This window comes from Sciurus carolinensis, chromosome X (assembly GCF_902686445.1).
Source record: "Sciurus carolinensis chromosome X, mSciCar1.2, whole genome shotgun sequence".
In the NCBI taxonomy this organism is placed as follows: Eukaryota; Metazoa; Chordata; class Mammalia; order Rodentia; family Sciuridae; genus Sciurus; species Sciurus carolinensis.
Genome location: NC_062232.1, coordinates 130,755,282 through 130,899,460, shown reverse-complemented (window position 1 = coordinate 130,899,460; position 144,179 = coordinate 130,755,282). Strand labels below are relative to the sequence as shown.

The following is a 144,179-nucleotide window of genomic DNA, read 5'->3' as shown; positions in this document are numbered from 1 at the left end:
TTTAGGCCACATTTATCTTTGCCCTGGGATTGCAACTCAAGTTGTTGCTGAAATGGCTCTTCAGTACACTAAAGGGCACTAACTTGGAGATGTCAATGAAGTCCATGGTATGTAGTAGCTATTATTGGCCTTCCAGAAGCCTTTGATTATAATCAGAGTTACCTTGAGATCCTCTGAGATTTGCAGTGTTCTTAACTGATTGCCTCCCAGGCAATCAGTATCTTCTGAGTTTGAGCCTCCAAATAGGTGGACAGGGGAACTTGGGCTCTAGCTCACTGGCAGCACACTTGGATAGCATGTACAAGGCTCTGGGCTCCAGCCCCAGCACTATGCCAATAAAACAAGACAAGTGATAGGGAGCTGGACAGTGCTAACAGCAATCAATGTCTGCTTTAAACCTGACATTGGCCTGACCTGCAGTGCTTCATCCATTGCTCTTTATTCTTTACAGACGGAAGCCCTCCAGCAGCTGCAGAAGGACTCTGAGGCTATCCGCAGCCAGTACGCTCACTACTTTGACCTCTCACTGGTCAATAATGACGTTGATGAAACCCTTAAGAAATTGCAAGAAGCCTTTGACCAGGCATGCAGTTCTCCACAGTGGGTGCCTGTTTCCTGGGTCTACTAAGCTTGCAGAACAGGGGGGGACCCACTGTATGCCTCTCCTGTGTCTGGGACTCCTATTCCCCTTGCTTTAAGACAAACAGGGCTGCTTCAACTAGTTCTGTGTTTGCTTCCAGCTCTCTGCAACTGTCCTAAATAGGTCAATAGGATCCAGTGCTCTTGCTCAGGTTCCTGAAGGGCTAGGGTTTTATCTTCCTGATAGATGGGGTCCTTCTGATCTGGATTTCCAAAGGATCTCTGGAAACTGGGAATAAGAAGTATCATCAAAATGCAACTGCTAAGCAAAGATGATGCACAAAATAGCAATGGACCCTGTCCTCTGAAGTCTTGAGCTCCTTCACCTTCAACTACACTGGGCTACTTTTCTTTTTACTTTGGAAAAGACATCTTCTGCAACTTTCTAAAATGCCAAAAATGAAAGGGCTGTAAAAAACAATGTCTGCTCTAGGGGACCCCTCAAAAGCAATAAAAATATTGCTGTTAACATGCCAATGATCTCTCTGGGTTCCATCTGCATCACAAACACCACAAACCTCTAGAAAGGGAAGTACCTCCAGCTTCAACTCCTAGGCAATTTTAATCAACACAAGATGCCTCTCAGGTCCAGATGCAGCTCTGATTATAAACAGAAGCTCCCTGCCAGAAAACAATGCCTACACCGCAGGTCTCCAGGATCTAGTACCCACATAAAGCACCTTAAAACACTTCATTAAGTGGGACTCCATTTAAAGTTTGGTGCTAAGTCTCCTATAGGGAGAAAACCCCAGTACAGAGCCCTACCTGTGCAGCTTGGGGAAGTAGAGGCCTGGGTGCGCTGGTGCCAGGATATATTCTTCATTTCTGGCTACAGCTCAGAGGCTCTCCATATTGCATACCAAAACTCTCCCAACAAACCGTTGCTTGTATTTTCTTGGTTTTGGGCACCAAGTTGGAAGCCATCCCATACTTTGCCAGAGTCTTATGTCCCCAGGACGTTCAGTTTCCTTCTCACTCACCAGCACCAGAACTGACAGCACTAGCAGGTTCCAGCCAGCTAGTTGGGAGTCTAGATGTGTCTGCAGATACAGCACCCCCAGGACACCGTTCCACCCCAGGGTTACTAGGCAACATATCTACCTTTCTGCAGTTTTGAACAAACATTGGATTTATGACCCCTCCTCAAGAGTATTTTATCCCATGTGGTGGACCTCAAGGTGAATGTTCTAAACACAGAATCAGAAATGTAAAACTAACAGAACAAAGGAAAAGCAAATTTCATACAGGACATTAAAGTCCCAGATTTTTAATCAAAATATATTTTTTTGTTCTGCCAGTTTGAGATCACTAACAATTAGAAAATCCAAAAGGAATACTTTAAAAACATCATGAGTCAACTTTAATAAGTAAAAATTACAACACTCTTCTCCCAGCAATGAGCAAGTCTTCCTCAAATGCAAATGAGGGTTAAAACATGGGGGTACAGGAAGTTTCTGCCACAAACACAAGTAGCCAGATGGATCTGGGTAAATGGTGCTGTAGACACAAACACTGGAGAAGTACACAAAGGACTGACAGCTAGGCCCGAAACAAGATGGACACTACCGAGCCTGTGAGGCCCATACCCAACACCAGAATAGACCACTGTCCTCAAAGGAGTTAGACAAGATTTCCCCCAGTGAACAATTTTCAGTTCCTCTTCTTTCATTTATCAAGGGTTCTACACTGTTTCATTGAGCAGACTTAATTTTTACAAACTTTAAGCAGAGAAGGTAAAAAAACAAAACAAAACAGAACAGAGTAGGAGAGAACTATGATGTTAAAAACGGCCACTAGTAAACAGCTCCAGACAGTTACTGGGCAGTTCCGGGTTTGAAGATGAGGCTTCCCAACTCAAGCAAGCACAGAAGTCGGTGGCATACAATCTGCCTTTTATCACCCATATCCTTAAAACAGGACAAGATGGGATAACCAGAACAGGTAATATCACTGAGGTTTCAAGTAGCAGCTAAAATGTGCCAGAACTCTCCACCCTGTCCAGGACTTTTGTTCTACTTCCTCAACAACAAAAGGAACTGTTTTCTTAATAAGGCTTTCCTTTCTCCTGCCAGGTGGACACAAGGCTTAAAGTAGCCTTCACTACTCAGACATCACTTCCACCAGTTTTGCTTTCTTCTTCTTCTTCTTCTTCTTCGTAGTGTCACTGTCCTAGAGAAAAGAGAAAGCAAGCTTACAGCATCCGTTATTAAAACAATTAATGACTCCTCACAAAGGAAATCTGATAAATTCCACACAGGTATGTAAGCTTTTCCAGGACCTGCAAGGACATTCTGGGAGAAATTTTGCATGTGACGTGAAGTCTGTGACATCCTAGTAGTCTACTTTTATACACTGAACATTCACACGATTAAGGTATACATCATTCCCACCCACAGTCAACAGAATTTGAACTGAGCCCATTAACGTGCTAGGTCCCATGAGGGTGGACCGGGCACTGCGGAACACAGGGAAGCACTAAAGGTACTGTAAAGAGATCAAGGTAGCATCCCACCCTTAGGCTATAGCTTTTTTAAGAGTAATGAAGCCAGCATCCCCTAATTCTTTCCCTAGACAAGGACTAAGCTAGCCCAAGGAATCCAACCATGTTTATACGTACCACATCTCCAGGCTCGCCCCCACTCTCTAATGCAGCTTTGGCCTTCTTTTCCTTTTTATTCTTCTTCTTCTCCTTCTTGATCAACTGGGGAGCTGCTGGAGGGGTCTCATCATTTTCACTCTCACTCTCTCGCTTCCGCTGAGATGAAAATGTTTGGTTGAAAGTTAGATCTTGAGCAGTTATAAGACGAGAAAAGTTCAGTACAGCAAAAAGTCTTAAGAACCCAACTAGGAGCTAGGGGTATAACTCAGTGGTAGAGCACTTGCCTAGCACATGTGAGGCTTGCCTAGCACTGGGTTCGATGTTCAGCACCACATAAAAATAAATAAAATAATAAAATAAAGGCATTATGTCCCTCTACAATTAAAAGAACTCAACTAGATACAACAGTAAATTGAAACTGTGGGACACAACAGGAATACCACAGTAGCAGCATGGGGCTTAGGGACTAGAAGGCCCTGAGAAGCTGTTTCTCTCACAGTTGGACTACAGGACCTAAGAGTGCTCCCCAAGTTCGCACAGAAAGTAGGCAAAGTCAGAATTCACATCTGAAAATTGAGAAGTTCTGCCCAGTTTATAAGTCACTCAGTATCACCCAAGTTGCCACCCCATACTTTACTTTGACCCTTTAAACACTGGATTGGTGCTGGCTAGTCTGATTCTCCTCCCAGCAGACACACAGGAACATAATCAGAGGGAGCCCGCAGAGCTCAAACTAGAACCCCAAGGCAACTATGAGATATTATCTGTGTGTGCAGTGCAGCTAGGATGAGGGTGAGAAGCTGTACTGAGCCTGACACCAGTGCTTAGAATTATCTCCTGAAGCACAGTGCAAACAGATCACGGTATGCCACTCACCTTTGGGACTTTTACTGCTTCAGAAACTACCTGCGGGGCTTTTACCACTTCAGGAACTACAGGTGTGGTTTTTAATACTTCAGCAACCACCTCTCTCTTGCCAGAATCACTGAAAGAGAAGCAGCAGTAATAAGTCAAACTGCGTGAGCAGCTTTGCACAGCAGTTCTGTTATATTCTGGGTTATTCAGCAATACTGGGCAAGTCACCACCAACATACTAACTCTGCACAGAACTCTCCTGTTACTGTTAGAGACTTACTCCCTCCAGAGTCAAAAGGCCAGATTAGGAAGATAACTGTCTGCTGTATAGGCCTAAGCTCTTACCTGGCCCAGGTAGCCAGGGTCTCACAGAAACTAGCAAGAATTGAACTGTGACACTGGGTCCTATGGTTGGGCACTTGGCATATTTGCTCAAAATAAAACCTTAACCCTCCACCAGGGCTCTGCAACCTCTTGCCCTCACCTGTCATCAATGTCCAAATGGCAAGTTTCCTGTCTCTACCCAGTCCCTGAAACATCTTACCCTCACCTGTAGTCAACGTACTCCTGCTTCCAGGTAGCAGGAGTGCTATCTGTGGGCTTGCCATGCTTGTCCAGAAGGCCTTGCTTGATCATTAGCTTCTTCTGACTGGCCTGGGAGAAGGTTGGGGTTTCAACATTAGAATGGTATATCAATGCCAAAAGTAGACATTGTGACTGCACACTGTACCCTTAAACATATCCTGTCTACACAGAATGGCATAACATTTCTCTTGTGTATTCTCAGCAGAGCCTCCCCCTCCTCTGCAGAACTATCCTGAACTGTTCTCTCCCCACCCCTCCTCACCTTATTAATACCTAACTTGCCCTTCACACTGGTCTAAGAGAAAATTCCTTGTCCAAATGCACTGACCCAGATAAACTCCTCATTGTGGATTCCCCAGGTGCTGTGGACCTCTCTGCACTTCTAACAGTCATTAATCTGGCTAAAATTCAGCATCCTACTACGTATTAATCCAAGTAATGCCCAACTGTTTTGCCATGAGACTGCAAATCTCTGAGGTCTAAGATGCAGCCTATCTCTATTCACTGCCAACAATCCAACACGATGTAAGGCTACGGCAGTAAGGACATACCAAGAACTGCAAGAGTGGGTACTCACAGTAACAAAGCAAAATAACCCTGCAAGGCCTACAACCCAGTCCTACTTACCTTTGGGCCTAAACCCCACTTCCGAGGGTAGGTATCTCTCTCCATGATCACTCTCTTGATCTTGGCTACTATACCATGGTCACAGGTAGAGATCACTGCTGTGGTCATTAATGCAATAGCTGTAGGTATTGGAAGGAAAGGAATGATTTGAAGGGGAAGGGCCTGATAACAGATGAATCCCAAATCTACTATTTCATGCCTTTAAAAACCCCACTTACAGCTCTGAGACCTACTACCTTAACTGGGGTTTCCTTTTGCTCAGAATGTGGAGAAAAATCCTCCATTATAGGAAGGAAGCTTCTGAAATGATGCTAAACTTCTCAATTTAAAAACACCTAACCAAAGCAAGTGGATACACAACAGCAGGCTTGTGGCTTAGGACATGTATAGGCTTGGTATACATGTCCCCCGAGGGCCACAGAACACTCAAAGTTTCAAGGATTCATTTTCTTCTCTCTGTGGGACTGGAGACTTCTATGGCTGCCACACCTGCTCACAGAGATGAGCAACTTGACATGCTTTGCTTTACTTCAGGTATAAATTAAGACTCTTGAATGAATAGTCTGATTTATTAAGGGCACAGAATATTTAAAGTTGTAAGGGACGATCCAATAGTAGCTAAACTTTAAAACAATTTACTACTTAAGCTACCTGCGAGCAGACAAGAAGCAAACTAAAGGCTCTTTTGATTACTATAGACAACCAACCACAACCACTCATCACCAGTGATTTCCTGTATTCTCTCAGAGAGCCAAGAATCTACTCATGTGAAAGGGGAAACCCTACTTATCTCCTCCTCACCTGCACTGACTGACCTATCCCGCAGACCTCAGGAGACACCATGAATGGATCAACTTGAGGAGTTGGGACATGGAGACTGGCTCTCAGCAAGCATAGCTATGATGGTGCAGAACAGAGCCCATATCTCCACAACTGATGATGGTGACATCCCCCCTTACCCATGCAGATTGCTTCCCCCTTGGTAGTGATGACCACAATCTCCTGGTTGACTTCAATGCCATCTTCATATCGGAGAACACCTGGAAGCATGATCTTGGCCCCATAGCAGATGGCATTCACCTGAAAGGATGGTATCACACGTGAGGCCCCCAACCACTGTCTTCCTACCCACTACACTACAACAGGAGAGGTGGCCTGAGAGTGAGAAAGGTGGCTAAAGGCACTGATAGTTCAAGAGGACATCAAGGGTCACAGAATAGTAGCAGCCTACTGCATGCTAGGCACTGCTCTAAGAACTTTACACATCTCATTACTCCCACAAATCTCTAGCTGTCAAAGAACACTTTCCTCTTTCTTCACTAAGTTACATAATCAGATTTTTAGGTTTCACTTTTTCCCTGGGACATACAGGTGCTGTCATTATAAACAAACCTGCCATAGCTTTCCTGAACTGTCCTTTACTAACCTTTACCAGGTTTTGGCATAGAACTTATAAGCCAGTGGTTACCTCCCTAGGAGTTTGATTGCACCCAATACATCCATATATCTCACGACATCTTGTCTTCACTTGACTAGATCTATTGACCATATTCCACCCTCTCCTTAAATTCACCCAGAAGTCTGATCCCAGAACATCACATTTATACTGTTCACTCTTCATGTGATTTTTTTCAATTCTTAATAGTGTTTTATTACACCTCTTTAATCCTTTAACCTTTTATTACACACTACAACATATAAAAATGCACCCAATATCAACAGTTTTAATAACTGAATGCAAATAATTATCAACCTCAAATCATTATGTGGAAATATCCCTCAGGTTTGCAAAATTTTTATGGCTACACAGTATTTAACAAAACTTGATTATGCACCAAGTCACAAAACAATCTAAATTTATTAAAAGCTACATTCTCTAATTGTAATACAATTAGAAACAAAAAGACTATTTAAAAAATTCTAGACTACTTGGAAAGTAACTCACACTTAAATCACCTTAGTGTTAAAAAAACAAAGGGTTGAACTAAACTGCATTTTACCTGCATCAAGAAAACTACTCTTTCTTGTTGTATGGTACTAGATTGAGATTGGACCCCAGAGCACTTAAACACAGAGCCACTTCCCCAGTACCCACTCCCCCATTTTTGGCATGTGCCACTGCGTGCAGCTGAGGACTTTTCTTAATTATAGTATGTTATAGTAATTATATAGTAAATCTGCTAAGAAATGGGCTTAATAAGGTCAGTGGGATTTAGATTTTATTGCCTCAAACTATAATTTAAACAGAGCAAAGGTTTTTTATTAAAATTCCCAGAAGATAAAAATGGTTGTTATAGCTCTGAAACTGTATAGTCTCAAAGTTTCCCCATCAAAACAACTTTTTCTAACAATAATTTAAATAAGTCAAGGTTTCCTAAGCACATGCAGAAGTAACAAGTTATAGGACGCCAAATTTTTTTTGTATCAAGTCTATTACCTGAACCAAGTTACTTAGAACTGTTAAAAAGTCAATGTTTAATTTGCTCTATTTTGAAATGGAAGTAGAGTTAGCATTAAACCTTCATAACAATATATCTGGTTTTGACTTAATAAGAACTTAGTCATAAATGGGCTGGGGCTGTAGCTCAGTGACAGAGCACTTGCCTAGCATGCATGAGGCACTGGGTTCTATCCTCAGCACCACATAAAAATAAATAAAAGGCGTTCTATCCATCTACAACTACAAAAAAAGGATACAAAAAAGAATTTAGTTATAAATGTTTCCATTATTAACAATGGAGACTCTAGTACCTAATCTATGCCAATGGTGCGGGGGGACCAGACCCCAAGGAAAATGATAAATTCAAGTTCACAGTGCTAATGTTTCAGTTTTAAAAAATAGAATGAAGATTTCAGGACATGGACCATGTTTCATCTTTGGAGTACATCCTATCCAAACATGGGCTCTTAATCCAGAACTTACTGCACTATCTTTCATAACCAGTCGTTTATGAGATGTCAACAGCTTTTCCAAAGGGTAAACAACTCGCCGCAGGTAACTCTCATCCTTGTGGTTATCGTATAGCCACTGAGCATCAAGCACATCATGCATCGTCACCATATGGTCCTGAAAAGCAGTCACGGATGAAAGTAATTCAGCGTCTTCATATCTCAAATACCCCACCAAGAACCCAAACTTCTTAAAATTGAATGTAACTTGTCTGCTAATCCAAGGTCATTAGGAGTCTTTGGTCTTTTTAGAATTGCCCCTCTTCTGGATATTTTAAGTGTTGCTATATTAGATCAACACAGGCATTTTTGTAGGCCAGGAAGTAGATTAACAGATTAATACTTTCTATCTAAGCATCTTCCCCAGCCAATTTTAATGTTCCAAAGTTTAATTAACTGAACAGGGAAGCTGCCCTGAACTGAACTCAACACTTTGGAAATTGTCTTTCCCAGGATATGAAGCATGCAAAGTTCCATCAAGGGCTGGAAGATATTAAGAATCAGTTCTAAAACCACTAGCCCCATAATGGCATACCTTTTCACTCATGACTCCAGAACGAACCCTCCGAAGTTCCTGCATCTGACCACCAACTCCCAACAACAAGCCAAGGTGTACACACAGTGTCCGAATGTAGGTGCCGGCCTCACAACTCACCCAAAATATTCCTAAGACACATATACAAAAAAGTAGCACTCATTTTCCAGAGCAAACAGTTACGTGGTTATGAACCTGAGTTATTCTCCACCTGAGCCATCAGGACTAGAGTGACAGATGCAGGACAAGAATATACAACATGGGAAGGGCACCTACTTTTAACAACAGAATGGAATCCTCAAAAACGCATTCCTACTCACTTATGGTCTGTGGCAACTCAGTTCCTCACAGGCCTAATGACTCACCTAATCTTCTTTCGGGATCATATTCAATCATTTTACTTTCATAGATAGTCCTCACTCGCAGCTGCCTCTTTACTGCCGCAATAAGTGGGGGTCGCTGGAATAGGGCACCCGTCAGAGTTTCTAGGGCCTAAGAATAAGCACAAACCAAAGCACTTTTATCACAGATTCTTACATAAGATTAAAGGGCATATTTGGGGAATATATGACATAATCAAAACACAGATTTATTTTCAATTATTAAAGATCTAAAATGCCCCCTTTTAAACATCTTTTTCAAAATTTTTTAGTTGTAGATGGAGACAATACCTTCATTTTTTATGTGGTGCTGAGAATTGAACCCAGTGCCTCACACATACGAGGTAAGCACTCTACCACTGAGTCACAACCACAGACCTAAAATGGCTTAGTTCTAATCAGAATCTCCTCCTCAGAAAAGAGAAAATGTCCCCACCACCTGTAGTCCCCCACTGAAAAGGGCACAAGAGAGGCTAAGCTATGAAAGCTGACCTGTCTCTAGATGGTTAGGGGCTCAGAAACCCAAGCAGTCAAAGGTGTGCCCTTCCTACAGTTGAAGACTTACCCTAGAAAGCTGAGTCCCCCCTTCAATAGCATTGTGCAGCCGGACAATTCCCACATACTCTTTGCCTGAAAAATGACAAAAGAGTAGTCAGGTGTGGCCACTGAGTTTACTATACTTCTTATATGCTCAATCACTGCCATTTTGCATAGCAGAAAAAGCAGATTAATTTTACATCATGTTTCTGTAAAACTTTTATTAGAAGATTTCATGGTGCTGATGGGGAAAAGAAATGAAGTTACTTTCTCTCATGTGGAGGTCAGTGTGCCAACAAGGACAGCTGGAATACCCAGTACAGAACTCACCTGGAAAACACCTTGCAAGGTAAGAATTTTCTCAGGTGAAAATGAGGGACATGGCACTTAGGCAGCAGGAGAGGAGCCTGGAAAGACAAGCCCAGAGCTGCCCCAGTGCTAGAAATGAATTAGCTGACTCAAAGTGCACATGCCCCGTACCTGGAACTCCAAAAGGAGACCCACCTGCATCTGATAGAGGATGAAAGGCACATAAAAACCAAAACAATATCCTTGCTTCAGGAATTCTTCTAATTAAGAAATTTCCAAGAGCCAAAATGTACAAGGGAAGCAAATGCAGAGTGTCTTCCAATCTCTTAAGTAGCCAGCCCTTTGCTCCCTCTTTCACATACCTGCACTCTGCTGTGATTTCACCAAGCGAGTTGCACGTTCTATGCACACGATTAAACAGCCAGTCACCTTCGGATCCAGGGTGCCACTGTGTCCTGTCTTCTCCACCCGAAGTATTCGTCGGATCCAGGCTACCACCTCATGGGAAGAGGGGTTAGAGGGCTTGTCAAGATTAATGAAACCTGTCCTAGAACGGGAAAAAAAATAATGTACTACCTGCTCCTGGGCTCTCCAACCAACCAACCAAACAATAATTTTTTGAAGAATTAAAAAGAAAAAAATCTATCACAGATAAGGGTCATATATTCAGGGCGAAGCAATTCTAGGATGCCCCTACTTCTTTGAATATGAATCATGTGAAAGCATTATTTTCAAAAGAACCTAAGTTTGAAAAATCCTCGATCCCAACATACTTACCTGATATAGTCCCCAATCTCCCTCTTCAGAGGATTTGAACCACAAGGAAGAGGTGTATAGTGTGTTGTCCTTACATTTAGTTTATCGAAATTCTAGACAGAAACAATACAAAATAAATTCACCACTGACACATCTAAAACAAGAATTAGCACCACCGTCAACCATGATATAGCAACCCTTTGAGTTCATAAATCTAGACTTTTGCTCCTACATTTCCATTATTTGCTGTGACAGACTGTTAAACCTCCTTAAACACTGGGAAAATTCTCAATATTAATAAGAACAAGACAAATTTGAGCACTTATTTGTAGATTCAAGTCATTGCTCTAGAAAGAGACTCACTGGGGTACTACAGAATATATGCTGGGCTTTGCTGTGCAGAATCTGAATAAAACATGCAATAGCTTTGATTTTTCTTAGCAACAAAAGAGCCAAACTGAAGATGACTGTCACTGTTTCTGAACATGGTCAGCTTGTTCATCTTTCATCACCAGTTTAGTTTTATCATGGTACTTAAAACCATAGCAATGTTTTAAATGTCTCCCTCCCACTCCCGGACTTTGTGACCTTGCCTACCCTGTTCACTAGCACATTTCCAGGCCAACAACAGAAGAGAGATATTGCCTAAATGACAATGATGATCTGTTCAAGCAGAAACTCAACTTGATTAAATGATATAAATACCATTCTTTCATCATCCTATACACAATGATTTATTAAAACTCTGTCAAGGGGTATCTCAGTCACTATTTCTCTAAGACTCATAGCTGCTACCCATTTTAATTGTTCATGAAAATTATGAAAAGTGATTTCATACTACGTATTAGTAAGTATCCAATTTAAACTCCAAAGAAATAGCCAATGCTATATGCCAGAAACTGTGCCTTAATAGGTTTCATAGAACACCTCTTTAACCCTCAGCACATCTTCCTAAGTGAAGATACAAGCAAACTGCCTCAGAGACTGGTCCAAGACCACACACAATGTGATGTAAATGGGTCTGGCCTAAAAGCCCAGCATTAAAGCAGTACAAGTTTGGCCCAGAACATGGTGCAGGTGTACAAGATGGAATAAGTTAAGAAACTGACCTGTTTACCAATTTTGATAGTCTAACATTATGGTGACATTTATACTGTACAACAATATTTGGTGCACTGGAAGTTTTAAAATAACATAGTCCTTTATCTCTGATAGCTGGAATATTACTGTTTTAGACTATACCATGAGGTAATTTTTAAAGTGAAACATACTAGCAGTAAATAATTCTTTTTTGGTACCAGAGACTGAACTCAGGGGCACTCAACCACTGAGCCATATCCCCAGCCCTATTTTGTATTTTACTTAGAGACAGGATCTCACTGATTTGCTTAGTGCCTTGATTTTGCTGAGGCTGGCTTTGATCCTCCTTCCTCAGCCTCCCAAACTGCTGGGATTACAGGTGTGCACCATTGTGCCAGGCTAGCAGTAAATATTCTTAATGAACTGTTTAACAAAGTCAGGCAAAACCTGATGCACATAGTACATACCTTCAGCAACAAGGGCCACTGGGATGTGTCCAACTGAGCCACTTTGGATTCTGGTTTGATAAGAAATTCTTCAGCATGTTGTATTTCCTTCAATAGGACAGATGAATGACCTATTAGATCTTTCCACCTAATTTTGAATAATTTCATTACTACCAGAGAGGTGTATGCCTTTTAAATAGCAAATAAGGCACTGTGTGTCTTTTCACCATCACCTCCACAGGGAAGAAATGAACTAGAAGTTCATTAGGTGAGGTGAACTGCCATTAAGACAGGTGCAAACACATTAAAAATAAAAGGAAATGGTAGGTCTGCTGGTGGGACAAGAAAGAAATTCAGGGAGAATAGTTGGTGTTGCCAGCACCACTCAGTAAACTATGTGTAATTACAAACTTAGGTTGTCTGCATTTGTTATTTCAGTGTTTTGGCTCTACACAACGACCACCCAATGCCAGCCCATTCCTTGAGAATATTTAATACTTCTTTCCTTTAGTTTATTAAGTAATCTTTCTTTTTTAGTCAAAGCAAGGTAAAACACATTCCTACTCACAGCTACATCTTCTTCTTGTAAAGATTTCCGGTCCTTTTTCTTCTTATGTTTCTTTGGTAAAATAACTACTAAAACACGAGATTTGGGGTTTTTCCAGGAAAACAAATTAAACAGAATTGAAAGTCAAGACAGGTAGAAAAAAGATTTTAAGTCTAGCATTAGCGCAGAAAACTTAAATGTTTAAGGCCAAACACATGGGTCGACTGCCTGGTAATGACTGCAAGCTGTTGCACGTGCTGGCTTCCCTTCCAGCTCACCACGTGGCTGTGGCAGGGCTCAAACACCCAACAGAAGTGCTCACCCACAGGCCAGAAAGTTCCGCAGGCGGCCACTCAACTGTTCATGTGGGGTGGTGTTCTCTAGTACTTTTTGAACTCAGTTATCCCCGTTCCGGGACCACCTGGCCTTTCCCCCACCTCTTCTTAGTACCCTTGCTCCCCTCATCCCATGACACTAATGGCGACCCGGATCCTAGGTGAACTCTCATAGGTGGGAGGCCCGAACCCAGTGGAGTAAAGTTGCCGCGAGAGCTTCTGCTCTGGACACTCCTCCGTAGAGTCAGGGCCAAGAGACAAGGTCGGCCTAAGGCCCAGCAGATACGCGGCAGACCCACCGGCGGGAACAGGCAGCAAGCGCGGGCCCTGATGCTACCTCCCAACCCGGGGCTCCTCAAGACCTCAAAGGGCCACCCAGGTCTCACCACCCAGGCGCCCGCAGGCCTTACCTTCTTCATCCGCCATGTTGCACCACACCGCGTGCGTGCCGGGCAGGCCACCCCAGAGGCAACTACCGCAGACTCCCGCCGCTAGGGTCCGTCAGGCCGCGCCGCCAGGACCCGCCCACCCGCGCGCCGCCCTGTGCGTGCCGCGCCGCAGGGCGGGAAGGGGAGGGACCGTACTGCGGGTGGGGCCTGGGACGCGCGCGAGCCATCTGCTCAATTTCATTGGCTGCCTCAGCCCATTACAGGACACAACTGCGCATGCGCCTCGGGACTTACTCAGCCTCTGGTGGTTCGGGCTGGAAGTGCAAGCGGCGTCCGCCTTCGCGGCTGGGAGCGTGTGGGCGTGGTCCCAGCAGTCACTTGCTAGTGGTCTCACCTTAGACTTCCCACACTAAGACGCCCCGCTTACCGCTCTGTAAATAGAAACTCTTGGTCTTCTCACGCCTACCCGTTCAATTTGGTGTGAGAACAGTTACGTTGAAAAAATAAAATGTTGAGGTACACAAAGGATGAAAGCCCTTTGCTGCGTGGAATTTACATCCAGTTAGGGCAACGCTGACCAATACGAATAGAGTGCGAGCCACGTGTGAACTTGCACATTTTCCAGCAGGCACATGAGAGAAAAGTAAAAGAAAAAGATGAAAATTTTTAAAGTAATTAATTCTATTTTGCCCTGCATAGCTATTATCATTTCAACATGTAAGCAATACACAATGTTATGGATATTTTACACTTTTTAGTACTGAATCTTCCCAGTGTGTGTTTTACACCACACTGTACACCTCATTTCGAACTCCACAGCTCCACGTCAAGTGCTTGGTGGCCAAAGGTTGAAGAAGCACCTTCTTCTACTCTTCTCTCTTTGGTAGACCCAACTGAGAAGGAGTTATTGATTCTTAGTTATCTAATTCTTATTGCAATGGTAATTGGGATTTTCTGCCAATATGTTTTCTCAGTAGTTGCTGCAGACAAAATGAGTATTGCTTTTTTACTGTTCCTTTTTCACAATAAAAAGATTGGATTATTTTTCGGTTTTATTTTACTATGACTTAAATAGATTCATGGTTTTTCCTCTATCTGGAATTTATTTTGGGTCAAGGTAATAACCAAAAATTTGAATTGACTTTTTATAGATAACCACATTTTTTCCATATTGACTCATCTGTAAGTAGTTAACTACTTCTCCCTTACTTCACAAATACTACAGTGATACATATTCAGCTGAATGGATGTAATACATTCATGTATCCCCAACAGACTTTATCTATCTCACATTCCTATATGAACTCTGTTAGCAAAGCCAGTAGGCTTGACTTTCAAAAGACATGCAGAATCTGGTGGCTTTTCTCCACCCTCACTGCTGTCACCATCATTATGACCCTTCTAGATTTTTCCAGTGGCCTCCTGCAGATGCATTACTTTCACCAATTGAAGTCTTTTCTCATTATAGCAGCTTGAAAGAGCCATTAAACTAAGTTAGGTCCTGTCCCTTCTCTGCTCAAAATATTTTAAGACTCCCCATTGTAGTGGGTTGAAGAGTAGTCCCCCAAAAGCTATGTTCACAACCTAACCTCCTAACCTGTGAATGCAACATTAGTTGCAAAAGGGTCAGTACATAAATAATGAAGTTAAGGATCTTGAATTCTTCTTGGATTACCTGAGTGGGCCCTAAAACCAATGGCAAGCTCGTTATAAGAGAAGGGAAAAGACAGAAGAGGAAAATTTCAAGTGAAGATGAAGGCAGAGATTGGCATACTTTCAGATTTCTAGCCTCTATCACTGTGAAAGAGTAAATTTCTGTGAGTTTTAATCCACTGGTTGGGAGATAATTTGTTATAATAGTCCTGTGAAACGAATACACCATCTCACTAAAGAACAAAAGCCAAAGTTCTTACAATGGCTATGAGAATTTGCCCCCAGTTCTTTTTCTGAGTTCACATCCTTGCAATTCTGTCCTTTATTCCTTTTATGTTGCCATGATGCCTCATGGCTGTTCCTGAGTGTTACAGGAGCATTCCTCCATCTCAGGGCTTTTGCACCTGATTTTCCCTCATTGTCTGCTTCACTACTAGAATGTTAGTTTTATCAAAGCAGGAAATTTTTATCTATTTGTTCACTGCTATATACCCAACTCCTATAGGTTACAAACTGGAACCAAATTGGATTTTCCCCAAGGATATTCATAGCAGAGCTAGTCACAATAGCTAAAGGGTGGAAACAACTCAAATGCTCATTAGCAGTTGAACATGTGAACAAAAATGGTCTATTCATACAATGGAATATTATTTACCCATAAGGAATGAATTAAATACAATACTAAAAGATGTTATAACATAGATGAACCTTGAAAGCACTATGCTGAGTGAAAGAATCCAAAGAGAAAGGCACATATATTATTATATGATCCCACTTACACACACTGGTCAGTAGAGGCGAATCTAGACAGAGACAGATTAGCGGTTGCCTAGGGCTAGGAGATTTAGGGCAACATTGGGAATGCCTGCTAATGAGTCATTAGCAGAAACAGGGTTTCCTTTTAAAGTGGCAAAATGTTCTAAAATTACATTGTGGTAAAGGTTACACAAAGGTTTAAGAATTGTGGAATAAGATGGCCACTCATCACTGCTCTGAATAGTTGAAATGACAAGCAATCAAATTCCGTAATTTTTTTGTTCAACCTATGGAAAACATTTCTATAACCATGCTCAAGGAATCACTTTTATAGTACAAGACAAAGATTTTAAAAATTTTTATAGTTTGATCTAATACCATTCCAAATTACAAAACTTAGTGAATTTGCAGCCTTGTCAGTTCTCTAAGTAAAAGTTGGTGCAATGATTAAAAAGTATAGAAAACTGAGATTTGAAATGGGAATAAACAGGAGAACAGGGAGTACTGGGAGTAGGAAGAATCCCTAACTGCTACCAACACTGTATTATTTGAGCAAACAACCTCCATATTCTTTGTCTGTACATTACTCCCTCTCCTGAGGGAAAAAGCCAGGGAGAAAAAGCTCATTCCTCTAAGGCACAACTCTCCCACTCCAGTGAATGTAGACCTCGAACTACAGTTAACCTGTATATTGCCTCAAGGGAACAATTTACAAAATTAAATGCAGCAGAAGAAAGCTCGCACATTGAAACAACAGTAGAAGTTTGCAAATATGTATCAGGCAATATTTATATGATTGAAATTTGAAGGTTCTTGACAATGCGTTTGAGAACATAATTTGAAATAAGAATTAAATATTAGTGTATATATTGTTTCATGTGAAGATCATGTCTAGATCGAGAATCCTATCCTAGAGTTTTAACTGCAATGGACAATGGAGTTTGGGTGAGAATGGGCAATGATTTAAGTAGCTTCTTTGTTAATAGATACTGTCAACTATTAGAGTCCCATCCCAGTTTAATTTTCACCACATTGTCTTCACCACTTCTGACTAGATTACCAAAAGAAAGTTATCTGAGAATTCACTACTGTACATGGAGGACATTGCTTCTGATACCAAATTCTGTACTGGTTGGAAATATGGTTATACATCATCACTTAAAATGGGACAAGTTCTGATGACTTCACTGTCAGGCAAATATCACAGAGTGCATGTGCACAAACCTGGAAAACATAGTTCAATCACTGTGCGTGGTCTCTTGATGCAGTCATAACGTGCATGAGGCTTCTGCCAGCATAACACAGCATACTGGTTTACAGTAAACTTTTCTTTAGAAGTAGAAGAGTGCACACTAAAATAATGATAAAAAATGTAGTACAGTAAATGCCTAAGCCAATAATAGTTTATTATCAAGTATTATGTGCTATACATAATTTTATGTCAATACTTTTATACCATGGGTAGTGTAGTGGGTTTATTTATGCTAGCATCACCACAAACACATGAGTAATGCATTGCACTATGAGATCACTAGGCAATAGGAATTTTTTGGCTCCATTATATAATCTTTTGGTATCACTGTTATGTATGTGTTATGTGGTACATGACTGTATTTTGTTTTCAAGTAAAAGAAACTGACTCTTGCTTTTTTAATGAAAAATGAAATTTATTGGAAGGGTGAAATGGGCTCGTGGACTCAATAAAAGACAGGTTTAAAGGACAAATATGAGGGCTGGGGTTGTGGCTCAGTGGTAGAGCACTTGCCTAGCATGTGTGAGGGACTGGGTTCCATCCTCAGCACTGCATATAAATAAGCAAAATAAAGGTATTGTGTACATCTACAACTATGAAAAAAGAATTTTTAAAAATATGATTTAAAAAAGAGTGAATATGATAAATAGTGTTAGCCTCCCAATCTCTTTATTCTGCATCTGAGGTTTCAACCAAACACAGATCAAAAATACTCAGAAAAAAATAGTATCTGTACTGAACATGTAAAGACTTTGTTTTTATTATTATTATTATTATTATTATTATTATTATGGGTACAGGGAATTGGACTCAGGGATGATTAACCACTGAACCACATCCCTAGCCCTTTTATTTTTTTATTTTGAGGCAGGGTCTTGCTCATTTACTCAGGGCCTCGATAAGTTGCTGAGGCTGATTTTGAACTCGTGATTCTTCTGCCTCAGACTCCCAAGCCACTGGGATTACAGATGTGTACCACCATGCCCACCTCTTATCATTATTTCCTAAGCAAGTTAGTATAGCAACTATTTACATATTGCATTAGGTATTAAAAGTCATGTAGAAATCATTTAAAGTGTATTGAAAGATGCACAGTGACTGTATTCGAATATTTTGCAATTCGGTATAAGTGACTTGAGTATTCACAGATTTTGGTACCTGAAGAGGTCCCAGAATCAATCTCCTATGGATACAGAGGGACACTTCTATAAATGAATGAGAATGAGAACAAGTGTGTGCACAGAGTGAGTGAACTCTAAGGTTAGGCCTCAGAATTACATATATCTCATCTCTTGCTTCCACAGTAGGGCGCCACGCAAAGTTATACAGTTATATTAGACTTTAGTAAAGGGTTGTAGAGATAAAAACAAAAATCACATTTCAAGAAAGGAATTTAAAACAATAGTTCTGAATATGACTTTTCCTGTACTTCAAGAGAAAAGTCCCTAACAACACAAACTCTTCACATTGTGTCTCTTTATAGATGCTCTTTAGTTACTAACCTGCTTTTCTGCCCTCAGGTCCTAAAGGGTAATGATTGATTGGTATTAAAATGTTTCACTAGTTGTATGTGGTAAATGCTATTAGTTGGTTACCCAATAGCTATCCTTTTCCTTTTATTCATTGATAATAAAGTCCCAGTTTTGTTCAATGCAATTGTTGCTTCATGTTACTAAGTTTTGAAATAGTTTAATGGTCAGAAGTAGAAACTTAAACTGTGGACAATGACTGGATTGCTATAAGCTTCATCAGGTGGTTATTCCAATTGCTACTACAGGTCCAGATGTGGTCTATTTGCTAAAACAATCGTGCACCTTTCCTGACATTTTCTATTTTCATTGACCTGACGAATGTTGGAATGGCCTCTTGAAGATTCTGCTATGTTGCTAGTTGGGACACAAAACTTTGTGAGGATAGTGTGCTATCCTACAGGATCTGGAACATACTATGAACCAGAGACCATTAAATGGTGCATTTTTTTCTCATGGTCAGAATATAAGAGGTCTGGGAAATACTGTGCTGGCAGGTTCTTCACATTAGGTAAGGGCTAAATGGGGGTGGCTTCTTTCGATTCATGATGTGTAAGGCCTTGGAAGAGGTGACTTGATGGCTAGGGGCGATGTGAGGTTATTGCTGAAGACTCTAATTTTCTGGAAGTTTCCTCACTAACATGCCTTTTGCCTGTGTGTATAGCTGGAAGGCTAAGTGGGTTTCACTGGCACAGAAGCACTTACTGTAGTAGGCCTTTTTATGTAGCTTGGACCTTCATAAGGAGGCCCTAGGGTAGTCTGCTCTGTACTTAGTGGCTCAGGATTCCCAAACCAATTGTTACAGTGACCAAGGCATAAAGCTACATCACCTTTTATGACTCAGCCTTGGAAATATCATAGTATAATTTTTGTTGTATTCTGTGGTTTGAGTAGTCAAATAGGAGAGAACATTGACCCAAACTTTCAATAGCAGAAATGGCAGAGACTTCTGGATCCTTACTTTAAAATTGCCACACTCACCAAGACCTACTGTACAGGCCAATGTGGTGAATTAAATGAGGGTATGTTAGGAATTTTGTTCCCTGAATCTTTCATCTTTGATGACAGAACTAATACCTGAAATTGTCCCTTAAGAATGTGGTATTTAAAGGACGAATGATATCGCTAATAAGTGGATGATGACACATAATGGGGGGTGGGAGGGGTTAGTGTTAGAGTTAGAGTTAGGGTTAGGGAGGGGGCAAGAATGGAGGAAGGAAGGACTGTATAGAGGGAAAAGAGGGGTGGGAGGGGTGGGGGGGAAGGGAAAAATAACAGAATGAATCAAACAACATTACCCTATGTAAATGTATGATTACACAAATGGTATGCCTTGACTCCATGTACAAATAGAGAAACAACATGTATCCCATTTGTTTACAGTAAAAAAAGAAGAATGTGGTATTTTTTTTTGATTTATACTTTTGGTGGGAATAAGAAGTTTCCACTGGGGCTTGTCTGCTGTGATGGCTACATTCCATTGGTCAGAAAAATAAATTTGGGGATTCTGCTGAATTTTTCACTTTAGCCATTGTGAAAGGCAGGTAGTGATATTTCATTGAACATATTTCAATATCCTTATTTGTCATCTGTATATGTTCTCTAGTAAAATGTCTCTTCATATCTTTGGTCTATTTTATACTAGAATTATTAGAGTTTTGTTTATTTTTTACTATTCAGTTTTGGGAGTTCTTTATAGATTTTTAGTATGAGTTCTTTGTTATATATATGATTTAAAAATATTTTTGTCAATCTGTAGCTCGTTTCACTATACTCTTTAAGAAAAACAGCTTTATTGAGATGTTCACATACTGTACAATTCACTCTGAAGTATACAGTTCAATGGTCTGTAGTATATTCATAGATATGTACAACCATCATCACAGTCCATTGTAGAATACTTCTTTTTATGTACTTGGAATGGAACCAGGGGTGCTTTACCTCTGAGCTATACCCCAGTCATTTTTATTTATTTTGACACAGAGTCTTGCTGTGTTGCCCTGGTTGGCCTCAAATTTGGGATCCTCCTGCCTCAGCCTCTCAAATCACAGGGAATACAGATCTCCACTGCTGTGCCCAGCACTATACTTTTAACATTGTATCTTTTATAGTACGATTTAGTATTTTAATGAAATCTAGTTTATCATTTTTCTTTTATAAATCATACTTGCTTTGCCATGTCTAAGAATTCATCACCAGGTCCTAGGTCCCAAAGATTTTCTCTCTCTTCTAAAAGTTTTACACTTAACATTTAAATCTAGGATTAATTTTGAGTTCATTTTTATACAAGCTGTGAGGTCTGGGTTAAGGTTTTTGTTCATTTAGTTTTTGCATCTTTGTCAAAAACCAATTGGACCTCAGTAAGGCTGATGGGGAAAGGTAATTTGGGTGGCAAAAATCTTTTCAATTATTTCCTAACATAACTGTGAATATTCATTTTATCACCAAATATCAAATTGTATATTTCTTTTTCTCTATAAAATATGGTAAGACATAACCAAATAATAAAATAAAATTATCATATCAAGAAAAAAATTGGAAAATTTCTGTGGGTTTATTTATGTGTTCTCAATTCTATTCCATATATATGTATATCTCTCTACCAATACCACAGAGTCTTGATTATTGTAGCTTTATAAAAATCTTTGAAATTGCATGAAGAGATTTGTGTTGGTTCTGTGTCCTAAAACATTGCAAAATTCACGTACTAGTTATGGGGTTGTTTTTATATATTCCTTAAGACTTTCAGTGAAGACAATTATGTCATGTGCAAATAAAGACTATTTCCTTCTTCCAAATCTGTATGCCTTTTGTTTCTTTCTTTAAATCTTATTTCACTGGCTAGAACTTCTGTCACAGGAGAAGAGGTGTCCCTGGAGAAGGGTGTGAGGAATTCCCAGGGAGAAGGGGGAACACAATTCAAGACCACCAGAGTCCTTGTCTTATGTGATGTAAAAGAATTTCAAAATACACTGATCAGAGGCATAAACAGTTTAATTAGGAAAGCAGATACACTTTCAAGGAAGACCAAGAGAGAGAGAGAGGGAGAAAGAGAGAGAGAGAGGGAGATGCCTTTGGTGGAGAAACAAGGAATACATACTCAAGGGAGAATGTGGGCCATCTTAAGAGGGAGGAACATGTTTTGGGGGTTCCTGGCTATTTTTAAAGGAAATGTGGTGAGGGTGGGTATGGAAAGGTAGAATGATATCAGTCTGGTGATCTCAAAATGATTTATGATGGTCTAGTCAATCTCAGGATCCTTAGCTTGACGTCGTCTTAATTATCTAATCAGTAGATAGTGCTGGAAAGTCCCCTAAATTACAGGTTCCTCAAGATATTATCTCTCTCTTTAATCTGTTTATTGGTAGGTTAATTAATAGTTCACAGGTAGATTTACAGATTTTCTATGAATTTGGGAATGACAGGCCTGGGAGAAAAACTGGCTTAGGGAGTGACAGGTATGAAAAAGTATGTGGAACTTCTGAATTAAAATTTTGTTCTTTACTTTATGTCTCCTTTCTATCTATTTTAAAAAAATATTTTAGCTGTAGATGGACACAATACCTTTATTGTATTTATTTATTTTTATGTAGTACTGAGGATCCAACACAGTGCCTCACACATGCTAGGCATGTGCTCTACCACTGAGACACAACTCCAGCCCTTCTTTCAACCTATTTTCAATTTCTACTATTCTACCTCATTTACTATACTATGCTGAATAAGAGTGGTAAGAGTGAGCCAGGCATGGTGGTGTCTGCCTGTAATCCCAGCTGCTTGGGAGACTTAGTCAGGAGGATCATGAATTCAAAGCCAGCCTCAGCAACTTAGCAAGGCCCTAAGCAACTTAGCTAGATCCTGTTTCTAAATAAAATATAAAAAAGGACTGGGGATGTGGCTTCGTGGTTAAGCACCCAAGTACCAAAAAAAAGAAAAATGTGAATATCCTCTCCAGGTTCACAATCTTAGTGGAACTGTGTGCAATTTCTCACCATTAAATATGATGTTAGCTATGGTTCTCCTGTAGATATTCTTTAATGGTTTGTTGAGAATTTCTTGTCATGAATGGGTGTTGGATTCTGTCAAATGCTTCTTCTGCATTATATGATATAATAAAAGAAATTTTTTTTCTTTAACTATTAATATAGTGAATTGCATTGATTGGATTTCAAATATTGAATGAACTTCATATCTCTGGGATAAGCCCCACTTGGTCATGGTATACAATTCTTTTTATGTATTTTTGAGTTCTATTTGCTAGTATTTTGCTAAGAATTTTTGTGTCTGAAGTCACGAGGCATTGTCACAACCAGTGAGACCAAACTCTTGGATCTGGCAAGGGGTGAAGGGGGATTGGAAAGTAAAGATTCATAGACACCAATCTTGAAGATTAAGCTGGAATCAAGTGGAGCTCTGCTCTCTGATGGAGATGCAGCTCTAAAGAGTTACGCCAGCAATCTTTATTTCTATATGTCTCATCAGGTTAAAGACTATGCAACCATTATTCTTTGTATTCAAGAAAGTTACAGAAACTAGGACATCCTATGTAGCTTTTCCACAGTTGCAATCCACAGTTGCAAAGTTCAATGTTAGGAGCTCTGTGTATCTCTCAAGAAAGTCCATTGTTTAAAGTTACTGTAAGGCAGGCAGGAAATGGAGATGCTGGTGAAACATTGTGGTTGTCTAGCATAAGAATTCCTTCCTTCCCAGGAGCTATGGGCCTGAGATCAAGGTTAGAACTGATAAGACTCTTGCACAGCCTCCTCACGCAGGGCATTGCCACAGCAGCTAGGCATCCTGTGCCCTTGTGCAGAAACATTCCCAGGCACCAGGCAGGCCACAGCCATGAGGGCATCAGAGACCCCTGATCTCAGTGACTGCTCTCCCATTCTCTGCCACCGCTCTCCACATCTCTCCCTTTCTTATATTTTAAATGTAAGTGAGACTTGGAGTCACTGGATTTCTCCTTGGAAGACTTGGCATCCTATTGTTACAACACAAAAGAGAATTAGTAGCAAAGATATAATTCCAGAACGTACCATACTATATGTTTTAGCATATTCCAGGGATTAAAGCCTGGATCATTATTTGTTTAGCAAGCCATGCGGGATTCATAGACTCAGTCTGACTCTCTTGAATGTCCTGGATATGATGATGTAACTCCATAAGATCCAGGCTATGTTATTTCTCTGCCAGATGCCCATCAGATGATTTTTCACTTTCTCCCAACCCCATTGAGAAGCATTGCACTTTGCTGCTGTGACACAAACACATCTGTAGTTAGCACCACAGTGGAGTTTTTGTCTAAATCTGAGAGTGGCAAATTCATGATCAATATTAACTACTGTAGCTTATAAAGCATTTAATTTTTCCTCTAACTTATCATCAATATTTGCCTGATTCTGCAAAGCTTTAGAAGTATTCTGAGCCAAATCATTAATAAATCGATCATATTATATACTTAGCTATAGCAGCAGTCATGACAGAAACTAAAGCAGGTATAAATGCAACTACTCCAATTATAACAAGAACAAGAGCCTGATGGTGTCTATCTAACTGGGAATAAATCCTCTGTAGAACTTGAACTCCAGTATTAGAATACCAGGGCTCTGAAATACTAGCTGGAGTCATAATAAAAGAAGGTTGTCTTAATACAAATGTTCCTTGTCCTCTATTATACATAGTAATACAATTTGTCAAATTACAGTTATAAGAAGTTACATGATACTTTTCCCTTATCCTATTTACTTTCATGTTTCTAGTAATTAAAACATAAGGGGATTTTACACAGGCTTGGAAGTCACAACAAGGAGCCACTTTTACAATCCTTATTCACAAGGTTAGGTAAGGGAGTGCCAGTAATGTTAATGAAATCTAAGCGGCTATCCAATGCCAAAGATCTCTTTGTATGCCACCACCACTGAAGGTCAGAATATTACTTATAAATTCTCCAGATGTCATAGATTTTTTATATAATTTTGATAAAGTGCTTCTCATCAACTTTGTGAGACCAGCCAAAATATATTTATTACTGCCATAGATATTATGATGTACTGGCCAATTGTTGGCACACTCCATCCATTTAGGAAAGGCACCCAATTCTCTAGTAGTATGATTAGGACAGTAAGGTATTGGTGGATGTTTCATGGGAAACACGGTTATGTCTTTGGGCAGTCCCATTTTTACAACTGTCTGAATATATTTAGTTATATTCCAAGGGTCAGTGAGTTGGGCTACCTTGGTTCCCCCATATGCTCTCTTATCTTCTGGGATCACTTTTAAACAGTCAGTATTACCATTGTGGGACCAACATATAGGTAGACTCCGACTGTATCCAGTATAATTAAATCCATCTGAATGGACAGGTGTAATATGTTTGTCTGGAAATCATTAATAAATATTGGAATAGATTCTCCAGTCCACATAACTGGGTGTACTAAAACTGAATCTGGAAAGGAAGTCCAGTAAGTTTCCCCGTGAACTGGCTTAATAAAGCCACCATGGCCACAAGCATTGTAGCAGAAGATTTAATATTTCCTTGTTGACTTACCATCTATTTAGCCTGATAGGTCAGATTCTTCAACTGTCCCCATGTTGGCAGACCAGCCTTCTGGGGTCATCAAGTTCTCTTCCTCTTCTTCCCATCATCTTGTCCATGTTGGGCACCAGGAACAACACCTCTGGTGTGAGCTTCAGTCCTTTGAACTGTGGTTGGGGGAGGAGCTGCACTTTCTGGCAAGATACAAGCATGACCCCTACCCCACATGATCACTAGATCTGGCCCATTCCACTGTCCTGTTTGTGAGTCTTTCCACCACACCAGACCTGTCGAGTCCACTGATGTGTGAGCCACATGTTGCTCAGCTGCAGCGTGACCTTCAGCATCACAGTTCAAAAAATTTAATATGAAAAGACCATGACTTAAACATTTTGTGGGGTTCTATTTCCCCCTTTCGTTTTTGTAATTGTAACTGGAGAGCTTGCTCTAAATGGGCTGGCCTTGAGGATTATGAGGAATGCCTGTTCAGTGTTTGATATGATATTGATCACAAAATTGCTGAAAAGATTAACTAGTGTTAAGTTGGAGTTTTATTAGTTGAAATTTGGAATGGATGGCTCGGCACTGCAAAAGCAGTTAAACAGTGGGAAATAACTTGATGTGAATTGTCTGCTGGCAGGGTAGATTAGTAAAAGTCACCAGGAAGGCATACAGGGATTGTCAAAGCTGATGCTGTTGTTAAACTGAAAAAGGCACCATAATGAAAGAAGGCTGCTTTTGTCTTAAACAAAATTATGAAATGGGTTGAAGATTTTGGAGGAGACTAAACCGGGTGGAGCCATGTAATGACTTTTGAAGACTGCCATACAGCCCCTGTAGGGTATGAGAAGTAGCAAACATCAACACATGTATTAGGCTCCTGTAAATTAATTTTAGTAAGTTGTGCAGTCACAATAGCAGTTTCAACTTTCATTAAGGTGGCCCTTGCTCCTGTAGTAAACTGTTGAGGAGAGGCCAGAGAGGGATCTCCATATGATACATCAAATAAAGGGCTCAAATCTACAGGAGATCATTGTAAGCTAGGCCTTAACCAGTTAAAATCTCCCAATAACTTATGAAAATCACTGAAAATATGTAAAACATCACTTTTAATTTGTAAGCTTTGTAGATGAATCAAGTGTCCTATAATTAGGCTGCCCAAATATAAAAAGGAAAGGCCTTTTGTACTTTTGTAAGGCAAGAACAGATAACAGTTATAAAGTTTACAAGGAAAATACAAAGTAAAATTTTTTTTTTTTTTTACAAAGTAAAATTTAACAAGACTAAAAACATTTAGATTGTGCCATACCCATGAGTCAATAAACATGATTTTGTTGTAATCCCAAACCTTTATTTAGCTATATATACTATGCTTCCTATTTATTTTAAGATTATAGTAATATTTTATAATAAAAATCTATCTTTTGAACTGAACTTTAAATTTGAGTGATTATCTTAACATGGAATAAGGTGAGTCTTAACTCAGATGAGGTAGCTCTTGATAAAAATTAGATATTTTATTTTTTAAATTAATCTTTAATCTTTCTTAAATATTATTAATAAAGTTATCATATATCATTTTTTAGTTCATATGAATCAGTTAACATAATTTAACATTACATCTGAAACATGAATTAAACAAGAGAACTTTTAATCCTCTTTTGTGCAAAAATGGCAAAACGTGTTTACATCCCATATTATCAACCTTCAAATAAACTAGGCTCTCCTTATTGTCTTTTAGAAATATATTTAAGTTTAACTCTCAGTGTAGAGTGTAACACAATTTTTTAAACTTTTGACAGATTATTTTATCTAATCACAAAATATTAAATCATATAAATAACTTATTAACTAAATTTGTTATTTTTAATAGACCATTGGTACAGAGAATATCAGTTTTGTAAAATGTTCTCCTAAACCTTATATTTAAAAGACTTTACATGAATACTTTTAGAATACAAAGAAATCAGTTAACAGCACCACAATTACACTGATATTTTTATATTAACCACGTTTAACTTTTGAAGAAAATTTAGAATCTGGAATGTAATTAAATACTCCAATATAATAGTTATTGCTTAACCAGAGTTGGACATTTTAAAACTTCACAGACTAAGAAATTATCTTGATAAGTAAGAGCAAATTATTTTTAAGAAATCCTTATTACTTTAACATATAGAAGATTAAACTTTGGTTCACATTAGAACATTAATATTTTACTTGTGTATGGAGAAGGGATCACCTTCACAAACTTTCTACAACTTGTACAAATCTTTTTGTCACTTACACAAACCTTCCCATCATGTACTCAGACCTTCTTGTCATGTACTCAGACCTTCGATTTCTTTCCCTTCATAAACTGTATATTTGTTTCCCTTCATAAATCTTATTTATATCTCTTTCCTTTCATAAACCTTATATCTCTTTCCTAGTCATTGATTCCTTTTTAAATTTACATTTTGAAACAAACCTTATGAAATTTTTGATTTCTTTCCAATCATTCCTCTTAAAAGATGAAATACTTTATGCTATTTATAGTACCTTAATTTAAACACAGCTGAAACTTATTGGACACTTTTTTGCATATAGAATTATACCTGTTAGAACTTTAACTCAGTAATTTTGCTTTAGTGAGGACCCAGAAACAAAGGAATCCTAAACTTCTTTTTAAATTTATCCATTTAAGAAAACACATTTATGAAGATTAATTCCATTTATGTTAAATTTAATTTACTAATTTTGACTATAGGAATTAAAATATTAGACAAATATAATTAACAGTATTAACTCTCATTCCTGTTGAAGGAAAATCCTAGAAGCAATGGATATTAATTACATTATAGACATTTTATAGAAATCAACACTTCATTGTCTGACCACCTAGAAAAAATTTGTGTTAGAATTTTAAAGTTATCTTTATTTTTATCCGATTACTTAATTTGAATTAAATTATTTGGATCCATCTCTTTATTTAAATTTTAATTGTTGAGTTTTTATTTGTCTAAATGCCAATTTTGATACCATGCATATAATATATAAACCCAACAACACAACACAGGTGTGTACACATATACAAAATAGACAAAAAACAAAGATTTTGTAACTTTTTGTAAGTGGAGCTCCACAGGTAGGAGTCAATGTTATTGATGTATATAAAGCCTCTATTAGATTAACCCATTAGAAATTAAAATAGAGCCCATATCAGACTTTAATATTATGACTTAAATATAGGACAGGCCTTTGAGAATTTTTTTGGCTTATATGGCATGCCTCTGGGAGTGTCCCCTCTTCTAATGGCTGAAGAAAGTTCCTCTGTGTCTGGATCTGTATGGGCCACCAACTGTCGTGATCAGTGTGACCAAACTCTTGGGTTCAACGAGGGGTGAAGGGGGATTAGAAAATAAAGGTTCCAAGACACAGATTTTGAAGATGAAGCTGGGATAAGGTGGAGATGCATCTCTGATGGAGATGCCGATCTAAAGAGTTACGCCAGCAATCTTTATTTCTATATGCCTCATTATCAGGTTACAGACTATGCGACCATTATTCTTTGTATTCAGGAAAGTTACAGAAGCTAGGACATCTACTATGTAACTTTTCCACAGTTGCAATCCACAGTTGCAAAGAGCAAAGTTAGGAGCTCTGTGTATCTCTCAATAAAGTCCATTGTTAAAAGTTACTGTAAGTTGGGCAGGAACCTGGGAAATGGAGCTGGTGAAACATTGTGGTTGTCTAGCATAATAATTCCTTCCTTCTGGGGAGCTGTGTGCCTGAGATCAAGGCCAGAGCTGACAGGACTCTTGCACAGCCTCCTCATGCAGGGCATTGCCACAGCAGCTGAGCATCCTGTGCCCTTGATGAGGAACATTCCCAGGCACCGGGCAGGCCACAGCCATGAGGGCATCAGAGACCCCCCCATCTCAGTCACTGCTCTCTCCTCCTCTGTCACTGCTCTCAACAAGGCATACTAGTGTGTAGTTTTCATTTCATTTTTTTTAAACTGTCTTTTTTCTGGTTTGTTTATCAGGGTAATACTGATTTCACAAAATGAGTTGAGAAGTATTTGACTTGAGTTTGTGACAACAGTTTCATGTGATTTAAAATATAACAATAGTGACTATGATGTCAGTATTTCCTTGTGAGATGTGGAAATAATCATTCACAGTAATAAAGCCAAATTTCATACTTCAGATGGAAACTAGGTGGCTTTCACTCTCAGAGAGACATTTTATTGATGTCTGAATAGAAAAAAAGAGAGTTCCCCTTTCTGCATTTTTACCATGACATTCCAGGAACATGCTTCATAGATTTATTAGAACAAGAGGTGGGTAGGAAGTAGGAGATAAAGAAAAGCACAGGCCTCTAACCTTATTATTAGACTCCACGCACAGAAGTATAGCTCTTTCCTTATGTGTGCCCATGATCCAGAATTTTCAAATTTTTTTCTGAAAGAAAAATTTCCATATCCTTTTTCTTTTCAAATTTCTTCTTTTCATAGCAAATAATTTAGATGCACACTCTGTGCCCATCATGACATAGTTTAAATAGAAACTCTTCTGTAAGAGTGAATATTTATTTCCACAAATTCTTATAGTTATAAGATTTACAGTACTGAAGAAACTGCCAAACACAACCTTTCTTTTTTCTTTCTTTTTTTTCAGTTCTGGGATCAAACCAGGGAATTCTGCATATTAAGCAAATGCTGTACCATTGGGCTACATCCTCAGCTTCACCAAACCTATTTTAAGTAAACCTATTTAAGTAAATGGGGAGGCCACAAAGGGAATCCAGATACCAAAATCACTTATTACTTCTAATTAAGGCTGGAGTGCCTTTTTTTTGTAACAAGGGTGTGAGCAAGGCTGTGAATCAGTAATGAACAGTGATGCTCCCAAGGACTTACTTTTAAGAGCTCAACCTGCCCAAAGCTGAGACCAACAAACAGCTCCCATTATGGCAACATTCTCCGCAGGTACCAGTCAGGCACCTGGTGGCAGACTGATGAAGTCCATCTAGAAGGAGCAGCAATTTGTTCTCAAATAGGCATTTATTTTGTTCATGGACTTTTTATTTTCAAAGCCACATTTCTGCTTATTCTCACCCATGGACTTACTGAACCCTTATTTACATGTGCAATATCTCATAAAACAGCACTTATGACCAAGGAAATCATTCTAAGGAAAAACAGCACTTTTGACCAAGGAAATCATGCCTGTGTGCTCATGTTCATGAGCAAAATTGGTCTTGCAATGTATCTCATTACCCTGAAGCACCAAAAGTGCAACACTGGTTTTATCACATTGCAAGTTGCTTTGGGACTGCCACCTGATCATACGGAATCCCCTTCTTTCTTTCTTTTGGCAGTATTAGGGATTGAACCCAGGGTGTTTGATGGTAGGCAAGTCTTTACCAATGGTCGACAATCCCCAGCCCCCAGCTCCCATTTGGCATTCTTTATGCCACTGAACCAACTGGCAAACCAAAGATCCTACTGAATTGGCTCAGATGATTGATGTTGATTATCAAGTGGAAATAGGGTTACCGTTAAACAGTGGCATCAGGTAGACTGTGTTTTGAATTCAAGGGATCCTCTGGGGCATTTCCTAATACTGTGTCTAAGCAGCACCACTGAAAATCCAGACTAATTAGGAATACCGGTTTGCATCACTAACTAAGCAAAGACTTCTGACCTCTTGAGGTTGCTGGAGAGTAAAGGGAGAGTATTGGATAAAGGAAGTTATAAATACCAATTATGGTCTCATCACCAGTCACAGAAATGAGAATTGTAGTAGTCCCTCCCCACAGAACTTTTCCCATCTTCCTCTTCTCTATATTTTACGTATCAAATAATAGAGGTTAGCTTTATAATTTTTCTTTAGGTTATAAGATACTGATGTAGGTGGTACCTGTACTAGGAGGGGAACAACTATCTTCTTGAGATAGCTACAATGACCGATAGAAACTTTTTGTTCTGTGTATAAGTTTGTGTGGATATTGAGTAGCTAGGGAGGTGTTGTTCTGTGTGCCTCAACTTCCATTTCACACTCATTGTATTGGAGAGGTGGAAAAGTTTTTTTAAAAGGTGTTTAATACTCTCTCTAATCAAGATTCTGGATGTTGATTAGGTTTGGCTGATTAGATAAGCTGTGTGAAATTTAGAATGCAGAGAGGATGCAGATGGTTGTAGTGGTGGTGAGAATATAAGTGGGCTTTGAGATGTGGGTGTTGGCAGCAGCTGGAGCCAACTTTGTGCCAGAAACTGTTTCCCAGCCTCTGCTTTGCAGCTCCTGTGGTGTGCCTTAAAGTCTGAACTCTGATGCATCCCCTGATCTCATTGCTCCTGCACTGCCAATGGTTTTCTAAGAACCTACCTCTGTAAAATAAATCCCTTCTTGCTTGAGACACATAAATTCTGTTCCCTCTATTAACCTTGACTGATTATAGAAGCACAAATGAACCCTGCCATACAAAACAGTCATCTCTCCCTGGAAGTTCTGATTATATGTAGGATAGCAGGCTGAGAATTCTCTTTGTAAATCATTTGTTTCTTCCAAGTGTCACTTTCAAATGAGAAGCATTGTACCGAGTGAAAAGAGCATTGCAGATCAGGGAGCTGGCAAGATGCCAGCAAATAACACAGAGGTGGTGACCACAACATGGATAGTGGTCCTAACTTTGATATGGTGCTTTTCAGTTTATAAAGTATGTTCTCAAAGAGTGGAGGGTGGTGCTTGGCAGGGGACTCTTGAGACAAACAGATCTGACTACCTATAGATGATTTCCCAGTTGTGTGACTCTGAACAAATGATATTATCACCCTATTTCTTATTTTACTTATTTGAAAAATTGAGATACCAACATGGCCCATTGGATAGGATATTTGTGCAGCTCCAATGAGGTGATGCCTTTAAATGGCATTATGTTAGCTTGGCACTGATGAAGGTCACAATAAATATTAGGTGTTTGCTTTTGTTTTTATTATTATTTAGAGGGCTCAGCATACTTCCTGGCACAATTAACCTTGGATTCATCTTTTAAAATCTTAGAGTCAAAGAGGTTGCTAATAGTAACCCTTTTGAATTTGGATCATTTGGGTGCATTAAGATATTTAAACAATTTTGCCAGCTAAGCTTATCAGGGAACACAGTAATCTTTGGGAGCGGCATAAAAAACACAGTACTCTGCAAATAATCAAGTGGACAGGGAAGTCAAAGAGGAGTCTTTCTTTTCGGCCTCCCTGAACTATATGAATGGCAGATGTGGGTCATAGGTTTTAGCTCTGGTGCCCCAAGAGGCTCAGGGACCTGCCCTTGTTGACGTGGCTGATCAGGAATGGGATGAAGGCAATAGGTTCCACACGCTGTGCTCCTGTTGGGTCGCAGAGCTCCTTCCCTGGGCGCTCATCCGTGGCCCTTGCTACTCTGGGCTTGGGCTCTGCCATTAGCACAGCCCTTTGGGTCCCTGAGTGAGAGCGCCAGGGCGCCCTGCCCGGGGTCGCCAGAGTCACAGCACTTGCTCGAAGGGGCTTTCCAGACTTCGCCGCTTGCTTTTTCCCGCCGTCTAAGTCTTCGCGCAACTGCGCCTGTCCCCTCCCCGGGGGCCGTGGCGGCCGGGGGTGGGGGGTCGCAGCGGCCGCTAGGAGCGGCGCTGGGCGGGCGGGCTCTGGACCCGCCCCGCCAGCATCCCTGGCCCGACTTCCTCCTGCTGCAGGCGGCCGGCCCAGCTGGAGGAAGCGGCGGCGGCAGCGGCCACGATGAGCACGGGCGACGCCGTGTGCACCGGCTGGCTGGTCAAGTCGCCCCCCGAGAGGAAGCTGCAGCGCTACGTGAGTAGGGGCGCTATGCACTCCTGGCCTTCGTGTCCTGCTACCCCTGCCCGTGCGGTGGCCGCGCCATGGCCGCGGGGAGCCCCAGGGCGCGCCAAACGCAGCCGCTCCCAGAGCCCTGGCTGCAGGCGAGGCCGATCGACGGAAAGCGAAATCGCACGTCGAGCCAGCGTCGCTGCTGTGCCCTGCAGCGGGCCAGATCCCGGTGGCTCTTCCTTGCGGGTTTCAGCAGCTCCGGACAGCCGCTGACCCTGGCAGAGGGAGGAGGGTTGGGGCTGAAACCCCAGGCACAAGTCCGGGTGCTGGAAAGACCGGGGAGACATTTCGATGAGTGCCCCTGTCTCTGGAGGGAAGTGGATTTGATTCCTGTTGCCCAGCGAGGGGAACAGGGCAAGGCACAGGGAAGTGGACAGCAAGAGGAAACCTGCCTGGATCCGGCAGGCAGGGAGGCTCTTGCACTGCCCGTGGACTGTAATGAGTGATCTCTCTTTTAGTTATCACTGGACACGCCTGTCTGGAGACTTCTACACAGTATAAACTCACTTCTCTTCGTGTCGCTTCTCAGCCTTTTCTTTATGCTGACACCGCACTTTTCTTGTCCAGCAGGAATGATTGACTTTTACTATTGTGAAATAAGGGACACTTGGAAAAGCAGATCTTCCTACACATCCTATTACCGTCTTTAATTATGCTACCAACAGCTCAAATGTTCTCAGAATAAGGTCTTGAAAACATTCTGCTTGAAGACCTGATTGCTACTGAGCTATTCTTCAGCCACTAGGAAGAACCATTTCAGTCCCCTGGGAGTAGCATATAAATAGATATTGGGGCTTTAAAAAGGTTTTGGTTGGGAGTAGCCTGATGGATTCATCTTATTCTTAATTCCTAATTTCTCTGCAACTCTACAGCACTGGGGTGGGAACAAATCCACTCAAGCCTGTGCTCATCTGAGGCAGCCCACCCAGATGTCTGTTCAGCCTAATGCTCTGTGTATAGCTCTCAAGCTGCAATATTTTTCATTCCCACATTTAAGGGCACACATTGTATGGAAATTGAAGAGATAAGATTACAAAGAAGACTTCAGTAATATATGAATATTTCGAGAATTTGTGACAGGGTCTTTTTCGGAAGTACAATTGTCTTTCTGCATTCACCCTAGGAAAGACTCCTCACTCTTAGGTGTCTTTGAAAAGATTTTTGTTGTTTGGATCCATGAGCAACATTTTAGGAGAATGTTGTTCTACTTAGCATATAGATAAAGGAGATGGATAAGCAGTAACATTTCTCTGATTAGCTACCAGTCCCTGCATCATTCTTTTTCAGTCCAAGAGTCCATAAGTGTAAGGTTTGTATATCACGGCTTTGCCTCACCCAGCTGCTTCCCTAAATGTGAAGTTGCTCGAAGTCTCATAAACACTCAAAGGAAACAAGAGAAGAAAACCTACTCCCCTTGCTCTGCTTTTTTCGATGTAGGGCACCGATCTCTGAAACACCTCAAAAAGAAAAGTCCGTTTCCTCTTATCATTAAGGTCTGCAGGAATCCTTTTAGCCACTAGATGTCGATCGTGTGTCACTTCCATCGGGCCTGGGCAGAGCTGTTATTCACTAAGGCTTTAAGGCTTTAATTTAGCTCCTGTCGTAAGTAATTTCTCCTTCCTCTCATTAACTGGGCGCCAACTCTAAACTAGGTCCTGTGTTTTTTGCTGGGAATACAGAGAAATAAGACTTGATCCTAGTCCTCAAGAAGTCCACAAACTAACATGTTTAACACAATATGAACCAAAGTTAGTGGCACAACCAAGACAATAATTCAGTTCTTTGCATTGGCAGGTCAGCGAGCAGCACTGCATCAGTGCCACAAAGGGAAGCTCAGTCTGTGTTTAGGCAAAATGTTTAGTCCAATCTAAGCTTTTACTTCATCCACTTGATTCCATGAGCCAACGCAAGCAGAAAGTTATTCTTTATTGCTGATCTTTTAAAAGACAGTTGACTTTTTTCTTTTGAATTTTTTGTTTCACAAGTAATAGAGAAATTTATTCTTACAGTAAAAATTCAAACAATATAGGAATAAGTAAAAAGAGAAAGGCCTTTCTTCCCCCCCATTCTATCTTCCCTTTGCACCCCTTCTTATTCCACTCCCCTCCCCAGGGATAACAGCTGTTAGCTGTGTAGTATCATGCTAGAAAATTTTCCAGAAAATATGTAACTTTTTTTTTTGCACAAAAGGCATCATTTTGTACTAATTGTCCTGCAGTTTGCTTTCTTCACAACAATTCTGGATATTTTTCCAGGTTAGTACAGGGGTTTATTTTGTTTGTTTTTTTTTTAAACCATTGCCTTGTACTCTTCATAATAAATGTATCATCGTGATTTAACAATTTCTCAATTGACAAACATTTGGCTTCTATTTTCTCATTTTAAAAGACTTCTATGATAACAATCATGATAAAGTTGTAATAGTCCGCACTTTTTGACTAGTAATACATGCCAAGCATTATGGTAAAGGCTTTAATTGTGTTGACTCAGTCTTCTAAACAACACTGAGATAGGTACTGTTTGTCGCTGGATACAAATTCTTTGTTAGGTATGTAATTCACAAATATTTTCTACCACTCTGTAGTTAGTCTTTTCATGTTCCTTACAGTGTCTTTGGTAAAACTGGAATTTAAACATTTTTATGGAATAAAAACACCATTTTTTCTTTCATGGATCATGTTCTCAGTGTCAAATCTAAGAACTCTTCATATCCCTAAGATTCTGAAGATTTTCTCCTGTTTTTCCTAAAAGTGTGATAATTTTACATTTTATATAATCTGTGAGAGCTGTGAGGTATATGTCATGGTTCACTTTCCTGCATACAGATTCCATTTGCTCTAATGCCACTTATTGAGTTGACTGTTTTTATTCCATTGATTTATTTTTGCAAATTTGTAAAAAAAAACAATTTATCACATTTATATAGATCTGCTTCTTGGTTCTCTGGTCTGTTCCATTGAACTGTCTGTTCATTTTTATACTCAACATCATGCAATTTGGTGACCATAGATTTATAACAGTTCTTGAAATAAGATAGTTTTGCCCACCAACTTTGTTTTTTTTTTTTTTTTTTTTTTGTCAGAGTTATACTGACCATTTTAGGTCCTTTGTTTAGGTCAATTTTAGAATTAGGTTGATATTTGATTTTGTTACTGTTGTATCCTCTAGCCTTGCTAAAAATTACTGATTTGTTCTAGTAGCCTTGTTTGTTCTTGAAATCTGCAATATGGTAAATGTTGTATATAAATTATAAAAGCAGACATCCTTCACTCTTTCTTGATCTTAGGGGTCCCAGCATTCAGTTTTTCACCTTTTTAGTATGTTATCTGTAGGGTTTTTGTAGCTGCCCTTTACAAAGTTGAGGAAGTGTCCCTATATTGCTAATTTTCTGATATTTTTTAAAATCACGAATTGCATTTTGTTCAATGATTTTCTTGCATCTATAAAAATAATAATAAGCTTTTTTTCTTTCTAGCATGTTACTATGCTAAATTATTACTGATTCATTTTTTAACATTGGACCTGCCTTGAACTCCTAGGATAAGATTTACTTGGTTGTAGTGTCTTATTCTTTTCATGTATTCCTGGATTTGCTTTCCTAATATTTTGCTGAAGATATTTGTGTCTCTGTTAATGGGAGATATGGGCTTCAGTTTTCCTTTTTTAGTACTGTCTTTGTTAGGTTCTGATATTAGCATAATGCTGGCTTTATAAAATGAAATGGGAAGTGTTTCCTTCTCTTGTTTTTTTTTTTTTTTTCTGAAAGATACTGTACTAAATTGGTATTCTTTCTTCCTTAAATTATTGTTAGAATTCACCATTGAAACCATTTGGGACTGGAATTTTCTTTGTGACAAGGCTATCTATGAACTATGAATCCCATTTCTTTAACAGATGCAGGGCTAATCAGATTATGTCTTCTTGACTGAGTTTCAGTAGTCTGTGACTTTCAAGTATTTTTTTTTCTATTTCATCTGTATTCTTGAATGTATTGGCATTAAGTTGGTCATTTTCCCTTATTAACATTTGCAATGATGTCTCCTTTTTCATTTGTGATGCTGTAATTTATGTCCTCTTTATTTTTTCCCTAATCAGTTTTGTCTCTTTTCTAAGAACCAGTCTTAAGTTTCATTGATCTCTGCTTGTTTTTCTGTTTTTGATTTCATTGATTTATCCACTTACCTTTATTATCTCCTTCCTTCTAATTGCTTTGGGTTTAATTTTCCTTATCTAGTTTATTAAAGTGGAAACTTAAATTACTGATATGAGATCTTTCTCATTCTCTAACATAAGCATTTAATGCTACAAACTTCCCTCTAAGCATGGCTTTAAGTGCCTCCTACAAAATTGGAATTGTGTTTTAATTTTCACTTGTTTCAAAATACGATTTAATTTCTTTCTGAGATTTCCTTTTTGACTCAAGGATTGTCTAGAATTTTTTGTTTAATTTTCAAATGTTGGGGGATTTTCTAAACATCATTATTAATTTCTAGCTAAATTTCATTTTAATCTAAGAACAAACTATATCATTTCTATTGTTTAACTTTTATTAGGTTATATGATGACCCACAATATAATCTCACTTGTTGAATATTACATGTGCACTTGAAGAAAATGGGTCTTCTCTCATTGGGTGGAATGTTCTAGAAATGTTAATTAGGCCAACTTGGTTGACAGTGTTGTCAGTTCTTCCACATCCTTACTGACTTTCTGCTTACTTTTACTATCAGTTAGTATGAGAGGAGTATGAAAATTTCCATCTATAGTTGTGAATTTGTCCATCCCAGTTCCTTTTTTATGTCATATATTTTGATGCTCATTTGTTACATATATTTAGAATTATTATGTTTTCTTGGGTAATAGAAATAATTTTGTTTATTTATGGCTCCATCTCTGATGTTATTCCTTGTTTTAAAGTCTAGTTTTTCATATATATATATATATTTTCTTTAGCTATATTCTTGCAAGTTATATCTTCCTTCATTCTTTTACTTCTAACCTATCTGTGCCTTGATATTTAATTTGTTTTTCATATATAGCATAATAGTTGGGTCTTGCTTTTTTTATTCATTCTTACCTTCTTTGTTTTAATTGGTATACTTATTTCATTCACATAAAGTATGATTTTGAAATGTTTGAATTAAATCTTACTTAGCAGTTTTCATTCTGTTCCATTTGTTCTTTCTTTTGTCTGTTCTTGCCTTCTCCTGAATTAGATAAGCATTTTTATTATTTCATTGGTCTCCATTACTAATTTATTTTTTATAAATAACTTTTTATAAATCTTTAGTAGTTGCCCTAGAGCATACAAAGACATCTTTAATTAATTGGAGGCTTCCTTTACATAATGTACCACTTCTTGAGCAGTGTGAGGCCCTTAGAGCAGTATAGGCAAATTCCATTCCTACTGTTTTTGTGATACTGTCATACATTGTAAGTACTAGAAACATGATACATTGCTTCTAATTTTGCTTTAACCAGTCAGTTATTTTTTCAAGCAATTAAAATGAGAAAAAATTTATTTTACTTCTTTCATTTCCAGCACACTTCACTTCCTTAGGTAGGCTCAAGGTTCCGCCTGTTCTATTGTTTCTCAGTGAGATTTTGTTTCTTGCAGCACCTCTAGCAGTATTTTACTTTGGTTTTATTCCATGCACTTATGGAATTTGTGGAGGAAAAGCCTACAAGAGTGCAAACCTGTTTTACCTATGCTTCATATCCTCACTAGACCACACTCAGCCTCTACCAATTCATTGAGTATGCTAGGTGAATTCTTCTCACTGGTGTTTGGTGGTCTCTGATCCAGATAAGCATGGGGTTGCTTCTAAACACTCCCTGAAAGCTTCTGTATCTCCCCAGATTTAACATGTATAGGTTGTCCTGCAACCTCAGCATTTAAGATTTTATTTGTTTGTTTAATCGATCCCTTTATTATTATGAAGTGACTTTTTGATATTCTTTGCTCTGAAATCTGCATCGTTTGATACTAATATAGCCACTCTAGCTTTCTTTTTAATGATATGATCTCATCACTTTACTTTTAAATTTTTCAGTGTTTACACATAAAGTGGTTTTCTTCTTTTTAAAATGTTAGTAATTTTAAAATATGGAATGCTTCACAAACTTGCATATCATTCTTGCACAGGGGACATGCTAATTTTCTCTGTATCATTCCAATTTTAGTATATGTGCTGCCGAAGTGAGCACTAAAGTGGTTTTCTTATAGGTATCTATAGTCAGTCTTGCTTTTTAAATCCAATCTGACAACCCTTTGGTTTTGTTTAGACTATTGCATTTAATGTGACTATTAATATCACTGATTTTCAATCTCTTATCTTGCTACTTGTCTCATTTATTCTTGTTTCCTTTTTTCTCTTTTGTGTTCTGTTTTGGATCAATTATTTTTATGATTCCATTTTATCATCTCTGTCAGGTTTACCTTTTTGTGTTTAATATTAAATTATAGTGTTGGCATTAGAGTTTTAGTATACACTTTAACTGATCGTAGTCTACCTTAAAGTAATATTATATCACTTCATATATTTTATAAAACCTTACAAGAGTATACTCCCATTTGCCCTCTCCCAGACTTTGTGCCTCTGCCATTACACATTTTACTTCTACAAATGTTATAAACCCCACAACAAATTGCTAAATTATTTTGCTTTAAACAGCCATTATCTTTTTTTTGTATTGGGGATTGAACCCAGGGTCACTGAGTCATATCCCCTGGCCTGTTTATTTTTTATTTTGAGACAGGGTCTCACTAAGTTGTTTAGGGCCTTGCTAAGTTGCTAAGGCAGGCCTTGAATTTGTAATCCTCCTGCCCCAGGCTTCCTTGTCACTGGGATTACAGTCATGTGCCAACACACCCAACAAAACAGCCAGTTATCTTTTAAACAGATTTTTTAAAAATAATTTTTTAGATGTTGATGGACCTTTATTTTATTCATTTATTTATATGTGGTGCTAAGAATCAAACCCAGTGTCTTACACATGCTAGGCAAGCACTCTACCACTAAGCCACAACCCCAGCTCCTAAACAGATTTTTTAAAGAAGGAAAATATATTTTTCCACATGTTTACAAGATCTGAGATTCTTTCTCTTCATCCATGTGTCCCACCTGAAATCATTTTCCTTCTGCTCTGTAGGTCTGCTGGTGATGAAGCCTCTAAGCCTTTGTACATCTGAAAAAGATCTTTATTCTACTTCAGTTTTTAAATTATATTTTTGCTGGGCAAAGAATTCTTGCTTGTTTTTTTCCTTTGAGTATTCTAAGCATGTTATTCACTGTCTCCTCATGTGCATTATTCCTGTGCACTTAATGTGTCTCTTTTTCTCCAACACTGTTAGTACAAGTTTGGGGTTTATTGAGCTTCTTGGACGCATGGGTCTGTAGTTCCTTCTTGGTAATAGTTGTGTTTTAAACATTTATTCTCTCTCCCATCTCTCTTCTTTAACTTAGAGATTCCAATTACACCTATAATAGGCTGCTTGATATTGTACATTTATCTTTTTTCTACAGTGTCTACAATCTGCTGTTATTTTTATCCAGTGTATCTTTCATCTGAGACCTTTTAATTTGCATATTGTGCATTTTGATCTTTCACATGTCTCCTTAATATTTTCATGGTTTTCTCTACCTTCTTGAACATGTAATTACAATCTGTCAATGTCTTGTCTACAAATGAAATGTGCAGTAACTTCTTTATAGAGATTAGCATGCTCCATATCATTAGAAATTTATCTTAGGGACCAGGTTCCTGATAATTGTAGAGTTCGATACACATTTTCTGGCATGCAATATTGTTTCAGTCAGCTTTTCATAGCTTTGATCATATTAATGTACAAGAACAACTTAGAAGAGGGAAAGTTTATTTTAGCTCACAGTTCAGATTCAATCCATGGCTGACTGAGTTCATTACTGTGGGCCCAAGTTGAGGCAGAACATCATGGCAGAAAGATGTGGCGGAGGAAAGCTGCTCAGCTCATGGCTGGCCTGGAAGCAGAGGAAAGGGGAAGGGGCCACATGGAAGATGCACCCTTCCAGGGCATACCCTCAGTGACCACCTTATCCAGCCATGCCCTACCTGCCTACAGTTACCATCCAGTCCATTCAAACTCCTAAGGACTGATTAGGTTACAACTCTCACAATTTAATCATTTCACTTCTGAATATTCCTGCAGAAATGTTATCTAAACCATAACAAATATCTTACTAATCTAAGATCTTCTCTACTTTGTTCTCAGCAGGTCTAATCAGCATGATTTCATTAGTGTAGTGTAGCCACTGTGATGGTCTGTGAGATGTCTAAGTGATCACTGTCCTCACAGGCTAGATTAAGGTAGAGAGCAGCAGAGTTCACAGCCCTGAGTCATGATCGTAAAGATGTACCATTTCTCTGCCATTTGAAAGTGGACTGCTTTGCTGACCCTGTAGGTTAATAAAAAAATATAAAAGCATTTGCAAGACCAATAACTGCATACCAGGTGCCAAGATGGTATTTGTTTGATCTAGTGAAGAGACTGTATCTAGAAAAGCAACTATAATTGGCATCAACTCTAGACTATGCATATGATAATATATTCTCTAAGATCCACCCACTTTCTTGTGGGCCAAATGGACATGTGCAATTGGGTTGTGGTAGAAATCACCCCCTCTACATCTTTCAAGCCTTTGATAATCTCTGTAATTCTCTGAGGGACACAGTATTGCTTTCGAATAGTGGGTGTGGGGAGTACTGGTGACTTTGTTTTACTATCATAACCATCCCTCCACAGGTAAGAAGTCTGACGTGGGGATTTGATCAATCACCAGGGATATTTGTTCCAATTATATATTCAAGGATTGGGGAAATGACCATAGATCCCCTGAGACCACTCTGACTTGGAATTAAGTCAAAACTTTGTTTTTTGTCTTCCCTATATTTGTTTGGCCTGTTTGCAGTCATTTCCTCAGTCCCATCTCCAGTCCCAGAGCAACTGCTCTCTGTAGATACACTTTTTCTAGAAATGTCATATAATTGGAATTGCAGAGTATGTGCTCCTTTGTACCAGTCTTCTTTCTTTAGCATTGACCCCACAGCAGCCAGTGCACTTTATACAATTCGTTTAAGGTGTAAACTGAAGCAAGGATTGGAGATTTTTCTTTTTTTCTAACATCGACATTTAGTGCTATGAATTTTCCCTCTGGCACTGCTTTAGTGGCATTCAACAAATTCTGATAGATTGTACTTTCATTTTTATTCACTTCAAGATATTTTCTAATTTTCTTTGTGATTTCTTCTGTGAGCTATGAGTTATTTAGAAGTGTATTACTTAATTCCGTATGTTGGGAGTTTTCAGATATCTTTCTGCTTTCTAATTGTAACTCACTTTCTTTAAGGTCAGGCAACACATTTTGTATGATTTGTTGAGACTTGTTCTATCACCCAGTATATGGTGGTGACATTTCTTCAGCTCATACTTGTCATGTGTCCTTTATTTGATGTTCTGATTGGTAGTCATGTTTTCAGTTTCTAAGGACTCTTTCCTTTTAACATCACTATGCCCATATTTTCAGGATATCTCACCATCCTGTGAGGTTTTTTCTAACATACTTAGTATACTCTGGCTTCCTCCATTCTATTCATATAGATATTTAGGGGAACAGGTTTCTAAAAAGAGGAAACAGCAAGTGCAAATGTCCTGAAGCAAAAGGAGTATATTTGCCAGATGTGAGGAGGATCTTTTAGAATTTAATTTGGTATTCTTTAAACACTTGATGATTCTTGGGTGTTTGCTCATGATTGTATTTGATGGTACAAATCAGTGGCTTCCAATGGAGGAGGCATTTTCCCCCCAGTTATGATGACTGTATTTAGCACAATAAATAAATAAATAATAAAACTACAAGACATTCACTTAAATTTACATTTCAGGTAATAAAAAGTTTTGGAGTGTTAAGCAAGTTTAATATAAATATGTCAACACTTTGGAATAGGGGAACATTTAGAAATCTCTAGACACATTTTTTATGTTAAAACTAGTGGTGAGGATGCTATTGTCACTTCACAAGTGGACATCAGTTGTGCCACTAAATAGTCTATACCACAAAGAATTCAGGTCAAAATGTCAATAGTGCCAAGCACGAGAAATTTTGTTCTATATTGAACAGTGAATTTCTTCACATTAAATTACAGTCCTGGTGACAGATATCCTGTTTCTGGTTCTGGTGAAAAGGAAAGTCGAGGACCTGGTTTAGACATACTGGTGGCTTATTTCTTGGGTTGTGTGTCCCACAGTAACCAGAAGTCTCTCTATTCAGGATCACCCCTAGGGTAGCTCTCCTCCATGTTTCCTAGCTACCCTGGGAGAGCCGGAGGCCACAGCTCTCTGATCAACTCAAGAAACAAAATTCTGGGGCTGGGGTTGTGGCTCAGCAATAGAGCACTTGCCTAGCATGTGTGAGGCATTGGGTTCGATCCTCAGCACCACATGTAAACAAATAAAAGCAAGGCATTGCATCCATTAAAACTAAAAAAAATGTTTAAAAAGAAACAAAATTCTATGTTTTATCTAGGTTTTTGTTTCAAGAGGGAGGGAATTCATTTGCAACTTTTTACATTAGCCTCATGCTACTATGAAAAATACTGTGGCGAATATCTTTGTACATTGGTCTTTATGGTCATGTGCAATGATACTTGTAAAAAAAACTCTTAGAATTGCTGAATCAAAGTACACGTGAATGTAAAATGCCAATAGATATCAAATTGTCTTTTGGTATGCTGGTTTTCACTGTCATCAACAGTGTGAAAATACTTGTGCCTTGGCCACCCCTCAAATATAGTGCATTATTAAATATTTGACCTTTGCAAAGTTGATAGATGACAAATAATATATTGTTTTAATTAAATTTCTGTATGAGTGAGGTTGAACATCTTTTCATATATAAAATCCATTTGTATTTATGTTTCTATAAAATCACCTTAAAGGCAACCTAAATTTTAAATCCTTTGTTAGGTCTGTTTAGGGGGACATTTTGTAGATCTTCCTTGTCAATTCATATACCTCTGTGTCAGTTTTAAAATTGTTGTGGAATAGGTGATACATTAACTCACATATTTCAAAAATTTTTTAAAAATTCTAAATATGCACTGAGAAATCTCACCTACACCTCTGTCCTCATCCACTCCATTTACCTTCACCCTTCAAGTAACCATTTTTGTTAGTTTTCTCCTTTATCTTTCCCATGTGTCTTTATATAAATACAAGGACATTTGTAGCTTTTTTCTCCCTTTTCTTGCATAAAAGAGCTTGCTCTATTCAATGCCTTAATCTGACTCATTAAAAAAATTTGCCCTAGAATTCTTTCCTGGTCAGTGACCAGAGATCATCACTTTTGACTGCTGTATGCTATTGTGTTGTGTGGCTATACCACAGTTTATCCAAGCAGTTCCCTAGTTTGAACACCTGAATTTTCTATTTTTTTTTTTTCATTTTAAAGAAACTTTGGGGCTGGGGATATAGCTCAGTTAATAGAGTGCTTGCCTTATAAGCACAAGGCCCTGGGTTCAATTCCCAGCACTGAAAGAGAAAAAAAATTATTTGTTCTTTTTAGTTATACATAATGCTAGAGTGTATTTTGACATATTTATACAAACATGGAGCATATCTTATTCTAATTAGGATCCCAGTCTTGTGGATGTACACAATGTTGAGATTCACTGTGGTGTATTCATATATATGTACATAGGAAAGTTATGTAAGATTCATTTCACTGTCTTTCCTATTCCTATACTCCCTCCCTTCCCTTCATTCCCCTGTCTAATCCAATGAACTTCTGTCCCTCCCCTCTTATTGTCCATTACCTTCCTCATATCAACAAAAAATTCAACCTTTGGCTTTTAGAGACTGGTTTACTTCACTTAGCATGATAGTCTCTGGATTCATCTTTTCTTTTGATATTACAATCAATGTCACAATGAATAACATTTTATGTTTGATTTTCTGTGTTGCCAAACTTTGAGAATTTTTGCCGAAACAAATAGGCAAGAAGTGGTATTTGTGTGGAGGTTTAATGTAGTTCTTTTATTCAGAAAAAGGTTGGGCATTTCTTTATGTTTCTTTTCTGTGATCTGCCTTGTCTTCCTCCATTGTTGGACTTTTTATTCTCAATTTTTGAGAGAAAGGGAAGAGTTTTTCCTAGTTTGTCATTTGTACTTTGACTTTGCTTAAGTTTTTTTGTGTGTGTGTCTGTATGTATGCGGGCCAAACATATTATATCTAGTAAAAGTTGCCATTATTTTCTTTTATAGTTTGTTCATTTTAAGTCATGGAGGAAGAACATTTTCCACTCCATGGTTATAAAAGAATCTGCTTGTGCCTCCTTGCAGTGCTTTTGTGGTTTTACTTTATTGCATTTTCTTTAAATTTATGATCAATTTAGACTTTTTCATCTTGCAGACATGAAAGATGGATCCAATTTTATTTTCTTAATTGCTATATAGTTGTCCTAAAATTACTCATTATAAAGTTCACCTAGACATGTTTTCTTCACACTGGCTTTTATATATTTCTTATTAAGTTTATGCCCAGAATATTTCAGTTTTGTTATTTGTATTTGTGGCATTTCCTCCACTATATCTACTAATTGGTTGTTGTTTGAATATATAAAGCTATTGCTTATGTCTTTGTCTGCCTTCCTTAGCAAACAGATCCTGATCCAAAACTTACGTGCAATGCATTGTTGGGATCATAATTCCAGTGCAGTGAGAGTGATGGAAAAAGGGATGAAGGGAAACAAAATGCAAAATAATATGTTACTAAATTGACCACAGCCTCACAAGAAAAGAGCTAGTTGGGTTATGTAGGATGTATTTGAATAGGTTCTGTGGACTATTGTACCTCAAAATTGTCCTTTGCTACAAGGAAAGAAGAGAAATTTATTTACCAGTTCCTTCATGGCTCTTGTCTCTTATTGTCCCTCTGTGTAGCCACTGGGAAAACCAGATCCCATATCTGCTTATCTGAATCTAGAAGTGATGAAAGGAGCAAAGCTTTTGAGGATTATTGTGGTTTGTATCTGAAATGTTCCCCCAAAGCTCATGTGTTGAAAGCATAATCCCCAATGCAGTAAGTTTTAGAGAGGTAGGGCTTTTAGGCAATGATTGGATCACAAGATCTTTGACCTCATTTAGTGGATTAACCCATTGAGTGGATTAATCCATTGATAGCTGAATGGACTACTGCAAGGTGGGATCTAGAAGGGAGAAGTAAATCACTGGAGGTGTGCCCTGGAAAGGTTTAACGTATCCACAGCTCCTTCTTCTCACATGCTCTGTTTCCTGGCCACCATGAGCTAAACATCTGTCCTCCACCATACTGTTCCACCATGATGCTCTACCTCACCTCAGGCCCAGAGCAATGGAGTCACCAACCATGGGCTGAACCTCTAAAGCTATGAGCCAAAATAAAATTGTCCTCTTCTAAGTTGTTTGTGTCATGTATTTTCATTACAGTGGTGAAAAAACTGACTAACACAAGATTCAGTTGGGATAGTTCTGGGCATAGGGGCTTCTGTGCTTCTACAATGGCAGATAGCATAAAGGTATCTAGAGGTATTCTAGAGGTATTCTAGAGACCGGCCTTTACTTCAGGGAGGCTAAAGTTGCCAGGATAGAAGGGGCTATCAGCAGAGACCATTGCTTCCTATTAAGTGAGCAGCCAAGACCTGGAGGGCAAGTGGAACCCAATTCACTAATTTTGTGCTAAAGGCGCACAAAATTATGTCCAATATAATTTCCATATATTAACATCGTATCCTCTTACCTTGGAATTCTCTCACTGTTTGCAATAGTTTTTCAGTTGATTCTTTTGGGTTTTCCACATATACAATCATTTCATCTGAATAGAACTAGTTTCACCACATTTGTTTCAATTCTGATGTCTTTTATTTTTTCTCTTGTCTAAATATGTTGGATAATACCCCTATGTGAAACAGTATTATTGATAATGGGCTGTCTTATTTTGATCTTGACTTTTATAAGCATGCCATCAGAGTTTTCTTATTAAGAAAGTTACTGTTTTGGGACCAGAAGAAAAAAATATACATATGTCATATTAGTGAAATATTTCACTGATTCCTGTATTACTGTGTTTTTAATCAGAAGTCATTGTTGAATTTTATCAAAAGTTTTTTCAGCATAAGTCATTGTTGAATTTTATCAAAAGTTTTTTCAGCATCTCTAAAGATGATCACCTGATTTTTTCATTGAATTTAGTAAAGCAATGACTTCTGTAAATAGATTATCAAATATTGAATTATATTTATACTTTGGAGTAAATTACAGTTGATCAGGGTATTTTTAGTTGTGTTGTTGAATTATTCATGCTAACATTTTATATTTTATTTTCGCATCAATATTTGTAAGTAAGATTAGTGTTTGGCTTTATTTTTTGCACAAACTTTAGCAGATTTTTCACATAAATGTTACATTTGGTTGATATAAAACTTTGCTTTTTGGGTATTTAGATCTTTGTCAACTTTCTCCATTTCTTCTATGGAAATTGATCTGTTTAGTCTATCTCTCTCTGAGTCAATTTTGGTGAATTACACTTTCCTGGAAAAATATCCCTATTATCCTGGCTGTTGCAGTTCTTCTACATATAATTTTACAAAATGATTCCAATGATATTTTGTTTTTTTACTCTGTCCTTCTGCACCCCATTAATTAGGTTTGCCAGTAGTTTTTCTAGTTTTTGTTTTGTTAATAAATAGCTTTGTGTTTATTAACTTTTCTATTTAATTGTTTTTGAACTCTAATAGCTCCTCTTATATTTATTGATTCTTTCCTATACTTTGGTGTATTTTAGAGAAGAGGGAAACTCAAATTGATTACATGCTCTATGTAGATGTTGTATCAGTCAAGGTTTTAAATGGCAAATAAGCTGACCGTAAGTGGTTTAAGCAGAAAAGGTGCTTATCAAAATGATATTGGGTAGCTCACAGAATTGTTCAGAGGACTGGAGAACCAGCTTTGAGGTTAAACAGCCAGGAAAAAACACCCCAAACCACAAGTCAGAACTAGTGCTGGTGAGAAATCCGCTGCCACGACTGCCTACTTCTTCCTTCCCTCTTGTGTCAAAGGGAGTAGTTTGTCTGAGTGATGGCACTTGTCTGTGAATTAAATTAAAAAATATACTACCTCCAACTCATCCTAGATAAACTAGTATGGAAATAAAAGAAAAAAATGATTACTAAAGTGTCAGAGCGGTGCAGAACAACTGGATCAGTGTTCTCCATTTGCTTAGCCAATACCTCAGCTGGTCAAGGTGACATTTTGACCAGCCGTTTGTTATCTGGTCAATTCCAGGGACAGGAAAGTGGTTCCTAAATAAGTGTTCAATAGCCCTGGTTGTGAGAAATTGGTCCTTGTGTCATCTCTTTAGAATAAAGATAACACATCTAATTCTTTTTCAGCTTTAGAGCCCTACAACTATTCACTCCAAATGTTAGTAGTGTGTTCAACCATTCCATAGGACAGGACAGGATTCTGAGTTTCCTTTCTCTCTTGTCTGTCTCATCTGAATTGAATGAGTATCAGAACTGAATAACACCAGCTCCCTGATCTAGGCAGTTCAGGGCTAAGCCAAGAAGGACGATCACTCCTCATCTGGATGCTATGCTTCTGAGAAGGCAGCTGGAGATTCCATTAGCTTTGTTCTGGCAGCCACACCACACCGTTGACTCACACTGAGCTTCCTGTCGAGTGAACTTAGTTTTCCTCTGTGCTTTTGCTAAGCTATCTATTCTCCAGTCTGTTTTTGTGCACTGGTGATTTGGATAAGTCCAGGAGTAGTACCTTATATTATTACTGTTAAATTCTTCTTTTTGGCAATTGGTTCTTCTTATCAGTCTGCAAGATCTTTTGAGTTATGGTATAAAAGACTTAGTGTGGGGAGCACATCTTTAAGACTAGTACATTCAGGCGAGGGCCTGCTTTTGTCAGGGAACTTCCAGTCACCCCTCCTTCTCAGAGCTCTGACCAGTAGGGAAATGACAAGAAGCACAAGACAAGGCAGATGGAGGCAAAACAGCTGTTTCACCACTGGGGAAAAAAAAGCTGAATTGGAGAAAACTACTTGGGCCTAAAGCCAAAGTGGGGCTTCCTATTCTCTCTGATGAAACTGATTCCTAATACTAGTATTCCTAATATTAGTATTCCTAATATGACTAAATGGCTGGTGAGAGCAGTGACAAGTGTGGCAGTGAGAGACAGGTGAGATGTTAGTTGAACCTCAAAGAGTGAAAGAAAAGGGGAAGGAGGCATTTTATTCATTTGCAATTATAGTGACCAGAAAGTCAGTGACCTAGATGACCAGACTGAGGACTGATAGAGAAAGAAATACAGCCAAGTCATAAGCAGGAACTATACAATCGCCAAAGACACAGCTGCCTCTTCAGACCCTGTAGCATGTGTTTTAGATGAGGTCTGCTTATAGATGTTTGTGAGAGCGAGGATAGAACCTTAATGGGTACACAGTTCTCATGCAGAACTGGAACACGAATGGAGAAATATGACAGTGACCTAGTTCTTTGGGGAAAAGCTCTCAGTTGTCAATAAAGGTGACCAATTTATATTTTATTGTACTGTGAAACGATATCAGACATGCTCCTCCCCCCCACCTTTCCAACAGCTCTCACCTGAAGCTCCTATTTGAGGGATTGCTTTTGGCCTTCTAGAGATCTTGTGCTTGTACTTGAGAGAGCTAATAATGTCTGAGAATTTGCATTATCCAGCTCTTTAATTAGGTTTTTCACCTTTTTAGTATGTTATTTGTAGGGTTTTTGTAGGTGCATCTATAAAAATAATAATAAGAGGAGGTTTCTAAACACAGAAATTACATTATTTGATATGAATTGTAACAGCAGTAGCAAAATGACAGCAAGGCTGTTTGCTTATCCCCTCACATACCACTCTGGTAGCTGCACTGAATGTAGGGACTAGGGCAGAAGCAGGGAGACCAAGTCAGGGGGGGCTACTCTGTTGATCTAGGTGTGAGGCAGTGAGGTGGGTATATTCTGAAGATAGAACCAGTAGGATTGTTTGATGGATTGGTTATTCTGTGTAAATTTTAGCAATGCTAGAGGATACAACAGTAACAAAATCAAATGTCAACCTAATTCTAAAATGGTCAGTATAACTCTGACAAAGAAAACCAAAGTTGGTGGGCAAAACTATCTGATTTCAAGAACTGTTATAAATCTATGGTCACCAAATTGCATGATTTTTTTTGGTGATTTGTTTGGCATTTCATAATTATATTCATATAATAATTAAACATAAAAGATGTAAATATTTTTATGCTCTTGGAATAGGGAAGGCCTCCAAACTTGTATGTGGGGGTCTCTCCCCACGTCAGATAGTCTGGTGTGGCCTGAAACATGCAGGGAAAGCCTGGCTGTGGTGGCTCCAGATCTGCTGCCTCCATAGTTAAGGGCGGGTGTTGAAGTGGAAACAGGGATCAAAGTTGGTTTCCTTCCCTTGTGGAGCACCCCGTCTTGTTTACTTGTCTGTCGCCCTCCCTGAGCTGTTAGCCCATGAGCACGGGGGTTGTGGTGGGCTTGCTCAGCACCATCATTCCCAGGGGCTTGGGTTCCTTCCCTTGTGGGGCACTGTCTTCCTGCCAAGGAGGGCCTCAGAAGAACTTCGCATTGACCTGCAAAGCGTTGGGGAGAAAAGCCTTCCTATCCTCCCTCTCTGGCCCTGGACTTCCTTCTGTTACAACATCCATCATGCTGTATTGTGATTATTTGTTTGACTTGCTCATATCTGTAGCCCCAGTACTTAGCAAAGCCTTTTTACTTAAGACTTTCTATTCACGTAATTCAGCCCTTCTTGTATTTTCTGTGGATAAGAATTTGAACTTGCTTCATGCCAAGATAAAGCTCTTGCTATTTCTTACTAAATGGCAGCAGTAGCAAAATGACAGCAAGGCTGTTTGCTTATCCCCTCACATACCTCCTTTTCTGTACTTATTTCAGTTCATCGCCACTCGGTCATGACTTCCTATTTCACAACAAGTGAGTCTGTTATGTTGTGGCTTTCTGCACTGACAAGAAATCTGTGGTTTGGGGTCTTTGACCATAAGCATGATATAATTACATATTAAACTGGGTTCAAACAGTAGTTTAATCCCACCCAAATTTTCATACCAAATGAGAATTCTAACACACCTTGCCCAAAGAAAAGTGACACTCTTCAGTCTTCACCCCTAAAATGTTATCCTGATCAATATTATAAAGTAAAAATGAGATGAACATTATTGCCAAATATACTTCCAAGGCAGATACAAATAAACTTCCAAGGCAGATATTTGACTCAAAGTTTTTATGTCTGAGTTCTTTTGAACTTTAAAGAACAGATTACTCCCATGCTCTTTTTTTAAGAGGAGAATTTAAGCACTTTATTTATTTATGATACTGGGGATTGAACCCAGGGGTGCTTTACCACTGAGCTACATTTCTAGCCCTTTTATTTTTTATTTTGAGACAGGGTCTTGCTAAGTTGCTGAGGCTGGCCTTGAACTTGTAATTTTCCTACCTCAGCCTCTTGAGTCTCTGGGATGTTGGGCGTGCACAATAGCAGCTGGCCCATCCTCCTGAAACTACCTAGAATAAGACACAAACTTATTCCATTAATTGTATGTTAGTATGACATTGCATAAGGAGATTAAAGTACACAGAAGAAAACTGTAGACCAATCTCACTTGATATAATATTTAAAAATGAGTTCCAGATGTATTATATTTAAATGTAAAGAAAATGAAATGGTATGATATTTATCAGAGAATATTGTTGAACACAAATCTGATCATGGAGAAGAGAAAAACTTTCTAAAAATGACAGTAGAAGAAAAACTATAAAGGAAAAGACTGAGATATTTGCTATATAGAGATAAAATACTTTCAGGCTGGGATTATTGCTCAGTAGCAGAGCACTTGCCTAGACGTGTGAGGCACTGGGTTCAATCCTCAGCACCATATAAAAATAAATAAATAAAATAAAAGTATTGTGTCCATGTACAATTAAGACTATATCTCACCTCAATTAGAATGTCTATTATCAAGAATACAAGCAGCAATAGGTGTTGGCAAGGATGTGGGGGAAAAGGCACACTCATACATTGCTGGTGGGGTGGCAAATTGGTGCAGCCACTCTGGAGAACAGTGTAGAGATTCCTTAGAAACTTGGAATGGAACCACCACTTGACCCAGCTATCCCACTCCTTGGTCTATACCCAAAGGACTTAAAATCAGCATACTACAGAGATACAGCCACATCAATGTTCGTTGCTGCTCAATTCACAATAGCCAGATTGTGGAACCAAACTAGATGCCCTTCAGTTGATGAATGGATAAAGAAACTGTGGTATATATATGCAATGGGATATTACTCAGCCATAAAGAATAATAAAATTATGGCATTTTTCAGGCAAATGGATGAAATTGGAGAATATTATGCTAAGTGAGATAAGCCAATCTCAAAAAACCAAAGGACGAATGATCTCGCTGATAAGTGGATGATGAAACATAATGGGGGGTGGGAAGGAGGCAAGAATGGAGGAAGGAGGGACTGTATAGAGGAAAAAGAGGGGTAGGAGGGGTGGGAAGGAAAGATAACACAATGAGACAAATGTTATTACCCCATGTACATGTATGACTACACAAACAGTGTGATTCTATTTTGTGTACAACCAGAGGAACAAAAGTTGTACCTCATTTTGTGTACAATGAATCAAAATTTAAAAAATGGAAAAAAGAATATAAATAAAACTTTTGTTCATTCATTTATTCATTCAACACATATTTAGTGAGCATCTCCTATGTGCTGAGAGCTATTTTAGTTATAATATAAACTTATACATGATAAAGGATGAAATTTTCTATTATATGTGGCAAGCAAAGAGTTCATATCCTTCTATGAATAATATTTTTCAGTTATTAGAAAAGATCAACATCACAATTGAAAAATTGTCAAAGTATACTAACAGTAATTGACAGAAGAACTGTAAAGGGCTGGGCACCATGATGCAGACCTGCAATGCCAGTGGTTGAGGAGGATTGCAGTCTCCAGTAACTTAGCAAGACCTTGTCTCAAAATAAATAATAAAAGGGCTCGTGATGTAGCTCAGTGGTGGTACAAGGAGAGGAAAGGGGGACCAGGGCATGTGTTGCGCTGGTGCAAACCTGAGGTTAGTGCTTACACAGTAAATGAAAAGTAAGACTGGTTAGTGTTGCTGTGTCCAAGATTGTTGATATGTTTTGGACCAGTGCTCATGGATTCATTCAACAAATATTCTCTGAACCCTGACTTGCACATGTGTTCTTGGAAGGAAAAGAAGGGCATTTGGGTCATCAGTGAAGAGGCCAAGGAATTTGCCTGGAACTGTAAATAATAAAATTCTACTTTCTAGCAGATGTGCTTTGAGCTAAAAAATAATGAAACCAAGTTGAAATTGAGAATGTTCTTTCTCCGAAATTGAGAACTCTCTCCAGGTAGCAGAGGATAAGTCAGCTGACAGATGCCCTCTGGGGTCTTAGCTTTGCCTATACTGATTCAGGAGCTTAAGTAAACATTGGTGCCCTGTGGTCTTCTGGGTGGAGTGGTTTCTGTTGATTCATGGCTATGTGTTGGCCAGAAGCTCAGAGGTGGTTTTGGCAACTTCCTCCAGCCAGAGGAGGACGTAGAGCTGATTAACCTCCCTGTAAAAATCCATCTGGGGCCTTAGCTGACTATTGAACTTGCCACAACATGGGTGCTGATGCCCCTTTCAGGACTGCCCACATCATCCCTTGTCATCTATTTGCACCCTCCCACCCTCCCATACTCAGGCTCACATGGAACACTTAGGTGTTTCAAGCCTGAATTTTAATGCAAAATACCCCCTATCCCTCAGTTCCAGCTGATTCAATACATTCCTTTATTCCTACGGGTCTCAGTTCTTCCTGAATACCTCACCCATGGCCTCAGTCTTGTGACATGCTAAGCCCTTTGACCCAGTGAATGGATTCATGGCACACAGTGTATGGTTAGGACCAAGGCTGAAATTGATGATCTCAGTTCATATATTAGCTTTTACCTTCAGGAAAGTTGTTTAACTACTCTGCATCCCAGTTTTTGCATACACACACACACACACACACACACACACAGACACACACACACACACACATACACACACACACACACACACACACAGTAGCATAAAAGAATGTGTACTTCATGTGGGGTCCGTGTCAGGAGCAACTGATGTGATTTATTCCATCTAAAACACTTAGAACAATTCTGGAACATACTCTTAGCTTTTATTATTCCTATTGCATATTTTGAGGATCTGTCTTGCTTGGGTCTTTTCGTTACTCTGGTTGTGACATCATCTCTTGGGTGGAAGGATCATATTTTTCATTGTGGTAAAATGTGCATAATATAATATTGACCATTTTAACCACTTGCCATTGTACAATTCGGTGCCATTAAATACCTTTATGATATTGTGTAACCATCACTGCTATTTATGCCAAACACTTTGGTGTGAGGGTACTTATAGAAAGGTTATTCTCATGCTTTCATGCCTTTTCACAAGTACCTCTGTTTAGAGGCTCTTCCTCTCTACCATTTTGGTGAGTTCAACTCCATCATCGCTTCCTCTGCATTGTAGCTTCCTTGAATCTTCATCCAGATTTGATTACCCCTTTTATGTTTCCATTGAACTTTAGACTCAGTCTATCACAGAATTTACCAGATTTTAAAATAACTGTTTATTCCTGAGTTGATTTTAGCTCATTGTTTCAACCCACTACTTTGTATCCTGATCCTGTACCTAATGTATTAGTGACCCTCCCAGGTTTGTAACACCTGCAAATTTGATTAGCTGCTCTTAATGACCTCTAAGGTTCTGCCCCTCAAGGAATAATGAGAAACTACCAGGATATGCAGTGGCACTTTTTTTGACAATACACAAGGAAGGTCAAGTTCATGTCATGTAGTGTGGCTGTGCTTGAACACAGCTCTCTTGCTACACTTATCTCTGCTGAATATTTCTCCTCAGGATTCCTCCTCCCAATGTCCCCACCCCACAGAGATACAGGAATTTTCTGCCTCTGTTGACAAGCCATGGAAATAGATCATGTGGGCCAGGCCATCTCCAGGACAATCACAGGAAGTTATTCCATGTCTGGGACAAGTCCCAACTTTATCTGGCAGGGAGCAGAAGGTTACAGGCCATCAGGCTGAAGGGTCACCAGCAATTCCAGGGCCAGTGGCACTGAGCCAGGACAGAGAAGAGCAATGTAACCTGTCCTGGAAATTCCCAACCCACTGCCCTTGGATTCCATGCCCTTTGTGATCTCCCTTGCCAAGGAAGTGGAAGGCAGAGGGGAAGGGCCCTCTTGAGTAGCTCAGCAGAAAATAGAATGTTAACCAGAATTTGGTTTCTTCAATGATTTTTACCTTTTGCAACTCATAAATTCAGCCCAAGCTTCCTGAATGTGTGCAAGGTGTAACTGCTGGAAAGAGAATGGACTCTCAGCTTAGAGTAGCAAGTTTTGAGAAGTAACCAGAAATCTCCAAGATGTTACCAAATGTTTTCTTTCATTTCATGTCCTGGGATACATCCAAGATTCTTGGAGGCCTTACAAATATCAGTTAACAATTGAGTTGTTCACTTTCCTGAACACTAACTAGCTTTTACTAGTCATTAGCGACACAAGAACAAGAGAAACACAGTAGGGGAAACTTGTTCACAGTCAGAGGAACAGGGATGAGGAAGGATGTAAAAGGAAATGAAAAGTTAGTAAATTAGACAAGAGTAAGTCTTATTCCTCTTTCCCTTTTTCCTCTCTGTCTTCTGGCCTCCAAAGAATAATGTTTGTATGTGAAAAGACAGAAATATTCCACTTGAAGGAAACAGCTTGATAGTTCCATGTGATAGAACAGTCTTTGTTGAAAGTACTCTAACATGTGACTTTGAGAGTGACTTACTCTGTCACTCTTGTTTTCCTCCAAATACTTCCTAGTAAACTACAGAATAGGGCAGGAGCAAGCAGCTTAAAAAACTGCCCAGTAAAGTTTTAAGCTATCTTGAAATGTCACCAATCAACTTTAGTGGATATGTACCCTCTTGAACAATGAATGGGGATCCACGAGATTTGGGTTTCAGATTTACTGTCACTCAGCGAGCCACTTCATTTGTCTGAGTGCCAATTTCTTTTTCTGGAAAATTAGGATAGTAGCTGCATTGATCACTTCAAAAGATTATGAATGTAAGTTGATACACTTATAAGAGAGAAAATGCTATCAGTGAAAGTTCATTTGCCCTTAAGGGACTCTGAGTCCTTGATAACATGTTACATTATATTATCTACCAATCGCTAACCAGAAACTTGTGATTCCACCTGTAACACTTCTTCTCCCTCATGGCCCATATGCAGTTGGTGACTCAGTCCTATTAATTCTGTCCCTAACTTGGCTTGTGTCATCTGGCCACTACCACATCTATAACTTCATCCTCTGTCACTCTTAACCCTCCTCATAGGTATGAATTCATCCATGTGGAATACTTCATGACAGTATTTTGCCTATCACTTGGAACCAGTGGCACACATACCAGGGCTTGACCCACAGTGGGCATTTAATAAACATCTTTTTACTGTAGCATCAAGTCTATTTACACTTTAAGTGATTATAGATGCATTTGGCTTGAAAGCAAGCATCTTATTTTATGCCTTTTATTTGTCCCACCTATTCTAGGTTTTTTTCTGTACTTTTAAAATCTCTTTTGGATTTAATATCTTTTAAAATTATTATTTTAAAATAATTTGATTTAGATGATTCCTGTAAAGAGAGTTCCTTCAGTGTCAGCATCAAGAGCTATAATAGGTGTGGGGCTCTGTGGCACACGTCTGTAATCCCAGCTACTTGGGAGGCTGAGGCAGGAGGATCTCAAGTTCAAAACCAACCTCAGCAACTTAGCAAGATCTGTCTCTAAATAAAATACAAAAAAGGGCTGTGGCTCAGTGGTTAAATGCCCCTGGGTTCAATCCCTAATACCAAAGGGAGAAAAAAAGAGCCACAGTAGGTGTCACCTGTTGTATGTGTCCTCATGTATCCATGTGTATATGTGTGTAGTTCTGTTCAAGAGTGCTAAAGATACCTGAGATACTTTAGGGACTAAGACAGGTGTCATTCCTATTGTCACAGAACATACAGTTTACATGAGAACAGGCTCAAGTTCCAGGGAGAGTAGGAGATCAGTTAATGTGCATTGGCTGTGGCTTGGTTTCTAGGGTTATAGTCTGCCTCTGATTTCAGATGTTCCCAAACTAGTCCACTCCAACTTTGTATCTCTCTTCATATGTAAAAGTGAGAAAATCCTGTATTAGGCCAGTTCACACAACCTGGAAGTCACTGAAAAAGCAGTGCTGAAGGAGACCAGCACCTATAAGCAATCTGAACAATCAGACTCTGAGCAAAATCCTGGATCCCTAGACACATTTAGGCAGGACAGAACAGACAATATCCATGGGTCAGGAGTGGAAAAGGCCCGCATAGTTCCTTTTGGCAAGATAAGAAAAACTGCCATTGCTGAAATGACAGCAATTTTGAAGGATCAAAACCTATAGCTCTAAATGCAGATAGCTGTCAGTCTGCTCCCTCAGCCCAAGTTGGCCATGGAGGCAGGTTGCTGACCCATCCTGTGCACATGCAAAGGAAATGATTTCATAGCTTAGGGATTTCAGCACTGCAGAGGGGGAAAGAGGCCAATTCTGTTGAAACAAAGGGACAGTAATCACTCTTGCCAGAAAAGCAGTTTAAATCGGAGGTGTCTCTTTACAGCCTCAGAGACTTTCAGGATGTTTCTCAGTTCATTTCAGTGTCTTTTGACAATGGATACAATCCAGATGGACCACTTCAATTTTATTAGAGTGAATTCTGGAGCCAAAAAAGTGAAACTTGCTACAACCCAGCCAGCTTTATTTTACTGTGCAAGAATAAATTGAGTGTAAGAATAAAGTGCTCAATTTCAGCCTTTATAGCCCATTCTACTAATCGATAAATGCTCATTTTAGGTAAAATCTGGGAAGTCATCACCCCATCATTTTCACACTCCAGTTTAATTCGGAGCAACATGCTACAATGTCTGTATAAAGCATTTGCTGGTTTTGAGTTAAAAGCCTTGGTACTAAGTCCCCCCTGCATTCTGGGCCCCCTTTCCTTACTGAACTACACATGATCTTCCTAATTAGTTTTATCCAGTCTCCTTTCCCTTAACTACCATTTATTTGGTGATGATTTACCAAATTATGTTTCCAATCTGGATTTTTCCAGTGAATTTCTGACCCATATAAACAACCATCTAACTGACATCTCTACTTATAAATCTAAGAGTTCTCTCAAACTTAACACAGCCAAAACAAAGCTTTTGATTTCAAGTCTGTCAGATTCAGTCCTCTGCCAGCTTTCCAATGTCTCAGAAACCTTAGAGTGATTCTTACTTCCACTCTCCCCATGCAAACCATTAACAAGTTCTGTTACTTCTACTCTGAAGCATTTTCTGGTCATCCACTTTTCTCTATGCACCTCTCACCTCAGTAATTGTAGCTTCTCACCTTCCCATATCCACTCTCAACTCCCCGCATAAATTTGCTATCAATAGAGAAGGTAAGGACTTTTTAAAATCGTAAGTCAGATTATGTTGCTCCCTTGGTGAGCACTCTCCAAAGGTATATGGTTAATTCCCTACATGTTACTTCCTTATACCTAGTGTTTTTCTTTCTGCTTCAGGTTCACTGACCACTTCTTCAGTGTCTAAGATGGTGTTATGCTCATCTAGTGAATTTTTATTTCAGATATTTTATTGTTTCCTCTGTAACTTCCATGTTTTCTTGACTGTATCTTCCATTCTCTCATTATGTATATATTTCCTTTAAGCCTTAAACAATAATAGCTGTTTTAAAGTTTTTTTCTGCTTATTCTATTATCTATGTCATTTTTAGGTCTCTTTCTAATGAATGTTTTGCACTGGTAGTAATATTTTTGGAAGCTGTATATTGTTAAACATTATATTGTTGAGTGGAGTTTATTGTCTTCCCTTAAAAAGTGCTGAACTATGTTTTGGAAGTTAGTTCAGTAACTTGTAGATCAGTTTGGTCATTCTAAGGTTACTTTTTTATTTTTTAGTTGTAGATGGACATAATACTTTTATTTTATTCATATCATGTGGCGCTGAGAATTGAACCCAGTGCCTCACATGTGCGAGGCAAGCACTCTACCACTGAGCCACAGCCACAGCCCTCTAAGGCTACTTTTTAAGCCTATACCCTAGGACTAGTTTGGCCCTATTCCTACTTCTAAGGTATAGCCTTTCTAGAGTCTCTACTGAACATTCCAGGACTCTCCATTTTGGTTGATCAGAACTCAGCTGACTCCTAGCTCTGTCAGTAGATGTTTTTGGACTTGTCTCATGGATTTCACTCTACCCACATACATGTTAATATTCTAACAATGCCAAAGTCTCCTGGGGGAACCCCTATCCAGATATCTGTAGTTCTTTATCTATATAGTTCCCTGCTATCTAGTCCTGTTTCTTGCAAATTCTAACCACCTCAACCACCCAGAATTCTAATCTCTATTTTCTCAACTCTGCCAGATCGCTGTGGTCTGTAAATGGCCTATAGGCTAAAAGCCAAAGTGGTCATAGGGTTCACCTCTTTTGTTTCCCTTCACATAGAGATTACAGACCTGAGCTGACTCTCTTCCAATATCTGAAAGCGATTTTTTTCATATATTTATTTGGACTAGTTTCAAGTTTATTTTATGGGTAGGAGGCAAGATCAGTGCCAGGTGCACCAATATGGCTGGAAGTGGAAGTTCTCCTAGGTAATTCAGATATACATTAAAACTTGGGGAATTATGAGTTTGTTAGGGCTGCTGTGACTGAGTACCAGGTATCAAGTGGCTTCTACAACAGAATTGTATTGTCTCACAGTGTCTTCCCTCTGTGCATCTCTGTGTCCCACTTTCCCCTTTTTATAAGAACATTAGCATATTTTTATTAAGACTCATGCTATTAACCTTACTTTAACTTGGTAAAGACCCTATTTTCCAAAAAGGTCATATTGTGGGATATTGAGTGGTAGGACTTCAACATATGAATTTGGGTGAGGGGACATAATTCAACTCATAACAGCAAAATTGAGATTCAAGTCTCAGTCCTTCTTCCCTAGATAGTATGTCCACGGTATCTCCTCGCCATACACAAGATCCACTTCAACCTTATGGGAATTTGCAGCTTTGTTCATTCTGATGTGTGTCTTTCCATTGAGACACAAATTAGTTGGTATTTGTAAACTGTGAATTCATAAAGTTGGGTTGTTTCAAGAGGAGAACAGTGCATAGTGTTTACCCTCAGAGGTAGGATTCAATTATTTCTCTAACAATTCCATAAAAACTAACAGACCCATGACCTAGACACACCTTCCTAAAGGAGTTCAGTTTAACCTCTGTCCAATTCTAGAAATGAGCTGCAATACTTTTCCACAAGGTTACAGGATGTGACAGGTTTTTGTTGTTGGAGATGATACTAGTGGGGTGGTAATGAGTCAGCTTGGTGGCTGTGACAGGAAAGGCTGATGGGAAACGGATCTTTTGCTGGTCAGTGCTGGAAAAGTCCTCAGAGCCCATCATTGACAATGGTGGGATGTGGGCTCCAGAAAGGCAGACACAGCCAAGGGTAAGTGGTGCTATGGTTGAATTGATAGTATTCTGCCATCCATTTCTCACTGGTTTACCACAATAACACCATTTAAGTTGTTTTTATGTACACTTATTACAGATGATAGAACTGAGGTTTTCAGAAGTCAAGTTGCTTGTGCAAGTAGACAGAAAACCAAAAGCAGATTCAAAACTCAAATGTAGGTCTCCAGACTTTCAATTCAGCACCACCCCTCCTTTTGTTCCTCTGAGTTTTAGTTGTGGATACTTCTTTGCAGAATGATTCTGCTTTCTAGATTCACTTGACTTAGGCTCACCTTCACTTTTCCTCTAAACTGTAGACCTTGCCCTTTTCCAACTTGACTTGCCAGATCGCTCATAACCTGCCGAACAGAGGGGCCCGAGGGGAGAAGGTGCAGTGCAGCATTCTTGCATTTGTAAAATATAAACATCTCCCCAGGAAGAAGAGTGGGCAGGCCTCACACTCTCACATTCTCACACACTCTACTCTGGGTCAGGAGTTACAGAGAGCAGAAATGCACATAAACAATTAAATGAATAAATAAAATGTGGTATGTACTTGCAGTGGAATACTATTCAGCCTGCTATTATGCATAATGCTAGAGTGAACATGTAGTGCAGGTATCTTTAGAAAAGTGCTAGGGGCTGGGGAGATAGCTCAGTTGGTAGAGTGCTTGCCTTGTAAGCACAAGGCCCTGAGTTCGATCCCCAGCACCCAAAAAAAAAAAAAAAAAAAGAAAAGTGCTAGATTCACTTGACCTAGGCTCACCTTCACGTCTTAGATCTAGACTTGTCTCTTATTTACAACTTGATACCCCTCCTCATGCCCAGTACTTTATGCTGGACCATAAGCTCAGACCACTTCCTTCCCTCCCCAATCTAAGAGCTTACCAAATCCCTAAAAATCAGCATCCCTTTTCCTTGACATGCACGGTACCTGGCACATAGTTGTCACTCAGTAAATACTTACCAAATCTGACTCTATGGATATTACCTGTCCTCAGGAATTGTTTAAAAATCTTTTTTTACTCATACAAGAAAGCACAAATATTGCAAATTATAAATATTGCCAATAATAATTGATTCGGCCAAACAATTATTATTATTGGGTGAACCTTGTTGTAACCACGAACCAAAAGCTACTGTCCTGACCTGTGCAGAAATCTCTTCTTTGCATTTTTGTTTTTATTGCTCTAATGAGCATCTCCTAGACACACTTAATAATTTGACATCCTTGAAGTCTTATTTAATCTATAGATTGTCCCTCTGTTGTTATTTTATTGTGTATATTGAGGTTTACAGCATGATTATGATAGTGAGGCATATTACCATATCTATCATCTCATATCATTACTTTCTTTGTGACAAGAACACCTAAAGTCTACTTATTTAGCAACAATCCTTAATACAATAAAATTTTAAATTAGAGTCCCCACGTTATACATTAACTCTTTAGACTTATTCATTCTATCCGCTACTTTGTATCCTCTAACCTACATGTCCCCATTTCCTCCTAAACATATTCATTGTTTCATTATCTCCATGTATTTAGCATTTAAAAAAAGAATTCCACATATAAGTGATCTCATACAATACTTTTCTTTTTGTGTCTGGCTTATTTCACCTGGTATAACGGTCTCCAAGTCCGTCCAGGTTGTAGTAAATGCTATTATCTTCCCTTTTAAGGCTGAATAGTATTCCACTAAATGTACATACCACATTTTATTTATTCATTCACTTGTTTATGTACATTTCAGTTGTTTCCATATCTTCGCTAATATGTATAATGCTAGAGTGAACATGTAGTGCACTTATCTTTAGAAAAGTGCTGATTTCTTCTCCTTTGACCATTCGTATGTCTTCTTTGTAGACATTTCTGTTCAGGTCTTTTATTCATTTGTTAATTGTGTTATTTGTTTTTGTGATAATGAGTTCTAAGAATCTTTATAAGTTTTAGATACTAAACCTTTATCAGACATGTGGTTTGCAAATATTTTTCACAGCTCACAGGTGGCCATGTAATTTGTTTATTAATTCCTTTCCTCTGCAGAATTTTTTCTTATCATTTATCCATTGAAGAACCTGGGGCTTTGGCCTACTTAGCAAAGACAGAACCCCAGAGACACATTATTTCTCTTTTGGCATAATCATTGCTCTTACGTAGAAATGTAAAAACCTAAAGGAGGCCATGATGGTGATTTAGCATGATTTAGCATCAAGGTTGCATGACATCCTATTTGAGTTCCTGGGTGATTATTCTTTTTCCTTTCTGCCCACATACCTGGCCATCCTGCTCTGCTGAACTACTCAGACAAAGCTTTTCCATATTGATGCCTTTGCACAAGCTCCTTCCTCTGCCCTGCTTCAGTCTCAACTTAGCTACCACTTTTTCCTGGAAGCCTCCCCAGACCACTGATCTGACAGAGATGTCTCTCTTGTTTGTTCCCATAGTATCTTGATTTTCCCTATCATAGCGCTTATCTCACTGACTGCTTCCCCTGCTCAAGACTATGAGCAGCAGGGCCTGCAGCTTGCTCAGCTTGCTTTCCCCAGTATCTGCACAGTGTCCTGCATGGTAGTAGGCTATTGACAGTTTATTGTTTGACTGAATGACACACAAACTTATCTATCATTCTCCCTCTTGCACTGAAAGCAGTTAACATGAAATTTGTTTCTGTACTGAGTTCAACATCCTCTTTTAGAACCATTTTTTGGTAAGTGCAACAGAGTTCCTCTTCACATTTCCCCACCAAGTGGCCTTTGGAAAGTTTGGGGTACCTCAGCCCCCCCATGGAAGCTTTCCTCAGTAGACACACATGACTTACTCCAACTCCTCTTTGCCCTAGTTAATGTTGAAAGCCCAAGTTTGCCACCTTTTGTGCTCCTAACCCCAGAGCAAGATGTGTCTTTCTCTTGTATTTAGTGACCCTGCTCCCATCCAATGCCATGTTTTTACAATAGAAGATTATTAAGTCATTCATTTTCCTTTCCCTCCTGGGTCATCTCCATGAGCATACAAACATACTTTTATTTCTCTTGTCTTAAAAACATAGACTTCTCCATCCCCTGAGGGCCAAACCTCTTCTTAGAGCTTTAAATGCCTGTAAAGGCAGAACCAAGCCAGGGTTCACCAACCCCAACCCAACATGGCATGGCTGACCTCCTTCTGTTCACTGCCCCATGTCATGACCTCAAAAGGGATTTTTGTTCCTTTGTGACAATTGGCCTTCACTTTCACTTTTCATTGCTTCTTTGGATTTTTCTGCCACCTCAGATCTCATGTTTTCTGAGCAGGGAGGAGGCTGAGGACACTCCATCTGTCTTTTTCTTTTTCCTGGGCCGCTTGGTAAGAGCTGGTGGGCTTATAAAAGTGTCAGGCATAAATGAAGCTAGAGATACAAAAGACTTCCTGTCCCATTGGTCACCATGCCTCCTGGCAGAACCCCATACTTCCTGCTGTCACACATGCCACTGCACGGGAGAGAAAACCACAGAGCTATAAATCTCTCCACTGGCATTTGCAAACTGCAACATTGAGTTTCCAGTTAGAGAAAGCCTTACGATCAGTCTGTTACCCTTCTTTATGTCCAATTCCCAATTGAGGCTACAGCAGACGGTAAGCACTACCCATGCAGGCTGGTCCAGTGGCATACAATGAGAAAGGGGTTCCTAAATGTAAGAAGATAGGGAATTCAAAAAGGCTCCTTACTTCCTTCTCCAAACTGTGGGTGTGAATTGCATTGCTAGGCTCTCCAAAAGTAACCCTTACTTAAAAGCATAAAATAAAGAAGACATGAAGACTCATCCTTTCATACAAAGTGTCTCATTTTTTTTTAGAGTGGCTGATTTGCTTCATTCCTACTATCCTTGTCCCAACATAGGTTCTTGGCAGAGACTGAGAAGCAAAAGCAGTTAGTCTGGTAATTCCTTGTTGAATTGCTTCTGCAGGCCTGGCGCAAGCGCTGGTTTGTGCTCCGGCGGGGACGCATGAGTGGCAACCCTGACGTCTTGGAGTACTACCGGAACAAGCACTCTAGCAAGCCAATTCGTGTGATAGACCTCAGCGAGTGTGCTGTGTGGAAGCATGTGGGCCCCAGTTTCGTTCGGAAGGAATTTCAGAATAATTTTGTATTCATTGTCAAGACTACTTCCCGTACATTCTACCTGGTGGCCAAGACTGAAGAAGAAATGCAGGTGTGGGTGCACAGCATCAGTCAGGTCTGCAACCTTGGCCACCTGGAGAGCAGTGCAGGTAAGAGCAGACTTGGGGTCCTGTGTGCTAAAGGGTGGCCTGGGATGCTGTGCCCACTGGAGAAACTGCTGCCAAAAATTACTGACAGGTGCCAATCCTTCCTCCTTGAGGGAATTTTATATCAAAGGCGTTCCTACTTAATGTAGTACAGTACTGGAAATGGTCCTCTTTCACCTTGTTCTAGGATTCAGGTCCAAATGTGGAAGGCAGAGTCTAGCCATACACAAAGTATTGCAGGTCTCTGCAGGGGAAATATAAGTTTGCTGTGTGCCATTTCTGGGCTATGGAAGCAATTGACCCAGAGGCACACTGACCCCCACTACCCTTCCCATGTAATATGCCTCATATAACCTAGGGTTATAATTTGCTTCCCTTCATAGTTTTTTGTTGTTGAGCCCGCACTTATTGTACCATGCTCTGATCCTGAAAATATGAGATTTTGAATTTCCTTTTAGCTTCTTTGTCTAGTAGACAAAATTTACCCCTAAATCCTATGGTCTACAGTTGCTTCAACATTTCAGTAGTCACTGTTTGGTTTTCACCATTTGCTACTGAAATATCTACATTATAACGCTAGGTGGCGATGAACAGGGTTCCTAAGGACAAAGTCCTTTTCTTTTCATGAATTGGAGCAGCTTTGTAAGTGAGGCTATTGAATAACATTGCTGAACTTTGAGAGTGCTCAAATAACAGGAAATGAAATGATGGTAAGTTCTTTATCCTTGGTATAATAGGCAAAGCTTACTTGCAAAGTCTGTTTCTCATCCAAGAGTCATCCCAAAACATGTAATATACAATATGTTTTCCAATGACCCAGCAGGAACAGGAGTAAGACAAAAATCAGGAAGCCCTGCCCTTGTGTGAAGTTCAAGGAAGGCAGAAAATCCCCTTTCACACTCTTGGTTTTTAGGAGAATATAAGGACAGAGTCCTCTTCATTTGAGAACCATGGCAGAATGACTTTCTTGTGGCTTTTCACATATAGTAGTCCTCCTTTTTCAGTGGGAGATACATTTCAGAGACCCCCCAGTGGATGCCTGAAATCATAGATAGTAGTAAACCATACACACATATACATGAACCATTTTTCCTATGTATACGTACACAAATTTAATGCCTTTTCCATCTTAACTAAGCACTTATATACTATGACCATGACCAATAACTTTTGCAGTTTGAGGTGCAGCAGCAAAACTAGCACAGATTCATGCTCCAGGAGCACAGAGTGGTATGAGATTTCATCATACTATTCAGAATGAACCACAATTTAAAACTTATGGATTTTTTATTTCTGGAATTTTCCATTTAATATTTTCAGACCAAGGTTGACTGCAGGTAACTGAAACTGCAGAAAGTGAAACAGCAAATAAGTAGTAATGACTGCATAGTGTTTGATTCTGTCTCCACAACCATAGAGTAGTCAATACACTGTGGGCGTCCTGGCTAGGAGCTTTGTTAAAATGTTTTTGCATATTAAGTTGTCTCATCCCCATACTGGTTCTATGGCATATGTGTTATTATCTCCACTCTACAGAGAAGGAAACTTGGAGAAGGCAAGTGGTAACTTGCTCAAGTCACATTGGCCAGGTAGTATGGCCTAGTGGCAGTTCAGGGTCACACTGACTCAGGAATCCTGTACTACCAACTTGGCTCAAAGGAAAAATTAAAGTAGGCTTTCATTGGTCTTTCTGATCTGGAGGTCTTATTGGTTCCTGATCTAAATTCATCTTGGGGAGCATGTTCTTAAGTGATGGGAGAACATTAGGCTCCTTGAGAAACACAGGCTTTTCCAGTCATCACAACAGCCTGTTTCTCTACTTTCCTTTACATATAACAATTATTAAATAATTCTCTACATAAATGTTATTTGTCTGTCTCCTCTGCTAGAATGTAAACTTCAGTAAGGACAGTGCCTTTGTCTCCACTGTATGATGAGGTTAGAACAGTTCTGGTCACATAGTAGATGCAACAGTAGGTATTCTAGATAGATAGACGTAAGTAATGTATATGCATAAGTGTATATGAAACTATATCCATCTAGATTTGTTATGCATAAGTGCATATATGTGTATGTGTATATTTGTTGAGTGGATAAACTGATGCAGGGCTGCTGCTGAGGGCTATAAAAAAGTGGTTTGTAGATTATCTGCAGACTTTTAGGCCAAGAATACTTGGCTTTTTTTTTTTCACTCCTAATGGATTCAACACTTTATTCTTGGAACATTGGCCTTCTTTCCCAGACATTGTTTATAGCTTGGGGAAATGGTCTCTTCCATCAGTACAAACAACAGCTGTGACTTGCATCTTCTATTTGGCTTCTTAGATGCTGTTTGAGAAATTTTGAGTGTTATAGGCATTCTTAAAACACTAACCTGGGAAATGATTTAATCCAGCAGATTCCATGGAGAGCCTCTCTCACATGCCCTCCTCCCTCCAGCCATCCCCTGCCAACTCCCTTCATGCTGCTCATGCTACCAGCTCCTCCTTGCCAAGAGATGACCCAAACACTAATACCATAGCCATTGAGGAAACCAGAAGTGAGTCAGAGTTTCTCTTCCTTCCTGATTATCTGGTTCTGTCCAACTGTGAGACTGGAAGACTGCACCATGCCAGGTATGCTTACACCTGGGACTCTGAACCCCATCTCCTAGCATGCTCTCCTCTGTTCACAGAGTTCACACTCCTCCTCCTGCAGAATCTGTCTCTGAGATATGCTCAATGTGTCTGCAAATCAGTCTGTTTAGTGGGAGTGTTTTCTAGTGGGTGTGTCTGCTCTCACCTCTCTTCCTGCCAGTGCCAAGGTATGGACAGATCACTATCAGCTACTATGAAAGATGAAGCATGCCAGATACTAAACAAAATGACTCATGTATTTCAGCATCTTGGCTTTTGTTTCTAACCTTACATTTTCACACGTATCTGATGCTTATAAGATGAAAAAAATTAACAAACCATTTTTTTGCACCAGAGGGTTGGTATAAAAAAACTGAGCATTTTAGAGGGAATGTATCTCACAGGTAGAACAAAAGGTGGTATTGGAGAGGTGGGAATGAGGCTAGCATGGGTTTTGTGGTGAGTGGTTGGCTACGTTTCAGTCGAACTTAACATGCTTTTCTTCCCTCAGTCTTCCCACCAGATGTGATAGCTGGTCAAACTCAGACCGCTCACTGGAACAGACTTCATTTGATGATGTTTTTGTTGATGGCCTTCAGTCACTACCCTCCAGTAACTTGGTCCATCCCTCACGCCATGGGAATGGATCTCAGGAGGCATCTTCTATGAGGTCCCAGGCTATTGTGATCTGGAATAGAGAAATCAATGGGCCATCCAGGGATCATTTGTCTTCTTCCTCATTACTGGAAACATCCTTAAATTCCACCATTCAGGCAGAAAAAAAACAAGTTTCCTTACCTGGTGTGGCAAAAGAACTAGACGTGTCCAACACTCCACCTCCCCGCCCTCCTAAACCAAGCCATTTCTCTGAACGGCGCCGAGAGGAACAGCACCTGTGGAGTGGGCACAGCAACAGCAAGAAACCAGAATGCACTGTGGTGCCAAGAAGAATCTCTCTTTCTGGTTTAGACCACATGAGAACCTGGAAAGGTAAGAGTCAGGTACAGAGAGAAGACTGAATAAGTACTGCCCTGCCTGGCTCCTTTTCATGCCTTGTGTCCACATGAGGACTTTTCCCATGTTCTTTGCTCAAACCAGTCTTGTCTCCTAATGGAAACCCTGATGGAAGCGCACAGCTGGAGGGCAACAGTGTCCTATTTCTGGGTTCCCTGACCTCTCCTTTGAGCCTGGCCTCCAGGAGAGATACTTAGATTGCCATAAGAGACACAAGAAACTGGAGACCTGGCCCCTTGTGATAGGCTTGCCTGTGTGAGTTCTTGATCATGTAGTAGGCCTTCCATCTGAGACTGAACTTCTAATGTTTGTTTGGAGTTACTTGGGGACACAATTTGTACAGAAAGTGATGTGTTTTGCTTTAACTTTGCTCCATTTCCTTCTTTGCCTCTCACCTGACATGTTCTTCCCAAATTTGGATTGGTGCAGGGTATGGTGGAGGACACCTATAATCCCAGTAACTTGGAAGGCTGTGATATGAGGATGACAACTCTGAAGCAAGCCTCGACAATGTAGCAAGACCCTGTCTCAAAGTAAAATTAAAAAGTAGAGGGCTTGAAATATGACTTAGTGGTAGACTGTTTGCCTTGCATACACAAGGCCCTACATTTAATTCTTAGCAAACACACACACACACACACACACACACACACACTTACATTCCAACTGGCTCTGTACTACTGGTGTGGCTTTTTACCAAACTGTCCAAATCAGGGTAACTCTAACCTACCCCATCAGTTTGGTCCATTGGCATACCCTCCTGGAGCCCTCTTTTTCCCTTTATAAAGTCAATTATTTTCATGAGTTTGCTTTGTAATTTTGATTTCAGAGGGTCTCTGTAGCCTTTAGAAGCTGCCTGATGCAAGTCCACACAGCATCCTCAGTGTGGCTTTTTGGTAACCTCTTCTTTACTAGCTCCTCTGGATTTCCTCATCTGCCTGACATGAACTGACCAACGTAAGCAATTTCTTCTTCCTTCATGTCAGCCAAAACTAACAACAAAAACTCTCACTCTCTCTCTCCATCTATCCAAATATAATCACCCACACACCAGTACCTACCAAAATATGTTTTAAAGGAATTACAGAGAGTATAAAGAATGCAAATTCATTTTGAAATCTCTCCAGGTTCCTAGAGATGTGATCATTACACAGTTTGCTTTCTTCTGACAACCTGAGTTAAATGGATATATGCCAATCACACAAAAGGTCTTAATATGCTAATGTGTGAACAGTGACAAAAGTAAAAATGAAAGAATAGGTAAGCACATTTTATAAGGTAAAATGAATAAAGCAACTAGAATAAAGGAGTATGAAAATGAACCAATAGTCTCAGATTTAAGAATAAAATGAAGTAATTTGATATGTCAATATGAGCACAAATAGCTAGGTTGTGTTCTTTTACATGACAGCAAACAAATATTAAAACTAATTAAAATAGGATTTTGACCATGAAGCAAACACCAAAACAACAGGGATGAGGAGAACAAGGGGGAATGTGTAAGCCTTCCTTTTCTACCTCTCTGAAGCTGAGCACAGGCCCTGGGGTGTATAAGGTCTTGGACACTAATTTCAATTGATGTTGTCCTGAAGTTCTCAATCCTCTGACCTGTTTCTTGCAGCTGATGTAGAACGCCAATCCTTAAGACACCGTGACAAGCGACTTAGTTTAAATCTGGTAAGTTTGACACTTGGGTTCCTTTAAGTCTCAATTTAACATAAATAACCTGACTCATATATGTTACCTTCTAGTCTTTAGATTCAGCACTCTGAATCTCTGAGAACCCTTCCAGTCTCCCTTTAAGACTTGAACTTGTTTGGGAACTCCTAGACTCTGTTCCATAAGGGCTCTGAAGTTTCTAATTAAAGTATCATACCTAAAATATTTGCATGAATTCATAACCCTCAGTCTTCCACCATCAGATTATTGCCAGTACTCACACTTTAGGTCCAGAGGCAGAACTTTGGGTACAGGCTTTTCTGACTTTCCTGAGGAAGTTCAGAGTTATTCTTGGGTAATTTGGAGCTTAAGCCATGTGCACAGCCTTGATGCCCAGTGGTGGCAGTTTCCATGATCTGTTCTCTTGCAGCCCTGCAGGTTCTCCCTGTTGTATCCCCCAGCTTCAACCAGTGCTGAGGACAGCTATGTGCCCATGAGCCCCCAGGCCATTGCCTCTGGTCTTGGACCCCACTGCAGCCAGGATGACTACATCCCTATGAGCTCAGGAAGTATCTCAAGCCCACTACCTGAGCTACCTGCAGACTTGGAGCCTCCACCGGTGAATAGAGATCTCAAACCTCAGAGGAAACGTAAGGCACTTGAGCAGGCCTGCTGTGTGAAGGAGGGGAGCAAGGTCTTTCCTAACCCTCCTTGGGAAGGAAGCACTAGAATAATCATGTCAGAGGGCTGCAAAGCATAATGAGTATGAAAGAAGTGACTGGGACAAAATGGGGAAGTTGAGATCACCTACTGCTGCTAATTGTCATGATAAAAGGAATCAGAAAATTCATAGGTACCATGGACCTGCAAATGCATCCTTCAAAGTCAAGTTCATTCCAGAGAGCTCATCTTTGACTGTTTCCCTAACAAAGTCCTAGGAATATGTGATGATAGGTCAGAATGGAACCCACCTGACATCTCATTTAGACAACACTGAATGTAATAACAGTGCCAGCATTCTGGAAGGCAGCCAACAATGACCTTTGACACTAATTCCTTAATGTCTTTCATGGTCAAATATAATTTATCACTCACTGATCTGTGTATGCCCATCAGCACAGGTGGTTAGGGGTGGGAGAGGACTTCAGTTATTAGCAGTCTGACTCCTGTGTGCACAGGGCACCTGGCAGTTCCTGTGTTACTACTCCCAAGCAGCCTCTCTGGTTAGCTCAGCAGCATGGACAGACAGAAAGAGAAAAGACAGGGTAAAGCAATTTCATTCTTATCCACCCTCACCTTCCCAGTAGGCTATGTATTTTAAGAAATCATTTGGTACAATGACTGTGAGCTCTGACATTCTATCTGGTCTGCTTGCACCTTTCATTGCTCTTTAGAAAAACTGTCACTTCAGCTGGCCATGCCCAAAGCTGCTAACTAAGGTCCCTACTCGTGCCTGCTCTGTTCCAGTCACACACATTTGCACATTTAGCAGCATTGGCCATGGTGCTGTGCTGTGCATGGGGCAGATGCAAAGATGAGGGGGAGATATGTCAAAACCATCTGGAGGAAAAAGTAGAATTATGAAGTCAGTACGAAATAGGAGAACAGACTCTGTCTTATGAGGTGCAGAGGAAGTAACTGTCCATTCTGGTCAGAAACAATTTCACAGGGACTTGTAACTTTAAGGTGGATATTATTGTTTTGCTCAATTAATTTTCTATAGCAGTGCCATTGAGCAGAACTACCTGTGATAATGAAAACATTGCCATTGAACATTTGCAATGAGAATGGCAAGACAGAGGAACTGAATTTCACTTTTATTTAATTGCAATAAATTTACATATATTGTAAGGTAAATAACCATGTACGGCTGCTGGTCACTATTTTCAGCAGTGCAGTTGTACAGATCCTGGCAGAAAGAAGATGTTTGATAGGCTTAGGATTAGAGATGTAGCAGGTAGGTGCAAAGGTAGAGAGCTGGGCCAGGAGGGGTTGGTTCTGGAATGAACCTTGCACCCAGGTGGGAAAGGGCAAGTGGTGAAGCCAGGAAGTAGCTGGTGGGTGAACCCAACACGAGAGTGTCATGCTGCCAGGAGAGACCTTCCCCACAGGGACGTCATGACTCATGTGAACTTTCCAGCGCAGACCATTTGCTAGGTAGCTATCCTTGCTCACAGGGAGTCAGAGAAGAGTAAGATGGTGAAATTCACAATCACCATTAATGCTCTCTCTTGGCGCATTTGCATCTGTTGTGCTAGGAAAACAGAATGTCATGGTTTTACATGCTTCAGATTCTGGCTTTGAATTCCTAAGAACTAACCATACTGTACACTGTCTTGTAGCACGGCCACCTCCCCTGGACCTGAGAAACCTCTCCACCATCCGGGAACACACATGTCTAACCAGGACCCACACTGTGCCTTGGTAAACTTCTGATTGTCAAAGGGGCCCAGACATATCCAAACTTAATTAGGTTTCTTGTTGTTGAAGCCCACTTGATCTTCCCTAAGCTAAAGGACAGCCTAGTTTATTATCAAGAGCTAGAGGTGATTTATATATCACAAAGGAAGGAGTATGACTGGGTTTCTTGGGATACTGAAACCAGGAATTGGAGTGCTATTGGGAGCTCAAGGCATCTTCTCTTTCCTCTCATATCTACCTCTCCATTCACATCTGTTCATCTCTTTTTTTGTAGAGCTCTTTTCTTTGTTGCATAATTTCTGTGGCTAAAGATAGCAGTACCATAGCTCCTGAGCTTATTTATATACTTCAATTCCAGTGCCAACAGAGTTGAGCTCTTTTTCAATAGCAAGTCAGATTTTGTGGGAAGACAGAATTATGATGCCCAGCCAAACTGGAATCAGTTATGGCCCAGGGGGCTATGTCAGTACTACCAGCTGTACTTCCAGAAGATCAGCTTTGTGAATGGGATATGAGAAGGGAGCTATCAAAGAGGGCAAGATGGTTCACAGGTTGGATAGACAAGCTCAAAAATGTATCTGTACCTTTTCTAAGCTGCATTTTCAGAGTCATGAGGCTAACCCCAGAGTTTCCTAGTTAACTTGTAAATACCAGATGGCACAATCACTTTGAAATCAGAATTGTGCAGGAAGGTATATTTCCAGGCAAAACTTCAGAGACAGTCTGTACTTCTCACTGAGGAGTAGAATTGAAATTGATTCACAGTTCTTGTTTTCCTATCAAAGGAATGGCCACAGTTTCTTATTTTTCCTGGTTTCTTTGGAAAGAAATGGGTCACAAAGAAGTGTTTTTTTGCTAAATGATATGATGACTTGGTCTGTTTCTAGTAAGTTCATGACCTATGTCATATGGAGGGCCTGGGAAAAAGCAAATGAGAGCCATTTGCTTCACAAGTGGGACAGAGCTGCTGGGCAGTCTCTGTTTCTTTAGGAACTGCTTGGACCGGAAGGAAGTTGTGTCTGGAAGGGGAAGACTGAAGCCCCATGGGGCCATGTCAGTTCCTGGCTGCCTTTCAGAGCAGCTGTAAGACATTGCTTTGACCTCATCTGTATTTTTCTTCTTAGCAATCGAACCAGCTTTCTCTCTCCAGAAAGAAATGGTATTAATCCTACAAGATTTTTTGCCAGTCCTGTTTCCAGAGAGGAGGAAGAAAACTACATCCAAATGGTAATCCTATATTTTCGCATTCTCAATGTATATACTCTTGTGAGTTCATTATAAAGAAAACACACTCCTCTGAAATCTCTGTGCAATCATAAAACAATCACTTGATTGTAAAACCAGGTCACAGCTTTTCTAGATTGAAAACAAATCAATTTGAAGCTGGTTTTTATTCCTGTGATATTCAGCTAATCATACCATTTTTAAAGTCACACTATTTCAGAAGAACCTAGGACTGAGGCCTGTGTTATGGGGAAGAGAAAATGCTAGCAATTTCTTTCACCAGGGCTGTGGGTGTCATGGTTGAATCCAATAGTTTGTAATTCCCTGGACATCCAGAGTCTAGGCTGTAAAATACACATAGTAGGTGCTTGCTTTTACTAGAACACCTGCCTCCAAACCTTCCTGGTGTGTTGTAACCTCTGAATACTCTCCTGTGTAGGCTATTTCTATAGACATCATTGGATGGAGACCTGACATCTTTATCTTTTGATTAACCTCACAATTCAAGAGTCCTAATATCTCCCTCCTGCCCTATTTTCTCTTCTGTTCTCTTCACCTTAGGTTCTATTGATAGCATGGGGTTTTGAAGATGCTTTTAGTACCCCTATTAGTGGACAATTTAGCAACAACTGTGCCCATTCTGCAATTTGGAAATGTAGAGAACTCTAGCAAGAACTATGAAATTAATATTAAAATAAATTATTGATGCATTATAATTATACACAATCGTGGAATTCATTGTGTTATAGTCACACAAGCACATAACATAATTTGCTCAATTTCATTCCTTGGTACTTCTTTCCCTACAGTTGGTTCCCTTCCTCTTCTCTATTGGTATTCATTCTATTTTCATTATATCCTCTTTCACCCTTTGTTTTTCCCCTAGCTTCTCCGTATGAGAGAAAACATATGACCTTTGAATTTCTGAGTCTGGCTTATTTTTTTTAGCCTAATGTTCTCCAGTTCCATTCATTTTCCTACAAGCTACACAATTTCATTATTTTTTATAGCTGAGTAGAATTCCATTGTGTATATATACCACATTTTCTTTATTCATTCATCTGTTGACAGGCACCTAAGATAATTCCATATGTTGACTATTGTAGATTCTGTATCCCTATATTATGCTGATTTTAGTTCTTTTGGATAAATACTCAGGTGTGGGGTAGCTGGATCAGATGGTGGTTTTATTCCTAGTCTATCGATGAATATTCACATAGCTTTCCAGAGTGGTTGTACCAGTTTGCAGCCTGACCAATATGTAAGTGTACTAGTTTAACTTTTCCTCCACATTCTCACCTACAATTATTGTTATTTGTATTCTTCTTCTTCTTCTTTTTTTTTTTTTTGTACCAGCAATTGAACCCAAGGGTGCTTAAGCACTGAGCTACATCCTCATCCGTTTTTATTATATTTTATTTTGACACAGGGTCTCACAAAGTTGCTAAGGTCCTCACTAAGTTGCTGAGGCTGGCTTTGACCTTGCCATCCTCCTGCATCAGCCTCTAGAACCTCTGGGATTACAGGCGTGCACCACCACACCCAGCTTGTTATTTATATTTTTGATGATTGCCATTCTAAGTGTAGCTTTGATTAGCATTTCCCTGATTGCTGGAGATGTGGATCATTTTTCATATATTTGTTGGCCAATTATATTTCTTCCTTTGAGAAATATTTGTTTAGTTCATCTGCCCATTTTTTGATTGGTTATCTGGGGATTCTTTTTGGTATTAAATTTTTTGAGTTCTTTATATATTCTGGATGTTAATCCCTTGTCAGAAGAGTAGCTGGCAATGATTTTCTCTCATTCTGTTCATTCTGTCTCATTGGTAATAGGTCAACCCCATGCTCTTCACACATTGCTTCCTTTGGTGTGCAGAAGCTTTTTAATTTGGTGCCATTCCATATATTAATTCTTGGTTTTATTTAAGCTTTAGGAGTCTTATTGAAGACATCAATGCCTGCAGCCATATCTTGGAGTGTTGAACCTGTGTTTTCTTCTAACAGTTGCAGGGTTTCTGATCTAATTCCCAAGTATTTGAATCACTTTGAGTTGACTTTTATGTAGGGTGAGAGGTATGGATCTAATTTCATTCTTCCACATATACATATCTGGCTTTCCCAGCACCATTTGCTAAGATAACTGTCTTTCCGTCACTGTATTTTGTTGGCTTAAGGATCAGATAACTTCATATGTGTGGGTCTGTCTCTGAGACTTCTGTTCTATTCCCCTGATCTACAGGCATTTTTTATTCTAGTACCATGCAGTTTTTGTTACTTATAGCTCTCTAGTATAATTTCAAGCTGGGAAATGTGATGCCTCCTCCATTGCTCTTATTGCTCAGAATTGCTTTGACTCTTCTGGGGTTTTTATTCTTCCATAAGAATTTTATTTTATTTTATTTTCAGTATCAGGGATTGAACCCAGGGGCACTTAACCCCTGAGCCACATCCCCAACCCTTTTTATGTTTTATTTTGATACAGGGTCTCAACGTTCCTTACGGTCTTGCTAAGTTGCTGAGGTTGACTTTGAACTTGCAATTCTCCTGCCTCAGCCTCCTGAGCCACTGGCATTATAGGCATACACCACTACACTCAACTTCCATATGAATTTAAAAACTATTTTTTCTAGTTCTGTGAAGAATGCCATTAGTATCTTGATAGGGATTTGACTGAATCTATATATCACTTTTGGTAATAGGTCAATTTTAACAAAATTAATTCTGCCTATCCAAGAACATGAGATATTTTTCAGTATCCTCATGTCTTCTTCAATTTCTTTCTTCAGTGTTGTATAATTTTCATTGTAGAGATCTTTTGCCTTCTTGGTTAGAATTATTCTGAAGTAATTTTTGAGGCTATCGTGAATGAAATTGTTTTCCTGATTTCTTTCTCAGCAGGTTTATTATTAGAATATAAGAAAGCTGTTATTTTGTATCCTACTAATTTGTTGAATTTGTTTGTCAGCTGTAGAAGTCTGCTGGTGGAATTTCTTGTGACATAAGTCTACAATCATTTCATCTGTAAACAGTGATAATTTGACATCTTTTTGTTGCTCTGATGAAAATACCTGACAAGGACAACTTAGAAGATGAAAAGTTTATTTTGGTCATGTGCATAGGTCTCAAACCATGCTTGGCTGACTCCATTGCTCTAGGTCCAGGGTGAGGCAGAACATCATGATAGAAGGGTGTGGCACAGGATTGTTGCTCTGCTTGTGGTGGCCAGAAAGCAGAGAGAGTGGGTAAGGGGTAGCAGAGAAGATGCAACTTGTTTCAGTCAGTTTTTTCACTGCTGTGACCAAAAGTACCAATAAGAACAATGTAGAGGAGGAAAAGTTTATTTGGGACTCACAGTTTCAGAGGTCTGACTCTGTTGCTCTGGGCTGAAGGTGAGGCAGAGCATCATGGCAGATAGGTGTGTGGAGGAAAACTTCTCAGGATATGGCAACCAGGAAACAGAAAGATAGATCTTCTCACCATGGACAAAACATAAACCCCAAAGGCACTACCCCAGGGACTCAATTCTTCCATCTACACCCTACCTGCCTATAGATACCACCCAGGTAATCCCTGTGAGTGGATAAATGCACTGATTAGGTTAAGGCTGTTGTAACACAAACATTTCACCTCTAAACTTTGTGCGTTATCTCACACAAGAGTTTTTGAGGGACACCTTATATCTAAACCATCTCATAGGACATACTCCCAGTGACCCATCTCCTCCAGCCACACCCCACCTGCTTACAATTACCACCCAGTTACTCCATTCAAACTAGGATGGATTGATTGGTTACAACTCTCATAATCTAATTATTTAACCTGTAAATATTCCTGCATTATTAATACAGGAACTTTGTGAGTCACTTCATATTTAAATCATAACATTTGACTTCCTTTCCTAGTTGTGTTCCTTTTATTTCTTTCTCTTGCCTAATTACTCTGGCTAAAATTTCAAGTACTATATTGAATATAAGTGGTGAGGGTGGACATCCTTGTCTTGTCCCAAATTTTAAAGGAAATGCTTTCAGTTTTTTCACATTCACTATGATGTTGGCTTTGGGTTTTTCATCTGTAGCCTTTATGATATTTGTTTTTATCATGAATTGGTACTTAATGTTGTCAAAGACTTTTTGTGAATCTATTGAGATGCTCATGTGATTTTTGTCCCTAATTCTATTTATGTGATGAATCACACAAATTGATTTGCATATATCAAATCAACCTTTCATCCCTGGGATGAAGTCACCTTGATCATGGTATAAAATCTTCTTAATGTGTTTTTTGGAAGCAGGTTGCTAATATTTTATTAAGGATTTTTGTGTCTGTGTTTGTCAGGGATAATTGTCTGTAGTTTTCTTTCCTTGATTTGTCTTTAAGTGGTTTCGATATCATGGTGATACTGGTTTCATAGAATGAATTGGGAAATGTTCCCTCACTAGTTTCAGGGGATTCACATTAGCTCTTTCATAAAGGTTTTGTAAACTCAGCTGAGAATCCATCTGGTCCCAGATTTTTCTTTGTTGGGAAATTTTTTATTACTGCTTCAATCTTCTTCCTGATATTTGTCTGTTTAGATTTTGTGTATCCTCTCAGTTCAATTTGGGTAGGTCTTATGTGTCTAGAAATTTGTCAATATCTTTTAGATTTTCACATCATTTTTAACTTTCACCACTTTCCCCCTTTCTCTATCTCTGATGGAGAGTTCTGGGGCTTTTTCCACATTATTTCAGCTCACCACATTTGAGCTTATTTTCTGCTCAATGTTGTTTTTGTTTGACAGCAGCACCTGTTTCTCTTAAGGTCAGTGTGAGAATTTCTTTTGGCTCATTGGAGAACTTCCCCTTCCCTCACTGAGCTACCACGCATGCAGCTCTGCCATCATCTATTCCTTTTGTTAATTTTCTTTCTATTCTGGAAACCGATATTGTCAGGTTTCACATGGTTGCTAGCTCTCTGAGTTGCCTACCAGCACTTTTCAACTGTCTCCCTATTTCAATATGCTTCTGCAGAGTTGTTGATTTAATTCAGTCTCATGTAGCTGCTGTGATATTATGGGTTCCTCTGATCCAACATTTTTTCTCTACCTGAACTGAAATTTTGAAAAGATATCTTAGAAGCATGATATTGAAGGCATTGTGAATATATGCCCATAAGATGACAATTCTACCCTCCTATACATAAGCATAAAGAGTAATTGGACACTTAAAATGATAATCTCCAATAAAGCAATAATTAAATGCTTTATTTTGTCTTTTTATTTGATAAAATTGTGTTGTAAATGCACTTAACTATATGCAGATGGAAATGACTCATCTACTAATTTGATATGTTCTTCCCAATATTTTTCACACTTAGTAATGGCCCCTGGGAAACTTCTACAAGAAGACACTCCTGTAAATGATGCTGAACAGCTGTGCTCTGTCTCCAGAGACTAGAAAAGGGTAGTGAACCTACAACTTATTTGAAACAAGTACAGAGTCATTCCAGATACCAGCAGTTTACTTTTACTCTTTGCAATTGTGAGAAAGATCTGTGTTTCATTAATAATGCAGTGCAGAATTGCTTGCTTGCCTGAGTTTGTAATCACTGGTCAATGGCTGGCTGTGCACGTTACTAGGCAATAGGACACAGCAGATGAAGAGCCAGGAACACTGACTGATGATAGCTTGGAGGGAACCAATATAAAAATTTTTGAAGAACTATCTTATCTCATCAATTATTTTTTTAAACCAGTAATAAAGTTGTCTCACATGAGTTTGATTTACAGTTTCCCATGTGTCACATAACAGCCCCATATGGTGTTCAGAACTAATATGATTTGTTTTTGATTTCGCACATAATCATATGCATGTTTGAGGAAAAGTTCTGATCTGATTGTAAAAATTAAGGTCAGGGACTAAAGTACAAGTTTTGTTTTATTGCTATACAAGTTGTGGTATATATTCTTGTGTTAGAAAGCTTTGCATTACTTTGACCAAAATACCTGGCAAGAACAACTTATAGGAAAAGAAGTTTCTTTTAGCTTACAGTTTTAGATGTCTCAGTCCATGGTTGGGTACCTTTAGTGCCCTGAGATGAGGCAGAACATCATTGCAGAAGGGTGTGGCAGAGGAAAGGTGCTCAGTTCATGGCAGTTGAGAAGAAGAGGGGTAGCACAGAGAACATAAACCCTTCCAGACATGCCCGTAGCGACCCACTTCCTCTAACTAGGGCCCACGTCCCAGTAATTGATCCATCTATCAATGGCTTAAGTAATGGATTAAAATACAGTGATGAGGTGAGAGCCCTTATGATCCAATCATTGCCTAAAAGTCTTGCTTCTGAATATTGATACAATGAGGACCATGGTTTTAACATATGAACTTGGGAAGATATTCAAGATCCAAGCCATAACAATCCTTCTTTAAATGTTTGTAAAATTATAGAAAATTTAGAAAAATGAAGCATAATCTTAATTTATGTGATTTCTTCTCTATCAGTTTTTCAAACCCTATAATTTCAAGTTTTGTAAGGTTTTATAGTAGAATTCTAGACTCCTAAATCTCACATTATTATTATGATATTATAATACTTTTAAGATTTTAAATATGTGCAATTTACTCTCTTGGTGTATGGTTCTATATCTATGTAGATTTGTGTAACAACCACATCATAACACATAGCAGTTCCATCACCTCAAAATACTCTCTCATGCTACACCCTCCTTCCACCCTTAACCCCTGATGACTGCTAAACTGTCCTTCATTGCTATAATTTTGTCTTTTCAAGAATGCCATATAAATAGAATCATATACCATCATTTAAGGTTCATTTATTTTACTTAGAATAATGCCTTTGAAATTCATCCAAATTGGTATATGTGTCAATACTTCATTCTGTTTTATGGCTCAGTAGTATTTCATTGTATGGATGTACCACATTTGCTTATCCACTTACACACTAAAGGACAAATTCATTGTTTTGAGTTTTGGGACAATTAGAACCATTATGAACAGTTTTTTACAGTTTTAAAAATATTTTTACTCTAGCAAAATATATAGAACATAAATTTTACTGTTTTAAGCATTTTTAGGTATGCAGTTCAGCAGCAGTAAATGCATTCACAAGTTGTTTAACCATCACCACTATCCATTTCCAGAACTTTTTCATTATCTCAAGCATAAACTCTGTACCCATTAAACACTAACTTTTCCCTTCCCACAAGCCCATGGTAACTTCTGTACTATTTTCTTTCTCTGAATGTGCCTATTCTAGGTCCCTCATAAAAGTAGAATGATAGAATATTTGTACTTTTGTGTCTGCCTTCTTTCATTTAGCATAATGTTAAGATTAACCTTCGTTGTAGCTATAGCAGAATTTAATTCCTTGAGACCAAATAATCTGATAATTAAGAATATGAATTATACCACATTTTGTTTGTCCATTTATCTATTGATGGGTATTTAGTTCATTTCACCTTCTGGCTATTGTGAATAATGATGCTATGAACATGGGTATACAAGTTCTTATTGAGTTCCTGCTTTCAATTCTTTTAAATATATACTTAGAAGTGGAATTATTGGGTCATATGGTAATTCTGTTTTGTGAAAGGATCACCAAACTTGTCTTCCACGATGTGTGCACCATTGTACATTCCAAACAACAATGAACAAATGTTCCAAATTCTCCACATTCTCACCAATACTTGTTATCTCCTTTTTCATAATGGATATTCTAATGGATGTGAAGGATTATCTCATTGTTATTCACATTTCTCTAATCACTGGTGAGATTAAGCATCTTTCCATGTGTTTATTGGCCTTTTATTTATCTTTGGAGAAATGTGTTTCAGTATTATTCTAGTTTACTTGATTCATTGCTGTGACCAAAATACCTGACAAAAGAACAATGTACAGTATGAAAAGTTTATTTGGGGCTCATGGTTTCAGAGGTCTGAGTCCACAGATGGCCAACTCTGTTGCTCTGTGCTGAAGGTGAGGTAGAACACCATGGAAGAAGGGTGTGGTGGAGGAAAGCAGCTCAGTTCATGGCAACCAGGAAGCACAGAGAGCTCCCCTCATCACAGACAAACTATAAACCCCAAAGACATGTCCTCAGGTACTCATCTCCTTCAGTCACACTCTACCTGCCTGTGGTGACCACTCAGTTAATCCCTGTCAGCAGATTAGGCACTGATTAAGTTAAGCGTCTCATAATCTAATCATTTCACCTCTGAATGCTCCTGCATATTCTCACACATGAGTTTTAGGGGGACACCTAATATCCAAACCATAGTAAGTACTTTGCCTATCTTTAAATTGGGTGTTTGTTTTCTTGTTGAGGTGTAGAAGTTTTTATGTATTATGAATATTAAACCCTTATCATCTGTACAGTTTTCAATATTTTCCTCATTCTGTGGGTTGTCTTCTTATTCTCTTAATAGTATCCTTTGATGTACAAAGTATTTAGTTTTATTGGTGTCACATCTATGAAATCACCACCAAATTCAGTGTTCCGAAGATTTTTCCACTGTTTTTGTCTAAGAATTTTATATTTTTAGCATTCATGTTTAGATCATTGATATTTTTTTACTTAATTTTGGTATATGGTATAAGGTTAGAGTCCAATTTCATCCCTTTGACTATGGACTTTTGGTTTTCCCCATACCATTTGTTGAAAAGAGCATACTTTCCTCATTGAATGGTCTTGATGCCCTTATGAAACAATTGACTGCATTTGCAAGAGTTTAAGAGAATCTCTATCTCTTCGTTGAAATGATCTTTTGCTTCCTGCAGGTGCTCTTTCAGCTTATTGGTATTATCATTCATTGCCTGCATTTGCTCTCTTATCTCATCCTTTGCTTCAGGAATCATCTTAATCATGTATAATCTGAAGTCCTTTTCTGACATTTCTTCTAACATACTGTCGTTGGATTCTATTAATATAGAATCTAGATTTGTTTGGATCATTTTTTGCCAGGGTTTATTTCTGGACTGTATTATATTCCATTGGTTTATATGTTTATATGTATGCTAGTACTACACTATCTTCACTACTGTTGTTTTGCAGTAAGTTTTGAAATAAGAGAGTGTGAGACTCCAAACTTCATTTTTATTTTTCAAGATTGATTTGGCTATTTGGCTTGAAGATTCCATGTGAATTTTATGTTAGATTTTAATATGTCTGCAAAAAAATCCATTTGATTCTCATATGGACTATTTTGAATCTGAAAATTATTTTGGGTAATCTTATAATCTTAACAACATTGTCTTCCAACCAATGAACATAGATGCTTTTCCATTTATTTATGTCTTCTCTTATTTCTTTCAGCAATGTCTTTGTAATTTTCAACATAGAAGTCTTTGACTCCTTGCTTACATTAATTCTTAAGTATAAGTAGAAAATTATAGGCCAATCTTGCACATTGTATAGAATTAAAAATTATAAAAAAGAATATATCGAACCAAATATTTATACACAAATGTTCATAGCGGCATTTTCCATAACCAAAAAATGAAAATGACCTAAATTTTCATCAACTGATTAATTCCATATGATACAAATTTATGTAGTCATAAAAAGAAATAGAGTATTGATACATGAAACAATGTGTTTTTTTTATTATAAACAAATGGGATACATGTTGTTTCTCTGTTTGTACATGGCGTAAAGGCATACCATTTGTGTAATCATAAATTTACATAGGGTAATGCTGTTTGATTCATTCTGTTATTTTTTCCCCTTCCCCCCCACCCCTCCCACCCCTCTTTTCCCTCTACACAGTCCTTCCTTCCTCCATTCTTGCCCCCCTCCCTAACCATAACTCTAACCCTAACACTAACCCCTCCCACCCCCCATTATGTGTCATCATCCACTTATTAGCAATATCATTCGTCCATTGGTTTTTTGAGATTGACTTATCTCACTTAGCATGCTATTCTCCAATTTCATCCATTTGCCTGCAAATGCCATAATTTTATCATTCTTTATAGTTGAGTAATATTCCATTGTATATATATACCACAGTTTCTTTATCCATTCATCAATTGAAGGACATCTAGGTTGGTTCCACAATCTGGCTATTGTGAACTGAGCAGCTATGAACATTGATGTGGCTGTATCTCTGTAATATGCTGATTTTAAGTCCTTTGGGTATAGGCCAAGGAGTGGGATAGCTGGGTCAAATGATGGGTCCATTCCAAGTTTTCTAAGGAGTCTCCACACTGCTTTCCAGAGTGGCTGCACTAATTTGCAGCCCCACCACCAATGTAAGAGTGTACCTTTATCCCCACATCCTTGCCAACACTTGTTGTTGCTTGTATTCTTGATAATCGCCATTCTAATTGGGGTGAGATGGAATCTTAGAGTGGTTTTGATTTGCATTTCTCTTATTACTAGAGATGTTAAACATTTTTCCATATGTTTGTTGATTGCTTGTAGATCTTCTTCTGTGAAGTGTCTGTTCATTTCCTTAGCCCATTTGTCAATTGGATTATTTGCATACTTGGTGTAGAGTTTTTTGAGTTCTTTATAGATTCTGGAAATTAGTGCTCTATCTGAAGTATGATTGGCAAAGATTTTCTCCCACTCTGTAGGCTCTTTCTTCGCATTGCTGATAGTTTCCTTTGCTGTGAGAAAGCTTTTTAGTTTGAATCTATCCCAGTTATTAATTCTTGCTTTTATTTCTTGTGCTATGGGAGTCCTGTTGAGGAAGTCTGGTCCTAAGCCGACATGTTGAAGCTCTGGACCTACTTTTTCTTCTATAAGATGCAAGGTCTCTGGTCTGATTCCAAGATCCTTAATCCATTTTGAGTTTAGTTGCATGCATGGTGAGAGATATGGGTTTAGTTTCATTCTGTTGCATATGGATTTCCAATTCTCCCAGCACCATTTGTTGAAGAGGCTATCTTTTCTCCATTGCATATTTTTTGCCCCTTTGTCTAGTATGAGAAAATTGTATTTATTTGGGTTTGTGTCCGTGTCCTCTATTCTGTACCATTGATCTACCTGTCTATTTTGGTACCAATACCATGCCGTTTTTGTTACTATTGCTTTGTAGTAGAGTTGAAGATCTGGTATTGCGATACCCCCTGCTTCACTCTTTCTGCCAAGGATTGCTTTAGATATTCTGGGTTTTTTATTCTTCCAGATGAATTTCATAATTGCTTGCTCTATTTCTGTAAGGTACATCATTGGGATTTAATTGGAATTGCATTGAATCTGTATAGCACTTTTGGTAGTATGGCCATTTTGACAATATTAATTCTTCCTATCCAAGAACATGGGAGATCTTTCCATCTTCTAAGGTTTTCTTGAATTTCTTTCTTTAGTGTTCTGTAGTTCTCATTGTAGAGGTCTTTCACCTCTTTTGTGAGATTGATTCCCAAGTATTTTATTTTTTTCGAAGCTATCGTGAATGGGGTAGTTTTCCTGATTTCTCTTTCTGAAGATTCATCACTTATGTATAAAAATGCCTTCGATTTATGTGCATTGATCTTATATCCCGCTACTTTACTGAATTCACTTATGAGATCTAAAAGTTTTCTGGTAGAATTTCCTGGTTCCTCTAAGTATATAATCATATCATCAGCAAACAGGGATAGTTTGAGTTCTTCTTTTCCTATTCGTATCCCTTTAATTTCTTTGGTCTGTCTAATTGCTCTGGCTAGAGTTTCAAGGACAATGTTGAATAGAAGTGGTGAAAGAGGGCATCCCTGCCTTGTTCCAGGTTTTAGAGGGAATGCTTTCAGTTTTTCACCATTTAGAATGATATTAGCCATGGGCTTAGCATAGATGGCCTTTACAATGTTAAGGAATGTTCCCACTATCCCTATTTTTTCTAGTGTTTTGAGCATGAAGGGGTGCTGTATTTTATCAAATGCTTTTTCTGCATCTATTGAAATAATCATGTGATTCTTAACTTTAAGTCTGTTGATATGGTGAATGACATTTATTGATTTCCTGATGTTGAACCAACCTTGCATCCCTGGGATGAAACCCACTTGATCATGGTGCACTATCTTTTTAATATGTTTTTGTATGCGATTTGCTAAAATTTTGTTGAGAATTTTTGCGTCGATGTTCACTAAGGATATTGGTCTGAAATTTTCTTTCCTCGATGTGTCTCTGTCTGGTTTAGGTATCAGGGTAATATTGGCTTCATAGAATGAGTTTGGGAGGGTTCCCTCCTCTTCTATTTTATGGAATACTTTGAGGAGTATTGGAATGAGCTCTTCTTTAAAGGTTTTGTAGAACTCGGCTGAAAACCCATCTGGTCCTGGACTTTTCTTTGTTGGTAGGCTATTGATGACTTCTTCTATTTCATTACTTGAAATTGGTCTATTTAAATTGTGTATGTCCTCCTCGTTCAGTTTAGGCAATTCATATGTCTCTAGAAACCTGTTGATGTCTTCAAAATTTTTTATTTTGTTGGAGTATAGATTTTCAAAATAGCTTCTAATTATGTTTTGTATTTCAGTCGTGTCTGTTGTGGTATTTCCTTGTTCATTCCGAATTTTAGTGATTTGGGTTTTCTCTCGTCTTCTCTTTGTTAGTGTGGCTAAAGGTTTATCAATTTTGTTTATTTTTTCGAAGAACCAACTATTTATTTTGTCAATTTTTTGTATTGTTTCTTTTGTTTCAATTTCGTTGATTTCAGCTCTGAGTTTAACTATTTCCTGTCTTCTACTACTTTTGGTCTTGGTCTGTTCTTCTTTTTCTAGAGCTTTGAGCTGTACTGTTAGGTCGTTTATTTGTTGAGTTTTACTTCTTTTATTAAATGAGCTCCATGAAATAAATTTTCCTCTAAGTACTGCTTTCATAGTGTCCCAGAGATTTTGATATGATGTTTCTTTGTTCTCGTTTACCTCTAAGAATTTTTTAATTTCCTTCCTAATATCTTCTGTTATCCATTCATCATATAATAGCATATTGTTTAATCTCCAGGTGTTGGAGTAGTTTCTGTTTTTTACTCTTTCATTTATTTCTAACTTCAATCCATTATGATCTGATAGAATACAAGGTAGTGTCTCTGTCTTCTTCTATTTGCTAACATTAGCTTTGTGGCATAATATATGGTCTATTTTAGAGAAGGATCCATGTGCTGCTGAGAAGAAAGTGTATTCGCTCTTGGTTGGATGGTATATTCTATAAATGTCTGTTAAGTCTAAATTATTGATTGTGTTATTGAGATCTATGGTTTCTTTGTTCAATTTTTGTTTGGAAGATCTGTCCAGTGGTGAGAGAGGTGTGTTAAAATCACCTAGTATTATTGTGTTACGGTCTATTTGGTTTCTGAAATTGAGAAGGATTTGTTTAACATACATGGATGAGCCACTGTTTGGGGCATAGATGTTTATGATTGTTATATCTTGCTGATTTATGCTTCCCTTAAGCAGTATGAAATGTCCTTCTTTATCCCTTCTGACTAACTTTGGCTTGAAGTCCACATTATCTGAAATGAGGATGGATACTCCAGCTTTTTTGCTGAGTCCATGTGCATGGTATGTTTTTCCCCATCCCTTCACCTTTAGTCTATGGGTATGTCTTTCTATGAGGTGAGTCTCTTGCAGGCAACATATTGTTGGATCTTTCTTTTTAATCCAATCTGCCAGTCTATGTCTTTTGATTGATGAATTCAGGCCATTAACATTCAGGGTTATTATTGAGATATGATTTGTATTCCCGGTCATTTGGTTCATATTTAAAATTTTATTTATTTATTTCTTTTTTGACACGACTTGGTTCCTCTTTATTTGAGAGTTCCTTTAGGGTAATTCCTCCCTTTGCTGATGTGCTTCTTTGTTTTTTATCTCTTCCTCATGAAATATTTTGCTGAGAATGTTCTGTAATGCTGGCTTTCTTTTTGTAAATTCTTTTAGCTTTTGTTTATCATGGAATGATTTTATTTCATCATCAAATTTGAAGGTAAGTTTTGCTGGGTATAAGATTCTTGGTTGGCATCCATTTTCTTTTTTTTTTTTTTTCTTTTTATTGTAAACAAATGGGATACATGTTTTTTCTCTGTCTGTACATGGCGTAAAGGCATACCATTTGTGTAATCATAAATTTACATAGGGTAATGTTGTTTGATTCATTCTGCCATTTTTTCCCTTCCCCCCCTTCCCCTCCCACCCTTCCCCTCCATCTATACAGTCCTTCCTTCCTCCATTCCTGCCCCCCTCCCTAAACCCAACTCCAACCCCAACACTAACCCTTCCCACCCCCCATTATGTGTCATCATCCACTTATTAGCGATATCATTCTTCCTTTGGTTTTTTGAGATTGGCTTATCTCACTTAGCATGATATTCTCCAGTTTCATCCATTTGCCTGCAAATGCCATAATTTTATCATTCTTTATGGCTGAGTAATATTCCATTGTATATATATACCACAGTTTCTTTATCCATTCATCAATTGAAGGACATCTAGGTTGGTTCCACAATCTGGCTATTGTGAACTGAGCAGCTATGAACATTGATGTGGCTGTATCTCTGTAATATGCTGATTTTAAGTCCTTTGGGTATAGGCCAAGGAGTGGGATAGCTGGGTCAAATGGTGTTTCCATTCCAAGTTTTCTAAGGAATCTCCACACTGCTTTCCAGAGTGGCTGCACTAATTTGCAGCCCCACCAGCAATGTAAGAGTGTACCTTTCTCCCCACATCCTCTCCAACACCTGTTGTTGGTTGTATTCTTGATAATTGCCATTCTAATTGGGGTGAGATGGAATCTTAGAGTGGTTTTGATTTGCATTTCTCTTATTACTAGAGATGTTGAACATTTTTCCATATGTTTGTTGATTGCTTGTACATCTTCTTCTGTGAAGTGTCTATTCATTTCCTTAGCCCATTTGTCAATTGGATTATTTACATTTTTGGTGTAGAGTTTTTTGAGTTCTTTATAGATTCTGGAGATTAGCGCTCTATCTGAAGTATGATTGGCAAAGATTTTCTCCCACTCTGTAGGCTCTTTCTTTGCATTGCTGATAGTTTCCTTTGCTGAGAGAAAGCTTTTTAGTTTGAATCTATCCCAGTTATTAATTCTTGCTTTTATTTCTTGTGCTATGGGAGTCCTGTTGAGGAAGTCTGGTCCTAAGCCGACATGTTGAAGCTCTGGACCTACTTTTTCTTCTATAAGATGCAAGGTTTCTGGTCTGATCCTTAATCCATTTTGAGTTTAGTTTTGTGCATGGTGAGAGATATGGGTTTAGTTTCATTCTGTTGCATATGGATTTCCAATTCTCCCAGCACCATTTGTTGAAGAGGCTATCTTTTCTCCATTGCATATTTTTTGCCCCTTTGTCTAGTATGAGAAAATTGTATTTATTTGGGTTTGTGTCCGTGTCCTCTATTCTGTACCATTGATCCACCTTTCTATTTTGGTACCAATACCATGCCGTTTTTGTTACTATTGCTTTGTAGTAGAGTTGAAGATCTGGTATTGCGATACCCCCTGCTTCACTCTTTCTACTGAGGATTGCTTTAGCTATTCTGGGTTTTTTATTCTTCCAGATGAATTTCATAATTGCTTGCTCTATTTCTGTAAGGTACATCATTGGGATTTTAATTGGAATTGCATTGAATCTGTATAGCACTTTTGGTAGTATGGCCATTTTGACAATATTAATTCTTCCTATCCAAGAACATGGGAGATCTTTCCATCTTCTAAGGTTTTCTTGAATTTCTTTCTTTAGTGTTCTGTAGTTCTCATTGTAGAGGTCTTTCACCTCTTTTGTGAGATTGATTCCCAAATACTTTATTTTTTTCGAAGCTATTGTGAATGGGGTAGTTTTCCTAATTTCTCTTTCTGAAGATTCATCGCTTATATATAAAAATGCCTTCGATTTATGTGCATTGATCTTATATCCCGCTACTTTACTGAATTCACTTATGAGATCTAAAAGTTTTCTGGTGGAATTTCCTGGTTCCTCTAAGTATACAATCATATCATCAGCAAATAGGGATAGTTTGAGTTCTTCTTTTCCTATTCGTATCCCTTTAATTTCTTTGGTCTGTCTAATTGCTCTGGCTAGAGTTTCAAGGACGATATTGAATAGAAGTGGTGAAAGAGGGCATCCCTGCCTTGTTCCAGTTTTTAGAGGGAATGCTTTCAGTTTTTCACCATTAAGAATGATATTAGCCATGGGTTTAGCATAGATGGCCTTTACAATGTTAAGGAATGTTCCCACTATCCCTATTTTTTCTAGTGTTTTGAGCATGAAGGGGTGCTGTATTTTATCAAATGCTTTTTCTGCATCTATCGAAATAATCATGTGATTCTTGACTTTAAGTCTATTGATATGGTGAATGACATTTATTGATTTCCTGATGTTGAACCAACCTTGCATCCCTGGGATGAAACCCACTTGATCATGGTGCACTATCTTTTTAATATGTTTTTGTATGCGATTTGCTAAAATTTTGTTGAGAATTTTTGCGTCGATGTTCACTAAGGATATTGGTCTGAAATTTTCTTTCCTCGATGTGTCTCTGTCTGGTTTAGGAATCAGGGTAATATTGGCTTCATAGAATGAGTTTGGGAGAGTTCCCTCCTCTTCTATTTTCTGGAATACTTTGAGAAGTATTGGAATGAGTTCTTCTTTAAAAGTTTTGTAGAACTCGGCTGAGAACCCATCTGGTCCTGGACTTTTCTTTGTTGGTAGGCTATTGATGACTTCTTCTATTTCATTACTTGAAATTGGTCTATTTAAATTGTGTATGTCCTCCTCGTTCAGTTTAGGCAATTCATATGTCTCTAGAAACCTGTTGATGTCTTCGAAATTTTCTATTTTGTTGGAGTATAGATTTTCAAAATAGCTTCTAATTATGTTTTGTATTTCGGTCGTGTCTGTTGTGATATTTCCTTGTTCATTCCGAATTTTAGTGATTTGGGTTTTCTCTCGTCTTCTCTTTGTTAGTGTGGCTAAAGGTTTATCAATTTTGTTTATTTTTTCGAAGAACCAACTATTTATTTTGTCAATTTTTTGTATTGTTTCTTTCGTTTCAATTTCGTTGATTTCAGCTCTCAGTTTAACTATTTCCTGTCTTCTACTACTTTTGGTGTTGGTCTGTTCTTCTTTTTCTAGGGCTTTGAGCTGTAGTGTTAGGTCATTTATTTTTTGAGTTTTACTTCTTTTATTAAATGCGCTCCATGAAATAAATCTTCCTCTAAGTACCACTTTCATAGTGTCCCAGAGATTTTGATATGTTGTTTCTTTGTTCTCGTTTACCTCTAAGATGGCATCCATTTTCTTTCAGAGCTTGAAAAATGTTGTTCCAGGCCCTTCTAGCTTTTAGGGTCTGGATTGAAAACTCTGCTGATATCTGTATTGGTTTCCCCCTGAATGTAATTTAGTTATTTTCTCTCACAGCCTTTAAAATTCTGTCTTTATTTTGTATGTTCGGTATTTTCATTATAATGTGCCTTGGTGTGGGTCTGTTGTAATTTTGTGTATTTGGAGTCCTATAAGCCTCTTGGACTTGATTTTCCATTTCATTCTTCAGAATTGGGAAATTTTCTGATATTATTTCATTGAATAGATTGTTCATTCCTTTGGTTTGTTTCTCTAAGCCTTCCTCAATCCCAATAATTCTCAAATTTGGCCTTTTCATGATATCCCATAGTTCTTGCAGATTCTGTTCATGATTTCTTACCATCTTCTCTGTTTGTTCAACTTTGCTTTCGAGGTTAAATATTTTGTCTTCAATATCTGAAGTTCTGTCTTCCAGGTGTTCTATCCTATTGGTTATGCTTTCTATGGAGTTCTTAATTTGGTTTATTGTTTCCTTCATTTCAAGGATTTCTGTTTGGTTTTTTTTCAATATCTCTAACTCTTTATTGAAATGATCTTTTGCTTCCTGTATTTGCTCTGTTAACTGTCGATTGGTGCTATCATTCAATGCCTGCATTTGCTCTTTCATCTCCTCCTTCAATGCCTGCATTTGCTCTTTCATCTCCTCCTTCAATGCCTGCATTTGCTCTTTCATCTCATCGTTTGCTTCCCTTATCATTTTAATTATGTACATTCTGAACTCCCTTTCTGTCATTTCTTCTGCCATGCTGTCGTTGGATTTTATTGATGTAACATCTAGATTTGTTTGGGGCATTTTCTTCCCTTGTTTTCTCATATTGTTCAGGAATCAGTGGGTCATTAAGATATTGCAGATTTCCTCTATCGACTTATAATGTCCCTGAAGATTGCTAGTATATCCCCTCTTATCCTTCAGTAGCCTGCAGTCTTGGAGGAAGTTGGTAATGCGGTGCTCCACAAGGAAGCTGCCTCTCTAGGGGTGGTGACCCTCAGGTGGCGTATATTCCCTGCTAGTGGGCAGAGGTGCCTCCACTTGTTGACCAATGGTCATCCAAAGGGGAACTAGGCTGCAGGCTGAGGCAAGGCCTGTTTGTGCCTGTGTCTCTGGTTTTACCGTCCCTGTGGGAAAACCTCACCCGGCAGGGAAGACTCACCTGGTGGGGAGGTCTCGCTGGTCAGTTCCCCTCCTAGAGGTTCCCCTCAATCTACAACTACCGCCTGGGCTGGGCTGTCTTCCTCTGCAACGTTCTCAGGGGCCCGGACCTACCTCCTGGGCCTGGGAGCCTCACCCTTCGCAGGCGAGTCTCCTTAGGCTGCCTCTCACAGATAATCTGCCCGCAGTCCTGGAAACTTCGCTCCGCCCCTAGGCGTGTCTCTGTGCGGCTCTTCCAGCAAGAAGCCGGTCCTGGGACCCTGCTCTGCACCTAATCACCTGGCTATGCGGCCCCTCCTCTGAGCCGCCACCTGGAGCCCCATACAATAGCTCCGATACCCAGAGACCCGCCACACACCTCCTCCTCTGGACAGCGGCCGGGTTTCCGACGCAGTCACTGGGAGCCCAAGCAATTCACTTCGCCTCTCCTCCTCCCGCCAACTGCCCGTAGCCGTAGGCAGTCACTCCAAGTCCAAGTGACCCACCCTGTTCCTCCTCCTCCTCGGGTTAGCCCCCCGGGTGTTCAGGAGCGGTGGCTCTGAGACCAAGTGACCCACCACGCTCCTCCTCCAGGCAGGCCACCGGTGTTCAGGAGTGATCGCTTTTAGTCCAATCAACTCACCACTCGCCTCCTCCTCTGGCAACCGCCTGTGGCTCTGATGCAGTCACTCCTAGACCAAGCGACCCGCTGCGCTTCTCCTCTTCCTCCGGGCAACCCCCCGGTGTTCAGGAGCGGTCGCTCTGAGTCTAAACAGCTCGCCACGCAGCTCCTCCTCAGGCAGCCACCTGGAGCCCCAGTGGTTGCTCCGAGTCCAAGCGCTGTGCTGAGCCGCCTCCTCTACGATGATCCCAGTTGTCCGTGTTTACCGCTCCAGTGGGGGGAGGGGCATCTCGCCGGGCAACTCTACTTCACAAAGTTCCCTGCGTTCCGGGGCTACCGCCCCATCCGGGACGCCTCCCCAATGGGAGAGACTCACCCGGCGGCTTTGAGTTGGTCCCAAGTCTCTCACTATCTCCTCTTTTGAATCCTGCGTCCTGGAGCAACGTGAAATGCAGTCACCCCCTAGTCCGCCATCTTGAAACTCCCAACAATGTGTTTTAACCTTGAAAGCAATATGCTGAATAAAAAAGTCAATCACAAAAGGTCACATATTATAAGATTCCATCTATATGAAATGTTTAGTTTTGGTAAATTAATGTGGTGGTCTAAAACTGGGGGAGATGAAGGGATTGGGTGATGACTAAGGATGCAGGATTTCTTTTTTGGGGTAATGAAAATATTCCAATATTGATTGAGGCAAAAACTACACAAACATGCAGTTTTTAAATGGGTGAATTGTGTGATATGAATTTATATTTCAATAAAGCTGTTACACAAAATGTCTTAACAAATTTAGCAAAATAAATCCAACAATATATAAAGCTGATAATATACAAGAGAAAGTTGGATTTATGTAAAGTAGGTTAAACATTAGAAGAATCTTTTACTAGACATCTCAGTAAATCTGGCAGATTGATCACGTCTCTATCTTCCCTCTATCCCCTAACATCCTCTAAAATAACAGTAAAGAGACTTGTTAGAGAATGAACCCAAAAGGATGTGAAGAATTGGAGAAGAAAATAGGAAACATTGAAAACTGCAAAGCAGATGCATTTGTAGTAAATTACTTATAAGACCCAAGATGAGAGGAAATAAAAAAGCAACTTTAGTTAATACTTCAGAATATCCAAAAGCTTCAGAAATTATCCATAGTAGTTAGTTCTGGAAGAAGGGCTGAAAGGAAAATATAAGAGGAATAACTGTTAAAAGTCTGTGTAAGCAGCAGATTTACCTCCCTCCCTCACTTCATGGAGGTGGATCACTGTGACTTCCTATCCCCCATACCACATAAAAGTGAAGCGTACTTTCTGCATAGAGTAGAACTAGGAGTCTCTGCACTGGGGGATACTAGACACATTTGACAGTCAAATATATTAAAAACAAGTTGAATAAATGTGCATACTAGATATGAGAAACACTTTTAGCCCTTTCCTTACTCTTTCTTTTCCAGAATATTGACAACCAGACCTTTGCAATTGACTCTGGAGATTGAAAGATATTTCCCTTGTTTATTTGAGCAGCCCAAGAGACAAGACCCAGGTCTGGTTATCGGTGTTACCAAAGAAATCCAGTCAGTGCACTAAACCCCAGACTGAAAAGCACTACCGCATGCACAAAGCTTTGCATTGGTTTTTTTGGTTTTTCACTCTTAAATCTTTTAACTATGAGCAACAACCAGTTATTTCATCTAACATTTCAAGATAACTCTAGCATAAAGGATAGTGATCAAAGGAGAATGGTAGAAATAAAAACTATATCAGAAGGGAAAACCTTTTAAAAATGTATTATTACCATTATTCCTGGAGGAATGAGATATTTTAACCACAAACCAGGAGAATCTATTAAGTCAACTGAGTACATGTACTTATTAAAGGAGGAAATGATTCTGTTATCTTACTAGCTGCAGAAAAAGGTTTGAGAGAACTCTTCATGAAAAGAATCTATTAGTAAACATGGAATAAGACTTTTTCTAAATCTCATAAAAAGGAGTCTTATAGAATCTATAGTAGGTAATCATACTCAATGATTAATCCTAACCTTAACCCTAAAAGTATTTCCTTTAAAATCAGATACAAACAAAAAACAAAAAAATCAGATACAAAACAAAGATGACCTCTTTTTGTGGTGCTAGGGATGGAACCCATGGCCTGATATATGCTAGCCAAGTACTGTACCACTGAGCTACACCTCATCCCAAGGACAACCTCTTTGACTACTTCCATTCAACATCTGAAGTCTTATCCAGTGATATAGAAAAATTAAAGAACCAAAAGGAATAATAATTAGAAAGAAAGGAAGAAGAGTAACAGTGATTATTCATAGAAAGTGATTGTCTACCCAGAGAACCCAAAATAACCTACTTAGAATAAAACAATTACTTATATCATTAATAAAGTATTAACAAATAATTAGAATTAATGAAATATGAAAGTTGATGGATATAGAATTAATACACAAAACACAATTGAAATGTTTATACAGTGAAAAGAAACAGAAAATAAGATTTAAACAAAATATACCATTTACAATAATAACAAATTCTAGGTATTTAGGGATAAATCTAATAAGAGGTCAGTGAACAATGTTATAGGAAAAAAATTAAAACTTTATTGAAAGACTTTAAGGGTACCTACAGAAATGGAAAGGTAGACTATGTTCCTGAACAGGAAGATTTAAATATTAAAGACATTATCATACCAAAACCCTAAAATCAGTTTTTGAGGAAATTTAAAACTGATTTGAAAATGTATATGTAAAGGGTGATGAATCCACAAAACATTCTGGAAGAAGAACAAAAATGGATGGAATTTGTTCTGCTCATAACACCAACAACGATCAACATAGAGTAGGCCTGGTGCAGGGATCAATAAGAAAAATGCAAATACTTCAACACGAAAGCCAAAATCAAGCCCCAAATAGAACAGACAATTCACTGAGGAGAAAATAATAAATGACCCTTGAACATATGAAAAGATGCCCAAGCTACTTAATAATCAGGGAAATGGAAAAAAATGAAATCAAAATTAGGTACTACTTCACCTGTCTTAGATCGGAAAAAGGTTCAAACAACACTGACAATACGAAGTGTTGGCAGGATGGGAAGCAATAGGGTCCCTATACACTCCTGGAACCCACGTAGATCGGTTCATCTGCAATTACTCTGGAAAGTAGTTTATTTGGTTTCAGTAAGGTTCAAGATGAGAACATCCTATAACCCAGCAATTCTATTCCTGGGTGAATAGGATTCACCCAGGGGCACAAATGCTCACAATAAAATCCCAAACTGGGAGTAACTCAAGTGTCTTTTGGTAGCAGAATGGTTAAATAAATCATGCAATGAAATAATCTGTCCTGGTGGAAATGAGTGCAGTGGGGCTAATGCACTGACATGGGTGAGTGTGAACTATATAATTTTGAGCAAAAATTGAAGCCACCAAAAATACATAAGTCTATTGATAAGATATTCAAAATAGGAAAAACTAGACAGTATGTTGTTTAAGGATACTTGCACACTCACAAAACTACACTTTGAAAGAAAAGGAGTTGTAAACACAAAATTCAAGATAGTGCTTTGCCTCTAGTGGGGAGAAGAGATGGTAGAGGGGAGAGTCACTCCAAAGGTATTGGTTGTATGATGCTTCTGAAGCCTGCTGGTGAGTTTCACTATAACTCTTTCTTTACAATGTGTAAAGTATCTTTAGATGCATTTGGGACACTTTTATTGGAAGTTTAACAAGTGCAGTTGATCTTATCGAGAGTTAATCCCTGGGTTGGGGTTGTGGCTCAGTGGTAGAGCACTTGCCTAGCATATATATATAAAATTTCTAAAGTATATATATAATATATATAATTAATATATTAATTATATATAAATGAGATAATATATAATTAATTATATATAATTCCTAAAGTATCATGAGCCTATCAGATCCATAAAGTGAATTCTTTTGTGAGGGAATATTGGCAAGCCATTTCCAATTGTCATGTGGTTTCATGGTAAGGCTGAATGGCTATATTGTGTTTGAAATGCCAGCTCTCACTCACATACAGACAGATATGCTCAGGTCTCATCAAACCACTCTCTTGTAATCTGATGGCAGCTATTTGGATTGGAGCCACAACTTGCCCTCCTTCCTTGACTCATTAACCAGAGTCCTGTGATGTTGTTTCCTAGGAGGAGCACCAAACAGCCAACTCCCTGAGCAGTGGTGCTCTTACCTGGACAAAGAAGTTCAGCCTGGATTATTTGGCCCTGGACTTTAATTCAGCATCATCAGCCCCTGTACAGCAGGTAGGAAGAATTTTATGTCTGATAATTCCCAAAGGACCCCATTTGTGCTTAGATTTTTCTGATTGCCAAACCATGTGTATTGTCTTTAGGAGGTCTTAGAAATACAGACATATGTAATGAAAAATATTGAAATCAATCTTAAACCTGCGTTCCAGAGAGAATGAAATCCTAGTGTATTTCCTTCTAGAATATGTTCTTTGGGTGCATGTGTATAGACAGATGTTATATTCATGCTTTTCAGGATATGTATCCTAAAAGTTATAGAAAATTTCTCAGACACAGATGAGTGGGGGCCAGACATAGGAAGGACCTGTTTAGAGAACAAACGACAGGCCAGTCTGGCTAGATTTTATGCAGTGGTGAAAAGAGCTCTAGTTGGCATGGAACCCCTCAGGAAAGGACCTTGAATTGCCAGGATGGACTGTTTCAAATCCTTTGATAGTATTTTCATCTGTAAATTAGAAATCAGAAATAGTAACACATACAATGAGAGTTATTAAGAGGATTGATTTATTAATACCCATAAGTGATGCTAGCCATTAAATAATATACACTTCACAGTGTGAGTCATGGAATGAACTAACAGTAAGTGATAGGTGACAACTAAATATATTTGAGTGAGGGATGGTCATAATCCCAATTAGGTCTAACAATGTATTGTTTGGTGGGAACAAAAGCAGCTCACTGAACAGAAAGTACGATAGGATTCCGTGTGTGTGTGTGTGTGTGTGTGTGTGTGTGTGTGTGTGTAAGAAAAAAAGAAACTCTGGAAGACCTCCCTCCTCTTTTGCTAAATGAACACCTACTTCTCCACATTTAATATCATTCCAAAAACCTGAATGGATACACAAGAAAAGCTGGTCAAAAGGGTGACAGCAACAAGTACAAAAGGCACATTAATCAGTTTAGGCAGAGTACAACCCCCAAACCTCAGGTACACAGGAACAAAGACTCTTTCAGTTGTTACTCGTGAGAAAGTCTATTGTAGGCCAGGGATATTGTGTTCCAGGTCATCTTCAATACAGGGCTTCTGGCAGAGAAAAAAGAGAAATTGCAGAGTCCCAGGATGCCTCTCTTCTACTTAGGATTGGCATGTGTCACTTTTATTCATATTCTATTGGTCCAATCAGTCAAATGGTTAAAGTTAGGAGATGTTCACACATCATACATGCAGAGCCTAATGTTTCTGTGGGAAGGAAGAGGGAGTAAATAATACAGTAAAGATTACAGTGTAACCTATCACAGAAAGGTAGGCACTATCCTGATTTTTAAAAAATTAGATGTAATGAAAACCTTTTTGTCCTTCCCCTTCAGAAACTTCTTCTTTCAGAAGAGCAAAGAGTAGACTATGTCCAAGTGGATGAGCAGAAGACACAAGCTCTCCAGAACACCAAGCAGGAGTGGACGGATGAGAGGCAATCCAAAGTGTGAGATGTGTGGGTCTGGGCCAGGTGTGAAACTGGGAAACCTGGGATTCAGTTTGCATTTTTTCCACTAAAACCACACCAATGATCAACACAGGTCAAAACAAAGAGACAATGTGTAGTTTCTGCGGTATTGGCAAGAACCTTTAGGAGAAAGAATCTGTTTATGCATTGAATGGAAAGGAGAAGCCAGCAGTTTTCTCCCAAAAGGGTGTGAAGGGGGTTAGCCCACACCCCTCTACCCCCACTTCCAGAGCCTGTGACAGAGTTCATTTCTCCAGCCTCAGGAATGCTTACTTTTGGTTCCACCATCACAAAAGGAAGAGATGAAGGATTCCACAGCCACAGACTGAGATGCAAAAAATGCCATTAATTCAGGCACTATAAGTATAAATAATAAAAACAAGACTTAAGCGAACATTCTTTCCAAATATTTTTAAAATTTTTCAAATGGAATATTCATAGCAAAGATTGGAGCTGATCCTGCTGCCAACAGGCTGACATTGCTTGCCTCCAATAACTGAAATTCTGTCTGGTCTCCTGTGCTTTGATCAGAATCAAATTATTCTAGTAGTGACCCCTGAAGACCATTTTGTCATAGCCCTTGAAGACACAGTTGAGGAGATCAAGCTCAACAATAGTTACAGGATCTACACTCCTTACTCCTATGACTCTATCACATCAATCATTTTTGTCCCAGAAAGATGCAATTCAAGTAAGTGATGGGCAGTGGATCCCAGGCTCCATGATGAGCATATCTGATGACACTGGAAGTTATAAAGACATTGTGTTTAAGCTTCTATTCCATTGCTGCTGGTGTTTTCCCAGCATGCTTTCTAATGCATCATCTCATTCCTTCCTCAAAAAGGCCCTAGAAGCTATGCATGGCTGAGTCTGTCACTACTACCACTTTGAAGAGAAGAAAACTGAGAACCAGACAAGGGAACACATTACCCAAGATTATTCATTGGGCTAAGATACAGAGTCAAGCTTAGAGTTTTCCAGGCTGCCAATTGCAAACTCATTCTACTATCTTATACTACTTCTGAGGATCTTGACAAAACTGATCATTTGGGTCAACCTTGGAAACCTGTGGGAAACACCTGCAGGCAAAAGATGAGCCATCATCCCCTCTTCCTTTCATAGAGATCTGAGCAAGTGCTCTGATACTTGAAAGGTGTATATATCCAGGGAGGGGTTCTTTCTGCAATGTTCAGTTGGAACTTTACATTCTCAGTAGTTACAATTAGAAATACCTCGTGATGATCAGTCTGACATTCTGGATGATTTTTCCCTTCTGATTGAAAAATGACAGATCCTGAGAGTTCAAACAGTCCATAAAATGTAGGTATCGTGTCATCTCTTCCTTAAAGGGTTCTGGGACCCAGGGAATTCAGAATGAGAGTGGCTCAGTTGGCATGGAATTTTATTTAATACCCCTTCTTGATCCTTCTGAGAACCTACAGCCAGAATACATATCTGAACAACTGAGAACTAAACTGTATAAAGATCAATCAAATAGGCAGCCAACTCTATAACACTCAATGCAGTTGGTGCCGTTGTAGGCTTTGCCACAGGGTTTCAGGGTTTCAAGTGGTCGAACGGTAAGAAAATGCCAAAGTCTTGTTTTTTCAGACCATACAAGAAGTCACTTTGATTTTCATAGCAGCAGGTTCTGGTGACATCATTTTCTTTGTATTGCAAAGCAGGGAAAATTGCCAAGTACTTTAAACTGAGTCCAGGGTCTTTAATGAGACTAGACAAAGCAAGGAGAAGGCTCCCCACTGCTTGCACCTCCCAGCCAGCTCCATGTCGCAACACTTAGGCCAAAGTCTGGAAGGAGCTGCCTTCTTCATGTGTCTGATGAAAAGTCACAGAGTCACAGGAAAGAAACCAGAGCTGCAGATTGCCATTTCCTGTGGATGGTAGCTTCATGTGTGGGTGAATTGTGTTTGGATCTTTAATTACCTGAAAAAAGGATGCTACGGAAAAATTGTAGCCCTGAGGGTCAAGAATGACACCGGATTGAACACAGAAAAAAAATTACTACAACTGAAATTATGTGAGTACTGAAATGTTGAATTGGTGAAAGAAAGGAAGAAATCTCTTTCCTACAAAGCATTTCCAAGAATGTATAGCACGAAGCAATACACACAAGGGTAGTATGACTTGTTTGGATGTGATTAATTAAAAACAGGAATGCTCTGAATAGGTGCTCTCTATGTTAAAGGTTGACATCATCCATCATTTCCAGGGTGTATGCAATTATGTCCTGCCTTGACAAAACTACTAAAGGATGGCTAGGCAAAATCATTATGATGTAGGCAAAGAAAGTACAGGTAGTTTTTGAGCTGACAGCAGCATATGCTCCTGAAGAAGGCACCATTAAGTCAAAATGATGCCAGCCAAATCTTGTTTTCCAGTGGAGACAATTGATATATATGTAAGACAGGGCTGTATTTCTGACCAGGGGCCTGATGTTTGTTACACAAATGATAGCAGAAACCATTCTGGGGTGTCTTTACACTGAACAGTAGACACTTCCTGAAAGACTCTGGAATCAATATAACAGGGCAACGCAGCAATTAATCCCTCATGGCTATCATTAGCTCCTGTTTCTTTCATTTCCAGTGCATGACAGAAAACAGAAGGGTCTCAACCCTGGAAGTCAGGAAGGTCACAAACCTAGGAACGCGTGGAGTTAAGTATTCCTTGAGGAGGGAGGAGCCCTGAGGCCCAGCACACAGCCTGGATATAAAGGCACAGAGCAATCCAGTTGGTTCAGTATACAGGCCACTTCATTAGAGCAAGGATCAGCTGAATCATTATGACATACAGGTCCATGTTCAGACTGAAGGCTCCCGTCAGGCCTGCCTTTTTCCTCTTACCAGTTTCCTTGGTCCCTGTTTATACCATCTCTGTACCCACAATCACACAGATTTTTCAAATTCATTTTGCTTTTACTGTTTAATATCTGGCATTAATAAAGTCTTATAAAGAGAAATCACAACTTAAGTTCTCGCTTATTTGTTTTAAGTGATGACACTGTATTTAAATAAGGAACACATTTAGAAAGCCAAGTATTTGAAAATAGGCTTCATCACCATTTTTGAGTACAACAAACTTAACTAGATTCATGTACAATGTGTGTTATTTTGTTATAAACAGTTGGCAGGTGGCTGTCATTAGTACTGCTTCTGTTCAGTCAAACCACATCTTGACATCTTTTTTGTCCGAAACTAGCTTTAATATTTGACAGTATATCCAACTGCTCTTTGTGACACAATGTATAACATGACCTTTGTCATCACATAACAAAAGCAACAGCCTTAAGCCCACCTCTCCCCAACAGGATTCTTTTTGCTATCACCTCCCTTTTCTCCATGGCTGATGCTCCCAGCAGCTCTGGATGCTAGATCAGTGGCATCTCTAAGCCATGAAGTAAGGAAGGGATGACCAAACCAAGGCAGCAGGGCAAGCTTGGGTTTGGAGGAAACAGGTAATGACAGTAATTTCTAGAATAATGTAAATGCTCTATATCTCAATCCACAATGGTTACATGATTGTAGACATACGCAAAAACTTATCAATCCATAAATTTAATATTTGTACACTCACTATATGCAAATTATACCTCAACAAACCAATTATCATGAAGGAAAAATCTCCAGGGCCATTATTAAGTTAATGTAAGAAATACGACTCTAAAAAGTATTAGAAGTCACAAGGAAAACTTATTACCTTGGATGTGGAATACCTTCAGCAGCAAGGCACAAAAGGCAGAATAAAGCAAATATTTATATCCATTGACAATTCCATTCAATTCAACAAATTTTAATGACAGGTTTCGTTGTAGGCACTTGGGATACAAGACTCAGTAAAATAAAGGTCTTTCATTAAGAAGCTTACTTTCTGACAGGAGGTGGTGGACGACACTGTTGGTGCTCCATTCAAACCCTCTAGGACCCCTTCTACTTGGTGTAATCCTTAAGTGTCAGTGTGCTCCTGGTTCTGACAGCCCACACTCCTCCAGCTCTCAGAAGTGCTTGACCTAAAAGAGCAGAGAACTAGAAGTACCTTGGGATTGACTCCTCTTGCCTTCCCAACTGAGGGGTGCAACACTACTAAATCCTAACTCCTTTATCTCGTGTTCGGACAAACTTTGATTAGGAATTATACTCCAGAGTTCTGTGGAACCTACCTGAATCTTTCCTCCCTCTGAGATTGCACCTTGTTTGGATTCTTCCTCTTCTCTATTCTGATTCTCCCCTTAGGCTGTTTCAGCTTTTGGGCACCCAATTTTAGTACATTGCCTTCTTACAAAATGGTAGCAATTGTATTTCTTGTTCAGCTTGCTTTTCCAGAATTTAGATACTCTCTATTAAGAAGTGGATTCTAGCTGGGAACAATGGTACACACCTGCAATTCCAGACTGAGGCAGGAAGATTGCAAGTTTGAGGCTAGCCTGAGAAATTTAGTGAAAACCTCTCCAAATTTAAAAAAATAAAATGTTTGGGTATGTAACTCAGTGTTAGAGTGCCCCTGCATTCAATCCCCAGTAACACTAAAAGAAATAAAAATAAAGAAGTGGAATCTATGCCCCATACTATAGAACTTGGGTAGGACTAAGTTGGCTGCCTTGGCCAGTGACATACATCAGAGGGGATCCTGGCTTCTGAGGCTGGGACAAACAAGGAATTTTAATTAGCTTTTCATCACTGTGACCAAAATACCTGGCATAAACAACTTAAAGGAGGAGAGATTCATTTTGGCTCATGATTTCAGGGATTTCTGTTCATGGTGACTTGGCTTCATTGTTTTGGGCCTGAGATGAGGCAGAACACCATGGTGAAAGGGGAGAGGAAAGATGGTCAGCTTATGGCAGCCAAGAAGCAGGGAAAGAAGGAGTAGGGGACAAGAAATAACCTTCCAGGGCAAACATCCAGTGACTATTTCCCCCAACTAGGTCCCACCTATAGTAGTCCGTTCAATTATCAATGGATTAATTCACTGATGAGGCTAGACTCTTCACAATCAAGTCACTTCCCAAAAGTCTTACCTGTGAACATTGCTACAGTGGGAACCAAACCTTCAAAACATGTCTTTGGGGGATACTTCATATTCAAATCTTGCAACACAGCCACCATCATGCTGTGAGGAGGCATGTGAAAAGGAATCAAGGCACTTCCCTCAGAATCTGCTAAAAAGTCCCATCAGCAGTCAGTACAAAATTTCAAACCTGTGTTAACACCTCTCAAAAGTAGATTCCTCCATCCCATTCCTCCAGCCCTTGATTTAACCATTTGAGCCAGTGCCACATGGAGCATGGAAAAGCCTTACCATCAGTGACCGTCCAAAATGGAGATATGTATGGAAAATAAATGATCATTGTTGTTTCAAGTCACTAAGTTTAGGAATGGTTCGTTATGCCACAATAGTTGTAAGACTGTCAGATAACAAATAGAAAAAAACAAAGAAAATTTATATGCTATACTATATTTTAGGAGGAGATGACTGATATGGTAAAGAGAAAAAGAGCAGCACGAGTAGATTGGTTACACATTGGTCCGTAGAGGTGCCAGCTGCTTTATGGAGAAGGGTGAGGTGAAAATCGAGCGGAATTGAGGGAGATTAGGGCCAAGGCAGAGAGAACAGAACAAAAAACCCTCATGCGACAGAAACCCTGGAATGCTGAAGGCACAGCTGATGGGCTATTGCAGTTTTATGGAGTAAGCAAGAGACAATAGAGTAGAGCTGTTAGAGAGGTAATGGAGGACCCACAGATTATAATATAGGTCCTTGAAGGTCATGGTAAGGACTTTGGCTGATATTCTGAATGAGAAGAGAGCCAATGAAGAAAATTGTGTAGGGGAGACATGTGACCAGGCTTATATCTTGAAAAAAAAAAAGATTCCAGTAGCTCCTTTGTTGAAAATTGACTATATTGTATAAGGTTAGAATCAAGGAAACAAAGTAGGAGGTTACTGCACTCAGACAGCCAATAGATGATTGTGGCTCAGACTGTACTGGCAGCAGAAATGGTGAGATGTGTTTGGATTCCAGATAGTTTATATATAATGACAGTTTCCTCAGAGATTGGATGTGGGCCAGGAGAGGAAGAGAGGGGCCAAGGATGACTGTGGGGTTTTTTGGCCAAGCAGTTGGCAGAACAGGCTCCATTGCCATAAACATAGGTTGGAAAGACCGTGGGTAGAACAGTCCTATGATAGGTTTAGGGGACAGAGACCAGGAGTTCTTCAGCACCACTCAGGCCTTCTGTGGAAAGTGGGAAAGCCCTGGGGGAACCTCAGAGCACTCTCAGGATGGGTGGGAGGAATGGCACCCAGGGAGAGTGGATTGACTGGGAGGGCTGAACCAGGACCGTTCTAGAGCGAAGACAGCCAAGACACTCGACCTGACAAGTAGGCGACTGCATATCGGGTCTGGAGTTGGGGGAAAGTCTGGGCTGCAGAGGCACCTTTGTGAGCCTGTAGAGAGCATTTAAAGCCCTGACCGTGGGTGGGCTCCCCCGCGGGAGAAGTCAGAGTGGGTTCAGAGCCAGGTGTGGCCCAAGTGTGCAGCGCTGGGCTACTCAGAGATCAGAGAGGAGAGGGGGCTCTGGCAGCAGGGTGGGAGGGAAGCCAAGAGCGTCTCAAGGAGTCCTGCGGCCTGAGGAAGGACCCCCTCGGGTCAAGCAGCGGGGAGTGGCCTGCTCTGCAGGGTGCTGCTGCTGGTCAAGGTGGATGGAGCTACAGCGCACTCCCTGGGTCTGGCAGTGAGATCACGGAGACCTAGCAAGAGAGGTTTGGGTGGAGGAGGTTGGGGACTAGAAGGCCGTGGGAAGGGGCAGTCGGTACAGTGAGTGCAGACCACTCTTGAGAAGGACTGCCTGCTGGTCGTGGAGAGAAGAAGGCTCCGTAACTGGAAGGGCTGAGGGTCGAGGTGAAGCCAGTGGGTTTGTTCAGAGGGGAGAGAGTTGAACCGTGAGCTGCCCACAGGGCTGCAGGGTGTGGATGGGCTGAGTCTGCAGGAGGGAAGAGCCTAGTTGGGAAGTGGGGCTTTGACAGGAAGGGCTGGGCCCTCCCCTCAAGCCCAGCTGCAGGGGACCCTTCTCCTCCAGATTCTCGCCGCCCTGGACAGGGATGCCTCTTGTCGGAAGCACAAGTTGCGCCAGAAGCTGGAACAGATCATCAGCCTCGTGTCCAGCAACAGCTGAGGGTGGTGGTGGAATTGGTGGGAGGGGACTCCTCAGTCCTGAGCCAAGCTGTCCACCGCCCCCATCGAGGGGTGTGGCTGGCTCCAGCCTGGTTGTCCAGGACAGAGCCCCAGATCAGGTGTTGTGGGGAAGGTCATTGAGCCAAGATGCCCCCAGCACACCTGGGCCCCCTTCATTAGTGCCTTGCTTTGGGCCCTGCACGGGGAGGGAGTGAGGAGACCAACCCCCCTTCCAGCAGCAGCAATACCCCCTCCCTCCTGCCCTTGTGCCCATGTGTTGGGATAGCCCTGCCCTCCTTGCTATTTATACCCCAACCACCTATTTATTAAATTCGATTCCACCTCCATCTCCATCTGTAATATGTGTCCCCAAGGGGTGTTGCCAATCTCACTCACCATTTGCCCGAGCCCAACTCAGCTCATCCTCCACTGGGGAGGTGCAGAGTTGCCATGAAGCAGTATGGCAGATAGTGTCTATGCTCTGTTCAAGCCCCCCAGTGCATTAATCCACCCCCCTAAACTCTTTGATAGTGACAAAGATCACTGGAAGATCAAGGCTTGCCCCAGCGACTGCACACATGGGGCCAGTCAGCAGGATGGTCACAAGTGAGGTTATTCCCATGGGCATAGGCATCATTTTCTAGGGCCAAATGGCATTCTAGGGTCAGGACAGGCCTGAAGGGAGGTACCCTCAGGTCCAGTGGCCACCTGTGTGTTTCCACGACCCAGCCAGGGCTTGCTTGCACACACCACGTGGCTGAGCTTCCTGAAGCATCAATCCCTTTGTGGACAAGGAGATCTCCGGGACTTCTGGATGACCGAGTTTGGAGGCAAAGAAGCATGTAGAGGTCCACTTATGGAAGCGCACTGGGATGTCCCCGTGGGGTTATGCGAGGCACTTTGTGATGGAGTGGTGGTTGGGCTGGCAACCAAGAGGTCTCAGGGGGCCCGCCAAAGGCGGGAGCCTTTGGCGCGAGAACCTCTTTGCGCAGGCGCAGTGCGCACGTCGCGTTGCATTGTGGGGGAAGGGGTGGAGCTTCACACCGGCTCTTCATTTCTTTGGAGCAGCGCGAGGGTGGCCGTTGGCAGTGTTTGAGGTCGCTGCGGGTGAAGGTGGTGTAACCATGGAGGCCCCAGGTGGCGGTGCAGCTGGCCCTGACAATGACCGTGGTGGCCATAGAATCCTTTCTGGTCAGGGTGGCCCTGAAATCCAGGATGTGGGTGTGTCCGGTGGCATTGGTCCTGAGGATGCCAGTGTTGGAAGTATTCCACATGTTGGGCTGGCACCTCCTGCTAGAGAGCAAGATGGAGAGCCTGTGCCTGTGACCAGAAGGCAGGAATTGTATCCTTTACTAGGACACTAGGGCTTAGGAGAATGGGTGACCAAAGAGACATAAGGGGTGGGGAGCAGCAGGGATTCAGAAAGTGGAACACTGCAGAGATCACTAATACCTCAAAGGAGAGGCCACAGGGGGCTGGACAAAGGCCAGTATGGCCTGGGGAACAAGGGGATATGTGTGGATGACTTGAGAATGCAGGAGGGTGAGAAACAGACCTGAAGGTGGTCAGGAGGAAAAATGCTGAAGTGAGAAGATGGAGTCGAGGGGGGCATGCATGGTGTGAGGGGTGAGGGTTGGATCAAGGAAATTGTCAGGAAGGAGGTTGAGGTCTGAGGTCACTGGAGTGGACATAGGAATAGGCTTATGGCTGCCTGGAAGAAAGTGGGCCTAGTGGGTCAAGGAGGCCTGAAGCAGAGGGAACGTTAATAGAGGATCATGCCTTAACCATTTCTCCACTAGCACCCTCAAAGTACCTTTCCTGTGTCCCATTGAAGCAGAGGTTGCCCAACGATCCTTGGCTCCTTATGAAGAACACCCTGCTGTTCACAGGGAGCTCACAGTGGATGGCAGCTTCCTGATTGTGTCAGTCCTAGAAGAGGGTTGGTGTGGGAGGGTAGCCAAAAGCACTCAGAGGGAGGAGCATTTTAATGGAGACATGGAGGCACCTAAGGGTTAAGCCTAAAGAGAGGGTATGCTGCCTGGATATGGGTGACAGTCCTTGCTATTAACTTGATTTTCATTTTCTCTCATTTTTAGTAGTTGGATTGCTGAAGACCCTCGCAGCCTCCAGTCTTCATTCACCTCCTTTCTTGACCACCTTTCCCAGCTGTTGAAAACCATGCAGCATTTTGGGCCACTGTTTCCCCCTGCATCTCTGCTAGGAAAAGGGGGCTAAAACCCAACTTCAGGTCCCAGGTCAAACATTGCATCTTTTCACAGAGCACTGATTTCTGGATTAATTGCCACTTTATTCTTGAAGCCCAATTTTTCTGCCTATACTAGTCATTGGGTGTTGGGGCCCACTTGCTTTGTTTCCCAGTTGTTGGAGAAGGAACAAGAGTAAATGTTTATTACTTCAGAAAATAAAATTGAGCAGTAATTCCATGTTTGAGTTTCTTTTCAGCTCCCTATCTCCTACTTTTCTTGATCTTGTTCTTGGGTGGAAAGGGAGTTTCTTCACATACAGTTGCTAATCAATGGTCTGCTACATGTTTCATGGGAGCTCTTTGCATATGTTGGTTTCTTTCTGTCTGAAGCTTTTGTGTGATTGTCCATCCAGCACCCAATTAGGACTAGAATCAGTCATCTGCCCTGGATCCACAGATGAACAATGGTGGCTGCTGAGCTACTTTAAAACCCAGTCCACCATCCCAAACCCTCCAGTGAGTTCCCCTCTTACTCAGTCAATCAGAAGCCCTTTTGGTATCCTGCAAAGTCTAATGTGATTGACTATTTCCTCTCTGACCTCCCATCCCAATCTCCCCCTGGCTCACACTGATCTACACACACTGGCCTCTTCCTCCATAAAACACACCAAGCCCACTCCTTCAGGTTATGTCAGATTCATTCCATTTGCACTGAATCTTTCCTGTCTGGAACTCTTGCCCCAGGGTTCCACCTGACTCACTCTCTGATCTCCTTCAGGTCCTTCTTGAATATTAACTCCTCGGGCTTTCCTAACCACCCTACTTAAAATTGCACCCAACCTCATTTTTTCTTAATTACTTTATTACATCTGCAGTATCTGCAGCTTCTAGAAGAGTGATACCTTGGCCCAGAATAAATGTTCTCTTTCTTACCCAAGTCTTTTCAAATATCTTTTAGACCTAGTATCTTCCAGCTTGCCTCAGCTCCCTAACTTAACAAGTGGGGGTTAACACTTGATAGGCACATGGGAGATAGAAACTGCAAGGCAAGGAGCAACAGATTCTAAAGAGTTTGGGGGTGGATTAACGCACAGGAGGGCTTCAACAGAGCATAGACACTATCTGCCGTACTGTTAATGGTAACTCTGCACCTCCCCAGTGGAGGGTGAACAGTATTGGGCCAGGGCAAATGGTGAGTGATGCCAACACCACCTCATGGGGACACATACTTACAGATGGAGATGGAGGTGGAATCGAATTTAATAAATAGGCGGTAGGGGTATAAATAGCAAGGAGGGCAGGGCTATCCCAACACATGGGCACAAGGGCAGGAGGGAGGGGGTATTTTTTTTTTTTTGCGGTACTGGGGATCAAACTCAGGGCCTTGTGCTTGCAAGGCAAGCACTCTATCAGCTGAGCTATTTCCCCAGCCCTGGGAGGGGGTATTGCTGCTGCTGAGGGGGGCGGTTGGTCTCTTCACTCCCTCTCCGTGCAGGGCCCAAAGCAAGGCACTAATGAAAGGGGGCCCAGGTGTGCTTTGACCTTCTTGGCCTGAAAACAGCAGTCCAGACCAAGAATTCGATGCTTAGCAAGTGAGGGTAGGAGCCCAGCCAGCATTGCAGTTTATTCAACTTTCAGAATCCTTGCCTGAGTTGGGTTTTCTTGGGATATCCAGACTTTGGTTGGCACACGCCAAGTGACCCCATCAGCAAGGTCCAGGAAATGGCCAGGCCGGAAGGTCCCTTCTGAGTCTGCCAAGATAGTGTTCTGTGGCTCCCAGGCTCTAGGTTATCTGAGAATATCAAAAGCTGTCAATCAATAGCCTTAATGTAGAGCAAAGGATTGTGCTGGGAGGGCTGGGGTATAACTCAGTGAAAGAGGAATTGCTTAGCATGTGTGAGGCGCTGGGTTCCATCCTCAGCATGGCAAGAAAGAAAGAAAGTAAAAAATTGGGCTGGGCCACGCTGGATGTATCTCAGTGGTGGAACACTCGCCTGGCATGCACCAAGCCCTGGGTTCAGTTCCCAGCACCGCAAAACAACGTTTAAAAAAGGCACAAATAGAAAAGGCAGTATGTTAAAAAAAAATTGTGGTGGGAGCTTCACATACATGTCGGGTTTCTCGTTCATCTCTCAGGAGAATGTCAGAGGGAGCGTGAGGGGTCATCCTTGTTTCATAGGCAAGGACACCAAAGCTCCGTGAGGTTACATAACTGCCCCAACTTCACTCTGCTAGAGTGAGGCAGAACCGGGTCCAAATCCAGATCTGTCACACTCCAGAGCTCCTGGCCCTGGTGACCATCTCAACTGTCACCACTCAGAATCTTCTGAATACTTGTGGATGGCCTTCCATATGGAGGAGGCAGCTTAATTCCATGGAATGAATGATGCTCCGAGACAGAGCAAGTAATGCTACCTCTGGAAATGGTGACTCATCTGACGTTACATGGCTACCGTAAGTGCAGAAGAAGCTCAGCATTTCCCCAGATTCCACTTATGGCAGGTGGGGAGCGATGGTCGTGGATGCTGGTTATGCTGGGAGTGGGTGGTTATGCTGGGAGCACAGCCCAGTTCTTAGCAACCTGCAGAGCCAGGGAGGGGTGAATCCAGAGCCAGAAAGCAGGCTCCTTCTCCTCCTCCTATTTCCCCACTTCTCTAATGAGAGGTTATGGCAGTAGCAGCTGGCTTCCGGGGCAAATGGTGGAAGTAACCTGCTCTGTCAGGAAGGAAGAGACCACAGACAAAGCCAGGCCAGCTACACTCTGATGCTAATGGTCAGGCCACCATGGGTAGCGGGCACATGCCGGAGCCCCAGCCCCATTTCAGGTGGTGCATCTGGTGCAAGGACTGGTGCTGAAGATTGATTCTGAAGGCTCGGCCCTGGAATGTAGGGCTACAGCAGAAATCGGGAGGAGAACAATGGATGCGGCTCAGCAGTAACACTCTAGGTGGGCCAAAGGGTGGATGTGCTTGTTGGGGAGCATTTGAGGGCAGAGGAGTCTTGAGAGGCAGTGGGAGGTGGGCACAGAAGGGGCCGGGCCGAAGGGGTGCTGGCGATGGGCGCGGGTCTGGATTGAGATGGTTTTATGGAGGGGATGGCATTTCAGGAGCTTGAAGACCTGAGTACAGGGGATCCTAGGAGACCACGTCAAGGCAGAAGTGGGCTCGGGCGTTTGGTGATTCTGACATAGTACGGGATTCCCAGTTGCTGCTCAGGGTTGTGTTTCCCACAGCCTGGGAGTGAGGAGGCATCGTATAAGGGCTGAATTAGCTGACCCCCCTGTCGTGCACGGACGATGCTTGGGGTGGCAAGTTTAGTGATGATTTACTTTGGCAGTGGTGGTCACAGTCTGAGTCATCCTCATTTGGGCTTCATCCTGCCAAGTGTGCAACGTGTGGAAAAACAGAGGCATAATCAGAAGGGTTCATATCCTCATACTTACTTGTCTTAGTTACCTTGTTCTTCCAAATAAATATTTGGGATCCTCTCTTGCTGTGTAGGCCCAGAGAGGACCGGAAGAAGGACCAGAAGTGTCTTCCGCTGGTGGAGCTTGCTTGGTTCTAGAGCGATGGACCCAGGCTTTACTCTGCAAGCTTCAATGAATAGTGGGTTGTTAAGAGCGAATCATTTGGTCCTTTCACCACTTCTTGGTCACCTTTTCTTTGGGTCCTCAGCCCCTCCAGGACGGAAGGGGCAGAGTGGCTCATAAGTCAGGTGGGCAAACCTGGAAAGAGCAAAAGAATGCAAGATAGTTAACATCTGGCCCAACTGTACATATCTTTCAATCATGACTTTGTTTTCTAACTTAAAAGGTGGGGCAGGGACCACAGAGGCTAGAAAGGGTCTTCCATCAAGACGGACCATATTGAAACTGCCAGTTCATTTCTTCCACAATGTGTCCCTTCGTGTAGGTGTTTTGAAACTGGCTTCAGCCCGGCACGGTGGCTCATGCCCGAGTCACTGGGGAGTGACTCGGGAGGCTGAGGCAGGAGGATCGCAAGTTTGAGGCCAGCCTCAGAAACTTAGCAAGACCCTGTCTTGAAATAAGAATTCAGAAGGGCTGGGGATGTAGCTCAGTGGGAAAGTGCCCCTGGATTCAGTCCCCAGTACCGCAAGAGCCCCAAACAAAACAACCTGATGAGGCACAGGTACCCTAATGGCCTCTCCCAAGGTGAACTCTTCTGCCTCACGTAAGCTGCCACAAGTGGCAGTGAGTGCTCGGAGACAGGGCGTCCATCCTTTGGTTGTTCGTTCCAGTTGTTTGAGGAAAGAAGCTGTAGGTCCAGGGCAATCTCCAAGCATGTGAATAAGTAACTGTAAACCTATGTCTTGTTTCTCATGGACTTAGAACTTGAAGGGCTTTCAAGGTTCAAGCCACCCCAAGGCTATGCTGATGTTAATTTTCCTTAACAGAGTCGAAGGCTTGCTGGCACTCAGTGGTCTAATGTAGGCGCTCTGAGTCTGGCCCTTGAAGGCTTCAGAAAGAGGTTTAACTCTAGGTCCAAGATTAGGGACCCAGATTTGGCAGAACTCTGTGCCACGCCTAGAAACTCTCACAGCTGTCTCCTGTGTGACATTAGCAATTGTTTGTTTGCAATTGGACATCATGCTCCATTTTCCTTGCTTAAATTAAAACTCAAGGTAAGCTACTCTCTGCTTGCCAGTCTGACCTTTCTAGGGTGACACTTCGTATCCACAGTATGCCAGGTGATTTAGCACTAAATGGTGTCACGTGGACATTTTCCATAAGCGGGGCTTGCTCTAAGCCAGTCATCAACATATTTCAGCAAGACCTTCTTCTCTTCCACGTGGAGAGCTCTTAAGTCTTTGCTCAAATCTCACCCAAAGTGGTGGGGACTTTAAAACCCTGAGGCAGCAGAGCAGTATTGGAGGGTGGCTTTTGTTCCCAGGACAAAATTCCTTTAATTTCTCACCATTGAAAAGCAAACAGTAGGGCTGGGGTTGTGGCTCAGTGGTAGAGCGCTTGCCTAGCATGTGTGAGGCACTGGGTTCAATTCTCAGCACTGCATACAAATAAATATAAAAAGGTTCACCAACAATTCATAAAAAAAAAAAAGAAAGAAAGAAACAGTAACTGAGAAGTGCCCTCAAGTGGGATACAAAAGAAAGCGTGCTTCTTGCTTCAGGTCCAATACCGAAAGCCGTCGGTGATCCCCAGTTATGAGAGTCGATAAAGCACAAGGATCTGGCAGAGCAGGGTGAACGTGGCGCACAGTGTAATCGGTGGCTCTCAGATCCTGAAGAAATCTGTGCCCATTTGCATGAGGTTTCCTTACTGGCAGAACTGGGGCATTGTAGTGTGACCGACAAGACCAAATCAGTTCACACTGAAAGAAATTCTCCAGCCCTGGCTGCACTCCTTCTAAGGTCTCTGTCTTGAGAGGGTGCTGTTCTTCTGAGGTACAGTAGCTCACTCTTTCAACTCGGTGTTTACTGGGTGTGCACTTACTGTTGCTCCCAGGGTTCCATCTGCCCAGGCGGTCCTGCCCTCTCATAGATCTCAGAGGGCAAGCCTCGGTGGTTTCCTTGACGCGAGGAAGCAGCATCTGCCATCTTAAGGCTTGTTCCCGTGCGACCTGTAGGTGGGGCTGCTGTCTTTTTCTGAGAGAAGCTTACAGGAACATTTCCTCTGAACAGCAAATCCCATCCTGATGATGGAACTGACGTCCTGGCACGTAAAGAAAACTGTGCTTTCGTTTGGAGTCCCCTAGTTGGCATTCCATAGGTTGGAGGAAAGGTTTCTTTGGCGTGCGTGCCTGCAATAGACACCGCCTTCTGCCTACTGCAAGCCACTTCAGTGTTGAGAACAGAATACGTGGTACCAGCACACAAGAAAATCAATCATTTCGTTCCCCGTCGTCGTCAATGCTAAGCAGGGCTGCTGTGAGGAAATTGGAATCGGCTCCAGAAGATTGAAGGGAGCCCCCGGGAGTCCCTAGTTCACCATCTGTCTATGCGACTTCCCCTCTCACTTTCACTCCCTTACTTTAATTTCAGGCAGTCGTGCTGCCAGCACCACTCTTCCTTGCAATATGCACATGGGGCCCTTCCTAGGGACTCTCTTTTTTCACATTCCCCCACCTGTTTTTGTTTCCTCGCCTCGTGTTCTCCTCATGAAAACTGCGGCCTGCCTTGCAAAATTTGGAGACATGTGATTCAGTCTGCACCGGGGACTGAACCCAGGGGTGCTCAACTAGTGAGCCACATCCCTTTTTATTTTTTTATTTAGAGACAGGGTCTCGCTGAGTTGCTTAGGGCCTTGATAACTTGCTGAGGCTGGCTTTGAACTTGCGATCTTCCCGGCTCAGCCTCCTGAGCCACTGGGATTACGGCCGTGTGCCACCAGGTCAGGCTGATTCAGTCGTGTTAATGGATTGTCTCTATGAGGTGTGTTATGACGTTTTCAGTTTAACAAATCTGAAATTGAGAATGGGCTATAAACCCAGTATATCTTGCCAGACAACTATTTGGGTTCAGTCGTCCAACTGGATGCTGTCTGAGACAGTATTGTCCTGCCCTGCGACGGGATGCTCCCTGAGCAAAGTGAGTGAGTGCCCTGTTGGGTGTTTCAGTGGGAGACCATTCCTTCCTTGCTTTCATATCATGCAGGAGATACACAGGTTGTGCACAGATTGTGAGGGCTCCCGGGACCCCCCCTCATTGTCCATGGGTCCTGGTGGTGCCATGGCCTCATAGCAACTGGGGGCAGATTTAAAGCATTTGAAAGACACATTTCTTTAACCTCCTGCGTTTTTGCTTTTGGAACTGGGGACTGAACCCAGGGGAGCTTTACTGATGAGCTGCATCCCCAGCACTTTTTATTTTGGATTTTGCGACAGGGACTCGCTAGGTTGCAGAGGGTCTCACTAAGTCGTCCAGGCTGGCCTGGAACTTGGCATCCCCCTGCCTCAGCCTCCCAAGTCACTGGGATTAGAGGTGTGCACCACCGTGCCCAACCCCTCCTGAATGTTAATATGGTGGGGGTTGTCTTTTCCTACTCTGAACCATCAGCCTCCTTCCCTCTTTGTTATTCTCGAGGGATGTCACCCCATTTACCCGATCTCTGATACAACTGTTTCAATTGTGAAATAGTACGGTAATTTCAAGATCTGAGAGGTGGCCCTCTGTCATCTGAATCAAACACATATTGTGTTATATGTGTGTACAGTGTTGCAGTGGAATTCCAGTTTCTCTCTGGTCATAGGATCATAGCTGTAAGATGTGCAGTCAGCTGGTGGGTGGCCCAGAGGACTCTTAGATGGTATTGAAATCAAGATGCCCATTTGAAAAACAAAAGAAAAAAGTAGTTATAAGAGGAGGAACAGCCACACCCAACCGAGTGCTCCTCACACAAACAGATTTCCCCCAGAGGAGAAATTGTGAATACCAGTTCTTAGAATCTGACCTCACAGCAGCTGGTACTGAAAACAACCCCAGCAAGGCCCAAATGGCTATTTGAGCCCTGAGTGGCAGAGAGAGAAGATTCCGGATGTGCATACTGGCATGACTTATTCAGCCTGGAGTTTGAGGACTCCCCCAAAGATCATTTCCTTCCACCAAGAAACCTTTCATAGGCAACTGGAGAGGAGGAGCGAAGGGAGAATCCCTGAGACCAAAGACTCTCAACAGCTGCTGGTAAGTCTCCCTGCAGTCCCAACCACAGGGTTATCTTGTCACCAGCAGCTGGCTCTTATGAGTAGTCCTGGCTCTCCCTGGTAGCCCGAGTAAGAAAGCCCTGCTGTGCTGCAACAGGCAATGGCTCTGTCTGTTGAAAACTGAAAGGGCTGTGCCACCCCTTGTGCACAGCTCCTGTCTGGGTTGCCAAATTTGCTATGGGACCCACATCTGTCTGCCTGCCACTCGGAAGCCAATACCTGGGAGACAAGTTGGTGGGAAGAAAATCAGGCTTATTCAAGGGCCCACACTGTGAGAAGATGGGAGTGGGGAGCTATCATAGAAGGAACGGTCCATCTTGTGGAGCTTAGGCACACAAAAGGGCTCTTGCAGGGAGGGAAAGAGGTGTGGTGGGACGATAGGCAGGAAGGCTACTTTCTGAGCAGGGCTCTTCATCATCCAGGGCAAGTGTGTCTTTCCTTGGCCAGAAGATCGCAATCGACCCTGACCTCCTGAGCCTAGTTCCTGTGAGTGTTTAGGTAAACACCCTCCTTTTCTGCAAGTTAGGCATCATCTCACACATTCTGATGTAATCCAAAGGCCACTCTGTATCGTGGGTTCTGTCAATCTAAATAAACATTATTTAACAGTTAACATCTTAATTATTTAGGTGCAACCTTTCCTTAGGGTTTAGAGTGCCGGGTCAAAGGAGGGCAAGTAATTGCGTAGGGAAACTTTTCAAGAGTGATCACTGTTACGACAACTTACATCTTTGTACGTTGGGTGCCTTAACATCATTTTATAATTACTGTTTTATGCATCTGTCCTTTAGTCATACACAGAAAAGAGGGTTTATTAACCAAAATACATCGGCTCTCATATATTTACCCGTGTATTTACCTTTACCAATATCCTTTATTTCTTTGTAAGCCTTCAGGTTACTGTCCAGGGTCCTTGAATTTCAGCTTGAAATAGTGTTTTGGCCCAGCTTGTCAGTTAGAGCCATTAGCAATGAATCATCGTAGCTTTAGACAGCCTTAGTTTATTTGGAAATATCTTTACCTTCTTCTTTTTTTTTTTTTTTTTTTTTTTTTGCAGTGCTGGGGATCGAACCCAGGGCCTTATGCTTGCAAGGCAAGCACTCTACCCACTGAGCTATATCCCCAGCCCCTTACTCTTCATTTTTGAAACAGAGTTTTGTCAGACAGAAAATTCTTGGTGGACAATTTGTTTTTCCCTTTGGCACTTTAAATATGTCACCTCACTGCCTTCCGTCCTCCCGGGATTCTAATGAGAAATGATCAGTCCTATTTGGGTTCCCCTGTATGTGATGAGTGGCTCTCTTGTTCCTACTATAAGATTATCTCTCTGTTTGTCTTTGGACAGTTTAATATGCAATGAATCGGTGTGTACCTTTTTGTGTTTATATGACTTGTAGTTCATTGAGTTTCTTGGATGTGTGGAATCGTGTCTTTCATCAGAATTGGGACTTTGGGGTCATTATTTTTTCAAATTTTTTTTCTGGCCCTTTCTCTCTCTCCTCCTTCTGAGACTCCCACAATATGTAGGTTGATCTTAATGATGTCCCACAGGTCTCCTAGACTCTGTTTGTTTTCTTTATTCTATCTTTCTTCTCAGACTGGATACTTGCCAATTTCTCTCTCTCCAGGTTTGCTGATTATTTCTTCTGCCCGTTCGGATTTCATTGCATGATTGATACTCTGTGTTTGTTGAGTCTTTGTTCTCACAGTTTCCTTTAGTTCTTGGAGCATGGTTCCCGTAGACTTGTGAACATCTCGAACAGAGTTGAAGTCTTTGTCTAGGAAGTTCAGCGTCTTGCATCTTCATAGACAATGTCTGCTAATTTATCTTCTTCCTGTGAGTGGGCCATGTTATCTTGTTTATTGCCAGGTGTCATAATTTTTCCTTGAAAATGGGTGCTTTGAATATTATGGTGTGGCAGCACTGGAAATTGGATTCTTCCCCCTGTTTGGGGTTATTTTTGTGTTCCTTGCTGGGAGTTGTAGCTGATTATTCATTTGATGACCTTTCTAAGCTATTTTTTTAAAAAGACTTTTTATTTATTTATTTATTTATTTTATTGTGCCTGGTCGCTAAAGTCTCTTCTTTTAGAATATGGTCAGTTTGTGGTTTCACAGAGATTCTCTTAAACGCCAAGGGGGCCGGGAGAAGGAAAGAAAAAGAATCTTCTGGTCTTTGCAGATTGGTTCCATGCGGGTGGCTCTCCTTCAATGCTGAGCCAGTCAGTTTACAACTCCACTTTAGTTGTCTTTATTACCTTTTCTTCCCTGAGCCTAAATATCAGTAGGAGAGGAGAGCTTATCATATGCTCAGGTCTTTTCTGACCTGAGACATGCAAATGGCTTTCTGGGTTCTTCATTATAGACAGGAGCTTTTCAAAGCTCCTATTCCCAAATTAACTCTCTCTCCATGGTTTCCTCCAAGGCATATGGTAAGTCTATTGTTTGTTCCAGCTGTAATCTTTTGCCCCAAGAGACAGTGACCTGTTCATTGTTTTTAAGGAACTCCCTTCGTGTAGCTGCTTTTCTGTCCTGAAAGAGTTCTGGGTTAGCTGAAACAAAGGCCAGTGCCTTCCGTCAGTCCTTCTGGGAATAAGAATATAGATCCAAACACAGAAACACAACTCCTTGGGAGCAAAGGCTGCTCTCCTCCATCCCTAACCAAGTACCACCCTTGAAATGTTGGGTGACATCTTCAAGGCTGCTGCTGTGCTAGGGACAGGTATGGGACAAGGCTAAGTAAAACACAAGAAATTTCTTCTACCTTGTTTAAGTCACCTTTTTCTTGATTCAACATTTGCTAGGGTGCTGAAAGTCTTTGGCTGTTTTCATGAGTTCTGAAGACGTTGATTCTGATAGTTTCTGCTTATCGTTCCAGTGTTTCTGTGAAGGGCCAGGCCCCTGAAACTGCATTTCATAATGTGTTTGCTGACGTCACTCCCGGGAGTCTCTTTTAAACAGAGGAAAATACTGGGTTGGAAAGTAGCAATGGGAGGGAGGAGTGGTCATTGGACCTGCTTCCTGACCCTGACAGGACTATGAGAAAGCTACTAGCGTCCCTGGGGACAGAGCCAAGCATATATTAAGGTACAAGGTAGAGCAGTGCCTTGAGAAGAGATGGATCACACATCAAGAGTTGCAGAGAGCACATGGAAAGGATTGGGGTGTGAGGGAGAGGTCTGGGTGGGGCAGCTTATTCAGGGGAAGAGACATCCAGGCTCTGGTGCTTTGAGACAAACCTTCAGTTGTAGTTTCGCTAAGGGCTTCAAAAATCGTGAGGGAACACCGCATTTAACAAGTTCCATTTTAGCAACCATTTGGTTCATATCCCAGTTTTTTCTCTTTCCATCAAGTATTCTCATCAATCTCATTAATGGGAGCCATCATATCCACCATTATTGTATTCCTATTTAATGCAGTAAGCCTTCACTATACTGAGGAACTGTATTTGCTCATATTCAAAGTTTGTGTCTCATCATTCCTTTGTGTGTGTGTGCTGTGGTCACCTCCTTTTAGCTTTAGTGCGATGCTGTCTTGAGACCATAGGGATTGAGCCGTGAACGAGGCAGATGTCATTCCTTTCTTTGTAAGCTTCTGGTATTTGATGTGGAGCTAGGGAGTTGACCATCTGATGAACTAAGATAATTTGTTTGATAAAAGCACCTGGGTCAAAAGCATGTAGTTTATCGTTATGGGGAGAGCCATGAAAGCTTTTCGGTTTCTTTCATGGATGGCTGTGTGTCCATCATCCATCCATTTTTGAATCAATATTTTTAAATCAGTGTTTATTTTCTACTTCTTCTGAATTTCAGATTTATAAGAGTTGCTGTCTCCATCGGGTACAATCATGCCACGCGGACATGTAGCCTTTGTGGGGTCCACGGCTTGAACCCGAGAAGGAGACATGAAGACGTAGGGACATGACTTCTTTTTTTCTAACTGGTACATATTAACTATATGGAAAGCGGGTTTTGCTGTGGCATGTACATGTATGCATATAACATAATCTGATCAATTTCACTCCACAGTATCTCCCCTTGCCCTCCACTCCTCTCTCCCCCAATCCCCTTCTTCTTACTCTAAAGGCCTCTCTTCTGTTTTCTCAAGGTCCCTCTTTCCCCCCCTTTTTTGCTCCCTAGCTTCCCCACCTGAGAGAAAAACTTTCGACCTTTGACTTTCTGAGTCTGCCTTTTGTGCTTCACATGATGCTCTCCAGCTCCATCCATTTTCCTGAAAATTTTGACATAATTTTGTTCTTTGTGGCCCAATGAAACGTCATTGTGTATCTACATCGCATTTCCTTTGTCCATCCATGTGTTGATGGACACCAAGGCTGGTTGCATAACTCAACTACCGTGTATTGCTCTGCCATAAACATTGGTGTGCATGTATCGTTATAGTACACTGAATTTAGATCTTTCAAATAAACACCAAGCAGTGAGATAGTTGGTTCTTATGGTGGTTCCATTCCTGTCCTGTTGAGGAACATCCATACCAATTTCTGTAGTGATCTTACTAATGTACGACCCCCACCCCCAACAGTTTATGAGTGTTCCTTTTCCCACACCTCCTTGCCAGAATTCACTATTATTATTTTTTTCTCTTCTTGATGGTTGCTATTCTGACTGGAGTGAGATGAAATCTCAGTGTAGTTTTGATATGCATTTCTCCGGTCGCTAGGGATGTTGGACATTTTCTCACATACTTGATGTCCATTTGTATTTCTTCTTTTGAGAAATATCTGTTTAGTTCACTTGCCCATTTATTGAGTGCATTATTAGAATGATTTTCTTTTTGGTGTTAAGACTTTTTGAGTTTTTTTTTAAATTATTTTATTGTAAACAAATGGGATACATGTTGTTTCTCTGTTTGTACATGGCGTAACGGCATACCATTTGTGTAATCATACATTTACATAGAGTAATGCTGTTTGATTCATTTTGTTATTTTTTCCCTTCCCCCCACCCCTCCCACCCCTCTTTTCCCTCTATAAAGTCCTTCCTTCCTCCATTCTTGCCACCCTCCCTAAACCTAACTCTAACCCTAACACTAACTCTTCCCACCGCCCATTATGTGTCCTAATCCACTTATTAGCGATATCATTCATCCTTTGGTTTTATGAGATTGGCTTATCTCACTTAGCATGATATTCTCCAATTTCATCCATTTGCCTGCAAATGCCATAATTTTATCATTCTTTATGGCTGAGTAATATTCCATTGTATATATATACCATAGTTTCTATATCCATTCATCAATTGAAGGACATCTAGGTTGGTTCCACAATCTGGCTATTGTGAACTGAGCAGCTATGAACACTGATGTGGCTGTATCTCTGTAATATGCTGATTTTAAGTCCTTTGGGTACAGGCCAAGGAGTGGGATAGCTGGGTCAAATGGTGGGTCCATTCCAAGTTTTCTGAGGAGTCTCCACACTGCTTTCCAGAGTGGCTGCACTAATTTGCAGCCCCACCAGCAATGTATGAGTGTACCTTTCTCCCCACATCCTCGCCAACACCTGTTGTTGCTTGTATTCTTGATAATCGCCATTCTAATTGGGGTGAGATGGAATCTTAGGGTGGTTTTGATTTGCATTTCTCTTATTACTAGAGATGTTGAACATTTTTCCATATGTTTGTTGATTGCTTGTAGATCTTCTTCTGTGAAGTGTCTATTCATTTCCTTAGCCCATTTGTCGATTGCATTATTTGCATTCTTGGTGTAGAGTTTTTTGAGTGCTTTATAGATTCTGGAGATTAGTGATCTATCTGAAGTATGATTGGCAAAGATTTTCTCCCGCTCTGTAGGCTCTCTCTTCGCATTACTGAGAGTTTCCTTTGCTGAGAGAAAGCTTTTTAGTTTGAATCTATCCCAGTTATTGATTCTTGCTTTTATTTCTTGTGCTATGGGAGTCCTGTTGAGGAAGTCTGGTCCTAAGCGGACATGTTGAAGCTCTGGACCTACTTTTTCTTCTATAAGATGCACAGTCTCTGGTCTGATTCCGAGGTCCTTAATCCATTTTGAGTTTAGTTTCGTGCATGGTGAGAGATATGGGGTTAGTTTCATTCTGTTGCATATGGATTTCCAATTCTCCCAGCACCATTTGTTGAAGAGGCTATCTTTTCTCCATTGCATATTTTTGGCCCCTTTGTCTAGTATGAGAAAATTGTATTTATTTGGGTTTGTGTCCGTGTCCTCTATTCTGTACCATCGATCCACCTTTCTACTTTGGTACCAATACCATGCCGTTTTTGTTACTATTGCTTTGTAATAGAGTTGAAGATCTGGTATTGCAATACCCCCTGCTTCACTCTTTCTACTGAGGATTGCTTTAGATATTCTGGGTTTTTTATTCTTCCAGATGAATTTCATAATTTCTTGCTCTATTTCTGTAAGGTACATCATTGGGATTTTAATTGGAATTGCATTGAATCTGTATAGCACTTTTGGTAGTATGGCCATTTTGACAATATTAATTCTTCCTATCCAGGAACATGGGAGATCTTTCCATCTTCTAAGGTGTTCTTTAATTTCTTTCTTTAGTGTTCTGTAGTTCTCATTGTAGAGGTCTTTCACCTCTTTTGTGAGATTGATTCCCAAGTATTTTATTTTTTTCGAGGCTATTGTGAATGGGGTAGTTTTCCTAACTTCTCTTTCTGAAGATTCATCACTTATGTATAAAAATGCATTAGATTATGAGCATTGATCTTATATCCCGCTACTTTACTGAATTCACTTATGAGTTCTAAGAGTTTTCTGGTGGAATTTCCTGGTTCCTCTAAGTATATAATCATATCATCAGCAAACAGGGATAGTTTGAGTTCTTCTTTTCCTATTCGTATCCCTTTAATTTCTTTGGTCTGTCTAATTGCTCTGGCTAGAGTTTCAAGGACGATATTGAAAGGAAGTGGTGAAAGAGGGCATCCCTGCCTTGTTCCAGTTTTAAGGGGGAATGCTTTCAGTTTTTCACCATTTAGAATGATATTAGCCATGGGCTTAGCATAGATGGCCTTTACAATGTTAAGGAATGTTCCCACTATCCCTATTTTTTCTAGTGTTTTGAGCATGAAGGGGTGCTGTATTTTATCAAATGCTTTTTCTGCATCTATTGAAATAATCATGTGATTCTTGACTTTAAGTCTATTGATATGGTGAGTTACATTTATTGATTTCCTGATGTTGAACCAACCTTGCATCCCTGGGATGAAACCCACTTGATCATGGTGCACTATCTTTTTAATATGTTTTTGCATGCGATTTGCTAAAATTTTGTTGAGAATTTTTGCGTCGATGTTCACTAAGGATATTGGTCTGAAATTTTCTTTCCTCGATGTGTCTCTGTCTGGTTTAGGTATCAGGGTGATATTGGCTTCATAGAACGAGTTTGGGAGGGTTCCCTCCTCTTCTATTTTATGGAATACTTTGAGAAGTATTGGAATGAGCTCTTCTTTAAAGGTTTTGTAGAACTTGGCTGAAAACCCATCTGGTCCTGGACTTTTCTTTGTTGGTAGGCTTTTGATGACTTCATCTATTTCATTACTTGAAATTGGTCTATTTAAATTGTGTATGTCCTCCTCGTTCAGTTTAGGCAATTCATATGTCTCTAGAAACCTGTCGATGTCTTCGAAATTTTCTATTTTGTTGGAGTATAGATTTTCAAAATAGCTTCTAATTATGTTTTGTATTCAGTCGTGTCTGTTGTGATATTTCCTTGTTCATTCTGAATTTTAGTAAGTTGGGTTTTCTCTCGTCTTCTCTTTGTTAGTGTGGCTAAAGGTTTATCATTTGTTTATTTTTTGAAGAACCAACTATTTATTTTGTCAATTTTTTGTATTGTTTCTTTTGTTTCAATTTCGTTGATTTCAGCTCTGAGTTTAACTATTTCCTGTCTTCTACTACTTTTGGTCTTGGTCTGTTCTTCTTTTTCTAGGGCTTTGAGCTGTAGTGTTAGGTTGTTTATTTGTTGAGTTTTACTTCTTTTATTAAATGAGCTCCATGAAATAAATTTTCCTCTAAGTACTGCTTTCATAGTGTCCCAGAGATTTTGATATGATGTTTCTTTGTTCTCATTTACCTCTAAGAGTTTTTTAATTTCCTTCCTAATATCTTCTGTTATCCATTCATCATATAATAGCATATTGTTTAATCTCCAGGTGTTGGAGTAGTTTCTGTTTTTTACTCTTTCATTTATTTCTAACTTCAATCCATTATGATCTGATAGAATACAAGGTAGTGTCTCTATCTTCTTGTATTTGCTAACATTAGCTTTGTGGCATAATATATGGTCTATTTTAGAGAAGGATCCATGTGCTGCTGAGAAGAAAGTGTATTCGCTCTTGGTTGGATGGTATATTCTATAAATGTCTGTTAAGTCTAAATTATTGCTTGTGTTATCGAGATCTATGGTTTCTTTGTTCAATTTTTGTTTGGAAGATCTGTCCAGTGGTGAGAGAGGCGTGTTAAAATCACCTAGTATTATTGTGTTACGGTCTATTTGGTTTCTGAAATTGAGAAGGATTTGTTTGACATACATGGATGAGCCACTGTTTGGGGCATAGATGTTTATGATTGTTATATCTTGCTGATTTATGCTTCCCTTAAGCAGTATGAAATGTCCTTCTTTATCCCTTCTGACTAACTTTGGCTTGAAGTCCACATTATCTGAAATGAGGATGGATACTCCAGCTTTTTTGCTGAGTCCATGTGCATGGTATGTTTTTCCCCATCCTTTCACCTTTAGTCTATGGGTATCTCTTTCTATGAGGTGAGTCTCTTGCAGGCAACATATTTGTTGGATCTTTCTTTTTAATCCAATCTGCCAGTCTATGTCTTTTGATTGATGAATTCAGGCCATTAACATTCAGGGTTATTATTGAGATATGATTTGTATTCCCGGTCATTTGGTTCATTTTTAAAATTTTATTTATTTATTTATTTTTTGACACAACTCGGTTCCTCCTTTATTTGACAGTTCCTTTAGGATAATTCCTCCCTTTGCTGATTTGCTTCTTTGTGTTTTATCTCTTCCTCATGGAATATTTTGCTGAGAATGTTCTGTAATGCTGGCTTTCTTTTTATAAATTCTTTTAGCTTTTGTTTATCATGGAATGATTTTATTTCATCATCAAATTTGAAGGTAAGTTTTGCTGGGTATAAGATTCTTGGTTGGCATCCATTTTCTTTCAGAGTTTGAAAAATGTTGTTCCAGGCCCTTCTAGCTTTTAGGGTCTGGATTGAAAGATCTGCTGATATCCGTATTGGTTTCCCCCTGAATGTAATTTGGTTCTTTTCTCTCACAGCCTTTAAAATTCTGTCTTTATTTTGTATGTTCGGTATTTTCATTATAATGTGCCTTGGTGTGGGTCTGTTGTAATTTTGTGTATTTGGAGTCCTATAAGCCTCTTGAACTTCATTTTCCATTTCATTCTTCAGAATCGGGAAATTTTCTGATATTATTTCATTGAATAGATTGTTCATTCCTTTGGTTTGTTTCTCTAAGCCTTCCTCAATCCCAGTAATTCTCAAATTTGGCCTTTTCATGATATCCCATAGTTCTTGGAGATTCTGTTCATGATTTCTTACCATTTTCTCTGTTTGTTCAACTTTGTTTTCAAGGTTAAATGTTTTGTCTTCAATATCTGAGGTTCTGTCTTCCAGGTGTTCTATCCTATTGGTTGTGCTTTCTATGGAGTTCTTAATTTGGTTTATTGTTTCCTTCATTTCAAGGATTTCTGTTGGGTTGTTTTTCAATATCTCTAACTCTTTATTGAAATGATCTTTTGCTTCCTGTATTTGCTCTGTTAACTGTCGATTGGTGTGATCATTCAATGCCTGCATTTGCTCTTTCATCTCATCATTCAATGCCTGCATTTGCTCTTTCATCTCATCGTTTGCTTCCCTAATCATTTTAATTATGTACATTCTGAACTCCCTTTCTGTCATTTCTTCTGCCATGCTGTCGTTGGATTTTATTGATGTAACATCTAGATTTGTTTGGGGCATTTTCTTCCCTTGTTTTCTCATATTGTTCAGGAATCAGTGGGTCATTAAGATATCGCAGATTTCCTCTATCGACTTATAATGTCCCTGAAGATTGCTAGTATATCCCCTCTTATCCTTCAGTAGCCTGCAGTCTTGGAGGAAGTTGGTAATGCGGTGCTCCACAAGGAAGCTGCCTCTCTAGGGGTGGTGGTCTTCAGGTGGGGTATATTCCCTGATAGTGAGCAGCGGTGCCTCTACTTGTTGACCAATGGTCATCCAAAGGGGAACTAGGCTGCAGGCTGAGGCAAGGCCTGTTTGTGCCTGTGTCTCTGGTTTTACCGTCCTTGTGGGAAAACCTCACCCGGCAGGGAAGACTCACCCAGTGGGGAGGTCTCGCTGGTCAGTTCCCCTCCTAGAGGTTCCCCTCAATCTACAACTACCGCCTGGGCTGGGCTGTCTTCCTCTGCAACGTTCCCAGGGGCCCGGACCTACCTCCTGGGCCTGGGAGCTTCACCCTTCGCAGGCGAGTCTCCTTAGGCTGCACCTCCTCAGAGAATCTGCCCGCGGTCCTGGAAACTTCGCTCCGCCCCTAGGCGTGTCTCTGTGCGGCTCTTCCAGCAAGAAGCCGGTCCTGGGACCCTGCTCTGCACCTAATCGCCTGGCTATGCGGCCCCTCCTCTGAGCCGCCACCTGGAGCCCCGTACAATAGCTCCGAGACCCAGAGACCCGCCACACGCCTCCTCCTCCGGATAGCCGCCGGTTTCCGACGCAGTCACTAGGAGTTCAAGCAACTCACTTTGCGTCTCCTCCTCCCGCCAACCGCCCGTAGCCCTAGGCAGTCACTCCGAGTCCAAGTGACCCACCCTGTTCCTCCTCCTCCTCGGGGAAGCCCCCCGGGTGTTCAGGAGCGGTCGCTTTGAGTCCAAACAACTCACCACTCGCCTCCTCCTCTGGCAACCGCCTGTGGCTCTGATGCAGTCACTCCTAGACCAAGCGACCCGCTGTGCTTCTCCTCTTCCTCCGGGCAACCCCCTGGTGTTCAGAAGCGGTCGTTCTGGGTCTAAACAGCTCACCACGCAGCTCCTCCTCAGGCAGCCACCTGGAGCCCCAGTGGTTGCTCCGAGTCCAAGCGCTGTGCTGAGCCGCCTCCTCTACGATGATCCCAGTTGTCCGTGTTTACCGCTCCTGTGGGGGGAGGGGCGTCTCGCCGAGCAACTCTACTTCACAAAGTTCCCTGTGTTCCGGGGCTACCGCCCCATCCGGGACGCCTCCCCAATGGGAGAGACTCACCCGGCGGCTTTGAGTTGGTCCCAAGTCTCTCACTATCTCCTCTTTTGAATCCTGCGTCCTGGAGCAACATGAAATGCAGCCGCCCTCTAGTCCGCCATCTTGAAACCCCCCCTTGAGTTCTTTATAAATTCTTGATATTAATCCCCTGTGGGAGGAACAACTGGCAAAGATTTTCTCCCATTCTGTAGGTTCTCTCTCCATGCTCCTAATTGGTTCCTTTTCTGTGAAGAAACCTTTTATTTTTGTAGTTGTGGATGGACGCAATATCTTTATTTACTTTTTCATGTGGTGCTGAGGATGGAACCCAGTGCCTCACACATGTGAGGCAAGCGCTCTACCACTGAAGTACAGCCCCAGCCCCGAAGAAGCTTTTTCACTTAATGCCGTCCCGTTTAGTAAATCTTGGCATTATTTCTTGAGCTTTACAGGTCCTGTCGAGGAAGTTGTTGTCTGTCCCTGTAAGAGTGTTGCTCCTATGTTTTCTTCCTGAAGTCACCAAGTTTCTAGTCTAATTCCTAGATCTTTGATCCATTTTGAGTTGATTTTTGTGGGCAAGTGAGGGATGAGGACCTATTTTCATTCTGATCCACACCGTATCCTGTGTTCCCAGCACCATTTGTTTAAAAGGTTGTCTTTTTTCCAACGAATGTTTTTGGTACCTTTGTCAAGGATCGGACGACTATAGCTCTGTGGGTTTGTCTTTGTGTCTTCCATTGTAGTCCATTGGCCTTTGTGTCTGTTTTGATGCCAGCACCACGCCGGTTTTGTCACTACTACAGCTCTGTAGCATGATTTGAAGCCAGGTATCGCGTGATGCCTCCAGCATGGCTTTTATGGCTTAGAATTGCTTTGGCAATTCTGGGCTTTTATTCTTCCGAATGAATTTTAGAACCGATTTTGATGCTGTAGTTGTTCTGTGAAGAATGTCATTGGTATTTTTTAAAAGACATTTTCTTTCTTCATACCTTCATTTTATTTATTTTCAAAAATAAGTGATTGATTTATGAATATTGCTCTTGTATCCTGATAGTTTTCTGAATTTGTTTGCTGATTCTAGCAGTCTTCTGGTGGAATTTTGGGCCTTCTAGGTATAGGATCATGCCTTCAGCACACAGAGGTAATTTGACTTCTGCTTTTCCTATTTGTATCCCTTTAATTTCCTGAAGGATAGTTTTGCCGTATCTAGCCACCTAGGTTGGTGGTTATTTTCTTTCAGGGCTTGACACACATTCTTCCAAGCTCTACTGGCCTTTATGGTTCCTTCTGAGAAATCTGCTGTTATTGTGATTCATTTTCCTTTATCAGTGACCTGGAATTTCTCTTGCAGCTTTAAAAACAATTTTTTCCCCCATGTTCTGGATTTTCAGCATCTTAACCATAACGTATTGTGACAAGGTTCTTTTCGGGTCTTGTCTACTTGGGGTTCTAAATGTCTTCAGTACCTGGATGCCCATCTCATTCCCAAGGTTTGGACATTTTTCTGCTATTGTTTCAGCGACTAGGTTTTCAATGTCATTAGCCTGTGTCTCTGCTTCTTCCTCAAAACCCGTGAACCCTAAGTCAGGACACGTAATTTTACTCCAGATTTTCTTGGGTATTCTGGTCATGATTTCTCATTTTTTTCTTCAATAGCATATGAATATTCAAGTGCGGCCACCTTGTCCTCGTGCTCTGACATTTCATCCTGCTCTGGATCTAATCTATTGGAGAGACTTTCAGCTGAGTTTTTACTTGACTTAATTGTGCCTTTCATTTCCCAGATTTCCTTTTGGTTCTCTTTCAGGATCTCTCTCTTGCTATTGAAGTATGCTTTCACATCCCATATTGCCTCCCTTTGTTCCTTCCTTACTTCTTCTTTTAATGCATTGATCGTTTTAATGATCAACTTTTGTGTTCTTTGCATGTCATCCACCTCACTGTGTGTGGATTCAGTTTTGGGGGAGTTTTGAATTTGTTCAGGCATCACGTTGGCTTGGTTCCTTGTGCTCACCTATGATTCTGTGCTGCTTGTGAATGTGCTGTAATGGATTCCTCTTCCTCTGTTATACGAGCGTTATTTTAGTAAGAGGTTATCTCTCTACAACGTGTTCTGCACCAGGGGTGTTTCTCTGCATCAAAGCACCGAACCAGTGGGATCAAAGTGTTAGGTCTGGTCAGCAGCACCACTGTGGAGGAGAGAGTACTTGCCAGTGTAACTGTGGCAGTGGTCACTTAAGGGCACGCTGTGTATCAACGAATAACAGAAAACTTATCAATAAGGATCTATAAAGTGCACTAACAAGTAAGAAAAGTGGGTGAGAAGTAATATCGAATAAGCAGATAAAATTAAGTAATAATAATGGTACACTTAATATATGTGCTTGAAAGTGAACATTTATATTGGAAGAAGAGACAAATGAGTGGGATGGGAAGGGAGAATGAAGAGAGAAGGAGGAGAGGATGAAGGGAAAAAGAGAAGGGAAGGGAATAGAGGTGAGAAAGAAGAAAAGCGGTATCAAGGAAAGACCAACTAATTGCTTAAAATGAGCATTATGAAATGACAAGGAACGAGGAAAGACAAAGTTCAATAATTGACTAAAAAGCAAATGCAGTGGTTGACATGCAGAGGTTCAGATTTCTCCTTGCTGAGGTAAGAAAAAGGGGTGGGGGAGGGAAGAGGGACAAAGGAAGAAATGAAGAGAGAAAGTAGGAGAAAAGAGAAGGAATGGGAGTAAAAAGGAGAAAGAAGAGCAGATGTATCAAGGAAAACTCCATGGGGCCGGGGCTGGGGCTGTGGCTCAGTGGTGGAACGCTTGTCTAGCATGTGTGAGGTACCGGGTTTTATCCGCAGCACCACAAAAAAATAAGTAAATAAATAAATAAAATAAAGTTCCATTGACAACTAAAAAGAAATATACATATGTATATTATATATAAAATAAGAAAAACTGCAATGAATTGAAACAATACATAAGACTAGAGAGAACTATGGAAAACCAACCAACCGAGGGGGGGCTCAGCAAAACCATTTTCAGAAGTGAATGCAAAAGCAGTTATGAAACAGTTCAGCTTCCTCCTTGCTGAGGGGTTTCAAAGGCAGACGCTTCTGCCCAGAGCTTTGGTCTTAGGATAACCAGGTAACAAGAGGTTTGTGGAACTCAATTGTCGTGCAGTCTCTTTGTTCCAGCTCTGACTCAAGCTGGCCAGACCTGTTTGGGGGAGCTCCTATGCCTAGTCCCCTCCCCTTGCCTGCCAGCAAGTGTTGGGAGAGCGTTGTCCACTTGGAAGCAGAATTCACCTCAACTTGACAGCACTGTTTTTGGTTTTGGTTTTGAACCCGGGCAGGGGTCTGTGTTTCTTTCAGGAGCTGCGGGTCAATCTTCCTTTTCTGGCGGCCCTGGGAGCAATGCAGGTGGCAACAGCCCCACTGTTCCCAGAGCCTCAGTCCCTGTGCTGCAGCAGGGTGTGGGGAGAAGTGCCCAGGTCTCAGTAGCAGATCCTCCAAACACCACTGAGCGTGGGGGAGGGGTTTAGGCCCCCCACAGGCTGCCCTGGGCAAGAGCTTCCACCAGACCCAGGCCCATCCCACTTCCACTCCTTGCCAACCTTCCACCTTGTCACAGAGTTCAGATCACCAATTTCAAAAGAAAGCACCCTCTGCTGTCCTGCATGGCTGACAAGCAGCCGCACCTCTCGCAGCTGCCTGGAGCTTCCCACTGGTTCATGCCACAGTCTCTTTCCTTGGCCCAGATGGACTCAAGTGCCCACCAATCCAGTGACAAGTGAGGCACAGGTGGCCATTGGATCTTGGGTGTGCATGCACACACACACACACAGGAAGCAAACAAAAGAAGAGAAAGTGTGTGGGGGGGGAGAGACTGAGAGAGAGAACTGCAGGGATCTCTAATTTCCCAAGCAATAAAAACACTTAAGGTGCTCTTGAAACTGACTCCCCTGCTTTCGCTGCATCTGCTGGGAAGTGCCCTGGAGCTTTCTCCTCCTGCTGTGGTCCTCCTTGCAGTATCAGAGCCTTTTTTTTTTTCTACTCAGATTGCAGTTTTCCTGGACAGCATAGCCTGCATTATTTAAATTCACTGGGAAAGTCTCCTTGAGCTAGTCAGAGCTTCCCCCAGGTGCCACTCTTGGTGACATGTATTTCTTTTTGTGAACTCTTGTACTAATTCTCCCTAAACTGATATTCCTGGGTTTCCCCTGGTTACTGACTCTGGATGGCACCCCAGGGAATCCCCATGGCATTGCTACCTCACCGTGCAGCCTCAGGAACTGCTTTGATTCAACTCCTGGAACAGCTATGCCTCCAGTCTGCCATTTCTCCATTCTTGGGACACAACTGCGTATTGTCATTGGGTGGCAGAGGATCCCACTTGGGGAGGAAAGAGGCTAGGCCAGAACGCTCACTGTTCAGAAACGTTCAGAGTCAAGTTGGTAGGAAAATTGGTTTTACTCAACGTGGGCTTTGAAGAAGCTGTTTGTGAAACAAACAGTTCCCATCTCCAAAATCCCATCTCCGAAATCCCTGAAAATTAGCACAACCTTTAAAGGAGAAGAGGCAGGGAAGTGACAAGAGGGTAGGGACCACACATATGTAGATTTAGTTCGCCTGTAGGTAGACAGGGCTGAGTGGGCGATCTCCACCCCACCCCATCTTCTTTGGCACCTGCCCTGGTGGGGAGGCTGCAGTCCTTCGGCAGGAGACATGTGTGCCCCATTCAGAGTGGGGATGGGAGTATTCCCGAATTCGTTTTGGCGTCATGACACACCCTTTGCATGGCAGTGTTTGAATATGAACCCCTAATTGTGCTTTCGTGGGAAAGTTACCCTTCACAGAATCCTCTTGGAAGACTTGTTAACATCAATACAGCACAGTTGGAAAACCCATACATGCTTATTGTCCTAAGCAAGATGTAAGTTGGGCTCTGGTTGTGGCTCAGTGGTAGAGCGCTTGCCCAGCATGTGTGAGGCGCTGGGTTCGATCCCCAGCACCACATAAAGAAACCAGAGACCTAAATAACCAAAATAGAGGTATTGTGTCCATCTACAAGTAAAAATATCTTTTAAAAAGAAAGACGCAAGTTACAATCTCAGATCCCAGAGATAACCCTGTTAACATTTTCATGAATACCTTTCCAGATATCTTCTGCAAACATATAATATGCCTGCATTTGATTGTGTGTGCACACACGATTTTACCTTAATAGTCATCTCTCACACCTCTATGTGCACAAGCAAAATGGTTCACAGAGGTCCCTCCTTGCCCCTCTTTGAGAGCTCCCACTGAGGCAAGTCAACTACCCTAGCTGCCTCCACCTACTCTCCCCACACGCCCCCACATGCACCCCCACCTTTCTTTCAGTTCTCTGTATCTTCTTTGCCTGGTTGTTTCCTCCCCGGGAAGCAGGAGGGGCTGCTGAGCAAAGTCAGCCACATGGAGAACCTCAGCAGCACGTCCACACACTTGGTGGCCTATTGGGTCCCCATACTCTCTTGTCCTTACTACCACAGGCTGGAGATCCTTCCATAAGCATCGCAGAGTTGGATTTCCATCAGTGATGATGGGTGTCATGCATGCTTTCCCAGACTGCCCCTGGTCGTGTTGACAGATGTACCTCCAATGCCTATTTGCAGAAACTGGAAGCCATGGTGAGAGGCAATCTAACCATCATCTCAGAATTCCTCCTCCTGGGACTGTCAGAGGTGCCTGGACATCAGCCCCTCCTCTTCGGCCTGTTCCTATCCATGTACTTGATTGCGGTGGCGGGGAACCTGCTCATCATCCTGGCTATCAGCTCTACCCCCACCCTCCACACACCCATGTACTTCTTCATAGCCAGTCTATCCTGCGTGGACATCTGCTTCACCTCTGTCACTGTACCAAAGATGCTGCTAAACATCCAGACTCAGGGCCAGTCCATCCCCTATGCTGGGTGCCTCACTCAGATGTATTTTCTGATTTTCTTTCTAGAACTGGACAACGTCCTCTTGGCGATGATGGCATATGACCGATTCGTAGCCATATGTCGCCCTCTTCACTATGCCGCAACCCTGAGCCCCAAATTCTGTGTCACCTCCTTGTCTGTGGCTCTGATTGTCACGAACATCTACCCCTTGGTCCACACCCTGCTTATGGATACATTGTCATTCTGTGTAAGTGTCCGAATTCAGCATATTTTCTGCGAACTCTATGCATTGCTCAAGCTTTCCTGCTCAGATATCCATGTCAATGAGTTGGTCGTTTATACTCTGGGGAGCCTTCTTTTTGTGACCCCCTTCCTCCTGATTTCTCTTTCCTACATGCGCATTTTCTCAGCCATCCTAAGACTGCGTTCTTCTCAGAGCAAGATGAAGGCTTTTTCCACTTGTAGTTCTCACCTGGCGGTGGTGTCCTTGTTCTATGGGACTCTGTTTGGGGTTTATCTGCGGCCGTCCTCGTCTTACACAGTTGGGGATTCTGTGGCCACAGTGCTATATGCAGTGGTGGCTCCCATGCTCAACCCCTTCATATACAGCCTAAGGAATAAGGACATGAAGGGGGCCCTGAAGGGCCTCTTCAGTTGGAGCAGGGTCTGGTCTTGGTGACATCGACTTCTGCTTCTGAGCAAAGACGCCTTGTCTTTTCCTTCCCTTCACTGGGAGGGGGCTGTCCACAAGACCCATCTCCCAGGCATCTGGCTGGGCCCACATTTCTGCCACCTTCCCCCTTCATCTGCTCAAGGAACCAGCACTCCTGGAGTGACTTTGGTGTGCTTGGCCCTGGGGACTTAATTTCCACTTATTCTGAATGTCCTTCACCACCCATCTGGAGCCCCGCCTGCCCCTTGAATTTGTGTATGTACGACTTAGGCCCTGTGTGGTCCCTATTGATGAGCAAATGGAGGCTGAGAGAAGGGCTGACCTTCTCACCTCCTCCTCCCTGCCCCTTTCTCCAGCTCCCATGGTTAAGCCCTGTTTGGATGGAGCCAAGGAGGCTCCTTTCACTTCTCAAGAACAACAGGCACAATGAGGTGCTCCTGTCCCTGGGAAGCAATAGACACATGGGTTCTGGCCCCATGGCCCAATCACTAGGCTTGTGAGCCAAGCGGAGGAGAGCGCAGGTGCCCCTTCTGTACTCCTGGGTGGATCGAGACATGTCTTCCTCATGTTTAAGCCACGCACGGACTTCGCCAAGGACAGCCCAAGATGAAATGACATTCATGCCACTTCTAGACATGTGCACTGTCGCAACCAGCATGGCCAAACTTGTGGGTTCCAGCAAGGGGCGATGGTGGATTGGAAAAATAAAGACTCAGGAACACAGATCTTGAAGATAAAACACCTGGGATAAGGTGGAGCCTGCCCTCTGACGGAGATGCAGATCTAAAGAGTTACGCCAGCAATCTTTATTTCTATATGTCTCATTATCAGGTTAAAGACTATGTGACCATTATTCTTTGTACTCAGGAAAGTTACAGAAACTAGGACATCCTATGTAGCTTTTCCCCAGTTGCAATCCACAGTTGCAAAGTGCAATGTTAGGAGCTCTGTGCATCTTCTCAAGAAAGTCCACTGTTTAAAGTTACTGTAAGGCAGACAGGAACTGGAGAAGCTGGTGAAATACTGTGGCTGCCTAGCATAAGAATTCCTTCCTTCCGGGGAGCTGTGTGCCTGAGATCAAGGCCAGAGCTGACAGGACTCTTGCACAGCCTCCTCATGCAGGGCATTGCCACAGCAGCTGAGCATCCTGTGCCCTTGATGAGGAACATTCCCAGGCACCGGGCAGGCCACAACCATGAGGGCATCAGAGACCCCCCCGATCTCAGTCACTGCTCTCTCCTCCTCTGTCACTGCTCTCCACAGTGTACACGATAATAAAAATAACTGTGTGGCCGAGTGTCTCTCCAAGGAAGGACAGAATGAGGGTCCTACGTGATCTACGCCTTGGCCTTGACAGCCTCCTTTTGAGATGTGGGGTCTGTGCCCCTTTGCCACCCTGTCCCCTTGAATGTGAGCAGGTATGGTATTGCTTCCACTGGTGGAGGACAGTGGGGTTGGTGCTGCCTGACATGATAGCAGTGAAGCATCTAGACTGTTCCCTGGAACATGTGCTCTGGGAGCACCGAGCTGCCTGTAAGAAGTCAGGCTGCCTTGGGCCGCCTCTGCGTGGAGAGGACCCGAGGGGTTGCTCTGGTCCACAGGGCCATGCCTTGGAGTCCCCCACACAGACAGGAGACCTGTGAGTGAAGAACCCTCAGATGATTCGGCTTCCAGCTGCTTGAGATGTCCCTGCTGCTCCTGCAGACTTCCCAGAGCAGAGGCCACCAGTCCCAACTGCGCCCTGTGGGAGTTGCTGGCCCACTGCATCTCTGGGCACAATGAAATGGGTGTCTGATCACGATGCAGTGATCTAACAAAAGCACATAAAATTGAGGAGGAGGGATGAAAACTAAAAGTGTTGAAATTGCAAAACTACCTTGAATGCAGATGAAATGGGCTCTTCTGTAGAAATAGATCAATTTCCCAGGTGGACAGCAGGGGATCTAGGACAAGGCTGTTCCCTGTAGCCAGTGTTGCACGACAGTCTGCATCTCACAATGGCAAAACGAATCCTTTCCTTGCCTGCTGGTGTCTAGACGTGGGGAATCCAAAGGGAGCGGATGGCCGCCAACACTTCATGTTCAACGAGACTCTTCCTGTGCACCATGTTGGAAGTGGGCCCCTCTGTGAACCAGACTCCCTGACCTGAAGAGCCTAAATTTCCAGGTTCCTGGCCAAACAGCCAGGCCATTTGCCCGTGCTCCTGAGTTATGGTGTGTTCTGAGTTCGAGACCCTTCTCTTTCCACACACGGTCTATGAGCAGGCGTGACACCCAAAACTCTGTCCCACGGGAGGATGGTTTCCCCTCACAGCTGTCTTTGACATCCATCCCTGAGGGGACCGTAGTGCATCAACAGTCATTTTTTGACTTGTCCCCCACCACATACCAGGTGACCAGGAAACAAGCTTGTCTTTTGTTTATCTCTGCCAGCTCACAAACGCTTTCCCTCCCTTCCTAAAGCCTTCCCGGTCTCATCTGCCCTCACAAAACCCTCCCTCCACTCACCATGCATCACGGTAATTTCTGTCCCTCATGACTCCTCTGTAAGGCCTTCACAAACTCGTCTCCCTTCACGAGGTACTAATACCCCTCACTTCCCTTTGCAAAGACCTTCTGTCGCTTACTTCTTTGCCTCTTCATCCCCTACGAATCCTTCTGCCACAGGAGGAGAGATGTCTCCAAAGAAGGATCTGAGGAGTTCCCAGAGAGAAGGGGGAGCTTGACTCAGGACCAGCAGGGTTCTTGGCATACCTGACAGAAAAGAATTTCAGCCTGTGCCAGTCAAAGGCATAGACAGAGGCTTACTTAGAAAAGTAGGTACATGTTCAGGGGAGGATGGGGGCAATCTCAAGAGAGGGACGCCTTGCGGGTAAAGCCAGGAACACTTGGATGTGGGCCATCTCCAGAGGGAGAGAGAACAGCCCGTTGGTGTGGGGTGTTCACATTTAGAGAGGGTGGTTGCTAGGGGCTAGAGTAGAGGTGGTGGTGCCAGGGTGGAGCTCTACTGTTCCACGCTAGTTTTCCTGCCCGCCTATCCCTCAGGGGTTGCCACTGTTCACCAGTGCTTTTGGCATTTCAGTGGTTCATGGGCGTCTCCTCTATTTTCATGGTTCTAGGGCCACTTCCTCTGAGACTCAACAGCTCTCCCTTTCTCCCCAAATTCCCTCATCGCAAGCCGCGAAGGCCTTCCTTCCCTCCCCTTCCTATCTCCTAGGCCTCCTCCTGAGCTTACCCTCAAACATCTCTCCCCTGAATCACCTCTCCCGACAGAAGCCTTTCCTGTCACTCCTCTCCTCACAAAAGACTTCCCTCCTCCACTCCAGCCACAATGCAGTGATATCCCTTACCTCCCCTCAAAATGTCCTTCCAACCCTCACTTCACGAAATCCTTCTGTCCGCCAACTCCCCTCAGAAAGGCCTTCCCTCAGACCTCACTCCCTCTAGCAAAGCACTGACGTCCCTCCCCTCGTCTGGCAAAATACTGACCTCCCTTCACAAAGACCTTCCCTCACCCATCTCTTCTCACCAAGGTCTTCCCTCTCGCTCATGAAATTGTCACACTTGCACTTGCACTTGCATGGCTTACCAAGGGCTTCCACCCACACCTTGTCTCAGAACATAATGACCTGGCTCTCCCCTGTCATCAAGACCCTCCCTCCCTTACCCGCCTTCACAAAGTCCTTCTCTTCCTCAACTCCACTTTCAAAGGCCTTTCGTCCTGCACTGTTGGAAGCCATCTATAAGCCCTGTGTGAACTGAGCGGTGTTCCAGCCATTAGGCAAGGAAGTCACTCTTTTCGGAACTCCTGGGTGGAATCTCCCAGTTCGAGAATGCCTGGATCACCCCAGCACCCTGACCTAGCTTGCAGCTCTAAGTTCAAACACAGCCCCAGAGATGGGAGTAACCCGCCAAGAACCAAATGCCAAATGACCTGTTCACTGCAAGACCCCTGCCACACTGAGAAGCAGGGACCAAAAACAAGACTCCTCCCACTGAAAGCTTATCCCTGCCTTTGATGTGCTCCCCCTTAAATAAGGAATTGGGGTCTGTTTCAGTTGTTCAGTTCCAGTTCCTATCAGGACTGGAAGACCCATCAGGCACTCTGCTTGTTAAATCTAATCTTCGGCTTTGTCTTATTTCTTTCTGATCAGTTCACACTTGTGTTATCCCAGGCTGCTCACACCTCCTGAGCAGGAACCTGCACTGTCAGGGTGCTGGTCACTGCATCTGTGGAAACTTTGAAGCAAACAGGCTTCTTCCGGCTTTCTTCAGAGCCCACTTTGAATAAAACCAATTTTTCCTCCCAATTTAACTCCCGATAATTCTGGAGCAGTGAGCTTTTGGAGCCTAGCCTCTTTCCTCCCAGGCGGTACTGCCACCGAAAGCTGGGTCCTTGTCCCCTATGCCAATCCGATAACAGGGGCATGGTTTTGAGAAAAAGGAAAAAGAAGCTCGATTTCTCTGCTAGCAACAGAGAAACACAGGGATTCCTGTCTCACTGTCCGTGATTCTGCCCACCGGTGGGAACAGGGAGTTTCTGAAGACGTGATTCAGAGGAATTCTGTTCCCCAAGATTAGAGAGGAGAGATTAAGGAGGAGAGGTTCAGGGAGGAGAGGATCAGGCAGGAGAAGGTCAGGGAGGAGAGGATCAGCGAGGAGAAGGTGGGGAAGATTTTTGTTTTAAATTGTGAGTTTTTTAGAACAGCAAGGGATATAGTCAAAGCATAAAGTGAACCACTGTGACAAGGAGAGGGCTCAGGGCTGAGACACCCTCCCAAACTTTCCAGACCTGCAGCTGGAACCACAGGAAGGGTCCTGCAGCTGCCTGGAGATACTGAATTCTGGGCATTTGCCCTTTTCCTTCCTGCTGCAACTTGGGTACTTAAAACTTGCTTCATGGAGGTTGCTGGAAACGGTCGATGGGCCATGGGTGGTGGTCTCACCAGGGTGCACACCGTGGATTTTTATCTGCACCGGTTGAGGTCCTCAAGAGAGGATCATTTTTCAGTGTCAGCTATCTGCTGTCTAGGTAGGGCTCGAGTGAACAATTTGGAGCTTAAGCTGTGTGGACAGCAGGCTGCGCCCTGCTCAGAGTGACTCCACGATGTATAGAACAGCAGTTTTCTGGCTGTGCCTAAACCTCAGTTGCTCCATTTTGTAAAGCAGCAATACCATTTTGAGTATAAGGCAGAATGACTCCGCCCCTCGTTTGGACAAGTAAACAATCACCACCTACCCAGCACAACCATAACAAACTGATAACTTACCTGTGGCAAGTTCCCAAACTAAATCACCTGGACACGTGGACACCCCAAATCACATCAGGAACACCAGACAAGGGAGCTTATCAACCTCACCAGTCGCAACCCCCTCTCTTAAGACCCATGAAATGAGGAACACTCTGCCCCACCCCACCCCCACTGAGACCAGACACAGAGGCACCCTGACACCATCACCTGGTCACTGGTCACTGAGGCTTGCCCAGGAAAGCCACCACAGTGACGAACCTTCGATTTTCCTGTCCCACCGACTTTTTCAGTGCAGCGTGGTTTCTCCTGCCCATGACGACCATATGTGACCCACTCCAAGCTGACGCCTCGAGTTAACACTCCAAGAAGTCTCTCTGAAAATAATGTCCTCCAGGACCCCCTGCTTTGACAACTCTGTGGAAATGGTTTATAAAAATCCCTAGCTGACCACCTACGGTGCTACCTCTTCTCTCTCTGCAAGGCACAGAGATTCACGTTTCCACCGCAGTGTTAGCAGAGGTCCCTTCTGTGGGGCAAGGCAGGTGCCAGTAGTGGTGTGTCGGAGCCAGCCCGTATCTGAGGGTGACAGAAAGCCCATGGGGACCACCTCTTGTCACCTGTGCCCTCAATAAGGTCCTGTTGGTAGCTTGAAATTGGCCATGCTGGGGGAGCAAGCATGATGTGATTTCTGGCAAGCGCCAGAAATCAGGGCTCCTCCCTGCCTCTCAAGAGCTCATCCCTAACATTTACTAACATGGGACTGGGTCCGAGGCCTCCTTTCATACGTGCTACTCGGATCTAGCAGGTGCAGAGTGGCGGTGGGACTCATAGTTACAGAGGAACCTTCCCGATACAGTACTTGGACCATAGCAAGGGCGGTATATTCCCAGAAACAATGGTGGAGTTCACAGGCACAAACTGATAACTCACCTGTGGCGAGCTACCAAACTCAATCACCTGGACACTGTCCACCTTCCTTTTGTGGCACCGGTTCTGGCTTCCCCAGCAGGTCTTTCTGTGGCATTTTGGGAGTCATTGTCAGAGTCTTGGCCTACATTCCATGGGTCTGGCTCCTTGAATGATTTGTCAGCAACTGGATCTCTGTGTTATAAAGCCCCTGTGCAAAAGCTAGTTAGAGAGGTTTATGTTATCTGCAGATGCATGCCGACTGATACATGAAGACACCCCCCACCTAGCTCTAGGATGCCTCCACCTATCCTTGGAGCCATACTCTGGGCACATCAGGGAACTGATGGCACATTCCAACATACTTGGTCAAGGAGCGGTTAATGAAAGGGCCATCTAGAGAGGTGGGAGTAGGACAGAGGGACCAATATGCGCTCGTGGGCTGTGGCTAGCTCCTTTGGGTTCCTGAAGGCTGGTTGTTACAATGCCCCACGTTGCGGCACTGGCTGTTAACTGCAGCCATCTCTCAGATGGTAATCACATAAGCTACATTCTTTTTTTTTTTCTTTTTTTTTTTTGCATAAGCTACATTTTTGAAAGCTACAAAAACGTCATTTTACTGCACTGTAGTGTCATTTGTGCGCTGGAGATTGTTTTCATCTATTGTATCTGTGTAGGAACGTGCGTGGCGTGGCACTGACAGACTGATGGAGAAACGCTGCCTCCACGCTGAAAGGGCTGTGACATGACCACTGCCATTAGTCCTTCCTTCGGGCGATGAACCTGCAATGGCTTCCCTTGTCTCCATCATCCAGACCGCTGTCCCCAGGCTGGCTCTCTGACCTGGGAGAGCCGGCTACCAGCAGTTACTCCTGTCACCGTCCCTCTTGCCCAGGCACTGTCTCTCAGCCTGAGAGAGCCGAAGGTGCCTAACGGGTCCTGGGTCCTGTCTCCAGCGTGGCTGGCTGTGCCTGCTGGGTCCTTGCTGCCATCATGGAGAGACCCAAACTCCAACCCAGTACCTGCTTGCCCCAGTTCCCTGTGTGGTCTGCAGGCCCTTCAGGTGCACCCCCCCCACGACACTGGAGAAGGGGGGTGGGGGCTCTCGGGGGTGTAGACCTCGTGCCCGGAGACAAGGGAAATCAGGGCAGGCTGGTAACATGAGTGGTTGTCCATGGGGGCCTAAGTGCAGCCTCGCGGCTCCTTAAATGGCGAAACCTGACACAGTTCAGGGTGGCCTCGCGAGGAGCCTGCCCACGCATGTGCTCTGGGAGCGCCGGGTGTCAAGGGGTGGGGCCTCGTGAGGGAGCCGACCTCTCTCTTGGACCCACGGTCCGCCCAGGGGCGGCAGGACGCGTTTGGTGGGAACTCACCACGTGGCTGGTGCCTCAGCACGTGGGGTTGTTGGGCGCAGGCGCAGTGGGCCTCGCGAGTTGCATTGTGGGGGAAGGGGCGGGGCTTCGCGTGGGCACCTCATTTGTTTTAGCGCCGCGCGAGGGCGAGGTCGCGTTGGAGGTGGGCTCTGAGGGGGCAGGTGCAGCGGCCATGCAGGCCCCAGGCGGCAGCGGCGGTGGCGGCCGCGGGTGTCGAGATGGAGCAGAGGGCGGTGCCGGCGGGCCCGGTGGCCCTGGGCGTCCTGGAGCCCCTGGTGTGTGGGAAGGCGCAGGAGCGGAGGGTGCTGCTGCCGGGGAAGCGCCCCAGGTCGAGGGGGCGTTGCATGGTCCAGGGAGGGGTGCAGAAGCTTCGCCAGAAGGCGTGGGAAGCCAACCGCTGGAATTGTATCCTTCCCAAGGGTCGGGCCAGGGCTGAGGGCCGGGCTGGCGCTGGCCTGGGATGGGCAGAGAGAGGTTTGGGGGCTGGCAGGGAGGAACATCCTCGGGGCCAAAGGACGAGTGGGGAACCGAAGCGGACTTGGGGAGCCAGCCTCACGGGTGGGGGCTATGCTGTGGGCAGCGTGGGCTGGAGTTGGTGGAAGGGGTCCTGGGAAGCGGTAGGCCCGGCCCGGGTCTCGAAGTCGCCTTAACTGGTTCTCCACCAGCAGCCTCATGGTGCCTTTCCTGTCCTTCATGGATGCGGAGATTGCCCGCAGGTACCTGGCCCCGGGCGTCGAGGCCCTCGGAGGGGCGGTTCACAGGGAATTCACAGTGATCGGCAGTGACCTGGTTATGTAAGTTCCAGAAGGGGCCTGGCTGGGCCGCAGCAGCCAGCAGCAGGTGGCTGGCGCGTCTCGCCCTGAGGGGGCGCTGTATGAGACGCCTGCAGACTCCGAGGGTCTGAAGGAGGAGGGGCGCTGCGCACGGGGAGGGGGCGCTCTAGGTGAGATGCTGCAGGATTAACTCATGGCCACCTGTGGAGAGGCGGGGGCGGAGGGGCGCCGAGGGAGAGGAGTTGGCACCTCCGGAGTGATTTTCTTTTCCCCTCACTTTCAGCCGATTGACTGCTGAAAACCCCAGCCTCCTGCAGATATCCGTCGCCTCCTTGCTCAACCAGCTTTCCGTGGTGGTGCAGGCCATGCAGCGCTTTGTGCCCCCCTATTTCCTGAAGCCTCAGCCAGGAAAAGGGGGTTGAGTTCTCACCCTGAGTCCTCATCCAGCCCTTAGGGCACTGATGCTGCGGTAGTCGCCCGTGTATTGGTGGGGGTGGGGTGGGAATTGTTTCTCTGGACTGGCGCTTGGGCGCGTGAGTGTTTGTAACGCTGGAAATAAAACTGAGCTGCTGCTCTGTGTCTGAGTGTCTCTTCAGCTGTTGCGTGTCCAGCTTTTCCCGCCCTTGTCCTTGCACTGGAGGAGCAATTCTGAGATTCAGTAGTCAAGTATTACAACGTAATTGAAGGCAGTTTAGGAAATGGAAGGCGAAAATCGATTGGGTCCTGTTCATTCAGCATCCACTATGCCGTCAGCATTTTCCAATATATTTGTCCGTACTTTGTGCGGGGGACGAACTGAGGATCGAACCCAGGTGCGCTCAACCACTGAACGACATCGCCGGCCGTGTTTAATCTTTTATTTTGTGACAGGGTCTCACTGAGTTGCTGAGGTTGGTGTGGAACTTGTGATCCTCCTGCCTCGGCCTCCAAGTTGCTGGGATTACTGAGCTTGTGCCGCCACCAGGCCCGGCTTATTTGTACTTTGAAAGTTGTAGTTACATTCGAATGAATAGCAATCACAGAAATGTAAAAGGTTTGGTTTGCTATTTAATATTAGTTTTCTCCATATGACCTCTGAGTTTGACCTCTTTCAAGAAAGTCTTGAAAACCATGTGAATGCAAACACACACGCACACTGCAATGTAAGCATTGAGCATTGAAATTGCACTTGATCTCCCCTCCTCATCTTGGATGAGGATTGCTGGAGATTTCTGTACACGGGCCCCTGAGTGAATGGTTGCTTGTTTTTTAACAAGGATTGCATGAGAAAGCATTATTTTCATTTACTTTCCTGCTTATTTAAGGTTCTGGAATATGTCCATGCGAAATCGCTCTGCTCTCCAGGAATTGCACCCTTCCACCAGAATGCTGGTTTCCTCACGTCTCTGTCACTGCTGCATCTAGTTCTTGCTTGGAATTTTTAAGAAAGTAGTTTGCACAAGAAGAACGAGCAGTCAAGAAACACCAGAACAAAAACTTCATGTCTTACTATCCCGGTTTCAGATCAGCCAAGAAAAAAAGCCTCGGGGCAATGAGTTGAGTGTTTTCGGGGAGGGAGAGCTGTAGTGTTGGGAAAATACAATGAGAAAGAAAATCATCCGCCAGCCCAGCCAGAGACCGTCTGTACAAAGGTAGAAAACGGTTTCATTACTGAATAAGCAGTGCACCAAAGCCAATCCGCTGAGACTGCAAAGGGGCAGAAAGAAATCTCACGCTCTCAAGTATCCAAGCAGATTTAACTCGTTCCATAGGTGCTCGTGAGAAAAACAATAACCGGTCCTCGGGAAGGATGACTTGACCGCACCATCTCTCACACACAGTGCATCCTCAGTTATTAATATGGCATTCAGGGCGACCATATGTATTAGTTCATTGGTGTTAGGGACTGAGGGTGTCTTTCCTCAGATTCGTGTGTTGAAGTTCTCACCACCAGTGCTGCTGTATGTGGAAACAGGGTCTCTGAGGGAGCAATTCAGGTTAAATGAGGTCCCAAGTTTGGGGCTCTGATCCCATGTGACCTTCTAAGAAAAGACGAGAGCTCTGGTGCCCATTTAGGGCACG

The 144,179-nt window shown here is 41.5% G+C and overlaps 4 protein-coding genes and 2 non-coding genes across 8 annotated transcripts in view; 3 read left to right on the top strand and 3 right to left on the bottom strand.

Moving 5' to 3' along the window:
- Mpp1 (MAGUK p55 scaffold protein 1) overlaps positions 1-1,128 on the top strand; it is a 22,119-nt gene extending 20,991 nt beyond the window's left edge. Inside the window, exon 12 of the mRNA XM_047537119.1 lies at positions 452-1,128. Within this exon, the coding sequence (XP_047393075.1) occupies positions 452-628 (177 nt within the window). The 3' untranslated portion in view covers positions 629-1,128. The remainder of the gene's footprint in view (positions 1-451) is intronic.
- A 768-nt stretch (positions 1,129-1,896) lies between these two features.
- Dkc1 (dyskerin pseudouridine synthase 1) lies at positions 1,897-13,706 on the bottom strand. 2 transcript variants are annotated; one of them, XM_047535811.1, is made up of 15 exons: positions 13,590-13,706; positions 12,866-12,933; positions 12,319-12,405; positions 10,793-10,884; positions 10,378-10,562; positions 9,735-9,799; positions 9,155-9,281; positions 8,790-8,920; positions 8,229-8,372; positions 6,265-6,385; positions 5,306-5,424; positions 4,644-4,747; positions 4,115-4,223; positions 3,257-3,394; positions 1,897-2,808 (listed from the first exon to the last, which is right to left on the bottom strand). In XM_047535811.1, the coding sequence occupies exons 1-15, from the start codon at positions 13,603-13,605 to the stop codon at positions 2,740-2,742; spliced, it is 1,575 nt and encodes a 524-aa protein (XP_047391767.1). In that variant the 5' UTR covers positions 13,606-13,706; the 3' UTR covers positions 1,897-2,739. The 2 variants fall into 2 exon arrangements, with proteins under 2 accessions (XP_047391767.1, XP_047391768.1); XM_047535812.1 differs by having other exon boundaries at positions 12,866-12,930; positions 13,590-13,665.
- LOC124972747 (small nucleolar RNA SNORA36 family) lies at positions 8,562-8,693 on the bottom strand. Its single transcript, XR_007106527.1, has one exon. It is a non-coding gene; the product is annotated as a small nucleolar RNA SNORA36 family (small nucleolar RNA).
- A 19,326-nt stretch (positions 13,707-33,032) lies between the features above and the next one.
- Gab3 (GRB2 associated binding protein 3) lies at positions 33,033-101,872 on the top strand. 2 transcript variants are annotated; one of them, XM_047535973.1, is made up of 10 exons: positions 33,033-33,121; positions 64,882-65,185; positions 67,581-67,797; positions 68,309-68,787; positions 70,433-70,488; positions 70,901-71,120; positions 72,813-72,894; positions 74,016-74,118; positions 97,337-97,453; positions 98,768-101,872. In XM_047535973.1, the coding sequence occupies exons 1-10, from the start codon at positions 33,050-33,052 to the stop codon at positions 98,882-98,884; spliced, it is 1,767 nt and encodes a 588-aa protein (XP_047391929.1). In that variant the 5' UTR covers positions 33,033-33,049; the 3' UTR covers positions 98,885-101,872. The 2 variants fall into 2 exon arrangements, with proteins under 2 accessions (XP_047391929.1, XP_047391928.1); XM_047535972.1 differs by having other exon boundaries at positions 67,578-67,797.
- On the bottom strand, positions 39,258-39,364 carry LOC124972796 (U6 spliceosomal RNA). The gene has a single exon (XR_007106570.1). It is a non-coding gene; the product is annotated as a U6 spliceosomal RNA (small nuclear RNA).
- A 31,010-nt stretch (positions 101,873-132,882) lies between the features above and the next one.
- LOC124971706 (olfactory receptor 1N2-like) lies at positions 132,883-133,821 on the top strand. The gene has a single exon (XM_047535354.1). The coding sequence runs from the start codon at positions 132,883-132,885 to the stop codon at positions 133,819-133,821; it is 939 nt and encodes a 312-aa protein (XP_047391310.1).
- Positions 133,822-144,179: the final 10,358 nt, after the last annotated feature.

Coding starts and splice junctions, on each gene's coding strand:
- Dkc1 (XM_047535811.1), bottom strand. Junction 10,885..12,318: donor AGTGGCCCTTGTTGCTGAAG/GTATGTACTATG, acceptor GTTTCTGTCTAG/AATTTCGATAAACTAAATGT. Junction 6,386..8,228: donor TGGTTATGAAAGATAGTGCA/GTAAGTTCTGGA, acceptor CCATCCTTTCAG/GTGAATGCCATCTGCTATGG.
- Gab3 (XM_047535972.1), top strand. CDS start 33,050: ATGAGCACGGGCGACGCCGTGTGCACCGGCTGGCTGGTCAAGTCGCCC. Junction 65,186..67,577: donor CCACCTGGAGAGCAGTGCAG/GTAAGAGCAGAC, acceptor GATTTAATCCAG/CAGATTCCATGGAGAGCCTC. Junction 97,454..98,767: donor CATCAGCCCCTGTACAGCAG/GTAGGAAGAATT, acceptor CTTCCCCTTCAG/AAACTTCTTCTTTCAGAAGA.
- LOC124971706 (XM_047535354.1), top strand. CDS start 132,883: ATGGTGAGAGGCAATCTAACCATCATCTCAGAATTCCTCCTCCTGGGA.